Below are 144,179 nucleotides of genomic sequence, written 5' to 3' on the forward strand. Positions count from 1 at the left end.
GCGGATGCTGAGGAACTTAAAGCTGTTCACCCTCTCAAACTCAGATCAATTGATGTCAAGAGGAGTTATCCCGTCTCCATTCCTCCTGTAGTCCACAACAACCAGCTCCATTGTTTTTGCGACAATGCGGTAGAGGTTCCTTATTTGATGTCATTGTGTCAGAGAGATAACTTTTTCCCTGTTGGTCACTACTTTATTTTTTGAGATTAGTCGAATCAATATAGTGTCGTCGGCAAATTTAATAAACAGATTGGAGAGACGCAGGCATGGGCCGAAACGGGCTGTGTGTGTGTGTGTGTGTGTGTGTGTGTGTGTGTGTGCGCGCTTGTGTGTGTGTGTGAGAGAGAGAGAGAGAGAGAGAGAGAGAGAGAGACAGAAAGAGAGAGAGACAGAGAGAGAGACAGAGAGAGAGAGAGAGAGAGAGAGAGAGAGAGAGAGAGACAGAAAGAGAGAGAGACAGAGAGAGAGACAGAGAGAGAGAGAGAGAGAGAGAGAGACGGGCGAAAATGATGAAGGAGGAAGTGGGAGGCGTGTGAGACTAGAGGAAGACGAAGACTTTTCAGGGACAAACAATGGCGATCAGGATAGTTGCGAGAGGGAGAAGAGAGGGACACTGGAGGAAGGAAGGAAAAGACTGGGATAGACGCCAGGGCTGGAGAACGAGTAGCGGGAGAGAGACTGGGAGGAGAGATTAGGAACCAGCCTGGTAGAGGTGGGGGCGAAACTACGGTTTAGAGAGAGAGAGAGAGAGAGAGAGAGAGAGAGAGAGAGAGAGAGAGAGACGGCAGACCAAGTGTCGGAGATAGAGACAGGGTGCCTGGGGGCTGTGAGAGAGAGATTGGGTTGAGGAAGTGTGCGGCTTTGTGAGTCAGTGAAAAGGCTTGTGCTCGTTAAGAATTTAGAAGGCTTCCGTTACGCAGGACATTATGGGATTGCACTCCCACTATTGTACAGTGAAACATCCACTTATTTTCCATCAGGCTGACTCCTCCTTCGCAGTCATCCTGAATCCATAACTTCCAACATGTATTGCGATCTCCCTTCCCAATCGGTCTTCGCCAGCATCACCTTCCCTTCTTCTCCCCACAATAACCACTTCCTTGACGCCTTGCCTCTCCTACCTGACCCTCACTCCCGCTCTCTCCTACACTCCACCGAGATAGCCCTAACTGCCCTGTGCAGCCCCCCTTGTAGTTCTCGGACGGGACGACCTCTGAGTGATCCATGTAGTCCGTGAACACAGCCGGCCTTCTGTCCCGTCAGCTGGTTGGAGCCGCAGCTGGAGCTCAGTGGAGGCTGCAGGCGTGCCCGAGAGGAATCTTCCCCTCCCTGAGCGAGAAGCTGGTGCGGGCCGTAGTCCCCCATACCTCGGAGCATCCGGCTCCTAACTCACTCTCCTCTTCGAAAGGAAGACCCCGGGTGCCTAGCCTCCTGCGACCCAGAATGCCAGCAGCCTCCAGCCTAGCATTTTAGGCCTGAGGCATGCTTCTGTCCCAAGTGCAAACGGATCTAACCTGGAGGGACCTTCCCTGGACTATGTACAGATGAGCCTCTCTTCCATTTCGTGCCCTGAAGGGGCAGGGTCGAGGGTAACCATTCACCTCAACCTCTACAGAAGGTATTCAATAGCCTTAAGGAGAACTCCAAAGCAGTGTAGATGTATGGAAGAAGAGGATGGTTCCAGTGAGAGTAGGTCCGGTCAGGGGTAGCAGATGAATCGTGCGCGTTGAGGCGGGGGAGGAATGGCAGTTCCTTAATGAAAACTTTCCATCAGTAATCACAAGTGAGAGGGACCTTGACGTTTGTGAGGACAACGTTGAACGGGCTGATGTGCGATATGGTGAGGTTATGAGAGAGGATGTACTGCAACTTAAAAAAAAACGCTTGGACAGATAAGTCCTCTTGTATGGTCGCGCTGAACTCCGAGAAGCGGGAGGAAGAGATTGCTGCACCCATTGCGATGATCTTTGCGTCATCACTGGCCGCAGAGTCGGCATCAGTGGATTGGAGCGGGAAAGGGTTCAGGGATAACCCTGTAAATTACAGCCCAGTGAGTCCTACTTCAATGCTGGGCAAACTATTGGAGAGGATTCTTAGAAACTGGAATCTGTTACGAGGATCTGGACAGGCGTAACCAGGTTAGGGAGGATGAGTACGGCTTTGTGCGGGGCAGGTCATGCCTCGCGAGCCTGGCTGAATTCTCTGAGGTGGAGGCAAAGCACGTTGATAAAGATAGAGAAGTTGATATGGTGTAACTGGACTTTAACATGGCAGTTAGTACAGTTAACCAGAGTAGGAACTTTCAGAGCGTTAAAAGACTTGTTATCCAGGAAGGTTGGCTGGTAGATTCATAACTGACGCCCACAGAAGGCAGAGGATTGTTGTGGGTGGAGCGTTTTCTCCCTGGATGCTTCTGATCAGTGGGGTCCTGCAGAGATCTGAATTCTAGACTGAATTGCACGTCACGGGTATGGGGTGGTCAGGTCATTCACAGGCAGAGGTCAGTTTCCTGCCAAACCGGCCATGTGTGCGCTGGAAAACGTTGTTCTTCAAACTGTCCACAGCCGTCGCTAATTTCCCGAGGACACGCTCCCTTTTTGATCACAGGTCTCTGGGATATCGCTGTGGATAATTTACAGTATTTGGAGGAATATGTGGTGTATTTTATTGAAAAACATGTCAGCTGTCACTGTGAATTCCATCACTCGAAGTCCCGGGATGACTGGAACGAACGAAAGAAAAGAATGAACGAATGTTCCCCTTTAATAAAGACGTGTTCTCCATTCCCCCCCCCCAAAAAAAAACTCCCTCCCTCAATTTCAGAAGTGAATGTGCTTCGTCAAATGTTACAAAATAAATCCACATCAAGATGAATGGCTACATTCAAAGCAACACAGATATGAAAAAAATCCTATTTAAATAGCAAGGTATCATAGAAAATTCACATCATATATTGTTTTAAAGTAAATAGATTGCAATATCCCTTGAGGAGTCAAATTAATGACACGGGGACAGTGAGTAAAAATAGTTTAACGTAAGTGTTTGTGCAGTTGGTTGTCACTAATGTCCCTGACGTGATAGCCATGCTAATTGCCTCAGTGGAATTGCTCTCACCTCAATAAAAGTCTGCTTAACCGATCACCAGTCCATCTGAGCAGCTCAAACTTTCCGTACAACTGAACACTGCTTCTGACGGAATATGGGATATCCAGCGATTTACTACATCGCGGCCATTTACTATCCCACACTTGTAGCGGTTGCTGTCCCCGGTAAGATGCCGGAGCTGGTTGCTTTATGTATGGTGCTGTCGTTACTCTGCTGCGGTATCCACACTGTTACTGAGCACAGATGCTACCGTCGGCTGAATTGTTTTATTTTTTATTTTCGTACTTTGATCGAAGTGATTTTTCTGTCAATTATGTTCGTGCCGAGATTGACATTGTTTCAGAGTTTCACCTCGCTTGGCTTTCTGACGTGATGCTGGTCTCTGCTTTTCTATGTCGGAGTCTCTATCAGTGCATACACTCCGACCTTATAACAACGTGGCAGCTTATTTAAATGACGGTCCCGTCTACTTTCAACACGTAGGTCAGTTCTTACATAAGTCACTAAATGATGAATTGTGTTTTGCATCTTTTGATTCCACTTTGTCACCGCTGCAAACTCTTCAGCTCTTTCACCCCTAGTAATGGAAATGGTGTTGTTTACTGTGGTGATCGACTGCTCACCGGTACGTGAGTTGTGGAACTCGGATGCCTCGCTCTACACTGTGTGAAAGTCGCCAATCCACTGACACTCGTCCTCCAGCCGGAGTGCAGCGACGGAGACCGCACACTATGGACTCTTTCCACTTCCAAACAGACCATCTCCATGGAGTCATTCAGAGAGTTGCTGTTGACCATATATCTATCCTTCTTTCCAATTTCTTATGTTAATTTAATGGCGATTGTGAGGTTAATTTACCGTTACCTGGCTCGAATGGCCTCAACGGATCTAATGGTAGTTATTGTTTAGTAGAACAGACATTCAAAATCTACATTTATTCAAATTATTGTTCCATTTTTTTTTCCAATTTATTGCAGTTAACTTAATGGCGATTGTGACTCTATCTCGGGGAAAATGCGGACTCTCCAAATGCATCACCCGTTACCTGGTTGGAATGGCAACAGCGGATCTAGTGGTGGTTATCGTTTTTGCTTTAGTGGAACAGACCAACAATATCTACCTTTATTCCAGATCCCTGCTCCTCACTCCTGTATGCGCTCTGACACTTATACTTGTCGGTGTAGGGACGGACTGCTCTGTTTGGTTCACCGTCACTTTTACCTTCGATCGCTTTATCGCAATATGTTGCCGAAAGCTGCGGGAGCGATACTGCACCGAGAGAACAGCAACGGTGGTTATCGTGACCGTGCTTATAGTGAGTTGCGGGAGATGTGTCCCGTATTACTTTGCCATTGAACCTTACGTCATCATTGACAACACGCCGTGGCGGTGCACCGCCACATATGAATACGCTACTTCACCCGTGTGGAAAGGATACCAATTACTGATCAATATTTTAACACCATTGCTACCAATAGGCTTAATCCTGGTATTTAACGGGTTAACCGTAAGGCATATCGTTGTGGCAAATAGAGTCCGCAGAAAGCTTCGGCACAGCAGCGACAATCAGAAAGATGCCGAGGTGGAAAAACGCAGAAAATCGATGATTTTGCTGTTTTCTATATCAGCTAATTTCATATTATTTTGGATGCCCAATGTAGTCCATTCCCTGAAATGGCAAGTGCAAAACTATTTTTACGAGGACAGATATTTGAATTCCCCGGTATACATCCTACAGCAATTTGCGTACATGTTGCAAATTCTCAGCATGTGCACCAATACTTGTATCTATACACTGACACAGAGGAAATTCAGAGAAGAGCTGAGGAATGGAATGAAGTATGTGTTCACATTAAATGGCCATCTGTGTAGATAACACCCGTGTTTATGGCAAATCAGCGGAGTTTTCAAATAAAGTCTTTTTACAATGAACAGGTTTGGCAAATATGTCATAAATTTAAACATTCATATACCTGGTCATCCGGAAATTGCAGAATTGGCGGACGATTGCTGACTTCATACGTTTCAGGTACGTAGCAATACAAACGCTCAATGCTGCTGGCGTGATTGTTACATTGGCTGAATTATGTTCCGAACTATCACAGACGCTCGACTGTCACAAGGGCAGGGATGGCTGCAGGACTTTCGGGATTTTAGATGTTGCAAAATGGACAGGGTCGGGTTACAGAGTGTAAAGGGAGTGCGATGGGAAACCAGGGATAGTATCGCAGCTGCAGAAAGGGAGGACAACGTGGAGCGTTCGTTTGTTAATAGACTGTGAGACGAACACTGAAACAAGATCAACCCATTTGGAATATTCTATACAGCCGCCACTCTGACACAAAAAAAAACAAAAAAAAAACTGCAGCGGGAACAGTGAGGAACCGATCGGGAAGCAGGACTTGGATAGGGCAGAACTTCCTGACATTTATCTTGCCCATGGATAGGACCAGGGAGCACGGAATGTATTTAATTGGGGGTCTGCGATGTATGGTGCTACCTGTCAGGAACTTGGGAACGTCCAGTGGGAAATGATGCACTCTGGGAAATGCAGAGCAGATATGTGAAGATTGTTTAGTGAGCAGTATGGGTTTGTCTCATTGTCGCAGGGAACGATACCATAAAGTAACCCTGGGTGACAATAAATTTGGAACAACTCGTCAAGGGAAGAAAGAAAGGTACTTAAGATTTGGGGGAAAGAGTCAGGTAGGGTTATGGAAGGTCACAATATACACAGGAGAGAATTTAATAATGGATTTAGAAAAGTTAGAAAGAGGCTTGAGAAGTATTTTACGAGTTGCACTCAGAAGAACAGGAGGAGACTGAGGAGAGTGAGGGCAGATCAGATGTAAAAGAGGAAAACTTATGTCTGGAGTACAAGGAGGCGGTGAAGCTCCTCACTGAATTGATTGATCAATGTGAACACACCGTCAAAAGGCAGATATGCTCGAACATGCCGACGCTGAGAAAGACGATGCGCTGGAAACATGGAAAACATTATGACAGATGATTCCCCGCTGTCTGAAGGGATACAGTCCAGGTAATTTGGGAAGGGAATCGAAGACTTTGCTGAACTTCTAGACAGGATATTTGTGTTTTCTCTGACCACGGATGTAGAACTAGAAGATTAGAAGGTGGCAAATGTTATTCATTTGTTGAAACAATATAATAGGGATAGTCGTTGGAAGTACAGAGCTGTGAGTCTTTCATCAGTAGTGGTTAAACTATTGAAGAGGATTATTGAAGATGGAATTTATGAGTATTTGGAGAAACCTCGTCTGGCTACGGAGAAGCAACATGGCTCTTTGAGAGGTATGTTGTCCTATATGAGCCAGATTGAATTATTTGTAAAAGTCAAAATAAAACAAGCAGACGAATCTAAATAGTCGATATAGGTGTATTAATTCAGAGAGTCGGGGGCATGGGATCTAGGTAATCCTGTGATGATTCAGAATTGGCTTCCTAACAGAAGCAGATGATGTAGTAGATGGAATGAATACTGGTTGGAAGACAGCGGGCAGCCGCGTACCGCTAGGAGGGTAACTAGGAAGGTAACAGCAGACTCCAAAAGTTGTAAAATCTTAAAATATTTTACAACATTTGGACTCTGCAGTTATAGTGCTCCGAGAAATAGGGCTGAGGGAAACAATAGATTTAATCTGACCACACAGCAGTTGCTGGAGAATTTATTGAATTAGAGCTGATGACATAAACAAATCGCTGAGCTATTCATTATACCGCTATATTGTCTAAACTGACCTGTCAATTACATATTACAGGGCAGATGCGACAATGAACACAAAACAATCTTTTACAATGGAGACCTACAACTTAAAACCAGCACTCAACAGTGTTCAGAGCAGCTTGGTGTGCTCATTAAAATAAGCAGCCTTCCAGAATGACAATTCAGGGACTCGCCAATTTATCCCAATACTTCGAAATTGTCGTATCGGTTGTAGATTCGCTCAAACTTCGATCCAATTAACCATGAATCCACATGACCAGAGTGAAATCCGAGTCTCCCTCTGAAATTAATAATAAACGAAATATTGAAAACGACACAAACTAAAAACACAGCGAGCAATGCTCACACTTGTCTTCCTTCAAACCCATCGCAGGCAATTGCAGAACAAACAACTTCTAAAGCAAAAGGCCTCAGCACGTACTCTAAAGAACAGGAGAGTGAGATGTGAGGAGCTGGGGCTCACATACATCAGCACTTCATACAATTTCGGAGAGATACGCAGCCCCCGAATTTCGAATCAGTAACTGGAAACCAGTTCTCGCAAACACAATTTTTGTCACGTGTATAGAGAAAAAGATTACTTCAATCATCCCCCAACACAAACAAAATAAACACGCAACTCACATAAAGCCATTCAAGGCGGTAATCTTTCTGTTTCTCTTCCAATCGAACTCACTTATGTCCAAACCTCGTGCTATATTTCAAAACTGCAATGCATTCATGTTTTCAAAATATCGCGGAAAATCACATACTCTTATTTTCTCAATGGTCAACAAACATCTGTAATTGGAATTATACAGCACATATTAAACCCTTCCGACTCCAGAACAAAGAGACGCAGAAGGTAACGTATCGTTCACGAGTTACTATTCAACACAATTAAAATATGATGTCCACACAACTCCAAACCTCCAATGGCTTCCAGGATTTCTCACCTTCAATTTCTGGCCAGGGATAGAATTCGGATTATGTGACACTTTGTTGTATAGTATGGAGAGTAATCATCCCTATTACCAGCTCTGAAGCAACAGATCTGTTCACTGTACTGGGACCACTGTCAAACCCACCTCCTATCCGGATCTACTGTCCTTACTGCCTTACCTGTAGTGTGACACTCCCTTCATCATCTCACACGTGCGCTTCCATACTCTCATGCTGTAACCATCCACTTTACTCAGTCTCCATGCTTCAGTGTGTGCAAGGACAGAGGGGCCGAACAGCATTAACGACTTTCTAGATATGGTCGGTGCTCTGAGACACTAAAATTCTGACCCAGACATATAGTCAGACAGCCACAGGGAACCACGGCACAGAAGCAGGGTCTTCAGCCCGTCCAGTCAGTGAGGAATTATACAAACTGCCTACTCGCATCGACCCGCACACGGACCCTGGCGATCCATTACCCCTCAACCATGTACTGATCTAATCATCTCTTAAACGTTGACATCGGAAACTCAATTATCATTTCCGTTGGTAGCACTGTCTACGGTCTGTTGACCCTCTGATTGCAGAAGTTTCCCTTCATGTTTCACTCAAACATTTCACATTTCAGCGTTCTCCCATGATCTCCAGTTACATTCTCGCCCAGTATCAGTGGAGAAAGTCCGCTTGCATTTAAACTCTCCATCTGCCTCATAATGTTGTACACCTCTATCAAATCTCCCCTCATTCTTCTACCCCCCTCGTGAATAAAGTGCTAATATATGTAATCTTTCCTTTCAATTCAATGCAACCACTCCCGGGAATAGCAGTGTAATATTTTTTTCCTGTATTCTTTCAAACGTATTTACATCTTTCCTGTTGGTGATTGAGCCCAACCGCACACAATATTCCAAATTAGACCCCAGTAAAGTCCTAACCAACATCAACATAACATCCTCACTCTTGTACTCAGTATTTTGGACTATGAAGTCAAACGTGGGAAAAGCTTCTTTATTTACGACCCTGTCTAACTGTGCCGCAACCGTCATTGAATTATGGACCTGCATTCCCAGATTCGTTTGTCCTATCGTACTCCTCAGTGCCCTATTTCTCATTGTGTCAGACCAACCCTGGCTGGTCCTCTCAAGGTGTGAACATCCAAGATTTGCCTGGGCTAAATCCTATCGGCCATCTTACAGCCCATCTCTCCAGCTGGTCCAGATCCCGCCTGATGCTCCGGTAGTCTTCCTCGCTGTGGACTACACACAGAGCGTTGGTGTCATCGGCAAATTTGGTGATCTACTTAATGACATTTTTATCGAGATCGTTGCAATAGATTACAAATAACAAGGTACACAGCAACGATCCCTGCGGCACTCCTCTCGTCACAGGTCCTCAGTCAGAGTGACAACCATCCATTACCACAATCTAGCTTCCCCAACGTACCCAATGGCGAATCCAATTTACTTCCTCATCGTGAAAGCCAAGCGACTGAACCTTCTCGAGCATCCTCCACGACAAGACCTTGAGAAATTCCTTGCTGAAGTCCCTGTAGACGGCATCCACTGTCTTGCCTTCCACACCATTCCTGTTAACTACCTCGTAAAACTCTGTGAGATTGGTTAGACCTGACCTACTACGCACTGGCCCATACTGACTATTCCTAATGTTCCTGTTTGTCCAGATACTTCCCTTCATACCCCATGACCAGCGTAGTCTGAACACCGAGGACAATTCCACATTACATAATACTTGGAAAGTCCATTCCGAGCAAAGCTATCGAGATCATACAGCGGTCGGGACTGATATTTATGGCCTATTGTTTTTTAAATTCTCCTGCACTTTATTATCCGACGCATTGAGAGCAGTTTGGACATGCAAGGCGTCTTAGCTTTAAATAATTAATCGACTTATTTTACTAAAACAAGATCGATCGAGCACAGAACATAGAAAATTACAGCACAATGCACAAGGTTCTGATAGGCTTTCAACTAATGTAAGTTCAATCAAACACAACCCCGCTGCATCTGAATCAGAATCAAAGGGTTCTAAGGTACATTTAAAGAATTAGAACCAGATTTAATATCACAGACATACGTGGCGAAATTGTTCACTTTACGGTAGCAGTACAATGAAATACAGGATAAATAAATATAGAGAAAACAAAACTGAGATACAAGTGGCAGGGGAAAAAGAAAAAAACTGTTCCTGAATCGCTGAGCCTGAGCTTTCAGGCTTCTGTATCTCCTTCCCGATGGTAACACTGTGTAGAGAGCACATCCTGTTAGTGGGCAATGTTAAAGATGGACGCCACTTTGACAAGGATCATCCCTTGAAACAATGATCAATGAGATACAGAGAATCTGTATTTACCAACAAGTATCTTTTATTATTTCTATTAAAAGCACGCAGATTTACACACTATCTTCCTGTGTGCACCCTGCTGGAAAACCTGACACTCCATGAACAGTCAGTGAAGGGAAAAGGTATGACCCGTGAAAAGAGTCTACGCTGGCAAGACATTCCATAGAAACACAGAAAACATAGAAAATCTACAGAACAATACAGGGCCATCGGCCCACAAAGTTGTGCCGAACATATCCCTACCTTAGAAATGACTAGGCTTACCTATAGCCCTCTATTTTTCTAACCTCCATGTACCTATCCAAAAGTCTCTTAAAAAGACCCAATCGTATCCGTCTCCACCACTGTTGCTGGCAGCTTATTCCACGCACTCACCAATCTATGAGTAAAACAAAACTTACCCCTGACATCTCCTCTGTGCCGACTCCCCAGAATCTTCAACCTGTGTCCTCTTGTGGCAACCATTTTAGCCCTGGGAAAAACCCTCTGAATATCCACACGATCAATCCCTCTCATCATCTTCCGATCCTCATGTTCCCGATCTCCACGTGTCCGTGGGGTCCTATTTTTCGGCAATGGTTGGTCTCTTGCCGCTGGAGAGTTATCACCCCTGCATATCTGAAGCTCCGGAATCTTTTATAGTTCCTCATCAATTGAACCATTGTATCCCCAAACCACTGGCTTAAGGTCACCTGACCTACCTGGGTCACCTGGTTACTGATCATTGTTCAGAGCTACAACCAACATATTGCACGTGGCTCTGCCCAACCCAGCCTTGTGTATACTTACCTTTACACCCTGACTGGTCCAAACCAGTTAAATGAGACAACCCAGACAGAGTCAAACGAGACAGCAGATTGCCTCTTTGATATGTCTGGCATTTTACATAACAAGTAGCTGCTCCTCTGAGCATGGTCTCAGGTTTATTGCTCTGATTAGATTGTCCCTGAGTCAAGAATCAGTTCAGACTCCACGCCCTTCACATAACAAATGGCGACTTGTTTGAGAGTGGTCTCAGGTTTAAGTTTAGCATATCATTACCTGAAGCTTCCTGTGTCCACATTCAGTTTCTCTCATTCAGTTATTCTAGTGAACGAATCAGTTCGTAGTCCACAAAATGGGGGGAAACAGAGAGAACTGGTTTGTCTGCTTCCCCGGTCGTTGATCAGACTGTATTTTCTTCTCGCCAACAGTGTTTAATGAGCCATTCAATTTGACACGACGGTGTCTTTCTCGGGTCTGCTGTCGTCTGAATGCACCAGGGTGGATGATGGAGGTTTTGCGGAGATGCCGAGTGTTGTCGGGTTCGTGGGGGTTTACAGAAATGTGGTGTGATGTAGGAGTTGGAACGGTTTTGTTACGTGCCCCGTAACGGCTTAAAAGAACCAGCAGAAATGGAACACACCTGGGGTCTGGTATTGTTACAAACAAAACACGATTTATTAGTAGCTACGTAATATAGTATTATAAAACCAGATAAGTCAAACTTGTTAACAGGGTTTATGCATATATAAATGAGTAAATATAAAACCCCAAACTCTTTCAAGTAAATGATGCAGTCTTATGATGGTCTCGGATGACGTCAGTTAAGTTCTTGATATTAAATTAAGCAGAATTGAGGGGGGGGGGGAGAGAGAGAGAGAGAGAGAGAGAGAGAGAGAGAGAGAGAGAGGGAGAAAGAAAGAGAGCGGTGATTGGTTTTCCAGGTAAGCCGATGTTATCGATCTTTCCGTTGTGCTCCAAAGACCTGTTAAAGTTATCGACTGTGAGTACACAAAAGTATACCTTTCCACCTGGTAAAGCTATCAACACAGTCAAGGGTTAAACACATCGATAGCATTCCACCGGTCCCCTCTTTTCCACACTCGAGCAAAACCCACTCTTTCGTGGGAACTGAAAGCTCATCCAGTGTCTATTTCTTCTGTATTTCCGTCCGTGTCTTCCGTGTGTCTGTGTGTCTGTCTGAAAAGCCATCTGACCTTGTATATATAACTCAAACATGCTGAACGCCAGCTGTACATTATAGAGCTGCGCCCTTCCGTAACCATGGAGACTCACGAGCTGTTCTCTGCTCTCTCTCTCTCTCTGATTCAGTGCACACCCACTCTCTCTCTTTTTAAAGGCACATTCCATATTGAATAATGCTTAGGATCTCGTCAAATGTCTCTCTTGTTGGGGAAAAAAATTCTTTGATCAAGGAGCAAAATTTTTGCCTGACTGTAGATTACAAAATATAAAGCAATACAAATCTGATTTACATGTAGCAGACTGGAGAACATATAAAAAATACCAGTTTCTATTTCATTCTTAAACATCATCCGGACAATTGTCTTTATCTTTCACATACATTGTTATAAAACCAAATCCTGTTACCATCAAAATGGCGTTTGATCACCCATTTTCTCTTTTCCACTTCACCACAGAACAATTAACCATCACGTGGTCAGATCCAACAGGGGTTTCAAGGACGGCCTGAACTTTATCTTGCACAGGTGCTAACTCCTCACTCATGTTTTCTAAACCAAGCCCATTCGCTTAACTTCCAAACAACTCCTTTATTTCAAACAAGTTATTAATTCTGTCTCCAAGATCTTTAGTTCTGTATGTTTCCATAAGAACATCTGCCGATGGCCTCTCTTGGTCAAATCAGCACTTCGCTCTGTTTTGAAAAGTCTCCGAACCCAGACTCTCTAATTCACAAACTTGAACAAAATTACCAAGTAGTTCATCTTTAAATTCCAAAATACAGTTAAAAAAATCAACGTGCACTGTCTCAGCATCTGAGAGAGCTGTTTCTGTCAGCAAGGTCAAAGGTCTTGGAACCAATCCAGACTTCACAGGTACTTTATTCAAAAGTCCAGAGACAGCACCCTTCTCAATATGTTCAATAACATTCACCTCCCCAGTTTTCATCTCATCGCCAACTTTTAGCACACTGTCTAACTCAAGTGATTGAGAATCCTCCGTTTCCGCTGGTACCAAGGTTGACCCGTTATTCACTGAACCAAGTCCATCTGATACAAAAGGATTGCATTCCTTTTCAACCGAGTCAGACAACTCAGACCGTAACTGAGTTCCAACACAAGGCTCAGTATCCTGTGAATTCACAGGTGCTTCAACAACCTGAACACAGGCAATCGAGCCAGCTGCCTCCTCTACGCTTTCATTACTAGTCCCAATTTCAACTTCCAGTTCACCATGATTATTCCAGCTACTCTTTTGGAAGCTCTTATTGAGGGGAAACTTAACCTCACAGGTTAAAGCAAACTCGTCTACTGACTTAGCAGACCCTGAAAGCGTCTCAGCCACTTTCTCATACTCCCACTTTAATTTTTCTAACCGAAGCTGAACCTCAGTCTCAGTAGGTTTATTTTCAACAACATTTCCCACTCATCCTCTTCAAACGTTCCCTTGGATATATAATACTCCGCTATTAACGCCTGATTTATCGGCTTCCTCATTCTAGTGCTCGCCTTAGGTTTTTATGAGTAATTCGCAACAGCGCATCCCTCAAACATCAACTAATGATTCAGGGGGTGGTTCCAACGTAACAAAATGAAACCCGTATTGTGTCAGTGTGTTTTGCTAATAATGTTCGTGCAACATTACGCTGAGTGAACCTGAGTACCTGACTGCAGACCGTAGTCCCTACACTGTATTCCATCTGCCATTTCATTGTCTGTTCTTCAATCCGGTCTGAGTCCTTCTACAGACACCCACTTTGCTCTAAGCTGCCTATCCGGAACTACCTTCGTAGCAACTACAAAGTCGGTCACCAAGCCACCAACCCTGTCATCCAGATCGTTGGTTTTAACATGAACATAAATAATCTCATTACCGACTCCAGAGAAACGCCATTGGTTACCGGTAGCAAACGGAATAGGCCCGCATCTAACTCTTTGCCTCATGCCGGTAAACCAATCTTCGATCTGTGCCAGTATCTTTCCTGTAGTACCGTGAGTTGTGATCTTGTTTGGCAGCCTCATGTCCAGCAAGTCGTTGAAACCATCTGAAAATCCAAGAGATAATCATCCACCCCATCCCCTTTTGCCTATTCTGCTTGCAATTTTCTCAAAAAGAATTCCAAGAGACTTCTCAGGCAATACAAACCCTGAAGAAAACCGTGCTGAATTTGGCTTACTTTAGCATGCGCCAAGTACCCCGAAAAATCATCCTTAGTGGAATCTAACCATTGAGGTCAGACTAACTGTTCTATAATATCCTTTCTTCTGCCTCCCTTCCTTCTTAAATTGTGGGGTGACTTTGCAACTTCCTAGCTCGTCAGAAACCTTCCAAAATCGAGACAATCTTGAAAGATCATTACTCATTCCGGGTTTCTCCAGTTTCTGTTGAGGCAACTGATTCTTCTTTGGCCTGCTTCATAAGTTGCTTCACGATTCAGCCTCTGGCTGCCGGATTGTTCCTGTCCAAACCCCTTGTCTGTATCCCTTCCCTTCACCTTCCTTCTGGAGCCTAGCCTAGCCTAACATAGCTTTGCCTCGCCTTGCTTCTATTTGCACCCTTTCCTCGCCCTGCCTTGCCTCTGCCTGGTGCCTTTCCTCGCCTCGCCTTGCCTCTGCCTGGTGCCTTTCCTCGCCTCGCCTTGCCTCTGCCTGGAGCCTTGCCTCGCCTTGCCTGTGTCTGGACCTCGCCCTCATTGGAACCTCATCTGTCTGTGTCCACGACTTCGATAGGTAGGTCCGGCCGTTTTGCCGCCGCCTAGTATTGGGAACTGTGTCGTCGTGTGATGAGTCCCGGCCCTATGTCCTGTACCCAAGGAGGGGTCCCGGCTAGCTGTTCCATGTTCCTGTCACTCCCTCGACCCAGGCTCTGTGTTCTTCGCTCCTGTTCTTCCCCGATCAAGTCTCTGCGTTCCTGCCTCTCCCTCGACCAAGTCAAGGCTTCGGGGTCTCGTCCAGTCCCAATCACGTCCAAGATCCTTGTCCTGTCCAAGCCATGGCTTTGTGTTCTCTTCTTGTCCATGTTCATCGCCCAGCCCAGGAGTTCCTTGCCCATCCCGGTGCTGGGGTTCCCTCGTCCTGTGCTGGGGTACGCCTGCCAGTTCATGAGTCTCACGTCCCGTCCTGTAACCTCTTCATGTCCTCGCCTGGTTCTGGGGTCCGAGCCCGAGTCAAGACTCAGGTTCTGGGTCCTTGTCCAGTCTCTCGCTCGGAGTCCAAGACCAGGCTCGTAGTCCTCGGTTCGATGTCCAGGTTCCCTATCCTAGTCAGGACCTAGCCCAGGCCCGGATTCCTTGTCTCGTCTGGGGCCTGTGTCATGTGAAGCGTCCTTTCTTCCTTCCTTCCCCTGCTTCCTCCTCGCGCCTAGTCCTGTTCCTGATAGTTCAGTGTCTGTGTTTTGCTTTTGGGGCCACTCCCAGCCCCTCCCCCCCACACATATGACACAGCAAGAGGATCAGGAGTTAAAAAAGGTACAAAGTGCCGAGGAATCTGAAGAGTTTTAGAAATATCGAGTGATGCAGGCACGGAATCGGATTGTAATTAATAATGGTAAATCTGTGGTGCCTAAATGGGAAAGAAATCAAGTGATGTATTGTCACCATGGCAATTCTGGGCATCAAGGTTCAGATAGATCTATGGAATAGTTGAATAATCTGTGTTGGTGGCCGAAATTGCGAGGAGATGTACAACATTATAGTAAGAATTGTTTGGTTTGTGCCCGCTGAGAACCCCGATAAATCGGCTAGAGAAGCAAAATGACTAAACGGCCCATGGGTCCCGGTCTTACCCTATTTTCTGACAATAACCCTCAGTACAGAAGCATCCTCTCCCGCAATTATACGTTTTATGTTGACGATCGGGAGATAAAATGAAAGGGTTAGATTTATCGAAGACCGAGTATGATACATTGGAATGAACAATGGCAAACAGCAAATAATTGACTCTTTTATGGAGGCTCATTATGATGCCGCCCATAACACGTGACGGAAGAAACGGCAGAGCGATGCTTGTTTAGAGGTGCGAGCAAAACCGCGGGCGGTTAAAATATGACAGAAGGTTATGATGTCACTATATCAGCCGAGCCCCATTACCCCTTCCAGATTAGTCGGGACAGAGTCAGTCCGTCAGTATATCGAATTCAGACCGCTCCACATAAGTTAGGTTGGTATCATAAGAACCAACTCAAACACCTTGGAGACAGTCAATGTCCTCTCGTAACTGAGTTCCAGAAAACATATTGTCAATGGGATGCTCTGCTCCGAGATGAGATTATCCTCTTGCATTTACGTTTCAGGCAATCGACGGTGATGTGGATGATGGAGCGGTTGCCCCCTCAGTAAGTTGGGAGACTACTTCCATTTTGTACCCGGAGGATCGAGACAGTTCACATCTCTGCATTCGCCCGAGCCAAAGCGGAGACACTGGAAAAGAGAAACAGATGGGAACGTGTTTGTTGCGTGGACCTTTGGAAATAAAGTGGGTGATAATTTATCTGATATGAATGGATTTTAACAAGGCGTTAAATTTATCCATCGTAGGACCATTCATAATGTCAGAAGATTTGGTATCCAGGGAAAGTTCGCTGATGGATTCTGACCTGACGCCCACAGAAGACAGAGGATAGTTGTCGATGGATTTCCCCCTGGATTTCGGTGACAGGTGTCCTGCAGAGGTCTGTACTGAGACCGCCGGCTTTTCGTGTTTTTATGAACGATTTAGATGAGGAAGTGGTAGGGTGGTTTATTGTGTTTTCAGTGATGTGGAGGTTGGTGGAATTATGGATGTTATAGGAGGTTGTCACAGATTACACCAGGACAGTGACAGGAAGCAGAGCACCGCTGAGCGGTTACAGATGGAGTTAAACCCGGAAAGGTACGAAGCGGTTCACTTTGGAAAGATGGATTTGAAGGCAGTAGTGATATTTTCTAGTGTCAACCCAGGGCCGCACATTAGTGTGAGTTCCACAATGGAAACAGTGATGAGACTCTCTCCAATAAGCCGAGGCCCGCTCATCGGTACGTACCAGAATCGGCACGAAGCGGTGCACTGCAGGAGCAGAATGAAGTGTGATTAACAGCTGAGCTTGAACATATCCAGTGTTCTGTATATTCATATAGTGACGCTCGAAAAGTAATATATCTGACAGTAAATCAGGAGGAAAAAAAAAAACAACTTAATCACAAATAATAGCACAGCCTGGAAACCTGCAGATTGTTCACAGATTTCAAAGAGAGAATGGATGGAGAAATAGTGGTAGCATTGTGGCAGGTTGGAGAATAACTTTAAAGTTAAACAGACTACATCGTACGTAACGGATATGAAGTGGTCAAGTCATCACTTGTAGAGGTCAGATTCCTGCCAAACGGCCCGTGTCTGCGCTGGAAAACATTGTTCTTCAAACTGTCCACAGCCCTCGCTAATCTCCCGAGGACACGATCCCTTTTTGATCACACGCCTCTGGAATATCGCTGTGGATCTTTTACAGTGTTTAGAGCAATATGTGCAGTGTATTTTATTTTAACACATGTCTGCTGTCACTGTGATTTCCATTACTCAAACCCCCGGAATGACTGGAACGAACGAACGAAAAGATGAATGAATGTTCCCCTTTAATAAAGAGGGTTTCCCCATTTCACCCGCCAGCTGCTTCCGACAACTTCAGAAGCGAATGTGCATGTTCAAAAATTACAAGATAAATTGACTTCAAGATGAATGCCTGTTTAAAGCAACACAGATACAAAAAGTAACATATTTGAATAGCTGAAGCCAGGTATCATGGAAAATAACATGAAAAATCCACATCTGTGTTCTTCTAATGTAAATGGATTGTAATATCCCTTGAGGAATCAAACTTGTGACACGGCAGCAGTGAGTAAAAATAGTTTAACGTAAGTGTTTGTGCATTTGGTTGTCACTAATGTCCCTGACGTGATAGCCACGCTAATTGCCTCAGTGGAATTGCTTTCTCCTCAATAAAAGTCTGCTAAACCGATCACCAGTCCAGCTGAGCAGCTGAAACGCTCGGTACAATTGAACGCTGCTTCTGACGGAATATGGGATATCCGGCGATTTACTACATCGCGGCCATTTTCTATCCCACACTTGTAGCGGTTGGTGTCCCCGGTAAGCTACCAGAGCTGGTTACTTTATGTATGGTGGTGTCGTTACTCTGCTGTGGTATCCGCACTGTTACTGAGCACAGGTGCTACCGTCGGTGGAAACGTGTTTCCGGAATGGAGGATCCAGGCATCCAGTGCTTTTATTTTCATTTTCTATATTTCGTTCCTTTCTTTTGTCAATTAAGTTGATGCCGACATTGAAATTGTTTCATAATTTCACCTCGCTAGGCTTTCTGAAGTGATGTTGGTCTCTGATTTTCCAGGTCCGAGTCTCTATCAGTGCAGACACTTCGACCTTATAACAACGTGGCAGCTTATTTAAATGATGGCCCAGTCTATTTTCGACACGTAGGTCTGTTCTTCTGTAAGTCATTAAATCAGAACGCGTACTTTGCATCTCCTTGATGCCACATTGTCCCCGCTACAAACAATCCCCTCAGCTCTTTCACTTCTAATAACGGAAATGGTGTTGTTTACAGGAGCGATCGATTGCTCACCGGTACGTGAGACGTGGAACTCGGATGCCTCGCTCTAAACTGTGGGAATGTCGCCAATCCACTGACACTCACATCCGTCATTGTCCTCCAGCCGGAGTGCAGCGACCGAGACCGCACACACGAGATTCCCGCTTTCCACTTCCAAACAGACCATACCCTGGATAGCATCGGTAGAATGGGGACATTCAGGGAGCTGACCATATTTCTATTTTGTTTCCAAATTTCTTGCAGTTAACTTAACGGCGATTGTGATCCTATCTCGGGGAAAATGCGGACTCTCCAAATGCATCACCCGTTACCTGGTTGGAATGGCGACAGCGGATCTGATGGTGGTTATCATTGTTGCTTTAGTGGAACAGATCAACAATATCTACATTTATTCCAGATTCCTGCTCATCACTCCTGTATGCGCTCTGACACTTGTATTTAAGGTTGTAACGTCGGACTGTTCTGTTTGGTTCACGGTCAGTTGTACCTTCGATCGCTTCATCGCAATATGTTGCCGAAAGTTGCGGGAGCGATACTGCACCGAGAGAACAGCAACAGTGGTTATCGTGACCGTGGTTATAGTGAGCTGCGGGAGATGTGTCCCGTGTTACTTTGCCCTTGAACCTTACGTTATCATTGACAACACGCCGTGACGGTGCACAGCCACATACGAATACGTTACTTCACCCGTGTGGAAAGGATACGAATTACTGGACAGTATTTTAAAACCATTGCTACCAATCGGCTTAATACTGGTGTTTAACGGGTTAACCGTAAGACATATCGTTGTGGCAAATAGAGTCCGCAGAAAGCTTCGGCACAGCAGCGACAATCAGAAAGATGCCGAGGTGGAAAAACGCAGAAAATCGATGATTTTGTTGTTTTCTATATCAGCTAATTTCATATTATTTTGGACGCCCTATGTAGCCCATTCCCTGAAATGGCAAGCAGTAAACTATTATTACCAGGACAGATATTTGAGTTCCCCGGTATATATCCTCCAACAGCTTGGGTTCATGTTACAATTTCTCAGCATGTGCACCAATACTTGTATCTATACACTGACACAGAGGAAATTCAGAGAAGAGCTGAGGAATGGAATGAAGTATGTGTTTACATTAAATGGCTATCTGTGTAGATAACGCCCGTGTCTAATGGCAATTCAGCAGAGTTTTCAAATAAAGCCATTTTGCAAAGAACCGGTTTGGCAAATATGTCGTAAATTCAAACAATCATATGCCTGGTCATCCGGAAATTGCAGAATTGGCGGAAGATTGCTTGCTTCATACAGTTCAGGCAGGTAGCAATACAAACGCTCAATGCTACTGGCGTGATTGTTAAATTGTTCGAAGTATGTTCCAAACTATCACAGACACTCGACTGTCAAAGGGCAAGGATGGCTTCAGGACGTAACGGATTTTAGATGTTTCAAAATGGACAGGGTCGGGTAACAGAGTGTAAAGTGAGTGCGATGGGGATCCAGGGATAGTATCGCAGCTGCAGAAAGGGAGGACAACGTGGAGAGTTCGCCTGTTAATAGAGTGTGAAACGAACACAGAAGCATGATCACCCCATTTGGAGCATGTTATTCCGATCCGGATGCGGGTCTCCGACATTTGTCATGTTATTGGCATGGGTAACTTAAGCTTCCATAATATTCTTTAACCCCTCCCCAGGGTAAAAGTTTTAGGTTTGGCATAATATCTCAGTTTTGTCCAAGAAGGATTCATGTCACTACATGTCGACAGGCGCACTTGCGAACAGTCCGTACCGGATTTAATGTTAGAAAAGTAAACGTGTCAGGTGACAGATCTATTGGAGGGTCAGCATTTCAGAACGACAGGGCAGAACATCCCTTCTTTTACCTTGCCCAGGGAAAAGACCAGAGAGTATGGAGTGTGTTCAGTTGGATGTCTGAGAACTTTGGTTCTGCCAGGCAGGAGGTTAGGAACGTACATTGGGAAATGATGCACTCGGGGTATTGCGCAACAGGTATGTGAGGATTGTTTAGTGAGCACTTACATGGGGTTCAGTATAGGCTTGTCACAGTCAGGCAGGGAAAGGATGACAATGTAAAGTAACCCTGTGAGACAAGAATGTTGGAACACCACGTCAAGAGGAAGAAAGAACGATACTTACAGAACAGGAAGAAAGGATCAGATAAGGCTATAGCGAGTCACAATGTAGACAGGAAGGAATTTAACAATGTACTTAAAGGAGTAATTGGGGGATTTGAGAAGTCCTTGACGAGTTACAATGTGAAGAACAGGAAGAGACCGGACAGAGTGTGGGCAGATCAGAGGTAAAAGAGGAAAACTAGTGCCTGGAGTCCAAGGAGGCGGTGAAGCTCCTCACTGAATACACTGATCAATGTGAACGCAGCGTCAGAAGGCAGATATGCTCGAATATGCCGACGCTGAAAAAAGGATTGACTGGAAAGTTAGAAAACATTATGATGGATAATTCTCCGATGCCGGATGAGATATAGCCCAGGTAATAGATGATTCCCCAATACCGGAATGGAGACAGTCCAGGTAATTTTGGAAAGCGAGCAAATATTGCTGAGCTATTGGACAGGATCTGTGTGTCTCCGCTGGCAACAGACGCAGAACTAGATGATTGGAGGGTGGGAAATGCTGTTCATTTGTTGACGAAAAATAACAGGGATACTTCTTGTAAATATAGACCAGGGAGTCGTACATCAGTAGTGGGTAAACTACTAGAGAGGATTATTGAAGAGGGAACATGAGTATTTGGAGAAACGTAGTCTGGTTACGGAGAGAAATGTTGTCCTTAATGAGCCAGATTGATTTATTTGAAAAACTGAAAATAAATCTAACAGATGAACCAGGACAGTCGAAGTGGTGCATTAATTTTGGTCAGGCGTTTTAATCAGTTCCCCACGAGGACTCATTCAGAAAGTCAGGAGGCATGGGATCCAGGGAAACCTATCTGCGTTGATTCATAATTGGCTTCCTAAAAGAAGGCAGATGATGTCGTAGACAGAGTGAATTCTGGCTGGAAGACAAAGGGCAGCCGTGTTCCGCATGGAGAGCCGAAACTTCGGTACATTTTACAACTCTATTGCGAGTCTGCAGTTACAGTGCTCCGAGCAATAGGGCTGAGGAAATAATCGATTTAATCTGATCACACCGCAGCACCTGCATAATTAATGGAATTAGGGATGATGACGTAAGCAAATCGCTGAGCGACTGACTGCACCAGCGCGTTTTCTAAACTGACCTGTCAGTTACTTATTACAGGGCAGATGCTACAATGACTTCAAAACAATCTTTTCGAATGGAACCCGACAACTTAAATCCAGCATTTCAAGGTGTTCAGCAGCAGCTCCTGGTGCTTATTAAATTAACCAGTCTTCCAAATGCCAATTCCAATTTCCCAAAATAAGTACACACCAATTTATCCTGATGCCAATTTACCTGTGAATCGTAGTGCTATCGTAACGAGTGCAGATACGTTCACATTTCGATCCATTTAACCCTGAATCCACATGGCCGATGTGGAATCCGTGTCTCCCTCTGAAATCAATAATAAATGAAACATTCAAAACTGCATAAACTGAAAACACAGCGAAGGCAAAGCAAATACTTGTATTCCTTCAAAACCATCGCGGGCAATTGGAGAATATACATTCTCTATACACGTCATAATGTTGTATACCTCTATCAAATCTCCCCTCAGTCTTCTACCCGCTCGGAAATAAAGTGCTGACATATGTAATCTTTTCTTTTAATTCAAAACATTCAGTACCGGCAGTAGCCGTGTAATTTTTTTCTTCTTTTTTTTCAATCCTATTTGCATCTTTCCTGTAGATCGTTGAGCCCAACAGCACACAATATTCCAAATTGGGCCCTAATAAAGCCTTAAACAACAGCAACGTAACGTCCCAACTCCTGTACTCCATACTTTGGTCCAGGAATGCGAAAGTGCGAATAGCTTTACAACCCTGTCTAACTGTGCCGCAACTTTCATTGAATTATGGACCTTCATTCCGAGATTCGTTTGTTCTATCGTACTCCTCAGTGTCTTGTTTCTCATTGTATCAGACCGACCCAGGCTGGTCCGCTCAAAGTGCAAAATCCAACACTTGTTTGCGTTAACTCCGATCCTCTATTTTTGAGCCATTTTTCCAGCTGTTCCAGATCCCGCTTCATGCTCCGGTACTCTTTCCCGCTGCTGACTACATCGGAAATGTTGTTGTCATCGGCAAATTTGCTCATCCGGTGAACAGCATTATTAGCCAGATCGTTGATATAGATTAAGAATAACAACGGCTACAGCGGCGATCCCTGGGACACTCCACTCATCACAGGTCCCCGTCAGAGAGACAATCTTCCATTACCACACTCTAGCTTCTCCAACATAGCCAATGGCTAATCCAATTTACTACCTCATCGTGAAAGCCAAGCGACTGAACCTTCTCGAGCATCCTCCCATACTGAACCTTGAGAAATTCCTGGCTGAAGTCCCTGTTAGACGGCATCCACTGCCTTGCCTTCCACCCCATTCCTGGTGACTACCTCGGAAGGCTCTGTGAGTTTGGTTAGACATGACCGACTACGCACTGGCCCATCCAGACTATCGTTAATGTTCCTGCTTGTCCAGATAATTCCCTTCATTCCCCATGATCAGCGTAGTCTGAACACTGAGGACAATTCATCATTACATAATACTTGGCGAGTCCCTTCCGAGCAAAGATGTCGAGATCATCCAGCGGTCGGTACTGATATTTATGGCCTATTATTTCTTTAAATTCTCCCGCACCTTATTATCCGACGCACTGAGAGTAGTCTGGAAAAGGAAGGCGTCATAGCTTTAAATAGTTAATCGACTTGCTTAACTACAGCAAGACACGGTACGCTCGATCGAGCACAGTACATAGAATATTACAGCACAGTACACGAGGTTCTGATAGACTTTCAACTAATGTAAGTTCGATCTAACACATCCCCGCTGCATCTGAATCAGAATCAAAGGTTTCAATGGTAAATTTAAAGAATCAGAACCAGATTTAATATCACAGACATACGTCGTGAAATTGTTAACTTTATGGTAGCAGTACAATGAAATACAGGATAAACAAATATAGAGAAAACAAAACTAAGATACAGGTGGCAACGGGGAAAAAGCTGTTCCCGAATCTCTGAGCTTGAGCTTTCAGGCTTCTGTATCTCCTTCCCGATGGTAACACTGTGTAGAGGGCACGTCCTGTCAGTGGGCAATGTTAATGATGGACGCCACTGTGAGAAGATCCATCCCTTGTAACAATGATTAACGAGATACAGAGAATCTGTATTTACCAACAAGTATCTTTTATTACTTATACTAAAAGCACATAGATTTACACACTATCTTCCTGTGTGCACCCTACTGGAAACCCTGACACTCCATGAACAGTCAATGAAGAGAAAAGGTATTATCCGGGAACAGAGTCTACGCTGGCAAGACATTCCATAGAAACACAGAAAAGATAGAAAATCTAGAGAACAAAACAGGGCCTTCGGCTCACAAAGTTGTGCCGAACATGTCACTACCTTAGAAATGACTAGGCTTACCTATAGCCCTCTATCTTTCTGAGCTCCATGTACCTATTCAAAAGTCTGTTAAAAAGACCCAGTCGTATCCGCCTCCACCACTGTTGCTGGCAGCCCATTCCACGCACTCACCACTCTCTGAGTAACAAAAAACTTACCCCTGATATCTCCGCTCTGCCGCTACCCCACACCCTCAACCTGTGTCCTCTTGTGGCAACCATTTCAGCCCTGGGAAAAAGCCTCTGAATATCCACACGATCAATGCCTCTCATCATCTTCCGATCCTCATGTTCCCGATCTCGATGTGTCCGTGTGGTCCTACTTTTCGGCAATGGTTGGTCTCTGGCCGCTGGAGAGTTATCACCCCTGCATATTTGAAGCTCCTATCTAATATTGTTCCTCATCAATTGAACCATTGGATTTCCAAAGTATTGGCTCAAGGTCACCTGACCTACCTGGCTCACCTGTTTACTGATCATTTTACAGAGCTACAGAAAACATATTTTACGTGGCTCTGCCCACCCCAGACTTATGTATTCGTATCTTTACACCCTGACTGGTCCAAACCAGTTAAATGAGGCAACCCAGACAGAGTCTGACGAGACGACAGATTGCTTCTTTGATACGTCTGGCATTTTACATAACAAGTAGCTGCTCCTCTGGGCATGGTCTCAGGTTTATTGCTCTGATTAGATTGTCCCTGGGTCAGGAATCAGTTCAGAGTCCACGCCCTTCACGTAACAAATGGCGACTTTTTTTTTAGCATGGTCTCAGGTTTAGCAGATCATTACCCGAAGCTCCCTGTGTTCACATTCACTTCCTCTGATTAAATTATTCCAATGCAAGAATCAGTTCATAGTCCACAAAATGGGTGGGGCCGGGCGCACAGAACTGGCTTGTCTGCTTCCCCAGTCCTTGATCAGTCTGTAGTTTCTGCTGGTCAACAGTGTTTTATCAGCCATTCAATCTGACACGACTGTTTCTTTCTCGGGTCTGCTGTCGTCTGAATGCACCAGGGTGGATGATGGAGGTTTTGCGGAGATGCCGAGTGCTGTAGGGGTCGAAGGGGTTTACAGAAATGCCGTGTGATGTGGGGGTTGGAACGGTTTTATATGTACCCCGTAACGGGTTAAAAGAACCAGCAGAAATGGAACACACCTGGAGTCTGGTATTGTTACAAACAAAACACTATTCATTAGCATCTACGTAATTAAGGGAGATCAAGGGAGCTAGGGCTTCACTCTTTGGAGAGAAGGAGGATGAGAGGAGACATGATAGAGGTGTACAAGATATTAAGAGGAATAGATAGAGTGGAATGCCTGCGCCTCTTCCCCAGGGCACAACTGCTCAGGACAAGAGGACATGGCTTTAAGGTAAGGGGGGGGGGGAGTTCAAGTGTGATATTAGGGGAAGGTTTTTTACTCAGAGAGTGGTTGGTGCGTGGAATGCACTGCCTGAGTCAGTGGAGGAGGCAGATACACTACTGGTTTAAGAGACTACGAGACAGTTATATGGAGGAACTTAATGTGGGTGGGGTGTTACATGGGAGGCAGGATTTGAGGGTCGTCCCAACATTGTGGGCCGAAGGGACTGTAATGTGTTGTACTATTCTATGTTCTATGTAATATAGTAATATAAAACCAGATAAACCAAACAGCTAGCAGAGTTTATGCAAACACAAGTGTGTAAATATAAAACCACAAACTTGCTCAAGCTTAGGTGGTAAATGATACAGTCTTACGATGGTACAGGAATGACGTCAGTTCAGCTCTTGAAGTTAAGTTGAGTTGAATTGAGGAGGGAGAGCGAGAGAGCGAGAGAGAGAGAGAGAGAGAGAGAGAGAGAGAGAGAGAGAGAGAGAGAGAGAGAGAGAGAGAGGTGATTTGTTTTCCAAGTAAGCCGATGCCGTCGAACTTACCCTTGTCCTCCGAAGTCCTGTTAAGGTCACCGACTGTGATCACACAAAAGGGCACCGTTTTCACGCGGTAAAGCTATCAACACAGTCCAGGGTTAAACACACCGAGAGCTATCCACCGGTCACTCCTTTTCCACACTGCGAGCAAAACCCACACTTTAGGTTGCAGTGAAAGCTTAACCAGTGTCTATTTCTTCTGTATTTCTGTCCTTGTCTTCCGTCTGTCTGTGTGAAAAGTCAGCTGATCTAGTACGTATCCCAAACATGCTGAACGCTATCTGTCCATTATATAGCCCCGCCCTTCCGTAACCATGGAGACTCACGAGCTGCTCGGTGCTCTCTCTCTCCCTGAATCAGTGTACACACACACTCTCTCTCTTTTAAAGGCACATTTCATATTGAATAAAGCTTAGGATCTCGTCACACCTCCCTACTGTTGGGGAAAAAAGTTTGAACATGGAGCAAAATTTTTGTCTAACTTTAGATTACAGAGTATAAAGCAATGCTTACCTGATTAACATGTAGCACACTACAGAAGCGTATAAAAATACTAGCTTCTATATCGTTCTTAAACTTAACATCCAGACAATCAATCCACCATGTTATTGTCTTCACCTTTCACATACTTTGTTACAAAACCAAATTCCCGCAAAACCAAATCCTGTTATCTTCAAACTGGCGTTTGATCTCACATTTTCTCTTTTCCAGTTCACCACAGAACAATTAACCATCACGTGATCAGCTCCAACAGCGCTTTCAAGGACGGCCTGAACTTTATCCTGCACAGGAGCTAACTCCTCACTTATGTTTTCGAAACTAAGCCCATTCGCTGAACTTCCAAAGAAGTCCTTTATTCCAAACAAGTCATTAATTCCACCTCCAAGATCTTTAGTTCTATATGTTTCCATAAGAACACCTGCAGATGGCCTCTCTTGGTCAAAACAACACTTCCCTTTGTTTTGAGAAGTCTCCGGACCCTGTGTCTCCAATTCACAAACTTGAACAACATCACCAAGGTATTTATCGTTAAATTCCAAAATATAGCTAATCAAATCAACGTGTACTGTCTCCGCATCTGAGAGAACTGGTTCTGTCAGCAAGGTCAAAGGTCCTGAAACCAATCCAGACTTCACAGTTACTTTGTTCAAAAGTCCAGAGACAGCACCCTTCTCAATATCTTCAATAACATTCACCTCACCAGTGTTCATCTCATCACAAACTTTTAGATCACTGTCTACTCAAGTGACTGAGAATCCTCAATTTCCATTGCTACCAAGGCTAACCCATTATTCACTGAACCAAGTCCATCTGACACAAAAGAACTGCATTCCTTTTCAACCGGGTCAAACACCTCAGACCTTAACTGAGTTTCAACACAAGTTTCAGTACCCTGTGAATTCACAGGTGCTTTAACAACCTGAACACAGGCAATCGAGCCAACCTCCTCTTCTACGCTTTCATTACTAGTCCCAATTTCAAATTCCAGTTCACCCTGATTAACCCAGCTACTCTTTTTGAGGCTCTCATTCAGGGAAAACTTAACCTCATGGGTTAAAGCAAATTCGCCTGCTGACTCTCAGCCACTTTCTCATCATCCCATTAATTTTTCTAACCGAATCTGAACCTCAGCCTCAGTAGGTTTACTTTCAACAACATTTCCCACACATCCTCTTGAAAGGTCCCCTTGCATATATAATGCTGTGCTATTAACGGCTGTATTATCGAAATCCTAATTCCAGTGCTCACCTTAGGTTTTAACTTATGAGTAATTCCCAACAGCAAATCCCTCTTCGCATCATCTCATACTTCAGGGGATGGTTCCACAGAAACCGACCAACCTCAATCTTCATTGGTGCTGATTTTCCACTCAAGTTAATAAAAGAGTTATTCTACTATAAGATCAACCACTAATCACTCAATTAAGCCCACAACAAATTTAAAATGGCTACCACCAATTTTGTTATTTCCCAGACGAGTCCCCAATTTTGTTACGTATCGCGTAACAGGTTAAACGAACTATCAGAAATAGAACAAACTGGAGTCTGGTTTTAGAACATAGAATAGCACATCACAGTACAGGCCCTTCAGCCCACAATGTTGTGCCGAACCTTAAACCCTGCCGAACACCTTAAATTGTAACCCCAGATCGCTCTGGTCCCCCACACTGCCAAATTTCCTGACATTTACTTTGTATTCTGCTTTTTAGGTTGTCTTTCCAAAGTGTGCCACCTTACACTTTTCCGTGTTGAACACCATCTGCCACTTCTCAGCACACTTCTAACTCTTTGGGTGATTCCAGTAAACCAATCTTCGATACGTGCCAGCATCTTTCCTGTAATACCTTGAGATGTGATCTTGTTTGGCAGACTCATGTGCGGCAAGACGTTAAAAACCATCTGAAAATCCAAGAGAAAAACAACAACTGCCTCTCCTTTGTCTATTCTGCTTGTTATTTTGTCAAAGAATTCCAAGAGATTTCTCAGGCAATATATACCTGAGGGCAGAGTATTGTCTGAACGGTGTCGAGTTAGGTAAGGGAGAAATGCAAAGAGACCTAGGAGTCCTAGTTCACCAGTCAATGAAGGTGAATGAGCAAGTGCAACAGGCAGTGAAGAGGGCAAATGGAATGTTGGCCTTTGTTACAAGGGGAATTGAATACAAGAGCAAGGATGTTCTTTTGCATTTTTACAGGGCCCTGGTGAGACCACACCTGGAATACTGTGTACAGTTTTGGTCTCCAGGTTTAAGGAAGGACATTCTGGCAATTGAGGAAGTGCAGCGTAGATTCACTAGGTTGATTCCTGGGATGGCAGGGCTGTCTTCCGCAGAGAGATTGGAGAGATTGGGCTTGTACACGCTGGAATTGAGGAGATTGAGAGGGGATCTGATTGAAAAGTTTAAGATAATTAAAGGATTTGATAGGATTGAGGCAGGATATATGTTCCAGATGTTGGGAAAGTCCAGTACCAGAGGGCATGGATTGAGAATAAGAGGTCAGTTATTTAAAACAGAGTTGAGGAAGAGCTTCTTCTCCCAGAGAGTTGTGGAGGTGTGGAATGCACTGCCTCGGAAGACGGTGGAGGCCAATTCTCTGGATGCTTTCAGGAAGGAGCTGGATAGATATCTGATGGATAGGGGAATCAAGGGATATGGGGACAAGGCAGGGACTGGGTATTGACAGTGAATGATCAGCCATGATCTCAGAATGGCGGTGCAGACTCGAGGGGCCGAATGGTCTACTTCTGCACCTATTGTCTATTGAAAACCGTGCTGAATTTGGCCTATTTTAGCATGCACAATGTACCCCGAAAAATCAGCCTTAACGTAATCCAACCACTGAAGTTAGACTATCTGTTCTACAATTTCCTTTCTTCTGCCTCCCTTCCTTCTTAAAGAGTGGGGTGACATTTGCAACTTCCTAGTTTGGCAGAAACATTCCAAAATCAAGACAACCTTGAAAGATCATTACTCATTGTTTAAGAGAATCATGATGGGGAACGTCTTCACTGAGAGGTGGTGAGAATATGAAATGTGCCGCCGGTGCAAGTGGCAGGGTCGATTTTCAACATTTCAGAGAAGTTCCGAATGGTATATGGATGGGAGGGAATGGATGACTATTGTCCCGTTAGAATTTGCTTGAACGAGGCAGATTAATGGCTTGACACAGACTAGACTGGCCGAATGGCATTTTCCAGCGTTTTAACTTTCCATGACTCTAATACCTTCACAAACTCTTCAGCTACCTCTTGCTTTACCCTGGGGTGTACATAATCTTGTCCAGATGTCTTATCTACCTCCTGTTGTTCCAGCTTCCAAAGCACATTTCCTCATTAGTAGTGGCATCTATACTCACTTCTGTCCACGATACTCTTGAATTATTGTTTTTTTTAAAGGAAGATGATAAGTCAGAGTAAGTACTGTAGGGGGCAGTGGAGGAAGAATAACATGGAGGTACTTCACCGGTGAAACTTGGAGAAGGGGAGTGTTGTAAATTTAAAAAAAAATCTCCTCAAGACACGTTTTTCTTAACGAAACCAGAATAAAGCACTGCATGCCGGCATGTGTAAAACTAAAACAAAATTCACACCATTACACTTAAATGAGAGCACAATCCAGAAAAATGAAGAAATGGTCTCTATGGAAGATCAAGTCAACCACTCATGTCCGTCCATAGAAGACATCCCAGCGATTTGAGCACATAATTTCCCAACAAATTGAGAAATGAGTGTTTCGCGACCGCTGTACCTCCAGCTCGAGCTAAGAAACAAGTAAAATATCATAATAATTTTTAGAGGTTGACAAACCCTGTGTAGGAGTCGATAGCTCCTTCATCATTAAAGGTAGAAGAATTAATTAAATAGTTGAACTATATTCTAAAGATATAAACATGAACTTTAGTCAGGATCAGTGCAGAGCAAAGTTTTGACAGTTGCAATCGAGCTGGTAGTGTATGAACCAGATCAGCCAAATACAATGCAACTTAGAGAGGGATATTAAACATAAGACTAAAGACGTGGGAGCAGAGTTAGGTTATCGAGTCTGCTCCGCCATTTCATCATGGCTGGTCCAATGTTCCCCTCAGACCCAATCTCCGTCTTTCTCCCTGTATCCCGTCATGTCCTGATAACTCAAGAATCTATCAACCTCTGTCTTAAATAAGCACAAAGTCTTGGGCTCTACAGCTGCCTGTGGCGACGAATTTCACAGATTTTCCTCTCTCTGGCTAAACTCATCAATATTGCAAATGGGCGACCCCCTAATTAGAAATAGTCTCAACTGGTCCCAGACTCTCCCACCATAGAACACAGACCCCCCCCCCCACATTCAGCCCATCGAGGACATTCGATAGGTTTAAATTGTATCACCCATCAAATACTCTTCATATGACAAGGTACTCAATTCTGGAATCACTTTCATAAACCTCTGTTAAACTCGCTCAAATGTTAGTCCATTTTTCCTAACATCAGCCGCCCAAAACAGCTTACATTCGCTAGGTGAGTTGTCAGTTCACGGCTGGTATGTACAGACCAAGTGAGGTCCTCGGTGATGTGGATGGCAGGAACTTAAAGCTGTTTACCCTCTCAACCCCAGATTCATTGATGTCAATAGGGTTTAGCCCATCTTCATTCCTCCTGAAATCCACAACCGTCTCCTTCGCTTTTGCGACACCGAGGGAGAGGTTGTTTACTTGACACCATTGTGTCAGAGAAATAACTTCTTCCCTGTAGGCCTCTTCGTTATTTTTTAATATTAGGCCAATAAATGTAATGTCGTCGGCAAACTTAATTAACAGATTGGAGCTGTGGGTGGCGATACAGTAATGGGTATACAGGGAGTAAAGGAGGGGACTCAGTACATGGCCCTGAGGGGCTCCTGTGATGAATCAGAGGGGTGGAGGTGAGGGAGCCCACTCTCATTACCTGCTGGCAATCTGAGAGGCAGGGTCAAGGACGAGAACTCTGAGCTTCCTATTGAGCCTGGAGGGGATTATGGTATTGGATACTGAACCGTAGTCCAGGACCAGCATTCCTACACATGCACACTTCCTCTCCAGATGTGTAAGGACGGTGTGTAGAGCAGTGGCTATTGCGCCGTCTGTGGATCGGTTGTGCCGATAGGCAAATTATAAGGGGTCCAGCACCATCATTTCGTAAAAAGGGTTACATACACTAATTAGACAGGTCCGCGTTCGTCACCAAGTAATCTCAATGCCCCGCTGTGACCCCACAATCTCGAGACATTCCCCATGCCGATCGCATTGCCCCACGCTCTGCACACTGCCCCGTGTCAGGTTTCAAGTTAATCACTCTACCCGCTCCAGTCTCACAGCCCCATGTCAGTTCGAAAAGTGTCATTTCCCGATGTAATTAGCTGTGCAATTGGAATTATGATGATATTAAACTGGAACATCGAAGCATAAATCAAGAATGGATTTGTCCTGGGAAATGTCAGTGTTTTTTAGGCTGCACTTCCATGGGTTTCTGGATAGGTTTGCCTCATTCAGGCAGGGAAAGTACTGTAGAGTGAAAGAACCATGGTTGTCAGGAGATGTGAAACATCTGGTCAAGATCAAGAAAGAAGCCTTAGGAAGCTGAGCTCAGTATTAGAAAGCAAGGATCAGACATGACTGTAGATTTACAAAGTAGCCGGGGACAAACTGAAGAATGGAATTATGTTAATTAGAAACGTCTACAGAAGGTCTGCAGTAACTTTAAGGAAGGCCCCAAGCCATTTTAGATGTATGTGAAGAAAAAGATGACTGGAATGAGTATAGGACCTGTAGGGGATAGAAGATGAAACAAGCCCCTGAAGTCGGGGGCAGAAGGGCAAGTCCTGAATGAAGACTTTAATTAAGTATTCACCAGTGAGAGGGAATTCCTGCGGGGAGAGCTACTTCAGTGATGGGCAGATTATTGGAGAACATTCTGAGAAACAGGATTTACGAAAATTTGGAGAAGCATTAACTGATTTGGGGGAATCAGTATGGCTTTGTGAGGGGCAGATCATGTCTCACGAGCCTCGTTTAATTCTGTGAGCATGTGACGGTCATCCTTCTGTTAACCAGGGTAGGACCTTTCGGAAGGCTTGGCATCTTTGCAAAGTTGGCTGCTGGATTCAGTACTGACGCCCAAGAAGGTAGAGGATAGTTGTGGATCGATCGTTTTCTCCCCGGATGCTGCTGCCAGCGGTATCCTGCGGAGATCTGTTCTGAGACCCCCGGATTTCTGTGCTTTAAAAATGATGTGTCCAAGGAAGTGGAACGGTGAGTTATTGTATTTGCAATGATGTAGAAGTTGGTTGAATAATGGATAGCATAGAGGATAGACAGAATTTACAGTGAAGGGACGCAGAGCAGCGCTCAGCAGTTACAGGTGGTGCTCAACCCGGAACGTTACAGACTGATTCACGTTGGAAGGATGAATTTGAAGGCAGAGATGATACTTTCTCCAGTCAACCGACGGCCGCACATTAGTACGAGTTCCACAATGGAAACAGAGTGATGAGACTTTCTCCAACAAGCCGTGGGCCGCATATCGGAACGAGAATCACAATCGGCACGGAGCGGTGTACTGCAGGAGCAGAAGAAAGTGTGATTGTCAGGTGAGGTTAACCACATCCGCTGTTCTGCACATACTCATAGTGACGCTCGAAAGGCAATATACCTGACAGTGAATCAGGGGGGAAAAATACAACTTCGTTACAAGTAATAGAACAACCTGGGAACCTGCAGATAGTTTGCTGATTTCACTTGCTACTTTTGTTCAAAGACCGAATGGATGGAGAAATAGTGGCAGAATTATGGCTGGTTTGAGATTAACTTTAAAGTGAAATATACTGCATGGCACGTCACGGGTGTGGGGTGTCAAGTCATTCACAGGCAGAGGTCAGCTTCCTGCCAAAATTTGTGCGCTGGAAAACCTGCTCTTCAAACTGTCCACAGCCCTCGCTAATTTCCTGAAGACACGCTCCCTTTTTGCTCAGAAGTCTCTGGAATATCGCTGTGGATCTTTTAAAGTGTTTGGAGGAATATGTGCAGTGTATTTTATTGTAACACATGTCAGCTGTCACTGTGATTTCCATCACTGAAAACGTCCGGAATGACTGAAAAGAACGAACGAAAAGATGAACAAGTGTTCCCCTTTAATAAAGAAGTGTTCTCCATTTACCCTCCCAGAGTAAACTCCTTCCCTCAATTTCAGAAGCGAATGTGCTCCGTCAAATGTTACAATATAAATAGACTTTAAGATAAATGCCTACGTTAAAAGCAACACAGATATAAAAGCATATCCTATTTGAATAGCTGAAGCCAAGTATCATGGAAAATTCGCATCATATGTTGTTTTAGAGTAAATTGATTGCAATATCCCAGGAGGAGTCAAATCCTTAACACGGGAACGGTGAGTAAAAATAGTTTAATGTAAGTGTTTGTACATTTGGTTGTCACTAATGTCCCTGACGTGATCGCCATGCTAATTGCCTCAGTGGAATTGCTCTCACCTCAATAAAAGTCTGCTAAACCGATCACCAGTCCATCTGAGCAGCTGAAACGTTCCTTACAACTGAACGCTGCTTCTGACGGAATATGGGATATGCGGCAATTTACTACATCGCGGCCATTTTCTATCCCACAATTGTAGCGGTTGGTGTCCCCGGTAAGATGCCGGAGCTGGTTACTTTATGTATGGTGCCGTCGTTACTCTGCTGCGGTATCCGCACTGTTACTGAGCGCAGATGCTACCGTCGGCGGAAACGTGTTTCCGGAATGGAGGATTCAGGCATCTGATTGTTTTATTTTGATTTTCATACTTTGATCGAAGTGATTATTCTTTTGTCAAATACGTATGTGCCGATATTGACAGGGTTTCATTATTTCCCCTCGCTAGGCTTTCTGAAGTTATGCTGGTCTCTGCTTTTCTAGGTTGGAGTCTCTATCAGTGCAGACACTTCGACCTTATAACAACGTGGTAGCTTATATAAATGACGTTCCAGTCTATTTTCGACACGTCGATCTGTTCTTATATAAATCAGTAAATGATAAATTGTTTTTCTATCTTTTAATTCCATTTTGTCACCGCAGTAAACAATCCCTTCAACTGTTTCACGCCGAATAATGGAAATGGTGTTCTTCACGATCTTCCATTCACCGGTCCGTGGAATTTAGATTCTTTGCTCTAAACTGTCCAGCCGGAGTGCAGCGACGGCGACCGCACACACTGGACTCCCGCTTTCCACTTCCAAAAAGACCATACACTCCATAGCATCGGTAGAATGGGGGCATTGAGGGAACTGACCATATTTCCATTTTGTTTCCAAATTTCTTGCAGTTAATTTAACGGCGATTGTGATCCTATCTCGGGGAAAATGCGGACTCTCCAAATGCATCACCCGTTACCTGGTTGGAATGGCAACAGCGGATCTGATGGTGGTTATCGTTTCTGCTTTAGTGGATCAGACCAACAATATCTACATTTATTCCAGATTCCTGCTTATCACTCCTGTATGCGCTCTCACACTTGTATTTGCGGCTGTGACGCGGGACTGTTCTGTTTGGTTCACGGTCAGTTTTACCTTCGATCGCTTCATCGCCATATGTTGCCGAAAGCTGCGGGAGCGATACTGCACCGAGAGAACAGCAACGGTGGTTATCGTGACCGTGGTTATAGTGAGCTGCGGGAGATGTGTCCCGTATTACTTTGCCCTTGAACCTTACGTCATCATTGACAACACGCCGTGGCGGTGCACCACCACATATGAATACGCTACTTCACCCGTGTGGAGAGGATATTCATTACTGATCAGCATTTTAACACCATTGCTACCCATCGGATTAATCCTGGTGTTTAACGGGTTAACCGTAAGACATATCGTTGTGGCAAATAGAGTCCGCAGAAGGCTTCGGCACAGCAGCGACAATCAGAAAGATGCCGAGGTGCAAAAACGCAGAAAATCGATGATTTTGTTGTTTTCTATATCAGCTAATTTCATATTATTTTGGATTCCCCATGTCGCCCGTTCTCTAAAATGGCAAGCGCAAAACTATTTTTACGAGGATAGATATTTGAGTTCCCCAGTATATATCCTACAGCAATTTGGGTTCATGATGCAAGTACTCAGCATGTGCACCAATACTTGTATCTATACACTGACACAGAGGAAATTCAGAGAAGAGCTGAGGAATGGAATGAAGTATGTGTTTACATTAAATGGCCATCTGTGTAGATAACGCACGCGTCTAATGACAATACCGCGGTGTTTTCAAATAAAGCCGTTTTACAATGAACAGGTTTGGCAAAAAAATTGTCGTGAATTCAAACATTCATAGCCCTGGTCATCCCGGAATTGCAGAATTGGCAGAAAATTGCTGACTTCATACAGTTCAGGTACGTAGCAATACAAACGCTCAATGTTGCTGGCGTGATTGTTACACTGGTTGAAGTCTGTTCCAAACTATCACAGACACTCGACTGTCACAAGGGCAGGGATGGCTTCAGGAATTACCGTGTTTTAGATGTTTCAAAATGGACAGGGTCGGGTAACAGAGTGTAAAGTGAGCGCGATGGGAATCCAGGGACAGTATCGCAGCTGCAGAAAGGGAGGACAACATGGAGCTTTCGTTTGTTAATAGACTGTGAGACGAACACAGAAACATGATAACCCCATTTGGAATATTCTATACAGCCGTCCCTGCAACGGGCACAGTGAGGAACCGATCGGGAAGCGGGACTTGGACATTTGCCATTTTATTGGCATGGGTAACTGAAACTTCCACAATATTGTTTGGCATCTCCCCAGGGTAAAAGGTTTAATTATGGCATAATTTCTCAGTTGTGTCCAGGAAGGATTCATGTCACTATGTCGACAGGCGCACTATCGAACACTGCGTACTGGATCTAATATTAGATAAAGAAACGGGTCAGGTGACAGATCTCTCGGTGGGTCAGCATTTCAGAACAATAGGACAGAACTCCCCTCTTTTTACCTTGTCCAGAGAGTATGAAATGTGTTCAAATGAGGGTCTGGGAATTATGGTGCTACCTGGCAGGAGTTTTGGAAGGTACATTGGGAAATGATGCACTCGGGGGATTGCGCAACAGATATGTGGGGATTGTTTAGGGAGCACGTACATGGGGTTCAGTATAGGCTTGTCTCAGTGACGTAGGGAAAGGATGACAATGTAAAGTAACCCTGGGAGAGAAGAAAGTTGGAACAACACGTCAAGATGAAGAAAGAACGATACTTACAGAACAGGAAGAAAGGATCAGGTAAACCTATAGCAAATCACAATGCAGACAAGAAGGAATTTAAGAATGGACTTAAAAAGATTGATAGGGGGATCTGAGAAATCGTTGACAAGTTGCACTGTGAAGAACAGGAGGGGACTGGGGAGAGTGTGTGCAGATCAGAGGTAAAAGAGGAAAACTTGTGTCTGGAGTCCAAGGAGACGGTGAAGCTCCTCACTGAATAGATTGATCAATGTGAACACAGCGTCAAAAGGCAGATATGCTCGAACATGCCGACGCTGAAAAAAGGATGCGCTGGAAACTTGGAAAGCATTATGACCGATGATCCCACGGTGCCAGAAGGGACTTTGTAATAGATGATTCCCCAATGCCGGGAGGGATATAGTCTTTGGAATAGATGATTCCCCGATACCGGAAGAGACATAGTCCAGGTAATTTTGGAAGGCGAGTTCAGATATTGCTGAACTTTTGGACAGGATATTTGTGTCTTCGCTGGCCACAGAAGTAGAACTAGATGATTGGAGGGTGGAAAATGTTATTCATTTGTTGACAAAAGATAATGGGGATAGTTTTTCGAATTATAGAGCAGGGAGTCTTACATCAGTAGTGGGTAAACTACTGGAGAGGATTATTGCAGAAGGAACTTATGAGTATTTGGAGAAACGTAGTCTGGCTACGGAGAGAAAACATGCCATGTTGTCCTTTATGGGTCAGATTGGATTATTTGAAAAAGTGAAACTGAGACAAACAGAAGAATCAGGGAAGTCGATAAGGGTGCATTAATCTTGGTCGGGCATTTGATCAGTTCCCCACAGTAGATTCATTCAGAAAGTCAGGAGGCATGGGATCCAGGGAAACCTGGCTGCGTTGATTCAGAGTTGGCTTCCTAACAGAAGGCGGATGATGTGGTAGACAGAGTGAATCCTGGCTGGAAGACAAAGGACAGCCGTGTTCCGCATGGAAAGTCGAAACTTCGGTACAATTTACAACTCTATTGCGAGTCTGCAGTTGCAGTGCTGCAAGAAATAGGGCTGAGGGAAATAATCGATTTAATCTGATCACACAGCAGCACCTGGATAATTTATGGAATTAATTCTGACGACATAAACAAACCGCTGAGGGACTGACTGCACCAGAGCGTTTTCTGAACTGACATGTCATTTACTTATTACAGGGCAAATGCTACAATGACTTCAAAACAATCTTTTCGAATGGAACACTACAAATTAAAACCTGCATTTCACAGTGTTTTCAGCAGCAGCTTCTGCTGCTTATTAAAAGAACCTGCCTTCCAAAATGCCAATTCCAATTTCCCAAATTAAGTGCACAAAAATTTATCCTAATGCCAACTTACCTGTGAATCGTAGTTCTATCGTTTCGGGTGTAGATACGCTCACATTTCGATCCATTTAACCCTGAATCCACATGGCCGGTGTGGAATCCGTGTCTCCCTCCGAAATCAATAATAAATGAAACATTCAAAACTGCACAAACTAAAAACACAGCGAAGGCAAAGCAAATACTTGTATTCCTTCAAAACCATCGCAGGCTATTGGAGAATATACATTCTCTATACACGTCATAATGTTGTATACCTCTATCAAATCTACCCTCACTCTTCTACCTGCTCGGGAATAAAGTGCTAACTTATGTAAACTTTCCTTTTAATTCAAAACTTTCAGTCCCGGCAATAGCCGTGCAATAATTCTTTCTGCATTCTTTCAAACTTATTTGCATGTTCCCTGCAGTTAGTTGAGTCCAACCGCACACAATATTCCAAATTGGGCCCCAATAAAGCCTGAAACCACAGCAACGTAACGTCCCAACTCCTGTACTCAGTACTTTGGTCCAGGGAGACCAATGTGCGAAAAGCGGTTTTTACGACCCTGTCTAACTGTGCCGGAACTTTCATTGAATTATGGACCTGCATTCCCAGATTCGTTTGTTCTATCGTACTCTTCAGTGCCCTATTTCTCATTGTGTCAGACCAACCCTGGCTGGTCCTTCCAAAGTGCAAAATCCAACGCTTGTTTGCGTTAACTCCGATCCGCTATTTTTCAGCCATTTTTCCAGCTGGGCCAGATCCCGCTTCATGCTCCTGTACTCTTCCTCGCTGTGGACTACACCCACTATGTTGTTGTCATCGGCAAATCTACTGATCCAGTTACCGACATTATTATCCAGATCATTGATATAGATGACAAACAACAACAGGCACAGCGACGATCCCTGGGACACTCCACTCATCACAGGTCCCCAGTCAGAGAGACAACCATCCATTACCACACTCTAGCTTCCGCAACGTACCCGATGGCGAATCCAATTTACTACCTCATTGTGAAAGCCTAGCGACTGAACCTCCTCGAACATCATCCCTTACGGAACCCTGAGAAATTCTTGGCTGAAGTCACTGTTAGACGGCATCCACTGCCTTGCCTTCCACACCATTCCCGGTAACTACCTTGCAAAGCTCTGTGAGATTGGTTAGACATGACCTCCTACGTACTGGCCCATAATGACTATCGTTAATGTTCCCGTTTATCCAGATACTTCTTGTCATACCCCATGACCAGGGTAGTCTCGACACCTCATTTCGTAATTCTTGACGAGCCCTTTCCAAGCAAAACTGTCGATATCATCCTGCGGTCGGCACTCACATTTATGGCCTCTTGTTTTTAAGTTCTCCTGCACTACTATCAGACGCATTTAGAGTAATCTGGAAAAGGAAGGCGCAGTAGCTTTAAATAATTAATCGATTGGACTTAAATAGTGAGACACTGTACCGAGATAGAGCACAGAACATAGAATATTACAGCTCAGTACAGCCCATCGTCTCAAGAGGTTCTGACAGCTTTTCAACTAATTTACGTTCAAACTAACGCAAGCCCCTTCATCTGAATCAGAATCAGAACCAGATTTAATATCATCGGGGTGTGTGGTGAAATTTGTTAACTTTACTGTAGCAGTGCAATGAAACAGAGCATAAATAAATGTAGAGGTTAAAAAAAAAAACATGAGTTGCAGGTAGCGGAGGGGAATTGTCTGTTACTGAATCGTTGAGCTTTCCGGCTTCTGTATCTCCATCCCGATGGTAACACTGTGTAGAGGGCTTGTCCTGTTGGTGGGCAACTTTAATGATGGACGCCACTGTTACAAGAGTCACCCCCAGTAATAATGATCAGTGAGGAACAGAGAATCTGTATTTGCGAACAAGTAACTTTTATTATTTCAACTAAACAAGCACCTAGACTCACACGCCATCTTCACTCCATGATACTCAATGAACAGTCAATGAAGAACAATGAAGAATCTGTATTTGCGAACAAGTAACTTTTATTATTTCAACTAAACAAGCACGTAGGTTCACAAGCCATCTTCACTCATGACACTCAATGAACAGTCAACGAAGAGGAAAGTTATTACCGGGGAAAGGAATCGACTCTGGCCAGAGAGACGAGAGATAGAGACTGGGGAGAAAGAGAGCGGTGACAGAGGCAGGTGAGGTAGCGAGAGATAGAGGAGGGTAGAGAAAGACAATGGGGAGGGAGGCCGGGGAAGTCGAGGAGTCGGGTGTAGAGAGATCGGGGGTTGGTGAAAGATTATCGATGGGGAGACAGATCGGAGTCGGGTGTTTGGTGTCGGTAGAAAGCGGGAGGGGGATAGACAGTAGACAGATAAAGTGCGAGGTGATGCATTTTGTAGGCTCTATTAAGAGCGGGATGTCTACATTATTGATACGGTTTTAGGGATTTTGAGATCTGTTTATAAATCCAAAGATCCACGATGGCACTGGCGATGCACGCGACGTATTGCCAACAGCTCGCAAAATGTCTAGATGTATTTCAGCTGAACCACTGTGGCTGCAATCTGAAACCCCTAGTTTCCCTTTAAGAAACGTACTGTTGAGCTGTTTAAATTACTCAGCCGTTTAACGAGCTGCTGAAGGACCAGGTGGACTTGACTCTCGGGAATGCAGGTGCGGCACCTTTCAGCGATCAGCGAAGGTCAGCCATTACCATTGCCGGAAAAGAGGTCGGTTCGGAAGACCTCAAGCCAGACTAAATCGACGGGTTATGAAACATCCTTTACCCGGCATCTTCTTCGCGAAAGGCCAATTATTTGAAAACAAGATGCATTACGTCAGCGCAACATTGCAGTTTCGGAGGGAAATGAGGGGCTGCTGTCCTCTCTGCTTCATGGAGACATGGCTCAGTTCGGTGGAACAGCCGGAAGGCTTCTCAATCCACCGTTCGGAGAAGATAAGAAGGTATTGTGGTCCGGGGGGAGGGGGTGGAACGGCTGTGTTGTTTCATGACAAATTCCTCATGCTCTCCGTACGTAGCGGTCTTGCCGCACCCTTGTTCTCCCAATCACAACATCCAATGATTGAGTTCTGTCGGTGCTGCTTACCGAGAGGTTCTCCTCATTGATCCGGACGGCACTTCACATCCCGCCAGAGCAGACGTTAAGCAAGCATACCATGTACTGAGTGCCGCGATCGGCAAACAATGAACTGTCTACCCTGAGGACTTTCAAATCATTGCGGGTTTCTATCAGGCTTGTTTCAAGAATTCTAGGCTTATTTGTCATCAGCACGTCATACTCAGTACCAGGGGCTCCCGCACACTCGACCACTGTTAGAGCACGATCAGGAAAAGCTTACTATTCCACCCCCAGACCATATTTCGTGCATTCTGAACGTCTGGTTTTCTTTCTCCTACCTCCACCAAGGCGGAGAGTAAGGAACAAGACACCAGATGTATCGGCAACAATGTCGCGGGAATCGGAGGGCAGAGTACTGATTTGCTTCGAGGCGATAGACAGAAACAAAAATGACTCAGGGCTCATAAGAGAATCTGAATGTTACCATTTTTATGAAGACTCTGGAGAACGAGTGTTTCCCACTGATTCATTCAGAGTCCAGAGTGTTTCTTAACCTGAAACATTGGGTGAGCACGCCGTACGCAAAGTGCTGAGCAGTAGATTCGTGACAATATTTATCACATTTATTCATTATTATTCATCTATAGGTTTTGTTTCATATTTTGCTGGTTTGGTAGTTGTCTACTACTGTAGTCAGAACTTTATCAGCTTCCCTGGTGGTCTAGAGGTTAGGATTCGGCGATCTCACCGCCGCGGCCCGGGTTCGATTCCCGGTCAGGGAATTAAGATATTGCCTGCTGTAATTTAATGTGTTTATTTTAAATTATTTTGTGTATTAACTTGCTTCCACAACAAGCCGATTCCTGTCTATGCTTAACATTCATCCGCCTGATTCAGCACCATAAAACCACAAAATATATGAGCAGAACATGACATTGTGAAAAATATCGCAGGTGCTGTCTCAATAAAGCTGGAAATAACTGTGCGAGGTCTTACAGACAATAACTTGCAATCGATACAATGTAGGTTTGATCTTCTTCACTCCTCACTGCACCTCAATCCACTCAGAGACGCTGTCTCTCTGTAGAAGAGGGTGACCATACATTTCCCATATTGGACTCTGGTCCTAATCACTCAGTTTGCCGACATCACCTTGACTCATCTGCCCGGGGTCATCACTGCTCAAATCTCAGTGAGTATTGTCAGGTCCAGTCGGGTTTATTGCCGTGTGCACAGGGACGGTGAGGGACAGGTACAATGAAACACTTGCAGCATCATTGCAGGCTAGAAAAGACAGACAGTACGCAAAACATATATTGTACAATTCTGCATCATTAACAAAAGATGGATATCAATCTTGTGCCTGTTTCAGCCTTGGAAATGATTCCTCAAGCAAACTGATGCCATAGATTGCGAACTATTATATCCACGGGAGAGCATCCAGGCCCAAGAAAGGCCTGTGTATTCCTTTTCTTTAAACAGACAGACAACAGAAAGAAGGGAAGTGTCTAGTCCTTTTTATCCAGCCTTGGCATTCAATAAGATCAGGCTGGCCCAGACATTTTCTCAATTCTCCCTCCCCCCCATACAGCAGTTGCCGGTCAAAAGTCGGCCGGTCACCTCCACCAAATCTTCTACCGTCTCCCCAGGTGAGAGGAGGTAAACTTCTGTCGCCCGCCTTTATTTCGACGCGCTGACAGCGCCCCCAGCTTCGTTCAGAAGCCTATTGATATTAATGTTATATAATGGGACATTGTACTGAGTTTTGCTCGGTATTGACGGGATTTTGTGGAGGCAGAAGCAGTCAGAGTCTGTGGGAGGGAACAACTCTTGATGAAACCCTTTCCACAACTGGATAACACGTTGGATTGACATCTGCATACACGAATGGGAGCTAGGTAGGTTGTACGTCACTTGACGAGATTTGTTGATGTCGGACAATTACACCGCTCTGTGGCAATTGGCGATGGTGATTTTGACGGAAGGTCAGCGAACCGATTTGTCTATGGCAATAGGCGGGGTCGCTCGCTGGACAAAAGAGCAATGGGGAGTCTGTACAGTGAGGGATATGAAACCGGCGAAAGATTTTCACGTTCAGAGACCGTGCTGCCCACTTCAGTGAAAGGATGAAGTCCACTTCTTTACACTGACGCTGAAATATCCGTTCTCTGCATTTGATTCTTTTAGTTTTACAAGTCGGTGAAGCTGCAAACTACAAAGCGTTTATGCTGCCCAGAGGGGGATTGGTCAGAGTCGTAATAGAAATGAAAGTTGCACAATGAGTGTAAAAATCTATAAATCTGCCGGCTGGTACGTAGTTGTCAACTGAACACAGACAGCAGCAAGGGTGTTAAATTTTTGTTGGCAGTGAGGTTTCTATTCCCCTGGCGCTGCAGTGTGAGCGCTGCGAACAGGATTCGAACAATGCGCGGAAAATCCCCATTGGATTTCAAGTCCAACGCCTTAACCACTCGGCCATCGCAGCTCCATTAATGTTCTTTGCACCCACCGTAGCACTACAACTGAAGTGATGGTTGTACTTATTTTCGGTACTGGAAAAGGTGATTCATCATTCCAATACAAATAGTATAATTCGACAGCTTTGGAATTTGTTCCAACACAGTTACGTCAGAACGTGAATATGGAGCGATAACACTGCCGTCAGTATCGTAAATGAAGGAGATTTCCATTGTTGGGGATAAAGGTCGGGATCAGAATCAGGTTTATAATGACGGACATATGTCAACATTACATTGTTGCTTATATATTCTACCCCTCCTGAACCGAATGTTAAAATTGCATTTGCCTTCCTTTACCGCTGACTAAGCCTGGAAGTAAACATTTAGGGAATATTGCACAAGGTCTCTTTGCACCTCTGATTTCAGAAAACCTTCCCCATTTAGAGACTTTTTATCCTTTCTTCCAAGGTGCATCACCGTACCGCACGATGATTTATTTGACAAATCTCCTCCCTTTCTCCTCAACTATCTTTGATCTTCAATCTGCTTGGAATCTTTTGAGTTATCTAACACGTTCAAGTCGGGCTACCTTTCTTTTATTGTCCATTCTTCAGCCTAACTTTCTTTCAGAGTGGAGTGACAGACATAATTCTCCAGTCATCAGGATCTATTCTCGAATATCAAGTCAAGTCACTTTTACTGTCATTTCGACCATAACTGCTGGTACAGTACATAGTAAAAATGAGACTACTTTTTCAGGGCCATGGTGTTACATAACACAGTACAAAAAAGTAGAGTAAACTACGTAAAAAGCAACACATAATAAAACTACATTAGAGTACAGACCGACACAGGACTGCATGAAGTACACAAAACAGTGCAGGTATTACAATAAATAATAAACAAGGCAATAGGGCAGTAAGGTGTCAGTCCAGGCTCTGGGTGTTGAGGAGTCTGATAGCTTGGGGGGAAGAAACTGTTACATCGTCTGGGCGTGAGAGCCCGAATGCTCCGGTACCTTTTTCCCCGACGGCTGGAGGGAGAAAAGTTTGTAGGAGCGGTGCTTGTGGTCCTTCATAATGCTGTTTCCTTTGTGGATGCAGCGTGTACTGTAAATGTCCGTGATGGCGGGAAGTCATTATCCCGATAATCTTCTCAGCTGACCTCACTATCCGCTGCAGGGCCTTGGAATCATTATTGGTTCAGTTTCCGAACCAGCCAGTGATGCAGCTGCTCAGGATGCTCTCAATACAACCCCTGTAGAATGTGATGAGGATGGGGGTGTGGGAAATGGACTTTCCTCAGCCTTCGCAGACCGTAGAGACGCTGCTGGGCTTTCTTTGCTATGGAGCTGTTGTATATAAATAATGATACGTGAAGGAGTGCCTACAGAATCTCGTCACTTACCACTTCCAGAACCCTTGTGTGTAGTCCAACTGGTCCCGATGACATCTAACTTCAGACCTTTCAGCTTCACGGGCACCTTCTCCAGGTGATAACATCCACTCTCACTGATGCCCTCTGACACGTGTTTCTCGCTGCCTGCCATTATGCTGGAGTCTTCCACAGAGCAGCCTGGCGCAAAATATTCATTCAGTCCGTCCCTTTTCTTTTCCCCCCATTACTGCTTCTTCCGCGTCATTTTCCAGCTTTCTGATAGCCACACTCGCATCCCTTTTAATATTCATATGTCTGAACAAAGGTATTTTCTCCAGTATTGGCCAGTTTTAAAAGCGTCCCAATCATCCGGCTTCCCTCTAATGCTTGCTACATTATAAACCCTCACTTTTGGCTTTATGCTGTCTTTACTTTCTAGTATCAGCCATGGTTGCCTCATCCGCCCTTTCCAATATTTATTCTTATTTAGGATGCACCATTCCAATTAACCCGTAAAGCACCAGCCATTGTGGATTTTCTCTCAGCCATGCTAGTGCCCCTTTCCAATCCACTGGACCGCTCCAGACTTGGGTCGTCGTTCTTTTCTGTCAGTAACAGGGTCGAGGACTATTATCGTCCCTGTTTCTATTTCTTCGAGTGACGGGATGGAGGACACTTATGGTCCCTGCTTTCTTTATACTGCGAGAGTGTCTGATCATAAGACCCTGGGGCATATTCTGACCGTCAACCGATTGAACTCCCGCCAGTCCCGTTGGCCATTGTTCTTTGGGCGGTTCAAGTTTACCCTCACGTACTGTCCAGGATCCAAGATCGGGAAGCCGGGCGCGCTATCCCGCCAGCATGACTCCAAGGATGACACCTCCATTCCCGAGACGATCCTCCCACCATCATGCGTGAGGCCACCCTCACTTGGGAGATCCAGGCTAAAGTAAATGAAGCCCAGCGGGACGAACCCGACCCAGGGAATGCAACCGACGATCGCCTGTACGTGCCCGTCTCCGTCAGGCCTCAGGTTCTCCAATGGGGGCACACATCCGGTTCACCTGCCACCCCGGGAATGATCGGATCCTGGTAACGGACCCGGCGATCGCCTGTACGTGCCGGTCTCCGTCAGGTCTCAGGTTCTCCAATGGGGTCACACATCCCGGTTCACCTGCCACACTGGGAGTGATCGGACCCTGGTAACGGACCCGGCGATCGCCTGTACGTGCTTCTCTCCGTCAGGCCTCAGGTTCTCCAATGGGGGCACACACCCGGTTCGCCTGACACCACGGGAGTGATCGGACCCTGATAACTGACCCGGCGATCGCCCGTACGTGCCGGTCTCCGTCAGGCCTCAGGTTCTCCAATGGGGTCACACACCCGGTTCACCTGCCACCCCGGGAGTGATCGGATCCTGGTAACGGACCCGGCGATCGCCTGTACGTGCCCGTCTCCGTCAGGTCTCAGGTTCTCCAATGGGGGCACACATCCGGGTTTGCCTGCCACCCCGGGAGTGATCGGACCCTGGTAACGGACCCGGCGATCGCCTGTACGTGCCGGTCTCCGTCAGGCCTCAGGTTCTCCAATGTGGTCACACATCCCGGTTCACCTGCCACCCCGGGAGTGATCGGACCCTGGCTCTCCTGAGGAAGCACTTTTGGTGGCCGTCCACGGAGGGGGCACCCGTTCCTATGTCTCGGCTTGTTCCGTCTGTGCCCGAGGGAAGGACTCTCATCGACGACCTTCTTCTTCTTCGTCCTCTACCTGTTCCTGGTCGTCCCTGGTCACACATCGCCCTAGACCTCTTCACCGGTCGACCCCCCTCCCACGGAAACACAGCTGTCTTCATTGTGGTAGACCGATTCTCCAAGGCGGTGCGCTTTGTGGCCCTCCCTGAACTCCCTTCCTCTAAAGAAACCGTAGATCTTCTCGTCCGCCAAGTCTTCCGCCTCCACGAATCCCCGCGGACATCGTCTCCGATCGAGGTCCCCAGTTCATCTCGCAGCTATGGAAGGCCTTCTGTCAGGCCTTAGGTGCATTGGCCAGCCTGTCATCCGGCTTCCACCCCCAGACGATCGCGCAGACGGAAAGGATCAACCAAGATCTGGAGCCATCACCTCCAATGGGTTGAGTAAGCCCACAACTCTATGGTGAGCTCTGCCATTGGGAGGTTTCCGTTCCAGTGATCCCTTGGGTACCAACACCCGCTGTTCTCCGCGCAAGAAGAACAGATTGCGGTACCGTCGATTCGGGACCATATTGATCGGTGCCGTAAGATTAGGGAGAAAACACGCGCGGCCCTACTCAGGTCAACAAATCAAAATAAGAAAACAGCCAACCGACACCGGACTCCGGCAACGGAAGTACCAACCTGGGCAGAGGGTGTGGCTTTCCTGCAAGGGCATCCCGCTCAAAAGAGAACAGAGGAAATTCGCCCCCCGCTTCCTGGGACCATTCAAGGCTGAAAAGGTTATCAATCCCACAGCGGTCCGCCTGAAATTGCCAAGGTCCATGCGCATTCACCCAACTTTTCATGTGTCTCAGTGAAAACCAGTCTCCGTCAGCCCCATGTGTCCCCCGGCTGAGACTCCTCCACCTGTCCGTCTCATCGACAACAATCCGGCATACACTGAACGACGACTACTGATGTGCGCCGTCGGGGCAGGTGTCTCCAATACCTGGTGGACTTGGAAAGGTACGGTCCTGAAGAGAGTTCCTGGTTCCCCCGCTCCTTTCCCCGAGACACTTCCCTCATCCAGGACTCTAATCGGAACCATCCAGACAGGCCTGGAGGGTCGCCGGGAGGCTCCTGTTGGCGGGGGGTGGGGGGGTTCTGTCTAGATGTCTTCTGGCAATCGCCTACCTGGCTATGTTCCTCAGGAATTGTGGCTCAATCACCTCGTTTAGTTCCCAATCATTCCCAGGTTCCAATAACTACGAACACCTGCTTTCCATCAGCAAATGCAGGGTAAAAATCCTGTGACCACAACAAGGAGCTGCCAGATCGATGGTTGACTCGTGTTTGAGTAATCTCACCCCATGGTTCTTAGGACGATCAGTTCTAAGTCGAGCATCGTTTCTGAATTCTGTACTGAAACCAAGACCCCGGGTAAACACTGCCTTGTCACCCATTCCACGCCCGTGTTCAGCACTTAGGTTTGTTCCACAGCCACGTCTTTGTAACACTCTACCTATACCCATATTCTAGGGAATAAAGTCCTAAACTATTTAATACGTGTTACTGAAAACGGAAAGTAACAGTGGGCAATGTTTTGTTCTTATTGCTGTACTTCAGAGCAGGGCGGGGAGGGGATGCCTCGGGTCATTGCTCAAGAGCGCAAAGCATTGAGCGCTTTGCACGGTTTCTGTGGTGTAGTGGTTATCACATTCGCTTCACACGCGAAAGGTCCCCAGTTCAATCCTGGGCAGAAACATTGTTTGGGTTTCAGTGCTTCAAATGAACTTGAGATCAACTTTTCAGTTTGTGTTCAAGTTTACTGTCATGGGCATCCAGGTGTAAATATAATGAACATTTGCTTTTCTAGCAGTAGCGCATTGTATTTCAAACCTGGCAAAGGTAACTTAAAGAAAGAAGAATTAATAGAAATTATATATAATTTCCAGTCGAATATAAACGGATTTAAACCTAAGGAGGTTCGTGGATAACGTACACTGCGTAACGGGAGAATTAGCCTTCAAAGCTATTGTCATGTATTGTCGCATGAGGATGCATTGTGGTTTCAACGGAGCTCACATCTCAAATGTTGTCATTGAGACTAACATCAGGAAGAATAACCGTGTGCTGCAAAATTTTAAACCTACTTTAACATGTTAAATTGCTTTCTTTTTCCAACCCCCTGTATTCCACCCCTTCCTAGTCCCACCATACAGACTCTCTGTTCAAATTCTTCGCCACGGTCTTCTAGGTCCCACCTTTTCCGTCTGCCTCTCCTCTCTCTCTATCTCTCACTCACCCCCCCCCCCACACACACACACGCATTCAATCTCTCTGTTTTTCTTTGTTTTCTCTGTCGCGAGCAGCACCACAACCACCCCACGTCAGCCGCGCAAATATTTGTGCTTCTTACAGTTTAAGCCGCGGTGAAAACAGTTGGTAACATCAACACCCAAATTATTCAGGACTCGAATCTGCGAGCGCCCGGTATTTACGGCATTATATTAATCTTCGGTTACCTTCTCGCCTTTATCAATACCGCAGAGATTTGGATTCTAATATAAACTTCGCGATGATTTTCCTGTTACTCCTCTAATTTTACCCCACTTTCTTGTGCCGATAACATCATTCATGGAGAAGTAACAATGTAAAAACAAGGCCGTGCCGGAAGTATTCAGACTGCCTACTCTGATTAACATGCACCGGGAACATCTCTACTATCCATGTACCTATCCGAAATTTTCAAACGTTGAGATCGAGCATGTATACACCACTTGTGCCGGCAGCTCATTCCACACCCTCGCGATCCTCTGAGTGAAGAACATCCCCCACTTCTTCCCACTTGAACTTCTTATCTTTCAAATTTACCCCATCACATCTGTTTGTAGTTCCCACGAACCACAGTGGAGAAAACTTTTTTTTGTATTTGCCGCATCTGTGCCCTCATGATTTTCAATACCTCTGCCAAATCTCCTCTCCAACTTCTACTTTGCAAAGAATGCAGTCCTAACCGATTAAAACTTTCCCTATAATCAATAATTCCATGCGAGTCAATATCTTTGTGAAACGTTGTTGTACTCATTGAACCTCGTGTATACCTTTCCTGTAGAAAAATAACCGAATCTGCGCACGATACTCAAATTAGGCCTCACCAAATCTTATATAACGTCAGCCCTGAGACCGTTTTGCCCAGCAACCAACCTATTAACCCTGGCCAACCTATTAACCAACCTATTAACCCGAGCCAACGTATTAACTAACCTATTAACCCTGGCCTAACCACTGGGACATTTAGAATTATCAATGAACCTAATAAGAGGAAAGTCTTTTTATTGTGAGAGAAAATCAGAGACTCCCGAGGATCCCGTGCCGAATAGGAAGGAACATATAATCTTTCTCACGGAGGAAGCCGGAATTAAACTCCGACGTCCCGAATTTTACTATCGTTATGCGAAGCGAACTGCCTCTGTACCCTTGCCTCGATATATCATGAGTCCACGTCGCCCATCTCTAGTCACTAGTCATAAGATTGTCTCTCATTCGCCGGTTTGGTCTCTTTTTTCCGATTAGGACTGTACCAGCCCTGATGAATCACACTGTTCTCCAGCCTTGTTTTGCATTGGCTTCCCTTTTCCATTCCCTTCAGCATGTCTGGTGCGGTGTTTTGTATCAATAGTTTCATGCGCGCTGATCTCGGAACTGGGTCAAGGGAAACGAGAATCCCAAACGGGGAAGAATAAATAAGTAAATGCAGAACACAATCCAGAATATTTAACAAAATGGTTCAAGGGGTTCCGGTTAAATATCAGAGAATGTCTACAGTATACAATCGGAAAATCTTACTGTCCGTTGACATCCACGAAAAACAGACGAGGGCACCGAGGAATGAGAGACATAAATTACCTCTGAAATTTCCTCCTACAAACCTCAATGCATGCACACTGGTGATAGTCATTTCAAACCTGTCGGACTGATACTGACTCTCTGGTCTAACTATGACTCTGAATCTCATAAATCTATAAATCCACTCGGTTATACAAAAAAACGAAACCTAATTTTGTCCAAAATCGCCGAAAGCGCATGTTTTTAATGCAGGCATCATCTGGAAAACATCACCTGCGCCGTTATCAGACTCCCCATATCCTGACTGAAATACAGAGGCCAGACCTCAATGCAAAATTCCACATGTAGCCTAATGATAATTTTATAATGAATCGTCAGAAATTTGTCGATTCCCTAATAGTCGATTCATCGACTGATAAATGCAATCATCCCACAGCGCCTTCTCTACCACCCTACCAACATGTGCAGCCGTTTTCAATGCGGTGTGAACTTGGATCCCGAGAACCGTCTCCTCATGAATATTGTTGTAAATCTCAATACTACGAGCAAACTGTTTATTTAGATGTAATGGCCTAAGGTACAAAAAAACACAACAGGACGCCCAATCATTAGCAGGATGTAGAGATAGATGTATATAGGGAGGTAAGGGGAGGATACATTAAAAATAATAGGGTGTAATACTTGATGAATTTAATCTCCGAAATACTGCGCGGGACTGCCCAAGCGTCAACAACTTCGATTGGCTGAAGTGCGTTCATTGCTCCCAGGAATGCTTTGTGAGTTTAAATAAAAATGATACTAAAAGTCAAATGGATGAATTCGATCACCGTTGAAGGAATGAGTTTGTTCGATTGGCTGATGTGTTAGCGTGGAAGTTGCTTGGGACCGATGGCCATCACTCTGCTGGTTTACAGTTGTTTAGACAGAACAGATAGAACTGACTGCAGACATTGAAGTCTAAGACCTTAAATGCGCGGACCATAGTTTAGGTGGCATGGGGTAGGAAATCGCAAATGACGCCGGAAAAGTGTGCAGCCTTTAGGAAAACAGTGGAAGTATGTTCGTGTTCGAGTCAAGGGCAGTGACGACAAAATTAGGGCAGTTCATTTGGCAATGGTCATGGAAGAAATAAAGATATGTCCAGAAGTCCAGATGGATCAAAATAGGTCCTTGTGACGTAAAAGGGTCATGGCAGCACTTTAGCAGATCCATGAATATTCCTTTTTTTAAAATTATAAAAGAGAACCGTGAAATACTGCCTTTAAAATACTGTACAAAATTCTTGAGCATATGCACATAGGGTGCCACCGACTTTTGCACCGTACTGTAGTAATTTTATATTCGCACTGTACTGCTGCCGAAAATAAATCATGGCATATGTGTGTGATGATAAACCTGTTTCATACGTTGATTTCAATTGTAGTCTGAGAGTGGGGAGGGGGGCAGGGTGAGAGGGGATTCCAGGGAAAAGCGGATGGGCGTGGGGAAGGAGCGGAAGCACCGGACTGATATTCTGTAATAAACAATAAAGAAATTGTTTGGAATCAATTCTCCTTGCCGGGTATTTCAGGGATTTGTGTGCCCTGGTATAACATTCCTGCCATCTATCCCACAAACCTCCCGTGGAGGTCCATCCTTGTCCAATCCTTATCAGAACCTAATGTATTGAAAGTGCGGGAGACAGCTAATGTTGTGTCCTTATATAAGGGAAGCAAGATACAAGCCAGGGAACGACTGGTTGGACAGCTTTACAGCAGTAGAGAGTCGGCGAATGGATGGGGTTCGGACTGGCAGGATTTACCTGCAGAGAGAAGTAGTATCGCTGACATGCAGTGAGCTTGACAGAGTGAGCAAAGTGCAGGTGGAATTCAGTGTATGGAGGTGTGAGGGATACACTTCGGAACGAAAGGTTAATGTGTCGAAACGTTTCTAACTGAAGAAAATTCAGAAGTGATAAATACATAAGGAATTTTGGATGTTTGTTCTAGATTCCCTGAAGGCTAATTTACAGGGTATTTCGGAGTTATGAAGGCAAATGCAATGCGGGAACTCATTTCCAGAGGACTCGAATTTGCTGCCTCGGAAGGTGTGGAGAACAAGTCACTGAGTCTAGTGAAGAAAAGGGTTTAAATATTTTGATTGGAGAGGGTGCTAATGGCTTATGGGAGGAAGGAGATCGAGGTTGAGGAACAGATCACCCACTAAAGGATAGGTGAAATAATTCGATGGAACGAATGGCCTACTTCTATTCCGATATCCTGTGGATTAATTGTTTTATCCCATGTCAATAGATTGTCTGAATCAACCATCGGGCCTTCACACACAGCATTACCAAATTGCCTATCGGTGGCTTCTGCTACATTGCGGTCATTACACCTCTTTGTTATTGATTAAAATACATCCAGGGAAACAAAGAAGACAGGTTCCTTCCTCATAAATTCAGGCAATAACCTTTAGAAATTGACTCGCTTCAGATGATAATTCGACTTTGAGCAGAATATTGTGAGTAGAACACATCTAAAATTTCATACCATCGCACTGAACACAGGTAAACTCGACAGTTGAAGTTAGGATATCGGTAGACGTGGATATTGCCAGCGGACTGAGAACTGAGAGACGTGCGGATGTTGGATACCATCAGCTAACTCTCTCTGCGGTGCTGCCTGAGCAATCTGAGCAATCCGAGCCGGTCTCGATCTGATCTCCGGTCGCTCAGTGATTTCCGCCCCATCTCCGGATGACGGCAGTATTTCCGCTCAGAGAATCGTTTCCTTTCCGTCGCAGAGATGCAACGGCTTTGTAGGTCAGATGAGCGTTGCGTATTTACGCTGTGATGAGGGATACATTATTAAAAGAAGGATGGCTGTAAGGAAAGCGGGAACATGGGGAAAATGAGGAAAATAAATTTAATGAGTTTAATAACTGGTAGGGGGTTGGCGTCGCTGGCTGTGGGTCTTTTCCCGTGCTGTGTCTCTCGGGCACGAAACCGGTTTTATGCTCCCTACAACCCCACTCTCCTGTGACGTCCCGTTCTACAGTGTGCAGATGGAAAACACTGTGATTGCCTCTGAGAGGAACTTAAATAGCTTGTTTATTAATTAGTTGAATAATTGACATGAGCGGATGAACTGCTCTCTAAACTTGTTCTGAGTTATTCCATAAATAAAAGTGTTTGTGCAGCAACTGAACACCAGCAGTATGTGTCCAGAGTGTTCAAATATGTATTCCGAATCATTGTAATTATTCTGATCCAATCCGGCGATGGTGTAATAAAGGAATTCGGCAACGTTCACCGACCACAGGATGATGAAGCTCCCGGAGATGGTGAGAAGTAAGATCACAGACCTCCTCCTGCTCTCCATCTCCGGGTCACTGCGGTTCTCTGTCTTGTTCTGACCCCTCAGCTGCTTACGGACGCGACTCGTTACTAAAATGTGTCTGACTGTCAGCGCGTTGAACAGTAGTATTAACACGAATGGGAGTAACGGCGTCAGAACGATAGAAAAGCATCTAAATCCCACCCACCCGGGGTCCGTATAGTAGCCCGGCTTTGTAATACAGTCCCAGGGTATATTGTCGATCACTTTCACAGGACGATATCGAAAGAAGTAGGGCACATCCTTAAAAAAGAGCAGGACGCCGGTTGTTGTCAGAACCACAGCGGCAGTTTTCCCGGTGCAATATTTTGCTTTCTGATTCTGACAACAGATGGCGACAAACCGATCAAACGTAAAGCTGACGGTGAACCAGACAGAACAGTCGGTGGCTGCCTTTCCCAAGGCGGAGATCACACTGCACACGGGGGTGATGTCCAGGAAAGTCCCGGGGAAGTAATAATAACTGACTCGCCAAAATATGACATCAAAGATTATTGTTAGTAGATCCGCCGTCGCCATGGCTACCAGGTAGCGAGTGGTGCAGGCAGAGATGCCGCACTTTCCCCGGGACAGGATCGCAATCGCCACTAAATTCACTGAGGGAACAACAAAAAGAAAGAGTGAATTACTGTGTGTCCGTTCCGTGGGTCTCAGGGCAGAGACAAGCTGGAACTTTGGACTCTATTCATTTCTGGAGGTTTAAAGGTTGCAAAGCGGGAGACGCAGATGCCACACACGTGTGCCTGCTGGGTGAAAGGTAACAGTTTTCTGTACTGGATAAAGAGCTGCGTTTGGGAAGGATGCATTGTCAACTGATCGCTGAGTGTGCGTTGGAGAAATAAATATAAATCTCCTGCCATCAGTTTTTCGACTGATGTGTAAAGGCTGGATACCTCGGCAACTTTCTCAGGGGTTGTGTTCAGATCCCCCTTTCCTGACACCTTCTCCATACGGCGAAGTCCCTCTCCCTCCGCCTCGGACGATTTACAAAATTCAAAGCGTTGATTTCACCTGTTCGCATGTCTTCGTCTCCTCCTCGACTCTCCTTTCTCCCCCACCCACAGGCTCGCTTCTTTTAAATTCTACAACTGCTCTTATCCGCGGTTCCTTCTCATTGTATCAGAAAATTCCCAGTTTCGTTTTTTAAATATTCTGGACTTTTTAGACATCTTTCATTTGGTGGGTAAAGCATCTAATTTCTGAAGCAACGCCAATGTAGATGCTTCGCAGCAGTTTCTCCTTTGGAGTTTGCCTCAAAACACTGCAGATTATTCTAAATTACTTTCTTTTCTGAGCCGAGTATCACATGTAACACAGACCGTCTGACCTTTAACAAACACCGCTGGTTTGGCTCTTAACTCCCACCCCACTACACGAAAAATAGAATATGCAAACTAACCCTGTTACAGTAAAACACCCACAGACCCTGATTTGAATTTTCTATGCTCCCGGTGTTTCAGAGTTTGAATCACAAACGATGTTTACCGGTCTCCCCTGAATCCCGCCGGTGATTTGCTTTACCCGTTCCATTCAAACTTGCAGCAATTCCTTAAAAACAGCGCAATACATTTAAAATTGAATTTGAAGCACATTGCTTGATCAATACGAAATAACACCAACGAGGCCGTAAAGGTACCGGTCACGATGGACTATTGGAGTTTACTTTGCCAGCGAATTTCCATTGATAACTCAAAACTGTCTTGCATGAATCCACTTCCCAAATCTACCGCTCTACAGCTCTTTAAGCTACCGGTTTATTTTCAGCCGAGGGCACTGCAAGGGGACTGCTGAACGAACACGCAGTTTGGCCGCAGTGTCTGCACCGCACTCACTGATACACCGGCATCACAACGCTGTCGGTAATTGACCGAGTCCAAGTACTGTGCACACAAATCTGCAAATGTTAGTTCGCCTCTGTCCTTACCAGGAACACCGATAACGGAAACGATCAGGTAATATATCTTTCTCACACGGTAAAATGTTTCAAGCATTCTGTGTGAGATTCAGCCTGTCTTCCAGCCGCCCGCGATCTCGCTGAAGAAACTCTGAGCTGATGAATCTCCACGGTCATTCATTTATACTCGATCCAGCACACTGAATATTCAATACTGCACAAGGCTGACGTTTTATTGCCCAACAGATAGGGTAAAAATAAACATGATTTCATTCAAGTGAAATCCCAATTGTGATGAGGTGTGGGTAGCTTGACACAAAATTGCAAAATCTCATAAGACGATTCGAGAAGTCAGTGAACGTTGTTGGGAAACGCTCTCCGGCTCATCTCTCGGTTTCATGATTGTTGCTCATCTGGTCCATTCCCAGGCTTTGCCGTCCATCGATTTCGTCATCAAAGGTGTAACATCATGGTTTGCTCTGTTTCACTCCGGAAATTGCTTCTGTTACAGGCGACAACAATAGAAATATGGCGTTTGTATGTTGCTGTTAATGCAATAACCAACATAACCTCTCGTTCCTCTGAATGAGGAAACAAAGAAATAGCGGACGAATTCAATAACTCCTGTCTTTTCCCACCGTGAGAGACGCCAGCAGTATGCCAGTCGAACGAGACTATCAAGCCATAGAAGTTGCTATTACTGAGGAGAAGGAGCCTGGGAGGCTGACAGATGTGGAGTTAAATTTGTCATCTGGACCAGACGGAAGAGACTTTAGTATTCCGAAACAGGGATCTGCCAGACTGTGGAAGCATTAGCGGCGAACTTTCAATACCAATTGGATTTTGGAATAGTCCACATCACTAGAATATAGGAAACGTCAATCCACATAACTTGTTACGAAGAGAGATGGTCAATAGACAGAACATTATACGGCAGGTAGCCTGACCTCAGAAGTTGAAAAGACGAACCTTTATGAAGGATGAGGTCTCGGTGACATGGAGACACATAATAAAATCGGCCGAATTACGGAAAGTCCGGCCTGAAAGCTGTTGGAATTCTTTGTCAACAACAAAAGGCAGATGAGATAAACGGAGATCAATGGATGTTGTTTCATTGGATTTTCAGAAAGCCTTTTACAAGATGCCACACACGAGAGTGCTAAAGAAGGTAGAACGCCATAGGTATTACTGAAAGATGCTATGGTGCATAGAAGATTGGCTGAATGACAGGAAGCAAGGAGAATAAATAAACAGGACTAATTCCTGTCGGCGTCGTTTGAGAAACGGTCAGCCCTGAAATGCCGAGAACGGGTCCCATTCCTCGAAGAACCGAAGTCAGCGTGTAACTCCAGGGCAGGGTCTTCAAAATATTCTGAAAGGAAAAGAATAAAGACATTAAAGATGGAAATAGAACTGTTTCCGAAGATGCAAGCAAATGATTCGCCGTTTAGAGCCTCCTTAACTTCGCCACGTATTCTCGATTTACTCTGGAGCATGCGTCGCCGGCTCTCGTAACCTTCCATCATCGCAGATGTACGTCAGTTCATCGATCTCTGCCTTCAGTGTGTCCAACCAGCGGCTCTGTTACCTCCTGCGGTGCCCAGCAGTACCTCGACGCTCAAACTCACTCATCGCCATGGATTTCATAATGGGATTAGCACCTTCTGATGGGGCCACGTGGTCATGAGAGTGGTAGATCAGTCGTTCAAACCGGCTATTTAATTGTCCTACCCAGGCTTCCGTCAGCCGATGAGCCGGTGATCTTAGCTCTACATTTAGCACACCTCCATTGCTTCCGTCAGGACAGTATGCAGGCCCGACGATCCGAATTCGTCTCCGATCTAGAGAAACTTTTATTTCCTCCTCCGACATCAGTAGAGTTCTCCTCTGGTGATTATCCGCAGACCAACGGTCAGTCAGAATGAACAAATCAGCAATTGCATGCGTTTTTCAATGATATACCGTCTCTGACCTTTCACATGGAAGAAGTATGTTCCCTTCACCGAGCAGTCCCACAGGCTATACGCCTACTCTGAAACTTGTATATCACCCTTTGATGTCTTCCTGGCTACCAGCCTCCGCTGTTCCCTGCGGAGGAGCCCGCGTTGGAGGTTCCGTTAGCCAGAGTCCTGGTACGCTGCTGCTCAGTACTTCGATGAAGACATGGAGGGCCATTCCAGTCGCCATCTATGCCTACTGCCGCCATGACAATTGCTCTGCCGCCCATCTAGACCTAACAGGCTTGGGGAATTGTCTGGCTGTCCACTTGATATCCACCCCTGCACAACTACTTTCTCTCTCCGGTTTGAAGATAATCCAACGCATCATCCCAGTCACTTACCGTCTCCAGCCGGCACCGCCCCTCAAGATCACACCTAACAACCACAAGGTCTACCCCAAGCCAGCTGTCTACCCCAAGACGGCCCAACCTACCCGATTCTGCACCTCCGGAACCTCGGACGGTTAAATGTGCTCCAGTGTACACGACTCACAGGTTGTTGGATGATCGAATATAAGGGATGGTGTTTATTGGGTGCCGTTGTTGCATCTTGGATCCTTCGCTCAACGATGATTTCCATCGAATGGATCCGGAATATCCTGGAACGTTAAGGATCGGCCGTCGTTCGTTGCGGGGATCCTGCCAATTCTGCTCCCGATGACATCTCCAAGCCTGCACATGCAGGTCTAAACGCAGATAGTGGGATTACCCTGCCACCCAGTGAATACTCGTCATCCACAGCCTATTCAACCCCAGCTCTCAACCACCGTCATTGTGCTATCATAGAAACAGCCGTCCGCAACCGGTCATTCCTCGCTCTCACTCTGCCTACATGAAGTATACATTGTTGACCGCTGTGTTTAGTTGCATTTCGCTCTTGTTTCGTGGCCCCTCGTAGCTTTTTTTTTAAATTTTGCCGACTGTAATTAACGTGGCTTATCCATCTCGAAATGGGATCAGTTGCATTCTGACAATTTGGAATCTACTTGCATTGGGGTAGCGACTTAATTAGACATGGAATGGAAAGCCATGTAGGGGAAAGATTATGACCCTGCACTGGTGGTTGGCGGTGCAGCTGCAGAACAGGAACATCTGGTCTAACTCTTACTTGAGCTGTTATTTGCACTATCGCTTGCGGCAGTAATGCCAATGCGAATGCCGAGAAGTAAAGCCATCGAAGACAATAACGAGAAACAGAAATGCCTAAAATACAGGTATGAACTTAGTTGATCTCTTTGATCTAGCTCATGGACGATCAGCTGACTGCAACGATCGTTCACGGATTTGTATAAATCACTAGCTGAATATTCTACAAAGAGGATAAATTTAAAATATGGATTCTTAGGACTGCATTTCGGTGAATGACCAGCGTACGCTGTGACATCATCACTTTGGTCAGCAACTGTGCAGGAGAAAACATTATCATAATGGTCAACATTCGGCGTGGATTAGTAATGACGCCGTCATCTTTGCCAGAAATGATATCATCATCTCAGCTCATCATCATCATCATCTTCAGCAGCAGCAGCAGTGATAACATCAGATTGGCAAGTGACGTGTTAATCAAAGCGCGGTGCAGACCATTCAACTTATATAACGGAAGTATCTATATGAGCAATAAACCAGACACGTAATCATTCAAACAGTTCAATAGTACAGTCAGGGTGTCGGCTTTATGTCAGCTGTCGTGCTATCCCAGTCCAGGTAGTGATACTCCAGAGAATCAGACAGATGTGGGTGAGTGCGCTTGCTGGACAGTTTAAGCACCTTCATCAAATTGTGTTTCACTTCAATCCCCATCTGCAGAGACCACTTTATTCTATTCATTTTCTCTAATTACAGCAATATTTACAAATTATTTCAAGATCTTTCACAAAATGCATGGAGGTCGGTGATCAGTGAGGTGCCTCAGGGATCTGTTCTGGGACTCTTACTCTTTGTGATTTTTATAAATGACCTGGATGACGAAGTGGAGGGATAGGTTAGTAAATTTGCTTATGACGCATAGGTTGGGGGTGTTGTGGATACTGTGGAGGCCTGTCAGAGGTTACAGCAGGACGTTGATAGGATGCTAAACTGGGCTGAGAAGTGGCAGATGGAGTCCAACCCAGATAAGTGTGAAGTGGTTCATTTTGGTAGGTCAAATATGTTGGCAGAATATAGTATTAATAGTAAGACTCTTTGTAGCATGAAGGATCAGAGGGATCTTGGGGTCCGAGTCCAGCTGTGCAGGTAGACTCTCGGGCTAAGTATGCATACGGTGTATTGACCTTCATCAACCGTCGAACTGAATTTAGGACCCGAGAGGTAATGTTGAAGCTCAATTGGACACCGGTAAAAACCCACTTTGAGTTTTGTGCTCAGTTCTGGTCGCCTCACTACAGGAAAGATGTGGAAAGGCTGAAGAGGAAATTTGCAAGGATGTTGCCTGGATCGGGAGCATCCCTTATGAGAATAGGTTGAGTGAACTCAGCCTGTTTACCTTGAAACGACGGAGGATGAGAGGTGACCTGATAGAGGTGTGAACGATGATGAAATGCATTGATCGTGTGGATAGTCAGAGGCTTTTTCCCGGGGCCGAAATGGCTGCACAAGAGGGCACAGCTTTAAGGTGCTGGGGTGTGGGTACAGAGGAGATGTCAGGGATAAGATTTGTTTCGCAGAGAGTGGTGAGTGCTTGGAATAGGCTGCCGGCAACGGTGGTGGAGATAGGGTCTTTGAAGAGACATTATTTGTTTGTAATATACATACATGATCTGGATGATGGGGTGGTAAATTGGATTAGTAAGTATGCCGATGATACTAAGGTAGGAGGTGTTGTGGATAATGAGGTGGATTTTCAAAGCTTGCAAGGAGATTTATGCCGGTTAGAAGAATGGGCTGAACGTTGGCAGATGGAGTTTAATGCTGAGAGTGTGAGGTTCTACATTTTGGCAGGAATAATCCAAATAGAACATACAGAGTAAATGGTAGGGCATTGAGGAATGCAGAGGAACAGAGAGATCGAGGAATAACAGTGCATAGTTCCCTGAAGGTGGAGTCTCATGTAGATAGGGTGGTGAAGAAGGCTTTTGGAACGCTGGCCTTTATAAATCAAAGCATTGAGTACAGAAGTTGGGATGTAATGTTAAAATTCTACAAGGCATTGGTAAGACCAAATTTAGAATATTGTGTGCAGTTCTGGTCACCGAATTATAGGAAAGATATCAATAAATTAGAGAGAGTGCAGAGACGATTTACTAGGATATTAACTGGGTTTCAGCACTTAAGTTACAGAGAAAGGTTGAACAAGTTAGGTATCTATTCATTGGAGGGTAGAAGGTTGAGGGGGGATTTGATCGAGGTATTTAAAATTTTGAGAGGGATAGATAGAGTTGACGTGAATAGGCTGTTTCCATTGAGAGTAGGGGAGATTCAAACGAGAGGACATGATTTGAGAGTTAGGGGGCAGAAGTTTAAGGGAAACACGAGGGGCTATTTCTTTACTCAGAGAGTAATAGCTATGTGGAATGAGCTTCCTGTAGAAGTAGTAGAGGCCAGATCAGTTGTGTCATTTAAGGTAAAATTGGATAGGTCTATGGACAGGAAAGGAGTGGAGGGTTATGGGCTGAGTGCGGGTCGGTGGGACTAGGTGAGATTAAGAGTTCGGCACGGACTAGGAGGGCCGAGATGGCCCGTTTCCGTGCTGTGATTGTTATATGGTTATTTGGTTATTTAGATAGGTACGTGGAACTTAGAGAAACGGAGGGCTATGGGTAAGACGAGTAATTTCTAACGGGATATGTTCGGCACAACTTTGTGATGCTGTAGTTTTTTCGTTTCTATGTTCCTAAAATAAATCTGTTCGCTTGTTCTACGTATCCATACTATAAGGAATTAACTACGTCGCTTCTTGACTGTAATTAATCTGATTAGGATTGTGCAACAATTCTCCCTTGATGTTGTTGCTACACATCCTGTTTGGAATCACAAAAACTTGTATATTTATCGCAGCATACAATATACATTTGTTCAAATGTTAACTGTATTAATCGTCTAGTAAACAAGGGTGAAAGTTGTAAATGATGTCGTCTCGATATTCTAATGCTCTCCGATGGTTCCATTATCAGCAACACGGCGCACCTATTTTCTTAAATTATGTTCTTTATCCACTGAATAATGCCGCGGTTTGCATCGAGCCCGGAGCCCGCAAATATTTGAGCGTAAGACGTCTTGAAAATAAATGAATAACACCGAATTTCATTTAGATATACAAAAATAAAAATATGCCGGAAAATCACTCTCTTTCCCTGGTGGCCTCGAAATGTAAGCACGGCCCAAAATGATGACACAAAGAAAAAGAGTATTTTCGCTAACCACCTGGTCATTCTTTAAAATAGTAACAAAATGCAAGTTCAACGTCTTTATTTTCTGCTGTCATTTTGGTCGATCGTTGGTACATTGTCCTCACACCTCTGCCTCTAAACTATATTACCGGTAAACTCCAATCGAAATCGACACGTTACACGGGATGGAAATTCTGCCTGTCATCTCTTTCTTTGCAGCCGATCACGAGTTCCATGTATGGCTGTAGTTTTGAAGTATTGATTCTGCCGGTTGTGAGTTTTGGCATTGCCAGCATTTTTATTCGCTGTCAACGGAGCGGGAATGACCAATAAATTCATGACCAATGTGTGCCAATATCGAGTGTCAGTGTGATCAGATGACTGGGCATCATCGCTGACAGTGTGATTGCGTTGAGGAACATGTTTATAAAGAGGGATATTTTCGCTATGTCCATCAACAGACTGGACGAGCTACGAAAGTACAAATTTTGCCAGAGGGGATACTGAATATGCAGTGACATTCTCTCTGTGTCCAGCAGTGAGACCCAATAACATTGTGTTACAGAGGGAACCGGACAAGCAGGGACATTATCTGTGTGGTTGCTGACAGGTCCGAGTAAGCAGTGATGATACCAGTGTGGCCAGTGATGTACCACTGGAGCGGCAACAGTTCTGTTCATTCCCGTAATGGAGACACCTGAAGGAGGGAAATAACCAATCTGTTATCCTTTGCAATCGATGGTGAAATGCCATGATTTTTTTGGGGGAAAATATTCTCATTTGAGCGGTCTATCCATAAGTATTATTGTCATGTTAAACGAAGACTGGGGAATGACACCTGTTCGGTTTTAATTAGCAGACCCACAAGCCTCTGTAGCAGGTCAGGAACAATCACACTATTGGAAGTATTCCATGGATACCACACTCCTTCCCCGCCCTCCCACCCCGGAGTGACCATGTGGGGTTTGGTATCACACAATGAACCGGATCAGGGGAGAAGTCTCTCCGTAGCTGAGCATATCGGACACAGTAACCACAACTCCCTAACATTCCCCGTTTGGGGACACACTTTGGGGGTGATAAATAAAGCTCCACACTGTATCTGACCAGTGTCCCAGGGGTAGTCGCCCTCAACACCTTACAACATTCGGCGCAGGGGATTTCACCGTTTAAGTGCTAATTTGTTTACCGACTGCCTCTCCTTTTGGAATAAGAATCCCAGGTTAGGTTCCCTGCGGCCGAAGATCTCCTCCAACGCTGCAAGCACAAAATGATTCGGGGAAGAGCGATTTTGCTGTCTGCCCGTGGAACGGAGACTAATGAAAACCGATTGAGAAGTCGGGGACTGATTTATAAGTCTGTGACTAGTAGCGGGCAGTAGGGATAGTTGTTGGGTCCTGAGGTTTGAGCGGTACAAATTGCTGATGAACCTGAGTATCATTTACACTCCACCGCGTATCAAACATAATTTTATTAGATGACGTGCCGAATCTTTGCAAACGTCTAATAAAACAGAAAGGCTGCACTGGCTTCTTTATAACTGACCAATAAGACCATAAGATGACGATGGCATTCGTCTGTATCGAAGGACAATTGCTATTTGTGCTGAACAAACCAAATGGAAATGTGGTCCAGAGCTGACCCCCCCCCCCCCCCCGGGAACTATGCTGCTAATGAGAGAGAGAGAGATGAAGAACAGGGGTAGAGGCAATTGCTACAGTTAGGAGAGAGACGAATGATTTAAGTATTATGGCTTCTTCACTGATGGAAATGTAAACAATCATTTGCTACAAGGACACTTCTTTGCTCGTTAACATTCTTGCTGAGACAGCAGGGAGTGGCCGAGTTTGATGGACATGGTCATTTGAGTTGATGGACGGCTGATACACCATCAAGGGGAGTTAAACGACGGGTCTGCGGAGACACAGATAGACAGACCAGTGGACACTGAAAGACTGTTGGGCACCCACAGGAAGGTGGGGGACTGAAGGATCGGTTCAGGAGAATCGGTCCGGAGCACGGTGGATGAAGGCAGACCGGTGGGGACTTGTGTGCGTCCGCCCTTGCCTGGGTGACGAGTCCGTCACTGAAAAACGGTCTAGCCCGGAACGGAAGGGTCATAACCGATGACCCCCAACCGTACAACGGAACACGACTACCGAAGGTTTGCCTGCTGCAGCTGCTCAACTCTCTCTCTCTCTCTCTCTCTCTCTCTCTCTCTCTCTCTCTCTCTCTCTCTCTCTCTCCAACATTGCAACACAACAACAATTACCTCAGCACGAACTGAACTGAACTGAACTTTATATTCTTCTATGACAATTCATTTACCCCGAGACATTGATAGAGCTTGTTTCTTATTATTGATTATTATTCCTACACTTCTATGTTTATTATTGCCAACCTGTTTTATAAGTATATTTGCATTATTGACACTGTTTTGCTTATTTTACTAACAAACACCTCTAGTGACGGTACCACCAGACTCCAACGTATCATTCATTTTCTGCTGGTCTGTTAACCCAGTCACGGGGTACGTAACAAATTGGTGCATCGTCTCGGGATTTGAATTCGCAAATTGGGGTGCCGGTGAATCTGGATAGATTTCCCTTATCTGATCTGGTTGTGTGAAAAACCAGAAAGGCAGGCAGCAGAAATGGATGTTGACGAGTGTCTGTCAAGTCCGAACCCTGTGGGTTTAAAGACGGCTAAAAAGTCTGAGTTGTGGGAGATGCTGGAGTCCTTGGAACTCACGGAGGTGAAGAAAGGGATGACGAAGGCTGAGATACAACGTACGATAGCTGAACATTATGTCACGATGCAGATATTCAAGGCGGAGGTGTTAGAACACTTTCCTGCAGGGAAAGGGGAGGTCCAGTTACGTCTAGAATAGATGCGACTGGAGAGAATTAAGTTGGAGGGGGACGAAGCAGAGAAACAGCGACAGTTCGAGAGGGAGAAATGGAAACGTGTGGATAGCGGGGCAGACCGTGGGGAAAGTTTAATGTTAGTCAGGAGATTAGGTTGGTACCTCCGTTCGAGGAAACGGACATTGATCGGTACTTCCTGCATATTTAAAAAGTGGCCGCCAACCAGAATTGGCCTAGAGATAAGTGGGTGGTGTTGTTACAAAGTGTAATTAAGGAGAAGGCTCAAGGAACATGTGCGGCGTTGTCTGAGGAGGTTGCAGAGGATTATGAGGAAGCAAAACTGGCTATCCTTTGGGCCTATGAGCTTGCACCCGAAGCGTATAGATAAAAGTTCAGGGACTTAAGGAAGCAGTGGAATCAGACGTTCACAGAGTTTACCCTCGAGAAGTGTGTCTACTTCGACCCTTGGTGCGCTGCAGAAGGGGTGGAGGAGGACTTTTATAGCTTAAGAGAGTTGATCCTGATCGAAGAATTTAAAGATTGTGTTCCGGATAATGTCCGGACATACCTGAACGAGAAGAAGAATAAGCCCATATCAGAATCTGCCAAGCTAGCAGATGAATACGCCTTAACCCACAAGATAAATTTTTCCCCAAATAAGAGCTACCAGAGGGGTGGTAGGGACGGTAGAGAAAGCCCACCGGCTAAGTCAGAGAATAAGCAGGGAACTGGTGGAAAGGGTAAGGAGGAGGAAAAGCAGGCTGGAAGGAAGTTTGCCAGCTTTACGTGTTATAATTGTGGGAAAGCTGGTCACATCGCATCTAAATACCTTGCTCCGAAGAGAGAGACAGGAAACGGAAAGACGACAACCCCGACTGGTTGCATTGAGCCGTTCAACAGCCCGATGAAGAAGGCGAGGTTAGATAGAGCCCAAGAGGGGCGTGAGAGGTTTATTTCGGAAGTGTTGGTATCTGTGAAGGAGGGAGAAACTCCAGTTTCAGTGCTGATCTGGAGAGATACTGGGGCTGGTCAGTCATCGATCCTAAGGAAGATGTTAGAATTCGGTGCTGAGACCGAGACCGGGGAGGTAAATGTGATAAAAGGTATCGGAAAGGGGACTGAGTCCGTACCTTTGCACAAGATATATCTGAAATGTGACCTGGTATCTGGACCAGTCGAAACCAGGGTGCCATTAGATGAGGACTGGGCGGTGGTACACTAACTAGGTGGTGGTTCCGAAGGTTTATCGGGAAGAAATTTTGAACCTGGCTCATAAGATACCCCTAGGTGGACACTTGGGAGTGAGGAAGACAGTAGATAGAGTTATGAAAGATTTTTACTAGCCGAATGTGAGGAAAGATATTATCGACTATTGTAGAAGGTGTCACACCTGTCAGGTGGCAGGAAAGCCAAATCATGTTATCCCTAAGGCACCTCTTAGACCGATACCCGCCTTTGAGGAATCTTTTTCCCGAGTCATGGTGGATTTTGTGGGTCCCCTGCCTAGAACTGCGAGTGGGGGGTCAGTACGTGATGACCATGATGTGTACTGTCACTAGATGCCCGGAGGCTGTGCCCCTGGGGAACTTTAAAACTCCCTCGGTGATAAAGGCACTCATTAAATTCTTCACCACGGTAGGATTGCCTACGGAGATACAGTCAGATCAGGGGAGTACCTTCACGTCCCTGACTTTTCAGCAGATGTAGACTCAAATTGGAGTTAAACAAATTCTGGCCTCTGCATACCACGCAGAATCTTAGGCGGCGCTGGAAAGATTCCACGCGACTTTAACGACCATGATTAAAACATACTGTCAGGAAAACACTCGAGACTGGGATGAGGGACACGGTTCAGGAATCTCTGGGGTTCAGTCCATTCGAGCTTATTTTTGGTCACAGGCCCACTAACCTTATTTAAAGAGAAATGGTCTAGCCCGACCATGCATGTCAATATGATTGACTATGTTTTGAAGTTTCGAGAGAGGCTCCACAAGGTTTGCGACCTTGCAAAGAAAAAACTCAAAGACTCCCAAACTAAAATGAAGCAATGGTATGATTAACGAGCCCGAGGACAAGAATTTCAAGTGGGCGATAAGGTCTTGGCTCTGTTCCCTGTAGTTACCAACCCCCTACAGGCGAGATTCCAAGGGCCGTCCAAAGTGATCAAGAAAACAGACTCACTGAATTATGTGATCGAGACTCCTGATAAAAGAAAGCCGAGCCAGTTAGTACACGTTAATATGTTGAAAGGTTATCACAATGCAGAGCCCGCGCCGGTCGGTGCTGTCACGAAAACTGATGAGGCAGTAAGGATTGATAAGGAGGGGCCCGAACGTTTTGAAAAGATAAACTTAGTGCCCACCAGACTAGTGAACTCTGTTATTTTGGCCAACTTTGCTGATAAGGTCAGTCATTTGAAGCCTGGACAATAGGAGCAGCTGACAAAGCTAATTAACTGCAATGCAGATTTATGTCCAGACGTTCCGAGAAGATGCGAGGGAACAACATATGATGTTATTGTAACTTCAGCCCAGCCTATTCAGCAGTCCCCTCATCGGATGAATTTGGAAAAGATCAAGCTAGTGGAAAAAGAAATTGAACATATGTTAGCTGCTGGTAATATCCGGGAATCTTCCTCAGCATGGGCATCTCCATGTCTGGTTGTCCCGAAACCCGATGGTAGTGTAAGGTTCTGTACAGATTACAGGAAGGTGAATGCCGTCACAAATACTGATGCTTACCCTATCCCCAGGGTGTATGATTGCATTGATAAATTGGGTAAGGCGAGATACATCACCAAGATTAACTTGCTAAAAGGTTACAGGTGTGTTCCTTTAAATGACAGGGCTCGAGAAATTTCAGCATTTGTCTCTCCATCAGGGATATATGAGTACAATGTCTTGCCTTTTGGAAAGAAAAACGCTCCAGGGACATTTCAAGGAATGATTGACTCAGTGATTAAAGGATTAAAGAACACAGGGGCATAAATTGACGATTTAGTGGTTTGGAGTGATACGGGGGACGATTACATTGAGGCTGTGGGAGGAACTATTTAAACGGATGTCTGCAGCCAATCTCACAGTGAACCGAGCCAAAAGTGAGCTTGGCTATGCCACGGTCACATACCTGGGGTATATGGTGGGACAGGGGCAGCTGGCTCCTGTGCAGGCGAAAGTACAGGCTTTTTCTGAAGCTCCCGTGCCGACTGATAAGAGGGCACTGAGAAGGTTTCTCGGGAATGGTGGGATACTGTCGGAAGTTTTGTAAGAACTTCGCGGATATTGCCCTCCCTCTTACAAAGCTCTTTCAAGAGAATGAAAAGTTTGTGTGGAGCAATCCTTGACAAGAAGCCTTTGAGAGGCTGAAAACTATATTATGGAACCACCCTGTGTTAAAAGCACCTGATTTTTCGAAACCCTTCTCCCTGGCAACCGACGCAAGTGACGACGCCGCAGGCGTCCTGCTGCAGAGAGCTGAAGACGAAATTGAACACCCAGTGGCTTATTTCTCTAGGAAGTTCAATGTGCACCAGAGAAATTATCCCACTGTAGAAAAAGAATTACTGTCACTTGTTCTGGCGTTACAGTATTTTGAAATTTACATTTGTCCGGCACAGAAGCCATTGATAGATTATACTGATCACAACCCATTGGTGTTCTTGACTAAGATGAAGAATAAAAATACACGGTTGTTAGGTTGGAGTCTGGTGTTGCAAGAATTTGATATCAAAATGTAACATGTAAAGGGAATTGACAATGTAATTGCTGATTGTTTATCTAGATGTTAGATTTGAAATTATATCTGTGTTACTCTGTTAGTTAATGACTGCATCTGTATTATATTAGATTCTGTAATGTGCCCTACTATTGAATTTTCCCCCCGGTAAAAATTCTTTTAAGGGTGGAGGTGTTATGGGTGATGAGAAAAACAGTTGGAGATGCGGTCCAGAGTCGACCCCCCTTTGAACTATGCTGCTAACAGTAGACAATAGACAATAGACAGTAGGTGCAGGAGTAGGCCATTCGGCCCTTCTAGCCAGTACAGCCATTCACTGTAATCATGGCTGATCATACACAATCAGTAACCCATTCCTGCCCTCTCCCTATATCCCTTCACCCCTATATCTATCAGAGCTCTATCTAACTCTCTCTTGAATGCATCCAGAGACTTGGCCTCCACTTCCCTTTGGGGCAGAGCATGCCAGATATCCACCACTCCCTGGGTGAAAAAGTTTTTCCACATCTCTGTTCTAAATGGCCGACCCCTTTACGAGAGAGAGAGAGATGAAGGGGGGGAGATATCATCTTGCAGATGGCAGTGAGAGAGACAAGGATTAAAATGGATGATTTAGTATTATGACTTCTTCGCTAATTGTTGACTTTAATGCCAAGGACATTTGGCCTGTTTGTGTGGATCCCTGCTGACACAGCAGAGTGATGCCAGGTGCCTGCTGGGACAGGAGGGAGTGACAGTTTGATGGACATGTTCAGTTGATGGATGGCTGATACCCCGTCAGAGGAGATAAAAGACGGGTCTGCTGAGACAGTAGACAATAGACAATAGGTGCAGAAGTAGACCATTCGGCCCCTCGAGTCTGTACCGCCATTCTGAGATCATGGCTGATCATTCACTATCAATACCCAGTCCCTGCCTTGTCCCCATATCCCTTGATTCCCCTATCCATCAGATATCTATCTATCTATCTCGACAGGAGGGAGTGACAGTTTGATGGACATGGTCAGTTGATGGATGGCTGATACCCCATCAGGGGAGATAAAAGAAGGGTCTGCTGAGACACCGGCAGACACGCCACGGAACACTGCAAGAGTGTTGTGCACCCACAGGAAGGTGGGGGCTTGGAGGACCGAATCAGGATATGTCACACTCAGTGTGACGGCAGGACCGGTGGGGGCTTGTGTTTGTGTGTGTCCACTCACACCAGAGTGACGAGTCCTCCACGGAAGAACGGTCCAGCCGAGAACGGAGGGGTCATAATCGAATGACCACATGATACAACGGAACAAGAAGACAACGGAAGGTCTGCCTGCTGCAGCTGCTGACATCTCACTCACACGCACTCTCTCCAACGTCACAACAACAACTACCTCGACTTAAAATGAACTGAACTGAACTCTGCATTATCTTAAGACTATTCATTTACTCCCAGAGTACAATAGAGCTTGGTTTTGATTCTTATTTCTACGCTTCTGTATTTATCATTGCTAACCTGTTTTATTTTTATATTGGCAATTTTGATACTGTACTGCTTAGTTTACTAATAAACACCTTTAGTTACAGTACTACCAGACTCCAACGTGTCATTCCATTTCTGGTGGTTTGGTAACCCGGTCACGGGGTACGTGAGAATATACTCACTTTGCCCTGGTTTCTGTCCTTGCTCGTATGAAGGTGGTTTACCTATTTATGCAAGTATTTCTCTGACAATAGAGATGTGACAGCCTAATGTAACATTGTATGGAAAAATAAGATAACACTGATGCAGACATGTTTTATACATTTAACAAACGGCTTTTTTAATGCAGCAGAGTTAGTCAGTTTTTCAATGTTCGTCGTCAGCCGTGTCAATGTATCCTTGAACTCCCTGTCGGTTGCTGCCGTACGCTCCAGTATTTGTTGTTGTTGTTTTAAGTTTTAAGTTCTCCTGCGCGTGAGCCAACAGCTGTCAGTCGTTTTAAGTTTTTCTAGTCTGTAACTACCCAAACCCGCACTTCAACGGCGAGATTCGACACCAAACATGTCGCTTGTTTTCGGTAGCTGTGTCCTGCGCATGCGCAGCAGGAGGAGATTCGCCGAAATCTCCGTTTCTGTGTGGACAGAGATATTTTCAAGAACGCATAATGTGGACGCCTGTTGTTTTCAAAATTATCCAGTGTAGTGTGGATGTAGCCCAAGAGTTAGCAATGTTATGCATATATAGAGGTATAAATAAAGTTCTCAATCTCAGGTGGCAGGTATTACAGGCTTACGATGGTACGTAAGGAAGTTCCGTTCAGTCCGCAGAACTGAGGCGAGAGAGAGAGGTATTTGTAATCCGAATAAACAGATGTCTCTGATCTTCCCGTTGCTCTCCGGATCCTTCAGGTGAGCCAAATGTTGACTTCACCAAGGGTACCGTCTTCAGGTGGTAAAGAGACCGACCAAGGTAGGGGTCAGGGGTGGGCAAACTTTTTGAATTGTGGGACAAAGTGTTCTAAAATTTGACAGGGGAGCCGGACCAGGAGCAGATGGACGGAGTGTTTTGGTAATACACCTCATAAGAGAAAATAAAATACCATGGGATATGTAGAAAACATGTGCTTTAATTTCAATTGAAAATGAACAAATGCATTACAAGAAAATATCTGTCTTTGAAGTCCCATGGTATTTAGCTGTTTATTGAAATGGCTTTTAAAACACTGAAAATTAAATGAATAAAGTACAGCTTTTTTAATAGTAACAGATATTATTTTAAAGCACTGAAAATTCTGTTATCCTTCAAGATATTATCATCATCACTCTCCTCCTGACTGTCTTTATTTCAAAAACGGTAGGAGATGCAGGTCTACTTGTCATGCTCCTTCTTATTCAACTGTCCCCTGTGCCAAAACTCAACAACGACCAGCACAAAGACAGAACAATGACAGTGCGCCAGTGTGCGGAGCGCGTTATTTGATCTGGAGCGCATTTTTTATTCTGAGAACATACGTGCACCTGCGCACTACTCATGTCCATCACTTAACAGAAATGACATGTAACATGTAAGGCTTATTGAAAAAAAAATTTCAAATGCATTTTTTACATAACACAACGAAGAAACTTATTTTTAATTTCAGTGGGAACAGTGTTGTTGGTCTCCCTTTTTAGCCAGCGCATCAAAGTCTGGATTTAGTTTTGTTTTGGCGATTCTCAGGATGGATCTGAGGTGTGGGTCAGTTAACTTGGATCTGTGGCTGGCTTTGTTGATATTCATGACGCTGAACGCCTGTTCACACAAATAGCTCGAGCCGAACAAAGAGTAAAGCGCAAATGTGGAGTAAGACGCTGCACCTCAACAAAGGTCAATGTATATAGAGTGCGTCATCTATTGGGAAAACGCCAGAATAGCGGGGAAAAAACGTTAACAAGGCTTATTAATATAATTTCATCAAGTTCTGCGGGCCGGATTAAAAAATATGGCCCGCGGGCCGTAGTTTGCACATGCCTGGGTTAAACACACCGGTAGTTCCCACACTGTAACAGCCATTGGTCCAGTTCCGCGACGTACGAAAGAACTCCAACAGTGATTTGCCTTCTTCAGTGAACAATCTCGCCCAGACAAGGGTAAACACGCAAGTGATATTCACAATGGCTTCCCTCTCACTAGAGAACCCACTCCTGTGGATTAACGGTGTGACAATCACACTTCTGTATTCGAACGGAATCGAAATCACCCCTCACAGGCTACTTGGAGAGTCAAACAGTGATCTCTTTGTCACTAGGTTTTCTCTGTTTCAAACCTTCCACTCCTCTCTGCAAACTTCTTCCGGCTGCAGCACTTGTGAAAGTCATTTATCAACACTCTGGATCGATCTCCACTCACCCCTTTTAAACTCCTGAAAGTTTAAACCAGCCACCCCACGCACTGGTGTCTTTCATTAACCGAAGCCATGTCTACTCTGACTGTGTCCTTGTATATTGCAACTCTACAAATCTCTGGTGAGACTGCACTTAGAGTATCGTGTTCAATTCCGGTCACCTCATTATAGGAAGGATGTGGAAGCTATGGAGAGGGTGCGGAGGAGATTTACCAGGATGTTGCCTGGTTTTGGAGAACAAGTCACATGAAGTAAGGTTAGCAGAGCTGGGACTTTTCTCTTTGGAGTGTAGAAGAATGAGAGGGGACTTGATAGATGTCTACAAGATTATGAGAGGCAGAGATAGGGTGGATAATCAATCCCTGTTTCCCAGGGCACCAACTGCAAACACCAGAGGGCATCAGCACAAAAGTAAGAGGGGAAGTTTAGGGCAGACATCAGGGGTAGGTTTTTTACACAGAGGGTTGCGAGTGCCTGGAATGACTTGCCAGGGATGATGGTGGAGGCTAAAACATTAGGGGTATTTAAGAGCTTCTTGGACAGGCACATGGATGAAAGAAAAATGGATTTCATGATATAATTTATTTTTATTTATTTATTTTTCTTTATTCTCTATCGGGAAAATCCTTATCCGTGAATGTTCGGAGATAACTGGAAAGATTTTTTTCTCTCACGTTTTCAAATTTTTATCCTCAATTGGACTGCCCAATCTTTCTTTTTCTTTATTTTTTTCGTTCATTTTTTTTGCTTCAGTTTAGTTAGTTCGGTTTTTGTTCCCTTTATCAAATAAAAGTTCCAATTTTTTTATGATTGCTATGAGGAGTTGTAATTTTTTTACCGTTGTAAATAAAACAGCGAAACATTTTACCTGTCTGATTTTGACATTATATACGTTCTGATTTGTGTTACTGTTTATGTCTTTTATATTATCTGTTTGCTAAACTCCTCCTCTGATTTGCATATTCTTTCTTGGAAGACCAATAAAAAGATTGAAAAATGAAATGAAATGAAAAACTGGAGGGTTACGTGGTAGTGAGGATTTAGTACTATTTTTTAAGGATTATTTGGGTCGGCACAAAATGGAGGGCTGAAGGGCCTGTACTGTGCTGTAGTGTTCTATTCAAAACAAGCTGCAGTGAAAAACATTCATGTCCATCAGATAACTCCACCTCCCTCACCATAGTAAACAGGTCTTTCTCCCCACCCCCCTCCTCCCTTCCGATTTCTCTCTCCCCCCCCCCCTGTTCCTATCACTTCTTCCTTTCGACTTTCAGGCTCTCTACCCCTCCCTCTCTCTCTCCATCGCCCCCCGTCTCTCTAACCCGTCCCCCACTCTTTCTTCATCCCTGTCTCTCACCCACTCTCTATCTTCCCTCTCTGTCTCTCCTCCCTTTTCAATTCCTCTCCCACTCTCTCTCTCTCTGTCCCTCCTCCCGCGCCCTTTCCACACACACTCTTTCGCTTCCCCCTCTCGCTGCTTTCCCTGTTCAGTTCGTCTCCCTTCTCTCGCACATCCACTGTCCCTTTTAAACTTATCTCTCTCACTCTGTCTCTCCCCATCTCTCTTTCTCTCTCTCACCTCCTCCCCCACCCCGTCTCTCCTCAATTTATCTCTCTCTCTATTTCTCTACGGCAGACCATCGTCTGCCTGGTTGCAAATGTGATCTGCGCCCTCGCCTGCACTCCCGCCATCTTCCTGTACTCGCTGAACGTCCGCATCTTCCCCTGCATCGGCGACAGCTACACCGGATGCCGGATGGTGAGTGTTCCGCCAGCACCCCCCCCCCCCCCGAAAACACACACACACACACACCCACACACACTAGCGAGCCAGCCGTCATCCACACACCCCCACCTCGTACCCACGGCCTTCCCCCTCTTCACCGGCGCCTCCTTGCTCCCCTCGCGGTAGCGCTCCCCCTCTCCAAGCAAAGACTCCTCCGAACCCCCTATCCCCTCTGTTGTATCGGCTCTTCTCTCCTCTCCTCCCCCTCTACCTCGACCACTTCCTCTGGCATCTCGTTCCGTATCCCTCTGAACCTTTCCTATCCGTGTCTCTGTCCGAGTGCTGTTAATGTCCCTGCCTCGACCACTTCCTCTGGCAGCTCCTTCCACAGACGGACCACCCGTATCCCTCTAAACCTTTCCTATCCGTGTCCCTGTCCGAGTGCTGTTAATGTCCCTGCCTCGACCACTTCCTCCGGCAGTTCCTTCCATTGACGGACCACCCTCTGGGCGAAAAGGTTTCCCCTCGGGTCCCCTAATAAATCTCTAAAACCTGTGGCCTCTGTTTCAAGATTCCCCGACCCTGGGGAAAAGTCTGTTCATATTCACCCTATCTGTGCCCCTCGTGGTTTTACACCCTGTCAGGTCCCCCCCTACGCTCCAGGGAAGGAAGTCCCTACCTGCCCGACCTCTCTCCATAACTCAGCCCCTCGAGTCCCGGCGACACTCTCGTAACTCCTCGTGAGCTCCCGCCTCCGGTACACGGTGCCCTGTCCGGCGATGGCGGGCATGCCAAACGCCGCCTTCACCGCCCCGTCTGCCTGTGATCCCGCTTCCAGGGAACCATAAATCTAGGAATCTGGGAATAATGGTGCATAGTTCCCTGAAGGTGGAATCTCATGTGAATAGGGCGGGGAAGAAAGCTTTTGGTATGCTGGCCTTTTTAAATCAGAGCACTGAGTACAGAAGTTGAGATGTAATGTTAAAATTGGACAAGGCATTGGTAAGGTCAAATTTGGTATATTGTGTACATTTCTGGTCACCGAATTATAGGAAAGATGTCAACAATATAGAGAGAGAGTACAGAGAAGATTTACTCGAATGTTACCTGGGTTTCAGCACCTAAGTTACAGGGAAAGGTTGAACAAGTTAGGTTATTCTTTGGAGCGTAGAAGGTTGAGGGGGGACTTAATAGAGGTATTTAAAATTATGAGTGGGGTAAATAGGGTTGATGTGGATAGGCTACTTCCATTGAGAGTAGGGGAGATTCAGACAAGAGGACATGAGTTGAGAGTTAAGGGGCAAAAGTTTACGGGTAACACGAGGGGCAAGTTCTTTACTCAGAGAGTGGTAGCTGTGTGGAAGCAGCTCCCAGTAAAAGTGCTAGAGGCAGGTTCGATTTTGTCATTAAGAAAATGTACAGGAAAGGGTTTTGGATTGAGAGTAGGTCGGTGGGACTAGGTGAGAGTAAGCGTTCGGCACGGGCTAGAAGGGCCGAGATGGCTTGTTTCCCTGCTGTAGTTGTTATATGGTTATAAACCAAAACTTGGCGTGTTCCGTTAATCGAAGGCTAAAGTTCTCCGTCTCTCACCCCTCTCCCTCTTTCACCCCTCTCCGCCTCTCACTCTGTCCATCTCACTCTCTTTGTCTCTGCCCCCTGATTTCCACCTTTCTCTCCCCTCCCTGTCCGACCTCTCTCATCTCCTGCCTCTCACCCCTCTCTCTCCCCCATCTGACTCTCATGTCTCTCCCTCTATCAACTGTCCTCTGCCACCTCTCTTCTTTCTTCCCCTTCCCTAACCTCATCTCTCTCCCACCCACTCCCTCTCTTCCTCCCCGTCTGGATCTCCCCACCTCCGCCTACCCCAATACACACTCTCCGTCACCCCTCTCTCTCTTCCCCGGCCATCTCCACTCATGCCCCTCCCTCCCTCTTTCTCTCTCCTCTCTGTCTCTCACACTATTTTTCTCTCTCTCTCTCCCCATCCACTCCTCTTTTTCCGTCTGGCTCTCTCCCCCCTCCCATGCTCCCTCTGCCAAACACCGAATCTCGCAGAGGTTTGTCAGCGGGATCACGGTGATCTTGCTAGTCAACTGCCTGGTCTCGCTGGTGATGTCCGTCCTCACGGCCATCGCCAACTGCAGGGACCTCGAGTGCTGCGCCACACAGCCTCCGCTGGTGAGTGGGATCTTCCTGTGCACGGGTTTGTGTGTGTGTGTGTGTGTGTGTGTGTGTGTGTGTGTGTGTGTGTGTGTGTGTGTGTGTGTGTGTGGCTGGCGAGGGACGGGGCATGGGTACAAGAGATGAGGGAGGTGAACAGCGTGGGAAGGGAGCAAGAGAGCGGGAGGGGTAGAGAGAGATGGAGGCAGAAAAGGAATAAAAGTGTGTGGAGAGGGGTGGAGAGAGGATGATAGGGTGGGGAGAGGAGGATAGGGTGGAGGGGTGCAGAGAGGAGGATAGGGGGCGGAGAGGGGAGGAGGATAGGGTGGAGAGGATAGGGTGGGTAGAGGGGTGGAGAGAGGAGGATAGGTGGGGAGAGAGAGGTGGGGGAAGAGACGGAGAGAGAAGAGGGGACCGAGGGGACTGAGAGAGGCTGAGGGTGTGGGTCTCATCTCTCCTCACCTTCTTTCTCCCCTCCTCAATCTGACCACTCCCTCTCCCCCACCCTGCAGAAAATGGTGGTGATCCACGCCAACCAGCCCGCACCGCCAGACCTCGCCTCAATCTCCTCTGGCAAGCCGGCGCCCACTCCCGCCTTTGACGGGCCCCAGTGACGACACGCCCCTATACTCCACGGGAAAGCCTGAACGATTCGGGCCGAGCGATCTGAGGCTCAGCCCGAAAGAAAAGTCAAAGCAGGACTTTCGAGGCTGAGGAGGGGAGGGAAGGGTAACGGTGTTAGCCTCTTCCCGTAGTCACATTCCTCCCCCGTGGGAACCTCCCAGTTCCATCTCCCTTGTTACGAGCCGCCCTGTCCCACCCTCGGCTCCCGTCACTCCTGAAACACTCCGCTCTCTGTCCCCTCGCTATCATCGCCCATCCCACCCTGGCTGGCGGCCATTTTGTGATGGTTACCATTGACAACCGCTCTCCGTGCATCATAGAATGGGGCACACCCTTTTCCTCACCTTCCACTCACTTCCCTTCCTGTTTATTCAATCTCAACTCCTCATCCCTCCTCTCCTTCCCCTCGGTGTCCGATCTCCTGACTCTCCATTTAACCTTCTGCCGACAGCCATTTTGTGACAGTGTCAGACCCTCCTTCCCATCCCATCACTCGCAATCCCCTTCCCTCCCTCCCCTCGCTCTCCTCTCCCCGCCATCTCGATGCTCTGCATCGCATGCTGGATGGGGTTGCCATATTTCGATGCCTGTCTTCACCTCTCCTCATCGCCCCCTTTCGCTGTCTTTTACCCAGTGATTCACTCCCCTACCCACCCCATGACTCCTGACATCCTTTCCCCTTTCTCCCGCCATCCACCACATCCTGAGTGGTGAAAATGTTCTGTTGGGATCATTCTGCTCCCTCACCCACTCCCTTCCCTCCGTCGTTGAGTGAGTCGCTCCTCTCTCCCTCTGTTGGGACACTCAACTCTCCGTCTCGTCAGCCCTGGCCGCGTCCCCGACCACCCCCCCCCCCCGCTCCCCCTTGTCTCCGAACACGCCCCCTTTCTTGCAGTTCGTCTTATTTGTGAAGGAAATGGTCACCACCCATTGATCCTCCACTATTGAAAACGTCACTCCCCCCACACTGTCCAATCAGACCATTCCCTCCCGTCCCATTACATCCCCTCCCTCCCCGTTCCATCACTCCCGCTCCCTTCCTGTTGTTTCTCTCCTCCTCACCCCGTCTTTATCATCTCCATGTCGGCCACCAGTTTGTGTCAGGGACTTTCGCCCCTCCCTTTTCCGTCCCCTATTGAGTCAGTGACTTCGCCACTCTCACCGTCTCATCAGTCCACTCCTCGTCCCATCACTCCTCTTCCTCCCAAACCCCTCACCCCTCCTCAACAAAACCCACATGTATATATGTATGTGTGAATATCTGAGATATATTCATTAGTTTATTCAATGACAAAATTATTGGACTTAAAACATATGTACAACGCCCAAGACAATATAAAACACAAATTAAAATACTGTTATTACAATCAATAACACACTCGATTCCGGGATTGTATCCATGGGCACCGCACGTTCCTTCACCATAGATTCTGTGTGTCACAGTGGCCATTGTAAGTCAGTGTCTCACTCCATCCCTGGCGGCCACATTAACCAAGGATTCGCCCATTTTAAATCAGCGCGTCCCTCCCTCTCTTGTGCTCACTTCTACCAAAGCCGTCACTCCCTCCCCAGCGGCCATTTCAAGTGAAGCGTCGGACATCCCACCTCTCCCGGAAGTTCCGGGAGTCTCCCGCATATTGTTCGCGGCTCCCTGACGCCCGCGAATTATATACAATCTCCCGCAAATCGATTTTTTTGAGAGGGGCAGGGAGAGGGAGAGAGCGCTCCATGGCAGAGTATTTAAAAAAAAAAGAAAATACTAAACGTACTTCACCACAGACTACACTAAAGTGTACCTCTGCCTAATAGGGGTCAGGAATAATGACAGTGTTGCTCGCTGCACTGTTTGCAACAGTGACTTTTCTATTGCCCGTGGGGGGTTAAATCACTGTTGAGGTGAGTTTAACGGGTGTCATTCGTTCATTCGCATAGCTAACGCTATTTAAACTCGCTGGCTGGCCGCTAAGGAGCTACTCTCTTGCAGACATCCCACTTCTCCCGGGAGTTCCGGGAGTCTCCCGCAAATTGATGGTGTCTGCTTCCTTGAAATGAGATTTTGCAGGGTGGAATTCATTGAGTGATGGAATGGTGCAGACGGAACTTCACTGTGTGTTTGGCATTGCAAGTGTGTGATGGGACAGTGTGGAGGACAATTCTCTCTGTGGCTGGTCCCGGGTGTGAGTAAATTTACAAAAGTAACTTAAACAATGTATGAGCTGCTGACGTGCGGGAATAAATAATCTGCTCACAGTCACACACAATTAACTGACCGGCGACAAGGAGTGACCGGTTGAACAATCAGTCCCGTTTCTCACCGTCACTCTGCACCGGGGAACCGATGATTATAAAATCACACTTCAGGGCTGTGTCCGGGATCGCTGCAGATCCAGGGTCACTGCCGAGGGATTTGTCCATTTAACATCATTATATCGGCCAGGCTGCCGAATGCACCTTCCTCAGAAAGGGGGCAAAAGGATTCTCTCCCGGGATCATCGCCCCCACCCCGGGACACCGGTGTCCCAGACTGAGCCCCGGCCCCGGGGTTCTTCCTGTCTTGGTAATTCTCCGGCGTGTCACGTGGGAGTCTCGAACTCGCACTTCCGGCGGACAACAGGCGGAAACACGTCACTGCGGGACGCAGCGCGGGGCCCGAGCCGGGTCCGTTAAAACCGTTGGGAATCAGCCCCGGCGCGCGGCCGTTAAAGGTAAGGGCGGGAGTTAAAGGGGTGGGCGGGGAGTTGGCCAAATGTCCCCATCCAGCGGGCGGGGATGTTCACACATTCAGATGTTCAGATCCACACTCTCAGTCCGGGTCTGACTCCCCGCAGAGATCTCAGTTCATTCTCCCCGGTCTCACTGAACAGATTCCCCTCCAGCCTGAAACAGATGGGAGAATAAAGATGAAATAAACAGATTACACAACAGTGTCAGTAACAGGGGACCGGGGTTAATGTTTCAACAACACTCACAGACAAATATCACCAGAAAACCCGCGGATCCGCTGATATTTTATCACATTGAACATTAACACAAACACTCACCAGATCCACTCCAGACTCCGGAGGGTCAGTATGAGGCGGCGGAGAGCGGGGACAGATTGGTCTGTCAGAGAGTTTGATCCCAGGCTCAGATCCGTCAGTGATGGGTTTGTACTGAGAGCGGAGGCGAGATCCTCGGCACCAGAATCTGTGAGACCGACACGGATCAGCCTGGAGATGAGAGAGAGAGTGAGGGTGAAGGACATAGAAAGACAGGGGACAGTACAAATCCCCAGTGTTTATCAGTAACACAATTACTGATCACATTAATATTCAGTGTCAGACACCCAGTGACTGTAAACACGATCTCCCACAGTCTGGTACTTACCACAGTTTCTGTATTTTACACTCCCGGTTCCTCAGAGCCGCAGACACCAGTTTCACTCCTGAATCTCCCAGTTTATTATCACTCAGGTTCAGCTCCGTCAGTGATGGGTTTGTACTGAGAGCGGAGACGAGATCCTCGGCACCAGAATCTGTGAGACCGACATTGTTCAGCCTGGAGATGAGAGAGAGTGAGGGTGAAGGACAGAGAGAGACAAGAAACGGTACAAATCCCCAGTGTTTATCAGTAACACAATTACTGATCACATTAATGTTCAGTGTCAGACACCCAGTGACTGTAAACACAATCTCCCACAGTCTGGTACTTACCACAGTGTCTGTATTTTACACTCCGGGTTCCTCAGAGCCGCAGACACCAGTTTCACTCCTGAATCTCCCAGTTTATTATAACTCAGGTTCAGCTCCGTCAGTGATGGGTTTGTACTGAGAGCGGAGGCGAGATCCTCTGCACCAGAATCTGTGAGACCGACACCCCACAGCCTGGAGATGAGAGAGAGAGAGGGTGAAGGACACAGAGAGACAGGAGACGGTACAAATCCCCACTGTTTATCAGTAACACCATTACTGATTTTTTTTCTTCAGTATGACTTTGCAGGTCAGCCAGTGAGAACAGCGAGAAGAGTTTAAAAGGAAGACAGATTTACAGAGTGAGCGTCAGAGGAGCGGGAGACAGAGTAGGAAGGCTTTGGCTCAACGGGGCTTCGGCGATAAAGGGTCGAGGTGAGGTAGGTTATCTGTTTACAATACAGAGAGCATGTGTGTGAGGCTGGGTTTCTGTGCTCGGTGTCAGATGTGGGAGATCCTGGAGACTCCAAGCCTCCCGGACGGCAACATCTGCACCCGGTGTGTCAAGCTGCAGCTCCTTAGGGACCGAGTTAGGGAACTGGATATGCAGCTCGATGATCTTCGTCTGGTCAGGGAGAGCGAGGAGGTGATAGAGAGGAGTTACAGGCAGGTGGTCACACCGGGGCCACGGGGGACTGAAGAAGTGGGTGCCAGTCAGGAGAAGGAAGGGCAACAAGCAGGCACTGGAGAGCAAGAAGGAGATACTACAGAGTACCCCAGTGGCTGTACCGCTTGACAATAAGTACTCCTGATCATGTGCTGCTGGAGGGAGGGACGGCCTCGGGAGGGGGGGAGGGTGGTGGGGAAGCAACAGTGGACGTGTCTCTGGCACAGAGTCCGGCCCTGTGGTTCAGAACAGCAGGGAAAGGAAGAGGATGGCAGTAGAGATAGGGGATTCTGTAGTTAGCAGGTCAGACAGGCGAATCTTTGGATGCAGGAATGAAACACATGAATGATGGTAGTTTGCCTCCCTGGTGCCAGGGTCCAGGATTTTCAGATCGCATTCAAGATAGCCTGCAGTGGGAGTGAGAACAGCCAGAGGTCGTGGTACATATTGGTACCAGTGACATAGGTAGGAAAAGGGAAGAGGTCCTGAAAACAGACTACAGGGCGTTAGCATGTAAGTTCAGAAAAAGGATTACTGACTGTGCAACTAGACAGTGAGAATAGGAATAGGATGAGGTTAAGGATAAATGCATGGCTGAGGGATTGGAGCAGGAAGGAGGGATTCAGATTAATGGATCATTGGGACCTCTTTTGGAGCAGGTGTGACCTGCACAGAAAGGACGGGTTGCACTTGAATCCTGGGGGGAGCAATATCCTGGCAGCAAGGTTTGCTAAGGCTGTTGCGGAGATTTTAAATAGAATTGCTCGGGGTTGGAAATGAACTGATGTGACGGAGTAGAGGAAGGATGGCTCACAAATAGAGAAAATTTGGAGAGAATGCGAAAGGGAGGATAGGCAGGAGATAGAGAAGGGACACATTCAGTCCAGTCATTTGAGATGTGTCTATTTTAATGCAAGGAGTATGATGAATAAAGCGGATGAGCTTCGAGTGTGGATCAGCTCTTGGAGCTATGATGTTGTGGCCATTACAGAGAGTAGGATGGCTCAGGGGCAGGAATGGCTACTTCAAGTGCCAGGCTTTAGATGTTTCAGAAAGGACAGGGAGGGAGGCAAAAGAGGTGGGGACGTGGCACTGTTAATCTGAGATAGAGTTACGGCTGCAGAAAAGGAGGACGTCATGGAGGGGTTGTCTACGGAGTCTTTGTGGGTGACAGTTAGGAACAGGAAGGGGGTGAATAACTTTACTGGGTGTTTTGTATAGACTACCCAACAGTAACAGGGACATCGAGGAGCAGATAGGGAGTCAAATTCTGGAAAGCAGTAACAATAACAGGGTTGTTGAGGTGTGAGATTTTAATCTCCCAAATATTGATTGGCATCTCCCTAGATTGAGGTGTTTTGATAGGGTGGAGTTTGTTAGGTGTGTTCAGTAAGGTTTTGTGACGCAATATGTAGATAAGCCTACAAAAGGGGAGGCTGTACTTGATCTGGTATTGGGAAATGAAACAGGCCAGGTATCATGTCTCTCAGTGGGACAGCATTTTGGAGATAGTGATCACAATTCTGTCTCTTTTACCATACCTTTAGACAGGTATAGGATTAGGTAAGTTAGGGAAACCTTTAATTGGAGTAAGGGGAACTATGAGGCTATCAGGCTGGAACTTGTAAGCATAAATTGGAAACAGATGTTCTCAGGGAAACATACCAAAGATATGTAGAAAATGTTCAGGGGATATTTGCGTGGGGTTCTGAGTAGGTACGTTCCAATCAGACATGGAAAGGATGGTAGGGTACAAGATCCGTGGTGCACAAAGGCCTTTGTAAATCTAGTCAAGAAGAGCTTACAAAAGGTTCAAAAAATGCGGTAATGATATGAATCTGGAAGATTATAAGGCTGGCAGGAAGGAGCTTAAGAATGAAACCAGGAGAGCTAGAAGGGGCCATGAGAAGGCCTTGGCAGACAGGATTAAGGAAAACCCCAAAGCATTCTGCAAATATGCGAAGAGCAAGAGGATAAGACGTGAGAGAATGGGACCAAACAAGTGTGACAATGGAAAAGTGTGTATGGAACCGGAGGAAATAGCGGAGGTATTTAATGAATCATTTGCTTCAGCATTCTTGATGGAAAAGGATCTTGGCGATTGTAGGGATGACTTGCAGTGGACTGAAAAGCTTGAGAATGTAGATATTAAGAAAGAAACTGTGCTGGGGCATTTGGAAAGCATCAAGTTGGATAAGTCACAGGGCCATGAAGGGATGTACCCCAGGCTACTGTGGGAAGGGAGAGGGGAGATTGCTGAACCTCTGACGATGATCTTTGCATCATCACTGAGGATCTGAGAGGTTTCGGAGGATTGGAGGTTTGCGGATGTTTTTCACATATTCAAGAAAGGGAGTAGGGATAGCTCAGGAAATTATAGGCTAGGGAGTCTTACTTCAGTGGTTGGTAAGTTGATGAGAAGATCCTGAGAGATAGGATTTATGAACATCTGGAGAGGCAAAATATGATTAGGAATAGTCAGCAAGGCTTTGTCAAAGGCAGGTTGTGCCTTCCGAGTCTGAATGATTTTGTTGAGGATGTGACTAAACACATTGATGAAGGAAGAAGATGCAGTATATATTGATTTCAGTAAGGCATTTGAGAAAGTACACCATGCAAGACATATTTAGAAAGTAAGGAAGCTAGGGATCCAAGGGGACATTGCTTTGTGGATCCCGAACTGGCTTGCCCACAGAAGACAAAGAGTGGTTGTAGATGGGTCACATTCTGCATGGAGGCCGGTGACCAGTGGAGTGCCTCAGGGATCTGTTCTGGGACCCCAAGTCTTTGTGATTTTTATAAATCACAATAAATGAGGAAGTGGAGGGATGGGTTAGTAAATTTGATGATGACACAAAGGTTTGGGGTGTTGTGGATAGTGTGGAGGGCTGGCAGAGGTTACAACGGGACATTGATAGGATGCAAAACTGTGCTGAGAAGTGGCAGATGGAGTTCTAACCAAATAAGTGTGAAGTGGTTCAATTTGCTAGGTCAAATATGATGGCAGAATATAGTATTAATGGTAAGACTTGGCAGTGTGGAGGATCAGAGGGATCTTGGGGTCCGAGTACGTAGGAGACTCAAAGCTACTATGCAGGTTGACTCTGTGGTTAAGAAGGCGTAGGATTGTTTAAGAGTCGAGAGGTAACGTTTTAGAGTTGAGAGGTTATAAGAGGGATAGATCGAGTTGACGTGGATAGGCTTTTTCCATTGAGAGTAGGAGAGATTCAAACAGAAGGACATGATTTGAGAGTTAGGAGGCAAAAGTTAAATGGGTAACACGAGGGGGAATTTCTTTACTCAGAGAGCGGGAGCTGTATGGAATGAGCTTCCAGTAGAAGTGGTAGAGGCTGGTTCGGTATTGTCATTTAAAGTAAAATTGGATAGGTAAATGGACAGGAAAGGAGGATTATGGGCTGAGTGGAGGTCGGTGGGACTAGGTGAGAGTAAGCATTCGACACAGACTAGAAGGGCTGAGATGGCCTGTTTCCATGCTGTATTTGTTTTATGCTTACATTTTGCAGCTATGCAGGACCTTGGTCAGACCCCAGTTGGAGTACTGTGCTCAGTTCTGGTCGCCTCACTGCAGAAAGGATGTGGGAGCCATAGAAAGGGTGCAGAGGAGATTTACAAGGATTTTGCCTGGATTGGGGAGCATTCCTTATGAGAAGAGGGTTGAGTGAACTCGGCCTTTTCTCCTGGAGTGACGGAAGATGAGAGGTGATTTGATAGAGGTGTACAAGATAATGAGAGGCATTGATCGTGCGGATAGTCAGAGGCTTTACTCCAGGGCTGAAATGGCTAGCACGAGAGGGCATAGTTTTAAGGTGCTTGGAAGTAGGTACAGAGCAGAGGTCAGGGGTAAGTTTTTTACACAGAGAGTGGTGAGTGTGTGGAATGGGCTGCTGGCAGCGGTGGTGGAGGCGGAAACGATCGGATCTTTAAACTCCAGGATGGTTACATGGAGCTCAGAAATATAGAGCACTATGGGTAAAACGTAGGTAATTCTAAGGTAGAAACATGTTCAGCACAGCTTTGTGGGCCAAAGGGCCTGTATTGTCCTGTATGATTTCTATGTTTGTTTGTTTCTACTGATCACAGTAATGTTCAGTGTCAGACACCCAGTGACTGTTAACACAATCTCCCACAGTCTGGTACTTACTCCAGTTTCTGTATTTTACACTCCGGGTTCCTCAGAGCCGCAGACACCAGTTTCACTCCTGAATCTCCCACGTCGTTCTCCCCAAGTCTAAACACAAACAGACAGATTGATGAACAAAGTGATTCAAACCGTGGATCTGAGGGAATTTCACTCACTCGGATATTTCAGGAAACATTAAACTCTTCAGTAAATCACTGATCAGAATTCCCATCACTGTCAATGTCCCTCACTGCCCAGCTCCAGGGTATTCGACGAATGTCAATAATTTAGTCTGTCGGTGTGACCCTGTAAAGTCCACATATTCTCTCTCATTTCCACATGGCTCAACAAAATGTTCCACACAGAAATGCAGAAATGTCAATGGGACACAGTAAAATAGACCCCCCCCCCCGAGCTAAAGGGATGGTGAAGAGAGACCCCACAGAGGGAAGGGGGATGAGGAAGAGAAATCCCACAGGAGGGAGGGAGATGGGGAAGAGAGATCCCACAGGAGGAAGGGGGATGGGGAAGAGAGATCCCACAGGAGGAAGGGGGATGGGGAAGAGAGATCCCACAGGAGGAAGTGGGATGGGGAAGAGAGATCCCACAAGAGGAAGGGGGATGGGGAAGAGAGATCCCGCAGGAGGAAGGGGGATGGGGAAGAGAGATCCCACAGGAGAAAGGGGGATGCGGAAGAGAGACGCCACAGGAGGAAGGGGGATGGAGAAGAGAGACCCCACAGGAGGTAGGTGAATGGGGAAGACAGATCGTACAGGAGGAAGGGGGATGGGGAAGAGAGATCCCAAAGGAGGAAGAGGAATGGGGAAGAGAGATCCCACAGGAGGAAGGGGGATGCAGAAGAGAGACCCCACAGGAGGAAGGGTGATGCGGGAGAGAGACTCTACAGGAGGAAGGGGGATGTGGGAGAGAGATCCCACAGGAGGAAGGGGAATGGTGAAGAGAGACCCCACAGGAGGAAGGGGGATGGGGAAGAGAGATCCCACAGGAAGAAGGGGGATGGGGAAGAGAGGTCCCAAAGGAGAAACGGGGACTGTGTACAGATCCCAAAGGCGGAAGTGGGATAGCGAAGAGCGTTCCCCAGGAGGGAGATGGGAGAGAGTTATACCACCGGAGGAAGTGGGATGGGGGAAGAGAGATCCTACAGGAGAATGGAGGATGGGGAAGAGAGATCCCACAGGTGCAAGGGGGTTGGGAATAGAGATCCCATAGGAGGATGTGGGATGCGGAAGAGTGATCCCAGAGAAGGAAGGGGATGGGGAAGAGAGGTCCTGCAGGAGGAAGGGGATGGGGAAGAGTGATCCCAGAGAAGGAAGGGAGATGGGGAAGAGAGATGCCTCAGGAGGAAGAGGATTTGGAAGAGAGCTCCCATTAGAGGAAGGGTTATGAGGAGAGAGATGTCGCAGGTGGAAGGGGATGAGGAAGAGGGATCCCTAAGGAGGAAAGGGGATGGATAAGAGAGATCCCACAGGAGTAATATGATGGGGAAGAGAGATTCCACAGGAGGAAGGGGGATGGGCAAGAGAGATCCCACAGGAGGGAGGGGTTGTGGGAGAGATCCCACATGAGGATGGCGGATAGGGAAGGGATATCCCACAGGACGAAGGGGGATGGGGAAGTGAGATCCTACAGGTGGATTGCTACCCGTGCCACGTGCTACTGAGGCTAGAAGTAGGAAGATAATGCAGCTAAATACGTGGCTGAGGGGATGGTGCATGAGGGAGAGGTTCATGTTTCTGGACAATTGGGCTTTCTTCCAGGGGAGGTGGGACCAGTTTGAATTGGATAGTTTGCACCTGAACTGGAGGGGACTAACATCCTTGCCGGTAGGTGAGCAAGTTCTGCTCCGGGTGTTTTATACTAGATCGCAGTGGGACGGGAACCAGATTGTTAGATTAGATCATGATGTGGAGGAGGTGAAGGGTCATGCCAGGACTGCTTGTATAGACAGATATCAATTATTCGTATGTGATAGAAATGTTCTCAGTTGCATCTATTTCAATGCAAGGAGTATTGTGTGTAAGGCAGATGAGTTTAGGTTGTGGATTGGCACTTGATGATTTTGACATTATTGCTATTAGTAAGACTTGGTTGCAGGAGGGACAGGACTAATAACTACATAACCATATAGCAATTACAGCACGGTAACAGCCCATTTTGGCCCTTCTAGTCCGTGCCGAACGCATTTTCTTACCTAGTCCCACTGGCCCGCAGTCAGCCCATAACACTCCATTCCTTTCCTGTCCATATACCTATCCAATTTTACTTTAAATGACAATACTGAACCTGCCTCTACCACTTCTACTGGAAGCTCATTCCACACAGCTACCACTCTCTGAGTAAAGAAATTCCCCCCTTGTGTTACCCTGAAACGTTTGCCCCCTAACTCTCAACTTATGTTCTCTTGTTTGAATCTCCCCTATTCTCAATGGAAAAAGCCTATCCACGTCAACTCTATCTACCCCCCTCATAATTTTAAATACCTCTTTCAATTTCCCTCTCAACCTTCTACGTTCCAAAGTGTAAAGACCTAACTTGTTCAATCTTTCCCTGTAACTTAGTTGCTGAAACCCAGGTAACATTCAATTAAATTGTCTCTATACGCTCTCTATTTTGTTGATATCTTTCCTATAATTCAGTGACCAGAACTGTACACAGTATTCCAAATTCGGCCTTACCAATGCCTTGTACAATTTTAACATTACATCTCAACTCCTATACTCAATGCCCTGATTTACAAAGGCCAGCATACCAAAAGCTTTCTTCAGCACCCTATCCACATGAGATTCAACCTTCTGGGAACTATGCACCATTATTCCTGGATCACACAGTTCTACTGCAATCTTCAATGCCCTATAATTTACCATGTATGTCCTATTCGGATTATTCCTACTAAAATGTAGCACCTCACACTTATCAGCATTAATCTCCATCTGTCATCTTTAAGCCCACTCTTCTAAGTGACCTAAATCTCTCTGCAGACTTATTAAACCTTCTTCTATATCCACAACACCACTTACCTTAGTATCATCTGCATACATACTAACCCAATTTACCACCCCATCATCCAGATCATTAATGTATATGACAAACAACATTGGATCCAATACAGATCCCTCAGGCACATCACTAGTCACCGGCCTCCAAACTGACAAACTGTTATCCACCACTACTCTCTGGCATCTCCCATGTAGCCACTGTTGAATCAATTTTACTAATTCAATATTAATACCTAACGATTGAATCGTTCTGTGCAGAACCTTGTCAAAGGCCTTACTGAAGTCCATATAGACAATATCCACTGCATGACCCTCGTCAAATTTCCTCGTAACCCCTTAAAAAAATTCAATCAGATTTGTCAAACATGACGTTCCACGTACAAATCCATGTTGACTGTTCTTAATCAGACCCTGTCTATCCAGATAATTATATATACCATCTCTAAGAATACTTTCCATTAATTTACCAACCACTGACGTCAAACTGACAGGCCTTTAATTGCTAGGTTTACTCTTAGAACCCGTTTTGAACAATGGAACCACATGAGCAATACGCCAATCCTCCGGCACCATCCCTGTTTCTAATGAAATTTGAAATACTTCTGTCAGAGCCCCTGCTATTTCTACACTAACCTCCGTCATGGTCCTAGGGAATATCCTGTCAGGATCCGGAGAATTATCCACTTTTATATTTTTTTAAAAGGCCAGCTTCATGTTCAATTGTTTCAGAGGTGATGGGGGTAGGGATGAAAGGGGAAGGAGTGGCATGACGATTCACGGAGAATATGACAGCTGTGCGTAGATGGAGGGATTGTGTACAGAGGCCATATGGGTGGAGCTGAGGAACGGGAAATGTGTGAGCACACTAATAGGGTTGTATTATAGACCGCCCTATAGTCAGAATTGGAGGAGCAAATCTGTAGATAGGTAGTACATCAATATAAGAAACAGGAAGTTGTAATCGTTAGGGGATTTTAACTTTCCACATATTGACGGGGTCTCCCACTCTGAGAAAGGGTTAGATGGTGTGGAGTTTGTCAAATGTGTTCAGGAAAGTTTTCTAAATCAATATGTTGAGGTACCAACAAGAGAGGGTGCAGTACCTGATCTCCTATTACGGACCCAGACAGGTCAGGTGACAGAAGTATGTGTAGGTGAACATTTTGTGTCCAGTGACCATAATGTCATTAGTTTCAAGATAATTATGGATAAGAATCAGACTGGTCCACCAGTTAAGGTTCTGAATTGGAGAAGGGCCAATTTTGTGGAAATGAGAGAGGATCTGGGAAGAGTGGATTGGAATAAGTTGTTTTCTGGCAAGGATGTGTTCAGTAAGTGGAACGCCTTCAAGGGTGAAATTTTGAGAGTGCAGAGTTTGCATGTTCCTGCCAGGATTAAAGGCAAAGTTAACAGGCAGAGGTTAACCTTGGTTTTCAAGGGATATTGGCAATCTGGTTAAGTAGGTGTTTAGCAGGTATAGGTAACAAGGAACAAATGAGGTACTTGAAGAGTATAGAAAATGTAAGGGAATACTAAAGAAGGAAATCAGGAAGGCAAAAAGAAGACATGAGGTTGCTTTGGCAGATAATGTGAAGGTAAACCCGAAGGGTTTCTACAAGTATATTGAGAGTAAAAGGATTGTAAAGGATAAAATTGGTCCCCGAGAAGATCAGAGAGGTCGTCTATGTTGGAGCCTCACGAGATGGGGGAGATCTTAAACAGTTTTTTGTGTCAGTGTTTACTCAGGAAACTGGCATAGTGGATATGGAATTAAGGCAAACAAACAGTAGTGTCATGGAACATATAGAGATTAAAGAGGAGCTGCATGCTGCCTCACAGTAAATAATGATAGATAAATCCCCCGGAACTGACATGATATTCCCTCGTATCTTGAGGGAGACTAGTGTAGAAATTGCAGGAGCCCTGGCAGAAATATTTAAAATGTCCTCAGCCAGGGGTGCAGTGCCAGAGGATTGGAGGGTAGCTCATGTAGTTCCGTTGTTTGAAAAAGGCTCCAAAAGTACACCAAGTAATTACAGGCCAGTGAGCCTGACATCAGTAGTAGGTAAATTATCAGAAGTTGTTCTGAGAGATCGGATATAGAAGGATTTGGACAGCCAAGGGCTGATTAACGATAGTCAACATGGCTTTGTATGTGGTAGATTGTGTTTAATGAATCCTGTAGTGTTTTTCCAGGAGGTTACCAAGAATGCATATGAAGGAAAGGCTGTGGATGTTGTCTACTTGGACTTTTGTAAGGCCTCTGACAAGGTCCCACGTAATAAGTTAGTTCAAAATGTTCAGACACTAGGTATCCATGGAGAGGTTGTAAACTGGATTTGAAATTGGCTGTGTCAGAGAAGACAGAGAGTAGTAGTGGATGATTGTTTCACAGACTGGTGTTGTGTCTCAGGGATCTGTGCTGGGACCATTGTTGTTTGTTGTCTATATCAATGATCTAGATGATAATGTGATTAATTGGATCAGCAGGTTTGCTGATGACACTAAGATTGGAGGTGTTGTGGACAGCGAGGAAGGCTTTCAAAGCTTGCAGAGGGATCTGGACCAACTGGAAAAATGGGCCAAAAAATGGCAGATGGAATTTATGACGTATGACATTTAACAATATAACAATCACAGCATGGAAACAGACCATCTCAGCCTTTCTGGTCTGTGCCGAATGCTCACTCTCACCTAGCCCCAGCTACCTGCACTCAGCCAATAACCACCCATTCCATTCCTTTCCTGTCCATATACCTATCCAATTTTTTTTAAATGACAAAATCGAACCTGCCTCTACCACTTCGACTGGAAGCTCGTTCCACATAGCTACCACTCTCTGAGTAAAGAAGTTCTCCCTTGTGTTACCCCTAAACTTTTGCCCTTTCACTCTCAACTCATTCCCTCTTGTTCGATTCTCCCCTACTCTGAATGGAAAGAGACTATCCACGTCAACTCTATCTATCCCGCTCATAATTTTAAATACCTCTTTCAAGTCCCCCCTCTTCCTTCTACGCTCCGAAGAATAAAGACCTAACTTGTTCAATCTTTCCCTGTAACGTAGGTGCTGAAACCTAGGTAACATTCTGGTAAATTTATTCTGTACTCTCTCTGTTTTGTTGACATCTTTCCTATAATTAGGTGACCAGAACTGTACACAATACTCCAAATTTGGCCTTAACAATGCCTTGTACAATTTTAACATTACATCCCAACTCTTATACTCAATGCTCTGATTTATAAAGGCCAGCATACCAAAAGTTTTCACCACCAACCTATCCACATGAGATTCCACCTTCTGGGAACTATGCACCATTTTTTCCTGGATCACTGTTCTACTGCATTCCTCAGTGCCCTACCATTTACCATATATGTCCTTTTTGGATTATTCCTACCAAAATGTATCACCTCACACATATCAACATTAAACTCCATCTACCACCTTTCAGCCCACTCTTCTCAGTGGCCTAAATCTTTGAACAACAAGCTTTGAAAACCTTCATTATCCACAACGTCACCTATCTTAGTATTATCTTCATACTTACTAATCCAATTTACCATTCCTTCATCCAGAACATTAATGTATATGACAAACAACATTGGACCCAGTACAGATCCCTGAGGCACACCACTATTCACCACTTTAATGCAGAAATGTGTGAGGTGTTGCATTTCGGAAGGACAAATCAAGGCAGGACATACATAGTAACTGGTAGGGCACTGAGGAGTGCGGAGGGTCAAAGGGATCTGGGAGTTCAGATACATAATTCCCTGAAAGTGGCGTCACAGGTGGACAGGGTTGTAAAGAAGGCTTTTGGCATCCTGGCATTCATAAATCAAAGTATTGAGTATAGGAGTTGGAATGTTATGGTGAGGTTGTATAGGACATCGGTAAGGCCAAATCTGGAGTATTCTGTGCAGTTCTGAAAACTGAACTATCGGAAGGATATCAGTAAGGTTGAACAAGTGCAGAGAAGATTTACTAGGATGTTGCCGGGTCTTCAGGAGTTGAGTTACAGGGAAAGATTGAACAGGTTAGGACTTTATTCCTTGGAGCATAAAAGAATGTGGGAATATTTCAAAGTGGTTTACAAAACTCTGAGGGGTATAGTCAGGGTAAATGCGAATAGGCTCTTTCCACATAAGATTAGGAGAGATAAATTACAAGAGGACTTGGCTTCGGGGTGAAAGGGGAAAGGTATCGGGGGAAATTCTTCACTGAGAATGTGGTGAGAGTGTGGAACGAGCTGCCATCTGATGTAGAAAATGTGGACTCACTCTTAAGCTTTAAGAATAAATTGGATAGATACATGGATGGGAGAGGTCTGGAAGGTTATGGACTGGGTACAGGTCAATGGGACAAGTGGAATAAAGTTTCAGCACAGAGCAGGGGCCGAATGGCTTGTTTTCTGTGCGCTGGTGTTTTATGATTTTATGATTCTATGAAGGGGTGTGGGGAGTAGAGTTCACTAAGGCGGGAAGATGGGGAAGAGAGATCCCACAGGAGGAAAGGGGAGGGGGAAAAGCAATCCCACCGGAGTAAGGGGGATGTGGAAGAGAGATCCCACAGGAGGAAGTGGGATGGGGAAGAGAGATCTCACAGAAGGAAGAGGAATGGGGAATAGAGATCCCATAGGATGATGGGGATGGGGACGAGAGACGAAACAGAAGGAAGTGGGTGGGGAAGCGAGATCATACAGGAGGCTGGGGGATGAGTAGGAGAGATCCCATAGGAGGAAGAGGGATGGGAAAAATAAATGCTATGGGAGGAAGTGGGATGGGGAAGAGAGATCCCACAGTAGGAAATGGGATAGGGAACAGAGATCCCACAGGAAGAAAGGGGTGGGGAGGTTAAATGCCACAGGAGGAAGGGGGATGCGGAAGAGAGATCCAACAGCAGGAAGTTGATGGGGAAGTGAGATCCCACAGATGGAAGTGGGATGGGAGCCGAGGCCCCAGAGGGTGAAAGGGGATGCGGAAGAGAGATCCTACAGGAGCATGGGGTGTGGAGAAGAGGGATTCCCCTGTCGGAATGGGGATGGGGAAGAGAAATTCATCAGGGGGAAGGGAGCTGGTGATGAGAGATCCCACAGAAGGAAGACGGATGGGAAAGAGATATTCCACGCCAGGAAGGGGGATTGGAGTGAGAGATCCCACAGAAGGAAGGGGGATGGGAATGAGAGATCCCACGGAAGAAAGGGGGATGGTGATGAGAAATCCCACAGGAGGAAGGTGGATGCTGAGGAGAGATCCAACAGTTGGAAGGAAGGGGGAGTGGGAACAGAGAGCCCAGAGGATGAAAGGGGGTTGGGAAAGTGAGATCACACAGGTGGATTGCTAACTGTGCCGTGTGCTAGTGAGACTAGAAATAGGAAGATAATGCAGCTGAATACGTGGCTGAGGGGATGGTTCATGAGGGAGGGGTTCATGTTTCTGGACAATTGGGATTTCTTCCAGGGGAGGTGCGACCAGTTCGAATTGGACAGTTTGCACCTGAACTGGAGGGGACTAATATCCTTGCCCGTAGCTTAGCAAGTTCTGCTCCGGGGGTTTTAAACTAGATTGTAGGCGGAGGGGGTAGAGTGTGAGAGCAGATAGTGAAGTGGAGGAGGACAAGGGTCATGCGATGACTGCTTGTATAGACAGATATCAAAGGTCTGTACGTGATAGAAATGTTCTCAGGTGCATCTATTTCCATGCAAGGGGTATTGCAGGTAAGGCAGATGAGTTTAGATCGTGGATTGGCACATGATAATTTTGACATTATTGCTATTAGTAAGACTTGGTTTTGCAGGAGGGGCAGGACTGGCAGCTTCATATTCTGGGTTTCCATTGTTTCAGATGTGATAGGGGGGAGGGATGAAAGGGGGTGGAGTGGCATTGCCAGTCAGGGAGAATATCACAGCTGTGCATAGACGGGAGAGCCCAGAGGGTTCATCTACAGAGGCCATATGGGTATAGCTGAGGAACGGGAAAGGTGTGACCACACTAATAGGGTTGTATTATAGACCACCCAATAGGCAGAGAAAATTGGAGGAGCAAATCTGTAGAGAGGTAGCACACCAATGTAAGAAACAGAAAGTTGTAATCGTAGGGGATTTTAACTTTCCACATATTGATGGGGACACCCACTCTGAGAAAGAGTCAGATGACGTGGAGTTTGTCAAATATGTTCAGGAAAGTTTTCTAAATCAATATGTTGAGGTACCAACGAGAGAGGGTGCAGTACCTGATCTCCTATTCGGGAACCAGACTGGTCTGGTGATAGAAGTATCTGTAAGCAAACATTTTTGGTCCAGTCACCATAATGTCATTAGTTTCAAGATAATTTTGGATCAGGATAGGACAGGTCCACCAGTTAAGGTTCTAAAATGGAGAAGGGCCAATTTTGTGGAAATGAGAGAGGATCTGAGAAGAGTGGATTGGGATAAGTTGTTTTCTGGCAAGGATGTGTTCAGTAAGTGGAACACCTTCAAGGGTGAAATTTTGAGAGTGCAGAGTTTGCATGTTCCTGCCAGGATTAAAGGCAAAGTTAACAGGCAGAGGGAACCTTGGTTTTCAAGGGATATTGGTGATGTGGTTAAGCAGGCGTTTAGCAGGTAAAGGCAACAAGGGACAAATGAGGTACTTGAAGTGTATAGAAAATGTAAGGGAATATTAAAGAAGGAAATCAGGAAAGCAAAAAGAAGACATGAGGTTGTTTAGGCAGATAATATGAAGGTAAACCCAAAGGGTTTCTTCAGTAAATTACGAGTAAAGGGATAGTAAAGGACAAAATTGGTCCCCTGGAAGATCAGAGTGGTCGTCTATGTTGGAGCCTCACGAGATGGGGGAGATCTTAAACAGTTTTTTGTGTCAGTGTTTACTCAGGAAACTGGCATAGCGGATATGGAATTAAAGCAAACAAACAGTAGTGTCATGGAACATATAGAGATTAAAGAGGAGGAGCTGCTTGCTGCCTTACTGCAGATAAAGGTAGATAAATCCCCCGGAACTGACATGATATTTCCTCGGACCTTGAGAAAGTCTAGTGTAGAAATTGCAGGGGCCCTGGCAGAAATATTTAAAATATCCTCAGCCACGGGTGCAGTGCCGGAGGATTGGAGGGTAGCTCATGTTGTTCCGTTGTTTGAAAAAGGCTCCAAAAGTACACCAGGTAATTACAGGCCAGTGAGCCTGACATAAGTACTACGTAAATTATTGGAAGGTTTTCTGAGAGATCGGATATACAAGGATTTGGACAGCCAAGGGCTGATTAAAGATAGTCAACATGACTTTGTGTGTGGTAGATCATGTTTAATGAATCCTGTAGTGTTTTTCGAGGATGTTACCAAGAATGCATATGAAGGAAAGGCTGTGGTTGTTGTCTACATTGACTTTTGTAAGGCCTTTGACAAGGTCCCACGTAATAAGTTAGTTCTAAAGGTCCTGACACTAGGTATCCATGGAGAGGTTGTAAACTGGATTCAAATTATCTGTGTGGGAGAAGACAGAGAGTGGTATTGGATGATTGCTTCTCAGACTGGAGGCCCGTGACTAGTGGTGTGTCTCAGGGATCTGTACTGGGACCATTGTTGTTTGTTGTCTATATCAATGATGTAGATGATAATGTGATGAATTGCATCAACAGGTTTGTGGATGACACTAAGTAGATGCGTTGTGGACAGCGAGGAAAGCTTTCAAAGCTTGCAGAGGGATCTAGACCAACTGGAAGAATAGGCCAGAAAATGGCAGATGGAATTTAATGCAGACAAGTGTGAGGTGTTCCATTTTGGAAGGACAAATCAAGGTACGACATACACGATAAACGGTAGGGCACTGAAGAGTGCGGAGGAACAAAGGGAGCTGGGGGTTCAGATACATAATTCCCTGAAAGTGGCGTCACAGGTAGACAGGGTTGTAAAGAAGGCTTTTGCCACCCTGGCATTCATAACTCAAAGTACTGAGTATAGGAGTTGGAATATTATGGTGAGGTTGTATGAGACATTGGTGAGGCAAAATTTGGAGTATCGTGTGCAGTTCTGATCACCTAACTATAGGAAGGATATCAGTAAGTTTGATAAAGTGCAGAGAAGATTTACTAGGATGTTGCCGGGTCTTCAGGAGTTGAGTTACAAGGAAAGATTGAACAGGTTAGGACTTTATTCCTTGGAGCATAGAAGAATGAGGGGAGATTTGATAGAGGTTTACAAAATTATGAGGGTATAGACAGGGTAAATGCGAATAGGCTCTTTCCACATAGATTAGGAGAGATAAATATGAGCAGACATGGCTTCAGCGTGAAAGGGCAAATGTTTAGGGGGAGCATTAGGAGAGACTTCTTCACTCAGAGGGTGGTGAGAGTGTGGAATGAGCTGCCATCTGATGTGGAAAATGGGGACTCACTCTTAAGCTTTAAGAATAAATTGGATAGATACATGGATGGGAGAGGACTGGAGGATTATGGACTGGGTGCAGGTCAATGGGACTAGCGGAATAAGGTTTCGGTACAGACTAGAAGGACCGAATGTCTTGTTTTCTGTGCTGTAGTGTTCTATGATTTTATGATTCTATGGGGAGGAGAGTTCCCACAGGCGAGATGGGGATGGGGAGGAGAGATCCCAAAGGAGGAAGGGGGATGGGGTAGAGAGAACCCACAGGAGGAAGGGGGATGGGGAAGAGAGATCCCACAGCAGGATGAGGCATGGGAAGAGAGATCCCATGGGAGGAAGGGGGATATAGAGAGAGATTAAACAGGATTAAGGGGGAAGGGGTTGAGAGATTGGCCAGGAGTAGGAGGGATGTGGAAGAGAGTTCCCACAGAAGGATGTGGGATTAGGAAGAGAAATCTCACAAGGGGAAGAGGGATGGGTAGAGAAATTCCACAGGACAATGGGGCATGCCAAAGAGAGATCCAACAGGAAGAAGTCAATGGGGGAGAGAGAACCCACAGGAGGAAGGGGGGTGGGGAAGAGAAATCCATAGAAGGAAGGGGGATGGAGAAGAGTGATCTCAGAGGTGAAAGGGAGTTGGGGAAGAGAGATCCCACAGGTGGATGGGGGATGGGGAAGAGAGATCCCACAGGAGGAGGAGGGATGGGGAAGAGAGATCCCACACGGGGAAGGGAGATGGGGAAGAGAGATCCCACAGGAGGAAGGAGGATGGGGAGGAGAGATTTCACGGTGGGGGGGGGTTGTGTGGAAAAGACTTCCCACAGAAGGATGAGAAAAGAGTAATCGAGAACCCACAGGAGGAATGGGGATAGGGGCGAGATTCCAAAGAATGGAAGGGGGTTTGGGATGAGAGGTCCCACAGGAGGATTCCAAGGGTAAACGATAATCCTGCAAGATGAGAGGATGCAGAATTTTTTTGTACGTGTGTGTTGGGTCTGAACAGAGGCCCAGAGGAGATGCACCCTTGCTCTTTGCGTGTCTGGAAGTGAGCAAAGTCACACACGGGGAATGGCAGTGTGAGGACAATCTCACAATGGTATTTCTTTCCTTCTCACTGGGACAGTCTGCTGACGGTCTCTTGTCCCTCACCGGGAAGGGGGTGTGAATCTCTGACCCACCTGCTGCAGTCAGTGTCGGTCTGGGTGTCAGTAACAGTGAGAAGGAATATTGTCAATGGACGTGTCACAGGCAGCGAGAAACACGGCCATTCCTGTGATTTACTACCATTAAACCAATGGCCATTGTTCACTGATCTGATGAAGTCTCCAACATCCCTTCACTAGGAACCTCATAACCCTCCCGTCCTTGGGGAATTACTGACCGATCCCCTGGGCATTTGTCAAAATTTTTCACAATCTGATTTACTACAAATTTACCGAAATCCCTTTACATTGAAACAACACAATGAGACACTCTCACAGTTCAGAATGAGAGATAAATCAAGTTACCTCAAATCCTGGCACTTGTGCAGCCCGGGACCCAGCCGCTGGATTCCTTCACACTGAATGTGGCAGTTCCCCAGGTCCAGGTGTTTTATTGTATCACAGAGTCCGATGACATGAGACAGGACCGCGCAGTCAATCGGGGTCAGTGTCATTCCACGGAATGAAAGTGTTTCCACAGATTCCAGTGCGGCCTGAGCCAGTCCACTATTCTGAGACTCAAACAGGTAGTGCAATGTGTTCAGGAGGCTCCTTTTACCAGCTTCACTCACTGTGTTTCCACTCTGGCGTTGAACCTCCTCCTTCACCCAGTCAATCACCCGGCAGGTTGTTTGATGAGGAAATGGACACAGAAACTCCTCCAGGCCCCGAGCTGTCATTGGGGAGGAGAGACCAGCAACAAAACGAAGAAATACCTCAAATCGTCCATCTGTCGTGTTGTGGGCTTCAGTGAGGTATTTCAGGATATCCCCGGGATGTGGATTCAGGAATTGTGCGACTGCAGCTACAAACTCTTGGATAGTGAGGTGTGGGAATGTGTACACCACGCTCCGAGCGGAATCCTCTCTCTCCAAAAGCTCCATCAGGAACCCGGACAGGAACTGGGAAGGCTGCAGATTGTAGTTGATCAAATCTCCATCTGTAAACACAATCTTCCTCTCGTACACTCCTCTGAAGGCCATCTGACCAACCCTGAGTAACACATCACGGGGGTTGTCAATCTCACGGCCGTGGTTTTTCAGGATGTTGTAAATATAGTAGGAGTACAGTTGGGTGACGGTCTTGGGAACTCGCTGTGGGTCTCTGACTCTTTGTGTGAAAAAGGGGCCCAGTGCCAGAGCAAGGATCCAGCAGTAGGAGGGGTTGTAGCTCATGGTATACAGGACCTCGTTCTCCTTCACATGTTTGAAAACAGCTTCCGCCACCATCTGATCTTCAAAATGTCTGATGAAATATTCCTTCCGTTCCTCACCAACAAATCCCAGGATTTCAGCCCAGATACTGATGTCTGCCTTTTCCAATAAATGTAATGCAGTGGGGCGGGTGGTCACCAGCACTGAACACCCTGGGAGCAGCTTGCCCTGGATTAAACGGTACACAATGTCAGACACCTTGCACTTGAATTCAGGATCTGTGTCCTGTGATTCTGTGTCTCTTCGACCATCAACAAAGTTGATTTTGTCCTTAAATTCATCCAAACCATCGAATATGAACAGCATTCCCTCTGTCTGTTTCCAGATCTCTCCCAGCATATTCCCAAAGTAGGGGTAATGATGCAGAATCAGTTCTTTCAGGTTTATTCTGCAGTTAATGGTGTTTAAATCCCGGAATTTGAAACTGAAGACAAACTGGAATTGTTGGTATATCTTCCCCGTGGCCCAGTCATAAACAATCTTTTGTACCATTGTTGTTTTCCCGATCCCTGGGACTCCGGCCACTGCTGCGGACATCCCTGATTTGTTTCCAAAGAAATATCTTTGCAATTTTTGAACAAAGCTCTTCTTGAATAACTGATCAGTCCGAATTTTTTCTAGCTTACCACGGAGATCTTTTTCTCTCCACTCCTCGTGATCTCTGCCTCTTGCGAGCAGCTCATGTTCCACCAGTGTCCGATCTCGAACAGTAGAAATGACCGTGAGCTCAGCGTATCGATCAACCAGCTGGAAAACCTTCACCTTCTCCCTCATCAGGATCGTGTTCACTCTCAGTGTTTCAGTTTGTGCCCGCAGAGTCTCCATGTGTTTCCTTCGAACATCTTAGGACGGACAGAAATAGGTTGGCAATGCCTGATCTGATGTACATGGAGCATACAACATATTTTCTTTAAATAAAAAAAATTCTTGTGAAAGACATTGTTTGGGTGAAATTCGGAGATCAGAGATTAGAGTGTCAGAAGATGAAAGACGGCCCAGAAACATTTCTGATCTGATTCAGATCCGCTGTTAAATGCTCCACTCTCCCCTCTGTTGGTAGTTTGCAGATTCCCCGGTGTTCCAGCGAGCACCAAGTGCACACATGATTCTGGAGAGGAGAGTGTTGTGTGGACCGGGTGGTTTCACTGCTTTCACTGCTCAGCTTCTGCTGAACTGTGCAACCCTACAGAGGGTAACAGTGGAGGAGGAGGGCATTTACTTGCTCTACTGACTTTTACTTCTCTCACAATGGACCCCATGTTCTTGACAGTCCTTTAGGATTAAGCTGTCACAAAAAAGGAACATAATTTCAGTTTCCTTTTCCAGGCTGAGCCAGTCACGATGTAACACACCCCGCACTGGTCTACAGTCTCTAATTCTCCGAGGAGCTGGTACATGAACCCAGGCAATTCCCCGATGATGTGCGGAAGAGCAGGAAGCTGAAGAGGATGGCAGCGGTAACAGGGAACTCTGAAGTCAGGAGGACAGGCAGGCGATTCTGTGGACACCGATGGTACTTTGTCTCTCAGGTGCCATTGTCCGAAATGTTTCTGGACGCGTCCACAATACCCTGAGAAGGGAGGTTGAGCAGTCAGAAGTCATAACAAACATTGGTAACAACGACATAGGAAGAGAAAAGGGAGGAGGTCTGGAAAACAGAACACAGGGGGTTAGGAAAAAAGCTGAGGAGCAGGAACTCAAAAGTAGTGATCTCAGGATTGCTGCCTGTGCCACCCGACAGTGGCAATAGGAATAGAGTGAGGTGGCAGAAAAATGTGTGGCAGAGCATTTGGAGCAGGGGGCAGGAATTCAGATTTCTGGATAATTGAGACCACTTCAGGGGTAGGTAGGGGCTGTACAAAAGGCACGGGTTGCACGTGAATCCGATAAGGATCATTATTCTTACGGGCAGATTTACTGGGGCTGTTAGGTGTTTTAACATGAAATGGCTGGGACTGGAACTAAGATGATAAAGCTGTGGATGAACCAGCAGTTTTACAAGTAGATGATGGTTTTAACATGAATGTTAGGGTGGACAAGCCAATGATTGGGTTCAAATACAGATGGAGCAAACTGTTAAATTGTACCACATCGACAACATTCAAAAGGGTGGAGATGCAGGACTAAACACATTATATTTAAATGCACGCAACATTCAGAATAGGTGGACGAACTTTTGGTGCAATTAGAGATTGTTTGGTATGATGTCGTGGGCATCACTGAGTCGTGGCTGAAAGAAGACCATAGCTGGGAGCTTAACGTTAGAAGATTTACATCTTATCGAAAGGACAGGCAGGAAGGCATACGTGTTGGTGATGTGGCTGTGCTAGTTCGAGGTGGAATCACATCTGCAGAAAGAGGTGACATAGGGTTAGATAATGTTGAAGCTTTGTGGGTGGAGGTAGGAAACTGTAAAAGTTAAAAAAAAGCTTTATGGAGATCCTATATTGGCCTGAAAATATCGAATGTGTGGGGTTGAGATTGCAAAGGGAGTTGGAAAAGGCATGTGTTAAAGCCAATGACGCAGTTGTAATGAAGGACTTCAATGTGCACGGGGAATAAGAAAATCAAACAAACGTCAGGAATCAGATTGCAAGAGAGGGAATTTATCGAGTTCCCACGAGATAGAGTTTCAGAGCAGCTTGTGCTTGAGACGACTCAGTGAAAGGCTGTCTTTGATTGGGTGTTGTGTAATAGCCCTGAACTTATGAGTGAGCTTAATGTAAAAGAACCATTAAGAGGTAGTGATCATAATCTGAGTGAATTCATAATACCGTTTTGGAAGGAGAAGCATAATTTACAGTATCAGTATCGCAATGGAATAAAGCGAATTACAGAGGCACAAGAGAGAAGCTTTCCCAGGTAGATTGGAGAAAGATACGAGCGGAGATGGCTGAAGCTTCCGGGTAAAGGTCTCAAGTTGCAGGATGGATACGGCCCACGGAGGAAGAAGTTCTCAAGTGACATGTGTAGGCAACCATGGGTGACAATGGAAGTTAAGGATTGCATAAAAGCCGAGGAAAGGGCATACAAGATAACAATAGTCAACTAAAAAAACTATAAGTAGGGAAAAGATGAAATATGAGAGCAGAAAAGCCAATAATATAAAGCAGGATAATAAACACTTTTTTTCAGTTATATAAAGATTAAAAGGGAGGTGAGAGTCCATGCTGGAACATTGGATAATGCGCACTCTGCGAGTGACAGGCAGTAGGAGTGAGTGCCATTGCTATCACAAAGGAAAAACATCTCAGCATACTGAAAGCTCTTCAGGTGCAAAGTCACCAGGGCCAGATGGACTACATCCCAGATATCTGAGAGAGGTTGCTGAAGTGATGACAAATGGATTGGTCATGCTCTTTGAAGAATCACTTTACTCTGGCATGGTCCCGGAGGACTGGAAGTTTGCTATTGTCACTCTACTCTTTAAGAAGGGAGGAAGGCAAAAGAAAGGAAATTATAGGCCAGTTAGCCAAACCACAGCGACCGGGAAAAAGTTGGAGTCTCTTATTAAGGTTGGGGTTTCGAGGTACTTGGAGACTAATGACAATATAAGTTAGCATGATTTCTGGTAGAATTCATTATGGAAGTAAGAAGCAGGGTGGACAAAGGAGTCCGTGGATCCCATTTACTTAGATTTTCAGAAGGCATTTGATAAGCTGCCACACATGAGTCTCCTTAACCAGATAAAAATCTATGGCGTCACAGGAAAGATACTGGCACGTGGAGCGGAATTGCTGACAGGCAGCAGGCAGCGAGTAGGAATAAAAGGGGCCTTTTCTGGTTGGCTGCCAGTGACCGGTGGTGATCCGCAGGGATCAGTATTGGGACCGCTGACTTTCAGATTGTTTGTCAATGATTTATATAATTGAATGTATGCATTTGTGGCAACGTTTGCGGATGATACAAAGATAGGTGGAGGGGTCTGTAGTGCGATTGCAACAGGGCTGAGACATGTTGGAAAAATGGGCTAAAAGGTGGCAGATGGAATACATCGTTGGAAATGTATGATAATGCATTTTGGTGAAAGGAGCGGACTATTATCTAAATAGGAAGAAGGTCCAAGAATCAGAGGTGCAGAGCGACTTCAGAGGGACATCGGAGCCTCGAGCAAAACTCACAGAAGATTAGTTTAAAGGTCAAGTCTGTGGTAAAGGTGGCAAAAAAGAAAATCGAATATAAATGCTGAGCCTTTACAGGACTGTATAGTCAGGCTGCACTGCAGGTGTGTTGTCAACAGCTTTGCTGAAAAGCTGAAGTACCTCTGAAAAGATGTGTGGTCATTAGAGAGAGTCCCGAGGAGATTCAGGAGGATGATTCCGGGAATGAAGGGGTTAACATATGGGGTGTGTTTTGGCAACTTTGGGCCAGTACTCATTGGAATTTTAAGGAATGCAAGGGAATCTCTTTTAAACTTGCAAAATGTTGAAAGGACCAGATAGGGTGAATGTGGAAAGGATGTTTCCTGTGGTAGGTGCATCCAGAACTAGGGGCCAGGGCATCCAAATTGAGGGGCGATCCTTTACAACAGGTAAGGAGGACTCTTTGAGCCAGAGAATAATGACAGTCTGTAAGGCTCTGGCTCAGACTGCAGTGGAGGCCGAGTCCATGGGTGTAATGAAGGCAGAAGTTCCTGATCGGTCAGGGCATCAAAGGATATGGCGAGAAGGCAGGTGTATGATGTTGAGTGGAATCGGGGATCAGCCATGATGGAATCGCGGAGCAGACTGATGGACTGAATGGCCTAGTTCTGCTCCCATGTCATGTTCTTATGCAGAAATAACAACAAATCTCTGCTCCACTTTGGATCAGAGGTGTGAGATTTCCCTTGCTGGAGTTGGATGTTCCAATTGGAATGGTCTGGCTTCAGTTTTGTCAAATCTCCAGATATTCAGCCCTACAGAAAAGGTGTTGTGACAAATGCAAATTCCTTCTTGTCACAGCAACAAGACCCTGCCTCCCAGACTCTGTTGGCCTCTAAACAGGCCTCTAAAGACACGTATTCAGACTCGCAGAGTGAAATAACAACAAAAACCTGTCCCCCAGACTCTGACAGTCTCTAAACAGGCCTCTAAAGAGACATATTCAGACTCTCAGTGTGAAATACAGACTTTGAGATTTCCATTCCATCACTTACCTTTCAGATGTTTGGGCACTTCAGATAAACCCCGCTCAGTGTCCATGTAGGCGAACTGGCCGTCACCTGTTCAAACAGATTAACCTGCATGAAATCTGTTCTGCGTAATACTGTAAATTCATCAACATTTACATCTGTAACACTCAGTGTATTGTTTACCCTACCACGTTCCTGTATTTCATTCAATATTCTGCTCAGCTTCGGTAAATGATGATGCAGTTTCACAAAGGATTCCCACATCACCCTCCGGGCCCCGGAGCCCTTCTCCATCACCAGATCCAGGAGGAGTTTGGAAGCTCCCGATCGGTTTCCCTTCTCCGCGAGCTCAGTCACGCTCTGTAATGAACAATGGGGAATATATTGAGGAGCGAAGGGATCGGTATAAATCTACCCTGAACGTGGACTGACCCAGCTCAGCACAGATCACTAACAGCCATTGAAGTGTTCATAGCGGGGGAAAGATTTTAAAAGAAGCGAACGGGGTCAGACGGTACTTTCAGCGCCGCGGATGGCAAGGTAATTATCCATTTGGCAAGATTTAGGCGGAGCGGACATAGTGTGAGTAAGCCAGAGATAGAGTGGGGAGCTTAGTCTTGTGTCAGAGAGGGTATGGTGAGCAGAGGCAGAGGCTTTAGGTAGATTTTATGTAATATTTTACCTCTTTTTCACGGTTAGAACAGTGGGAAAGCCAAGCAGGAGAGTGGAATACTCTTCCTACAGGGTGCAGCAAGGGGAGACATTCAATGTCCCCAATATCTACACCTTCAGGAATGCTTCTTACAGACTGTGCTAAGGAATTGGAGCTGGAGCTGGATGAACCCGGGATCATTCAAAAGGCTGAGAGGTTGACTAACAGGCTGTACGGGGAGGGTGCTATACCCAAGGGACAGGACACAGATAACTGAGTGACTGTAAGAAGGGGGAAGGGAGCAGGCAGCCACTGCAGGAAACTCTTCTGTAACAGGTATACGGATTTCAGTTTTGGGATATGGCCTAGCAGAGGACAGCCACGGCGATTACGCCTCTGGCTCTGAGTGGCGCTTTTTGAGTCAGAAGGGATGAGAAGAGGTGAGTTGCACTCACAGGGGGAATTCAATGGTCCGGAGAACAGACTGGAGATTCTATTTATGAGAACAAGTTTTCTGCATGGTGTCTTGCCAAGGTCAGAGATACCTTGCATCGAGTCTGAAACTTTCTTCAGGAAAGGGTGAGCTGCTGAGGTCGTGGTTCACGTTGGTACCAAAGACGAGAGTAGGAATTGTAATGAGGTCCTGCAAAGTGATTTCATGGAGTTCGGGGTAAGCTGAAAGGGCAGGTACTCTAGTGCTATGTTCTCAGGATTGCTACCCATAAAAGATGCGAATGAGGCCTGAAATAGCACGACAATATAGACTAACGTGTGGCTGATGAGATGGTGCATTATGGAGGGCTTCAGATATTTGGATGATTGGGCACTCTTCCAAGGAAGATGGGACCTGTAGAGACATGATCGTTTCATAGCCAAACTAGTGGGGGACTGATAACCTTGCGGGAAGGGTCGTAAGTGGCATCGGGATGGGGTGGTGTTAAACTCGAGTTTCAGGGCAATGAAGAACTAGTCCGGACAACGTAGTGACTGTCTGGGAAATATGTTGTGAAGTCAACTTACAGAGTCAGGACACTAAACATAGTGAAACTAATGTTCTGAGTTGCATATTATTTCAATGCAAGGAGGAAAGGTAGATGAGCCTAAAGCATTGGTTAGCACATTGAATTACAGCATTGTAACCATTGATGTGATTTGGTAGGAAGAGGTGTAGTCTGGCTTTTCAGCACTCCAGCGTTCCGTTGCGTTAGAACTGATTCAATGGAGCGGGAGGAATTAAAGAAGGAGAGGTGGCATCACTAGTCAGGAAAACTGTCCCTGCATTGCTCAGACAGGACAAACTGGAGGGCTCGTCTACTGAGACTGCATGGGTGAAACTGAACATTAAAACAAAGTGATGGGATTATATTATAGAGCACCCAACAGACAATGGATTTAGAGGATCAAATTTGTTGAGAGATCACAGATAGTTGCAAGAAACAGAAGGTTATGACGGTAGATAATTTTAACTTCCCATTTATCGACTGGGACACCCTTATTGTGAAGGGCTGGATGTGACAGTGCTGATCAAATGAGTTCAAGGTAGTTTCTGTAATCAATATATTGAGGTCATAACTATAGTCAGTGCGTACAGGAATTCTATTAGGGAACACGACAGTGCAAGTGACAGACGTGTGCAGGTAAACACTATGGATCTGGTGCCATTAGATTAAACATCATTATGGAACAGGGTAGGTCTGGTCTTCGGGTTAAGAATCTAAATTGGAGAAAGGCCCATTTTAATGGTATTTGAAAGGATCTGACGAAAGTGGATTGGACAGGTTGTGCTTGCTAAGTGTGAGGCCTCCAAAACTAAGATTTTGAGAGTGCAGAGTTTGAATGCATAAGTGACCACAAGTACAGAGTTTGAATGTTTGTGACGGAATAAAAGGCAGGGGTAACATGTTTAGGGACTCGAAGGGTCAAATGAGGTACTTGGTAAGTACAAGAAGTGCAAGCGTTACTAAAGGAGGAAATCAGGAGTGCTAAATTACAGCATGAGTTTGCTCTAGTAGACAAGGGAAAAGAGAATCACAAACTCTTCATCAAATATATTTGGAACAAAAGTATACCAATGGACAAAATTGGTCTTGAAGTTCAGAGCGGGCCTTTATGCATGAAGCTTAAAATGATGGGGGAGATTTAAATTGGGTTTTTTTTTTTTGCATTAATATTTACTCAGGAGATGAACAGATTCTTTAAAACGAAGAATGAAATCATGGATTCCACACAGAGTACGGATGAGGAGATATTTACTGTCTTGATGCAGATGAGGGAGGATAAATCCCTCGGGCTTTCCTTCGTACCACATTTGAGGCTAGTTCAGAGATTGCAGGTGCTCCAGTAAAGGTATTTAAAACGTCGGGTCGGATCCGGAAGTGTTGAAGGGTAGCTAATGTTGTTCTGCTGTTTGAAAAGACTGTAAGAATAAACCAGGGAATCACAGGATGGTGAGGCTAACACCAGTGATGGTAAAGTTATTGGCATGATTTCTAAGGGACTGAATATGAGTATGTTCCTAGACAAGCATTGATCAGGGATGGCCAACACTGATTTGTGCCTGGTGGATCCCGTTTAACCAATCTTATAGCTTCTCGAGGAAGTTACCAAGCAAATAATGAAAACAAGTCAGTGAATGATGTTTACATGAACTTCAGCAAGGCCTTTGACAAGGTCCCTCATGGGAGCCTGGTCAATAAGATTAAGTCGCTTGGCATTCATGACATGGCCGCAAGTTAGTTTAGATATTGGATACGCGAGAGAAGCTAAGAGAGGTGGTAGAGATTTGCTTCTCTGACTGGAGTTCTATGACTAGTAGTGTGCGGCAGCGATCTGTACTGTGTATGGTGTCTGTCATATATATCAACGCTCTGGATGATAATGTGGTAAACCGGGTCATCAAATCTGTGGAAGACACCAAGGTACTGACAGCGAGGCAGGTTATCAGAGCTTGCAGCGTGAAATGGAACAGCTGGAAAAAGGTGGAATGGAGATTGGGAGATAGAACTTAATGAAGACACGTGTGAGGTGTTGCAGTTTTTGAGAACAAACCACGAAAACACTAAGGCATTGAGTGGTAGGACATTGAGTAGTGCGGTAAAACTAAGGTATCAGGGAATACAGCTCCAAAATTTCTTGAAATTGTTGTCGAAGGTAGATGGCGTTGTAATGCCTTTAGGACATGGGTCTTCATAAATCAAAATATTGTTGGGATATTATGTCGAAATTGATGTTGCAGAGGCTAATTTGAAGCTACTTCTCAGAAGGATATAATAAGATTGAACGAGTGCAGAAAAAATACAGATTGTTCCCAGGACTTGACCTGAGATATAGGGAAAGTGTGAATAGGTTAGGACATTACTCCATAGAGTGTAGGTGGACCAGGAGAGGTGTGATAGAGGAATACACGTTTATAAAAGGTATAGATAGAGTAAATGTGAAAAGGCATTTACTACTGAGGTTGGTTGGGACGGGAATTAGAGATCATGTGGTAACGATGACAGGTGAAAGGCAATATGAGGGGAACCTGTTCACTCAGACGTTGCTGATTGTATGTAACGTGCTGCCATCGGAATAAGTCGATGTATATTCGATTTGAGCATTTAAGATCAATTTGGATAAGTTCATTCAATGGGTGAGCGATGGACGTCTCCAGTCCGAGATTTAGGCCAGGTAGAAGAGTGGGCTGAAAGATGGCAGATGGAGTTTAATGCTGATAAATGTGAGGTGCTACATTTTGGTAGGAATAATCCAAATAAGACACACAAGGTATATGGTAGGGCATTGAAGAATGCAGTAGACAAGAGTGATTTCTAATAATGGTGCATAGTTCCCTGAAGGTGGAATCTCATGTGGATAGGGTGGTGAAGAAACCTTTTGGTATGTTGTCCTTTATAAATCAGATCATTCAGTATAGGAGATGGGATGCAAAGTTAAAATTGTACAAGGAATTGGTGAGGCTGATTTTGGAGTATTATGTACAGTTCTGGTCACAGAATTATAGGAAAGATGTCAACAAAATAAAGAGAATACAGAGAAAATTTATTAGAATGTTACCTGGGTTTCAGCACCTAAGTTACAGGGAAAGATTGAACAATGGCCTACTCCTGCACCTATTTTCTATGTTTCTATGTTTAAGTTAGGTCTTTATTCTTTGGAGCATAGAAGGTTGAGGGGCGACTTGATAGAGGTATTTAAATTATGAGGGGGATAGATAGAGTTGACGCAGATAGGCTTTTTCCATTGAGAGTAGGAGAGATTCAAACAAGGGGACATGAATTGCGAGTTACGGGGCAAAAGTTTATGGGTAACATGAGGGGGAACTTCTTTACTCAGAGAGTGGTGGCTGTGTGGAACGAGCTTCCAGTAGAAGTGGTAGAGACAGGTTCGGTATTGTCATTTAAAGTATCACTGGATAGGTATATGGACAGGAAAGGAATGGAGGGTTATGGGCTGAGTGCGGGTTGGTGACACTAGGTGGGTGTAAGCATCGGCACAGACTGGAAGGGCCGAGATGGCCTGTTTCTGTTGTTGTATGGTTATATGAAAGCAAGTCAGTGCATGTTGAGCACATGGACTTCAGCAAGGCACTTGACAAGGTCCCTCATGAGAGCTTGGTCAATAAGATTTGGTAGTAAGTTGGTTTTGATATTGAATTCGCGACAGAAGTTGAGAGATGTAGTAGAGATTTGCTTCTCTGACTGGAGGTCTATGACTAGTGGTGTGCGACAGGGATCTGTACTGTGTCTGGTGTTGTCTGTCATATATATCAACGCTCTGGATGATAATGTGGTAAACCGGGTCATCAAATCTGTGGAAGACACCAAGTAGTGACAGCCAGGAAGATTGTTAGACTTGCAGCGGGACTTCGAACAGATGGAAAAGCGTGGAATGGAAACTGGCAAATAGAATTTAATGAAAGCAGGTTACGGTGTTGCACTTTTTGAGGACAATCCATGATAACACTGAGACATTGAACGGAAGGACCATCAGCAGTGCAGTAAAACCAAGATATCAGGGAATACAGATCGAACATTTGTTGCAGGTGTTGTCGAAGGTAGATGGCGTTGCTTTTAGGACATAGGCCAATAAATTAAAATATTGAATACATAAGTTGCAATGTTATGTGGAAATTGATGCTGCAAAGGCTTAATATGGAGCAATATGACCTCTCGGAAGGATAGCGGTAAGGTTTAAAGAGTGCAGAATAATTTACATGATGTTGCCCGGTCCTGAGGTCCGGTGATACAGGGAAAGCTTCAATAGGTTAGGGCATTATTCCACAGAATGTAGCAATATCAGGCGAGAGGTGATAGAGGTATTGTCATGACCGCAGAGCAGGGATCCTATCGCAGACCAAGTACTGTGCACACAGCAATATTAATTGAGGAGCAAATCCCGAGGTGCAAACAAATTCGGCGTCAAGGCTAAGGCAGAGATCAAAGCCTCCAGAGAAATCCAAAAATCAGAATCGGGAATCAGGCAGAGTCGACATTCAGACCGACGGAGTACAGATACGAATTCTGGAAAAGCTCAGGAAAATTCACTGGCTGAATCTGGCAACAAACAGGTGAAAACACAGGACTGAAATACACTGAGCAATAAACTGAGAGGCAGATGATAGGTGGAGCACAATGAGACACAGGTGGCAGCGATACGGGCAATAATGAGAAACAGATGAGAGACGGAGTACTCAGTAATACAGAGGCCGGAGTAGAGTAGGAGCGGGGACAGTAGCACTTGGCAACACAAAACCACAGACTGACAGCTGTGGGGAAAACACACAAAAACTGGAGGTACTGACAGGCATACAAGTGTAGCTGCAGATGCTTGGAATATTTTCAGTGATACTAAATTTTGTACTTCTCAGTACTAACAGCATGTGCTGTGGTAATTACAAACTTAAATCGGAACAGTTACAAGGAACAGAAGGTAACTGAACCGTGAGGCATGTTGGGATAGGGATCAAAAAATGGTCAGCAGTTCAAATGAGAGACGATGGTCAGTGTTGCCTGGTCAGTTGAAAATGGGTTTGAAGTCAGACTTGTGAACTGAGCTGAGACATAAGTCATAAGATAAATTTGATCTGTGGTTAAAAAAAACGTGGGTCATCAGGAGAACACAGATTGGTGAATGGCCATTAAGGCTGAACGTTTGGAACATGATGTGATGTCTGAGTGGTGTAAAGTGGTTTCCTGTCCACTTGCAATGTCCGCTAAGTGTGATATTACTGAAGTCACCTGTTAATCATTGTCTGTACCCTAACTTGTCCAAAAATGAATGTGTTCAGTAAACTGGACAGAGGTGAATAAAGGTTCAGTGTTTCTGCAAACAAAAACTCTTTTTTTTTATCTTGACCACAAGCATTGCGGGATTTTCATAGTTACACTGGTTTTGTCGGTCTGTGATTGACTTAGTAGAATCTACACTCAGTCTATGTTCTTTCCACTTACGTGATACTCCTGCCCGGTGAAGTGATCCTCGCCCATTAACATGGAGCCGACTTCCTCCACACCCTCCTCAATCGCCTGCTCCAGTCGCTCCATGTAGAATCTCGTCAACTGGAACAGGTGGTGATCCTCACAAGTTGACAGGAAGGCGGAGATGCTGGAGTTCAGATCTGTAAAATAGTAGATGTATCATGCATATGCGGACACGATGCCAATTGAAACCAAACCCATATTCAGGAACAGGGTCAATATCCCTCCGTTCCCGGCCGACTCATGAGTTCAAACGCATCTTTTTCCAGTCCCTCCCTCGGCAGCTTATTCCAGACACCGATCACTCTCTGTGGAAAACATGCGTCCTAAATCCCCTTTAAACGTTACCCTCTAACATTTGCAGAGTCACAGACTACCGCATTTATGGCTATCATGAATTCAATAACTTCTCTAAGATTGAGGCCTCAGTCTCCGTCACTCCAGAGAAAACAATCCAAGCTTGATCGACCTCTCCCGGAAGCCAATATTCTGTAATCATGGTCAAACTCGTCTGCACCCTCGCCAGATCATTCTCGTGATGTGGTTACCAGATTTGTGCTCAATACTGAGCTTGTCTCTTAACCAGCGTTCATGCAGCTTCAGCACAACTTTCAAAAATACATAGACACACATCATCTCGTCGTTAGCACACTACCAATTGTGTTACCACTTTCAGGGATCTATGCACACCCATCACAAGACCCGTCCGTACATCAGCCTTCCTAAAGGCCCCAGCATTCACTGTGCACATCGCTCACGAACTTGACCTCCCAAAGTGAAACTGCTCACATTTGCCCGGATTAACTGTACCTGGTGTCTCTATGTTCATATTTCTAATTGGATGCTGAACACTTTGACAACAGTCCCGAATTTACTCAACTCCGCCAACTAGTCATTTTGACTAATACATAGTGTACCATTAACTTATTTACATAAGTTATTAACTTCTTTACTCAGAGAGTGGTAGCTGTGTGGAATGAGCTTCCAGTAGGAGTGGTAGAGGCAGGTTCGGTATTGTCATTTAAAGTAACATTGGATAGGTATATGGACAGGAAAGGAATGGAGGGTTATGGGCTGAGTGCGGACCAGTGGGACTAGGTGAGAGTAAGCGTTCGGCACGGACTAGAAGGGCCGAGATGGCCTGTTTCTGTGCTGTAATCTTTATATGGTTATACGTCACACACGACGTATCGCGAGTCTGTAAATCGACGAACCAGTTCACATAAGTGATTCTATATATAATCATTTTGAACAACACATAGTTTATTATTAAGTTATTTATCCCACACGCGACACATAATGAGCCAGTGATCCTTGCGGAGACTACTGATCACAGACCATCACCCAGAAGAACGCTCCTCCAGTCCTGACTCTATTGTATGTGACCAAGACGACACTGAAATCAATGTACAAAGTCTCCACTGAAGATTGCTCAACCCACCACGTCGATTGTCCATTTCCCTCTATAGGTGCTGCCTGATCTACTGAGCTCCTCGCAGCATTTTGTGCATCGCCCTCTCTACTTACCATCTTGTTTTATTTTTATCCTATTCGCCAAGGACATTTCATTGCTTCAGTGGTCCCCTCAGATTCCCTGTTTAACTTTTCTTCTACTCGCTGTCTCCTACACGCGGCCTATTCTCCCAGAATAGCACGGTCTTTAACACCGCCACAGAAAACAGACACGGGAGAACTCCCCGTATCTCCATGCTGCATCAATTCGAAAACCCGAAAATAACATCTGTATCTCTCATTGGCTGTTGGAGGCATTTCCCATATCAGGATGTACCAGATACTGACAGAAATTCTGTCTGTTTCTTCGACTGTTACATTGCCCAGTTTCGCCCGCATCCACCGTATCCTTCTCCTTTCACTCAGGTGAAGATTTGCATGGTGAGCGGAGTGATTCGACCATTCCCGTTGTTAGGTCCCTGCGCTGGACCTGGTGAATTCTTCCAGTGCTCAAGGTCGCTTTAACAGTAGGAGCAATGACCCCATTTGATGCCACTTTTTCAGTGCCCCTTTAGCACCCAAGTTTATTCCTATGATGGTTTGACTACACATGTACCATCAGGACAGAGTTTTAATGAGAGATACCAGTGAACATACCTGTGTGCATTCTGAATTTGACTAACTTTGCTGGATTGTCGTCTTCTTGTCCGCGTTTCGGGTTGAAAAAAGAACCACCTACTGGCCATGATCTGAATTACACAAAAAAGCAGAATGAGTCAGTTATTCATAGTTTAAAATGAAATAATTTAATGAATAATTCAAAGCACTTCTGTAAGGTCGCTGCTCAGTCTCCTACATTCCGTGGAGTAAAGACGGAGTGCCCATCCTCTCCCCGGAACTGAGGCCTTCTGGCCCTGACACACTCTCTCAAATCTTCTCTGCACTCTTACCTCTTTAACCAAACCTTTTCAAACATAATGGCTAGAACTATACTTTACATTGCAAATACAGTCTCACCAATAAATTATACAATGGCACCATGGTGGTCAACGCAAGACTTTACAGTTCGAACAACCCGGTTGCAATTCCCGCCGCTGCCTCTAAGAGTTTCCAGGTGTTATCTGTGATCGTATGGGTTTTTCCAGATGATCCGGTTGCCCTCCACAGTCTTAAGAGGTAATTGGTTAATCGGTCATTGTAAATTGTCCTGTGTCTAAACTATGATTAGATCGTGGGACTTAAAGCGTGGCGAGACTTACTGTATCTCAAAAAAATATATAATCATGTCGCAACTCCTGCACTCAGGCCCTGACTGTTGTAGGACGGCATGGTAAACACCTCTTCACCATCCCGCTTCGCCACGTTGAGCGAACTTTGCATTTATACTCCTCGGTCTCTCTGGTCTCCGAAAATCTCGCACCGTGAGATGCTTGTGGTGATGTTCAAGATGAAACTGAAAAGCACCAGGAAAACCAACGTACCAGTAAAGTTTAATGTTGAGATCATCCCTCAAGAATATGCCATGGAGTTGAAGAACAGATTTATGGACTAAAGCTGGTAGAGAGAAAGGCAAAAGAGCCATAGATAGAAAAGTGCTTTGATCTCACACAAACACACACACACACACACACACACACACACACACACACACACACACACACACACACACACACACACACACACATACACATATATATATACACACATACAATGTAGATTGGAACAAATATCTCCAAATGAGCACAACGTTCAAGAAGTTAGGAAGGAAAGACACGGCAACTTACTTGAAGGGGAGCTGTAAAGAAGCTGATGAAACCAACAGAATTGGTAAAACGAGAGTTTTTATGATGTTGTAGCTATTAGTGAAACATGGTTGCAAGAAGGATGTGATTGGCAACTAAATATTCCTGGATTTAGTTGCTTCAGGTGTGATAGAGTAGGAGGGGCCAGAGGAGGAGGTGTTGCATTGCTTGTCCGAGAAAATCTTATTACGGTGCTTTGGAAGGGTAGATGAGAGAGTTCCTCTAGGGAGGCTATTTGGGTGGAATTGAGGAATGGGAAAGGTGTAGTAACATTGATGGGAGTGTATTATAGGCCACCTAATGGGGAGCGTGAGTTGGAAGAGCAAATGTGTAAGGAGATAGCAGATATTTGTAGTAAACACAAGATGGTGATTGTGGGAGATTTTAATTTTCCACACATAGGTTGGGAAGAGCATTCTGTAAAAGTGCTGGATGGTTTAGAGTTTGTGAAATGTGTGCAAGGTAGTTTTTTGCAACAATACATATAAGTAAGGACTTGAGATGGGGCAGTGTTGGATCTCCTGTTAGGGAATGTGATAGGTCAGCTGACAGATGTATGTGTTGGGTAGCACTTCGGGTCCAGTGATCACAATAGCATTAGCTTCAATATAATTATGGAGAAGGTCAGGACTGGACCTAGAGTTGAGATTGTTGATTGGAGAAAGGCGAACTTTGAGGAGGTGCGAAGGGATTTAGAGAGAGTGGATTGGGTCAAGTTGTTTTATGGGAAGGATGTCATCGAGAAATGCAGGTCATTTAAGGGTGAAATTATGAGGGTACAGAATCATTATGTTCCTGTTAGGTTGAAAGGAAAGGTTAAAGGTTTGAAAGCACCATGGTTTTCAAGAGATATTAGAAACTTGGTTCGGAAAAAGAAGGATGTCTACAATAGATATAGGCAGCATGTAGTGATGGAGTTGCTCGAGGAATATAAAAAATGTAAAAGGAATCTTAAGAAAGAAATTAGAAACGCTAAAAGAAGATACGAGGTTGGTTTGGCAAATAAGGTGAAAGTAATACTGAAAGGTTTCTACAGTTATATTAAAAGCAAGAGGATAGTGAGGGATAAAATTGTTCCCTTAGAGAATCAGGGTGGTCAGCTATGTGTGGAGCCGAGGGAGATGGGAGAGACTTTGAACGATTTCTTCTCTTCGGTATTCACTAAGGAGAAGGATATTGAATTGTGTACGGTGTAGGAAACAAGTAAGGAAGTTCTGGAACCTATGACAATTAAAGAGGTGGAAGTACTGGCACTTTTAAGAAATTTAAAAGTGGATAAATCTCCGGATCCTGACAGGATATTCCCCAGGGCCTTGAGGGAAGTTTGTGTAGAGATAGCAGGAGCTCTGACGGAGATCTTTCAGATGTCATTAGAAATGGGGATTGTGCCGGAGGATTGGCGAATTGCTCATGTGGTTCCATTGTTTAAAAAGGGTTCTAGAAGTAAGCCTAGCAATTATAGACCTGTCAGTTTGACATCAGTGGTGGGTAAATTAATGGAAATTATTCTTAGAGATAGTATTTATAATTATCTGGATAGACAGGATCTGATTAGGAGTAGCCAGGATGGATTTGTGCGTGGAAGGTCATGTTTGACAAACCTTATTGAATTTTTTGAAGAAGTTACAAAGAATGTTGACGAGGGTAAGGCCGTGGATGTAGTCTATATGGACTTCAGCCAGGCCTTTGACAAAGTTCCACATGGAAGGTTAGTTAAGAAGGTTCAGTCGTTAGGTATTAATGCTGGAGTAATAAAATGGATTCAACAGTGGCTAGATGGGAGATGCCAGAGAGTAGTGGTGGATAATTGTTTATCGGAATGGAGGCCGGTGACCAGCGGGGTGCCTCAGGGATCTGTTTTGGGCCCAATGTTGTTTGTAATATACATAAATGATCTGGATGATGGTGTGGTAAATTGGATTAGTAAATATGCCGATGATACTAAGGTAGGAAGTGTTGTGGATAATGAGTTGGTTTTTACAGCTTGCAGGGAGATTTATGCCGGTTAGAAGAATGGGCTGAACGTTGGCAGATGGATTTTAATGCTGAGAAGTCTGAGGTTCTACATTTTGGCAGGGATAATCCAAATAGAACATACAGGGTAAATGGTAGGGCATTGAGGAATGCAGTGGAACAGAGAGATCTAGGAATAACAGTGCATAGTTCCCTGAAGGTGGAGTCTCATGTAGATAGGGTGGTGAAGAAGGCTTTTGGAATGCTGGCCTTTATAAATCAGAGCATTGAGTACAGAAGTTGGGATGTAATGTTAAAATTGTACAAGGCATTGGTAAGGCCAAATTTGGAATATTGTGTACAGTTCTGGTCACCGAATTATAGGAAAGATATCAATAAATTAGAAAGAGTGCAGAGACGATTTACTAGGATGTTACCTGAGTTTCAGCACTTAAGTTACAGAGAAAGGTTGAACAAGTTAGGTCTCTATTCATTGGAGCGTAGAAGGTTGAGGGGGGATTTGATCTAGGTACTTAAAATTTTGAGAGGGATAGAGAGAGTTGAATTGAATAGGCTGTTTCCATTGAGAGTAGGGGAGATTCAAACGAGAGGACATGATTTGAGAGTTAGGGGGCAAAAGTTTAAGGGAAACACGAGTGGGTATTTCTTTACTCAGACAGTGATAACTGTGTGGAAACAGCTTCCTGTAGAAGTAGTAGAGGCCAGTTCAGTTGTGTCATTTAAGGTAAAATTGGAGAGGTATATGGACAGGAAAGGAGTGGAGGGTTATGGGCTGAGTGCGGGAAGGTGGGACTAGGTGAGATTAAGAGTTCGGCACGGACTAGGAGGGACGAGATGGCCTGTTTCCGTGCTGTTATTGTTATATGGTTATATGGAGAGATCTATTCAAGAAGATTAGAGAAATCAAAGGAATAATTCATACAAAAATGAGTATGAGAAAAGTCAAAGAAGGCACAGACTTTACAGACACAGAAGGCATCAACAAGCGATGGCAGGAATACATAGAAAAATTGTACATGAAATATTCCGTAGCAAAGACGCTTGCAATGACTCCCTAAATGATCCAGAACTGGACATACTGGAAAGTTAATTCGAATGGGCGATAGATAATATTGCTATTAAGAAGGCTGCAGAATGTGACAGAGTCCAGTTCAATTATTTAAAACTTTAAAAATTGATGGTGTAAAAGTTGTTGCATGCATTTTGCCAGCAGATCTAGAAACCCCAAGAATGGCCTTTAGGCTTGAAAACATCAGTTAAAACACCAATTCCAAGAAAATAAATGCAAAGGAATGTTTAAATCAGTTTCAATAAAGTTAAATGCTAACACAGTCATGCTAAAGATCATGCAAGGCAGTCACCAGTAACGTATAGAACGAGAACTGCCAGGTGTACAATTTGGTTTTAGAAAAGGCAGAGGTACCAGAAACCAAATTGCTAACCTATGCTGGATAATGGAGAAATCGAGGGAATTCCAGAAAGGTATTAATCCATGTTTTATTGACTACTCTAAAGCCATCGACAGTGTGGGAAATCCTTAACGAAATGGGGATTTTGTGTGGAAAGTCATGGTTGACAAATCTTATTGAATTTTTTTGAAGATCATTCCTGTTGTTAGGTCCCTACGCTGGACCTGATGAATTCTTCTAGTTGTCAAGGTCGCTTTAACAGTAGAGGCAATGACCCCATTTCGGAGGTTGACGGAAAGTTGACGAGGGTAAAGCAGTAGATGTTGTCTATCTGGACTTCTGTAAGGCCTTTGACAAGGTTCCGCACGGAAGGTTAGTTAGGAAGGTTCAATCGTTAGATATTAATATTGAAGTAGTAAAATGGACGCAACAGTGGCTGGATGGGAGGTGCCAGTGTTTAGAGGTGAATAACTGTTTGTCAGGTTGGAGTCCGGTGACTACTGCTGTGCCTCAAGGATCTGTACTGGATCCAATGTTGTTTGTCATTTACATTAATGATTTGGATGATGGGGTGGTAAATTGGATTAGTAAGTATGCAGGCGATACTAAGATAGGTGGTGTTGTGGATAATGAAGTAGGTTTTCAAAGCTTTCAGAGAGACTTAGGCCAGTTAGAAGAGTGAGCTGATAGATAGCAGATGGAGTTTAATGCTGATAAGTGTGAGGTGCTACATTTTGGTAGGACTAATCAAAATAGGACATACATGGTAAATGGTAGGGCATTGAGGAATGCAGTAGGACAGAGTGATCTGGGAATAATGATGCATAGTTCCCTGAAGGTGGAATTTCATATGGATAGAGTGGTGAAGAAAGTTTCAGATATGCTGGCTTTTATAAATCAGAGCATTGAGTGTAGGTGTTGGAATGTAATGTTACAATTGTACAAGGCATTGGTGAGGCCAAAATTGGAGTATTGCGTACAGTTCTGGTCACCGAATTTTAGGAAAGGTGTCAACAAAATAGAGAGAGTACAGAGGAGATTTACTAAAATGTTACCTGGGTTTCAGCACCTAAGTTACAGAGAAAGGTTGAGCAAGTTAGGTCTTTATTCCTTGGACCGTAGAAGATGGGGGGGGGGGGCGCTTGATAGAAGCGTTTAAAATTATGAGCGGGATAGATAGATTTGACGTGGATCGTATTTTACCATTGAGAGTAGGGGAGATTCAAACAAGAGGACATGAGTTGAGAGTTAAGGGGCAAATGTTTAGGGGTAACACGAGGGGGATCTTCTTTACTCAGAGAGTGGTAGCTGTGTGGAACAAGCTACCAGTAGAAGTTGTAGAAGCAGGTTCGATATTTTCATTTACGAAAAAATTGCAGAGATATATGGACAGGAAAGGAATGGACAGTTATGGGCTGTGTGCAGTTCGATGGGACTTGGCCAGAGTAAGCGTACGGCACGGACTAGAAGGGCCGAGATTGCCTGTTTCCGTGTTTTAATTGCTATATGGTTATATGGGCTACCAGAACCTCCGATCTGCTTTATGAGAAACTTGCACGAAGATCAAGAAACAACAGTTAGAACTGAACACGGAACAACAAACTGCTTCAAGATCGGAAAAGGAGTACGACAAGGCTTCATACTGTCACTCTGCTTGTTCAATCTATATGCTGAACATATAGATTGCTGAGGAATGTTGGTCTAGCGGACTCGGATGCTGGAATCAAAATTGCCGGCGAAATATTTATAACCTCATTTATGCAGTTGATACTACTCCAATGGCTGAAAGTAAGGAGGATCTGAGGAATCTTCTAATGGAAGTGAAAGAGGAAAGGTCAAATGCTGGCTCGTTGCCCGTTATTAACTCCGTGGTAATAAATGGAAGGAAGTGGAAGTGGTGACGGATTTTGTCTTTCTTGGTTCAAAGATTTCTATAGTTGGCAACTACAGCTACAAAATAAAATGGCTCTTACTGGTGGTGAAGGCAGCAATGAGAAATTTATAATACTGAAGAGCAGAGACATTGTCTGTGAAGATCCTTATAGTAAAGTATATGGTATTTCTGGTTGTGAGGTATGGGCCTGAGAGCTGGACTATTAGTAAGGCTGAATACAAAAGCATCGTCGCCTTTAAACTTGGATGCTGGAGAAAAGTGATAAGAGTTAATTGGATTGCAAGAAGATCCAACGTCAATACTTGGAGATATACAGCCAGACTGATCACTGGGGAGCTTGAAAAAGCTCCAATATTTTGGCCACATCATGAGAAGACAGGATTCCTTGGAGAAGACTCTCATGTTAGACGAAACCGAAGGTAAAAGGAAAGGATGACAGAGGTGATGATCGATAGATCCTGTTAACCAGACAAAGTGTGTGACCTTGTGGGATCTTAGATTTTGCGATTGCAACAAGGAGGCTTGGTGTGAAGTAACCCTGTTTTGTTCGGCTATATTCATAGGTTTTCATGTGTGTTTAAATAACTATTCAACTTGAACATAAATTGGACAAAATACTGAATAAATATAAATATTTTCAGTCAATAACAGACTTGTAAATGTTGCATTTTGATCCTTAGATTAATTGTTATTGCAAGCAGGGAACAACCATACTCCAACCATCTGTCCCCACAACACCCACTCGGACCATCGTGGGTCTGTTGACTCCGTTCTTTAAACTCAGACACTTCAAACAAAAGCCAGCCACCGTGTCATATAGAAAGATCGTGACTTGCTCTCAAAACCACCCCCCACCCCGCACTTGCAGGAAAACACTTATCCAGTGTCTGCTACAAATATACTGAAGCCTTCTTCGTCTTCGCTAGTTCAGAGGAGATAAACCCCCTCTACTCCCACTTCAATCCGTTGCCCTTGCAGCCCCGCTAACTCCTTGGCGAGGGAGAATGACATAAAAAACAAGCTCATTGGATCTTTCCCGGGAGTCAGGGTAGGAAACATGTGGTGGGGTCTATGGGAGGAAGCACCATAATGACGAAGCCCGATCGATCGGTATGCTAAATTGGTATCTGCTGTCACCAATCGGAGGGGGATTGAAACTGAAAGAAAACAACAACAGCAACGAAGGTCTCGAACCCTCAAAGTTACCAGTTACAGCTGCTACCCTGTTTACTGCGAGTTTCCGGCATTTTAATTTTACCTCAGAACCCCATGATCTGCAGATGTGTTAAATATAATTGTCACGTTTCTTGAAAATCGGAACCATTCTCAAAACGGACATGTCGTAATACAACCAAGCGTTGGTCTTGTGAGAGAGAGAGAGAGAGAGAGAGAGAGAGAGAGAGAGAGAGAGAGAGAGAGAGAGATGATGACTCACTACCCCATGGGATATTTCATATATCAGTACAGGATGCACTCTGCACACAGTCAATGCAGCCACCCTGGAGAATATTTATGGCTGAAGTCAACGATGACGTTTCTCCTAATCCATTTTAACAACAGTTGACTTATGCACATTGACGAGTCAAGTATTGTTCAAGTGGATAAGAGAATGAACGAGTTAACATGAACATGTCAGGACTCCCTTCTCCCACTAAATTCACTCCCGATCCCGACCAAACCAGAGCCTCGCTGCAAACGCTGAATAATTGCACAGAATCGTAAAAAAAAACACTTACCTCTGATGTTTTGAAAACAGACGGCGTTCAGTGTGGTCCCGGGAATTCATAGTCTGACTATCCAGGTCCTCGACAAGAGTCCTGCACCGGTGTTCTCACACTGTACGAACAGTTGTGTCTCAGCTGCTGCTCCCGAGGACACTCAGGTCTAATGTGCTTGAGAAATGTCGGATGAACTGGGTTAGAACTGGACTGCCGCAGTCCGGGTCACACTGACTCTCACCGGCTCAGGACGGGTCTGACAGTGGGAGGAGGCAGGAGTGGGGTCAATGTAGCAACCCTAAAGAGGAAAACAAACAGGCTGCGTTAACCTTTCTGTCCGGATTTCCGTGTGGATCTCTCCTTTTTCTCTCATCCCAACCAGTGAGGCGGAGTTTCTCTGTTTAACTCAGCGAGTCCCAGGCTGCGGATTTAATCCAGCCCGGGTTCTGGGAGGGTCTGAGCTCCGCCCCGTGTGTAACAGGACTGCCCGGCGTAGGTACAGTTTCAGCTCAAACGTCCCTCACCTTTCCAGGTACAGGGAGCCGCCTTTTTGCTGAAATTAATCCAAACACCTTCGACTATATATATTCACTCTGAACTGTAATAAAGCTGGTCAAAGATCTGTATTTCCAGTTTCCATGGTTCTAATGTGAGCTCTAACTTTCACTTTGTAAGTCTTATCCTGATTTGTCCTCCCAAATTCAACATCTCACTCCCATCAGCAGAAAACTCTATCTGCCCTTTCTGAGATTATTTGCTCAGGTGGGCCAAATCGCGATGCAGGCATTGATAGCCTTACTTGTAGTTAGCGGTAATGTTATTGATCTGGTTTACCGCATTAAAATGTTATAGGGATAGATGACAAACAACGGATACAGCACTGATCCCTGTGAAACCACGAGTCACAGGCCTCCAGCTAGAAAGACAACCAACTCACTACTATTCTCTGGCCTCTCCCTCTCAATCAATACCGAACCCAAGCACATTAACCTTCTGACCTGCCTCCCATGTGGAAATTTGTCTAAAACCCTGCTAACGTCCATTTAAACAGCACCCACCACTTTTCCTTCATTCAACCTCTTGATTAGCTACTCAGAAAACCCAATGAGTTTCCTTGGCTTTAGCTTGTCCTTCACAAAGCAATGGTGAATATCTTTATTCAGCTTTCTTTATGCCAATACTTATATATCCCGTCCTTTGAAATACCATCTAATAATATAGCCACCACTGATTTTGGGCTCTCCGTGCTATAATTTTCTGGCTTTTTCATCGTCTTTATTGAAGAACGGAACAGCGCTAGCCATCCTCCAGTCCTCTGGCACCAGACGCTGGAATAAACCTTTTTGAAATAACTCTAACAGGATCCTTGCAATTTCTACACTAGCGTCGCACAAACATATATCTGTAGAAACCATTGGAATTCCGTTTTACCTCTTCTGACAGGGAAACCTCATGTCCCCTTTTAGCTCCCCTGATTTCCCTGTTCAGTATTTCCTGAATATCTTATACTCCGCACGCACCGCATCTGATGTTCAATAACTTGATAGTAATTTAAATTAAGAGTAACAGCAATGGCACACAATGTCCATCATGAAGAAAGCAAGGCTGCACTTCTACTGTCTTGGAAATCAGCAAAGGTTCGGCAGGTCATCTAAATTTTTGATAAACCTGGATGTGTGGTGGAGCGTTTATTGATTGGTAGCATCGCGGCCCAGTACAGAAACACCAATGCCTACAAAAACGTAGTGGATACAGCCCAGTCCTCTTCACTATTGAGCCTACCTATATGCAAACTCTGTCATAGGAAAGCAACAGCTATGATCAGAAACAGAATATTCAGTCCCACAAGCTTCCCTCTCCCTTTCGCCTTTCCCTCCCCCATCCTCACTGTTCCGCCTATCACCACCCTATTCCAGGAACTCCTCTCACTTCAGTCTGTGTATGAATTTGCATCCGTGGCTTTCAACACGTCATACCTGTTTGAGTGACGTGAATAGTTCTTTGTTCTCAATCTGTGTGCTTTCAGTTGCTATAACTTCCTGTCATTTGAGTCCCTCTCTTCATAAAGAGTGGAGTGACATTTCCATTCTTCTGAAACCATTCCAGAATCTCGTCTTTGATGAAAGATCACTACTAATGCCGCTACAATCATTTCAGATACTTTCAGACCTTTCAGCTACCCAAGCATCTTCTAGTTAGTAGTTTCAATAACAGGCACTTCTGCCGTGGCACTCAAAATTCTTGTATTCTGGTGTTGTTTTCACTGTGAAGACCAACACAAAATACTTTTTAAATGTATTATCCACCCTTTTTTTATTCTCGATTACTTCCTCTCAAGCGGCATTTTCCACCCTTGCCTCTATTTTACTCTTCGTATATCTGAAAAGGTTTTTGTTATTTTATTTTATATTACTGGCTAATTAACCTTCATATTTTATCCTTCCTCCTCTTTGTTTTTATTGCCCTCTGTTCATTTTTAAAACTTAAAAAACAAAATTCTGAGGCTGGATAATTATTCCCTTTGTGATTACCATACTAACATTCTTCAAGTGCAATCATTACCTCACATACTCACCTAATTTGTTGATGTTGAAAATTGGAGGATATCCTGTTTTCAAGGTATTCATCAGAATAAATATCTACTCGCTCTGTAATGTCTCTAAATCTGGTACATTTTCAACAGACAGCCCAAAATTAAAAAAAAAAACTATCTTTCAAGGCGTCTGGGTAATGTTAATAGAGAAACACAAATCAACGGAAAGGTACAAGACCATATCGAAGGCAACGAACGAGGCTTGGAACACAGTGCAGTCCATTGTGGAACTACACAGGCTAGGCCAGGCTGCCCACTGAATTTAGTCACTGAAGAAGAACTGGAATTGCAAGAAAGGTTACTGTCAGGCCACCATTCAATCAGAGCCTACTGCAGAAATCACTGGCTGCAAATGGAAATGAAGTTCATGGCTCCACAATCTCTGAGTTCCTCAAAAGAGGTACTTGTAGAATAATGATAAGGAAGAAACCTTGACCAAAGAAAAAATGTATCCTTGCACGTAAATACTTTGCGAAGTGTCACTTAAAAGAGACATGGAACAACATCTTGCACTCAACACCAAGTATCGTAAATCTAATACTGCGTATTTCTATATCATTCTGTGGAGATGCTTTTCAGTAGGGACCGAAAATCAGGTGAGGATCCATGGGAATATTAAGGCTGCTAAACACAGAGTGATCCTGGATAAAAACCTACTAGCCTCTGCCAGAAAACTTAAATTGGGGATGAATTTCTTATTTAAGCAGGACAACCACCCAAAAGCGGTGTGGCTCAAAATAAAGTAAATTGATGTCCTTGATTTGTCCAGTCAGAGTTCAGACCTTAAACGATTCACACATCTCTGGCAAGATCTCGAGATTGCTGTCTGCTGCTGCGCTCCTACTGGCCTGCCAGAACTTGAGCAATTCTGCGTGAACGAATGCGCAAATCTTGTTCCATTACATTGTACAAAGCCAACAAAGACTCATCTAAAACGTCTTCTGGCTGTAATATCTGAGCCAGGTTGTTCAACTAAGTACTGGCCATGGGCAATGAATTTTTGAGCTGTTTGTATTTACGTTTTTGAATGCTAAGGTTTCATGATTCACAATTTTAGAAATATAAAAACATAGGAAACATACAGTATAATACAGGCTTTTCAGCCCACAAAGCTGTGCCGAACATATCCTTACCTTAGAACTACCTATCCTTACGCATTGCCCTCTATTTTTCTAAACTCTATGTAGCTCTCCAGGACTCTCTTAAATGACCCTATCGTATCCGCCGCCTCCACCACCGCCGCCAGCAGCCCATTCCACGCACTCACCACTCTCTGCATAAAAACGTACCCCTTATATCTCGTCTGTACCTGCATCGATGTACCTTAAAACTGTGCCCCCGCATTCTAGCCATTTCAGCCCTGAGGAAAAGCCTCTGACTGTCCACATGATCAATGCCTGTCATCATCTTGTACACCTCTTACGCCTCGTCGCTCCAAGGGGAAAAGGGCGATTTCACTCAATCTATTCTAAGAAAGCATGCTTCCCAATCCAGGCAACATCCTCGTAAATCTCCTCTGCACCTTTTGCATGTTTTCCACGTCCTTCCTGTATTGAAACGACCAGAATTGAGCGCAGTAGTCTAAGTGGGATCTGGCCAGGGTCCTATGAAGCGGCAACATTACATTTCGGCACTTAAACTTAATCCCACGATCGATGAAGGCTAATGCACTGTATGCCTTCTTAACCACAGTTTCAACATGGGTAGCAGCTTCGAGTGTCGTATGGACTCGGACCCAAAGATCCCTCTGATCCTCCCCACTGCCAAGAGTCTTACAATTAGTGCTATGTTTTGCCATCATATTTGACCTACCAAAATGGAAAACCTCACAGTTTTCTGGGTTGAACTCCATCTGCCACCTCTCAGTCCAGCTCTGCATCCTATCAAAGTCCCGTTGTAATCGCGGACAGCCCTCCACGACACCCCCAGACTTCGAGTGATCAGCAAATTTACTAACCCATCCCTCCTATTCCTCATCCAGGTAATTTATAAAAATCACGAAGAGAAAGGATCGCAGAACAGATCCCTGAGGCAATCCACTGGTGACCAACCTCCATGCAGAATATAACCGGTCTACAACCACTCTTTGCCCTCTGTGCGCAAGCTAGTACTGAATCCACAAAGCAATGTCCCCTGGATCCCATGCCTTCTTACTGTCTCAATAAGCCTTGCTGGGTGTACCTTATCAAATGCCTTGCTGAAATCCATATACTCTAACATCTACTGCTCTTCCTTCATCAATGTGTTCATCAAAAAATTCAATCAGGCTTGTAAGGCACGACCTACCTTTCGGAATGTCATGTTGTCTCTTCCGAATCATATCATCCCTCTCTATATTTTCCCTGTGTTTCTTTTTTTTTTTTTTTTTGTGGAGTGGGGGAGGGCGGTGGTTGTGGCTTTAGTGTGAAAAGAAGAGCATGTAATTTTCAGTTAAATTGATTAATATCACTGTTGCAGTGCTCCTTTATCTGGTTCGGAGTTGAATACATTTACAAGGCACTATAAATAGATAGATAAATACTTTATATAATGCTCAGAACACGAGATGTAGAGTCCTTGAATGTGAGTACATAGGTTGTGGAGCCCTTAGTCGTGAGATGAGTGAAGTTACCCACGCTTGTTCAGCAGCCTGATGGTTGAATGGTAATAGCTGTTCTTCACCTGCTGAAGAACATGCCTCCGGCACATCTGCCCAATTGCAGTAGTGAGAAGTCAGTAAGGTCTGGATGGTGGGTTCCTTGATAATGGATGCTGCTTTCTTCAGCCAGTGCTCCTTGCAGATGGGCTCAATGGCAGGGAGGCCCGGCACATTTTATAGGCCTTTTCATTCTTGGGAACTAGTGTCGGACTGGTACAGACCAACCGGTGAGTTGGGCATTGGGGAATGCAGTAGAACAGAGTGATCTAGGAATAACGGTGCATAGTTCCCTGAAGGCGGAATCTCATGTGGATAGGGTGGTGAAGAAAACTTTTGGTATGCTGGCCTTTGTAAATCAGAGCATTGAGTATAGGAGTTGGGATGTTATGTTAAAATTGTACAATATACCTGGGTTTCAGCACCTACGTTACAGGGAAAGGCTGAACAAGTTAGGTCTTTATTCTTTGCAGCGTAGAAGGTTGAGGGGGAACATGATAGAGGTATTTAAAATAATGAGGGGGATAGATAGAGTTGACGTGGATAGGCTTTTTTTCCATTGAGAGTAGGGGAGATTCAAACAAGAGGACATGAGTTGAGAGTTAGGGGCAAAATTTTAAGAGGAACACGAGGGAGAATTTCTTTACTCAGAGAGTAGGAGCTGTATGGAATGAGCTTCCAGTCGAAGTGGCTCTGGTGTGGAAAGAACATGTAATTTTAGAGGCAGGTACTGTATTGTCATTTAAAGTGAAATTGGATAGGTATATGGACAGGAAAGGAATGGAGGCTTATGGGCTGAGTGCGGGCCAGTGGGACTAGGTGAAAGTAAGAGTTCGGCACGGACTAGAAGAGCCGAGATGGCCTGTTTCCGGGTTGTAATTGTTATATGGTTATATGGGGCCCAAGCTCGATGGGCCGAGGATTGTCCACCTTCTCCTCGTGTGCTGTATTCTTGTATAATGAGATAGAAATAGCACTAGGGCAGGATATCCTGCTTTCATTCCATGCACTTATCGGAAGATTAAGTGAGCACACAAAGCTGCCTCCGGAGGAACGTGGAGACAATGACGTGGGATTATCATAGTGTCCGTGTCAATGGTGTTAGATGGTCGGCACGTACTCTGTGGGCGAATACAACTGCTTCTGTATTGTATGACTCTGTGGAGCCTCTCTTCCTTCCTCTCTCACTTCATTCTTTAATTTTCTCGCTCTCCCCATCCCCTCATCACCTAACTGTAGAAATACCTTGTATTTAGACCTGTGACTTTTTTTGCTACTACACATGTCTATGATGTGAAAACTCTCTGTTCTCCATCTGTTTGGATCTGGTGGCAAACAGGAGAAGAGAACAGGACAGATTTAATTTGGAGGGGAGTTACAATTAGATATGTAATGCCCACAGAAGCGGATGAATAATGTGGAATGTTTTGCAGAGAAACAGAATATTCAGCCCAAGAAGCTTCCCTCTCCCTCTCTCCCTCCCGCACTCACTCTCCCCTCCCCCCTCTCACCTTCCCTCTCCTCTCCCATCTATTTCTGTATCACCTCTCGGCACCCTATTCCAGGAACTGCTGTCACCTCTCACGGGGTGAATTTGCATCTATGGCTGTCAACACTAGACACCTGCGTGAATGAAATCAGCAGTCCATTGTCCTCAAACTGTGTGTTTCCTGTTGCAAACGCGGTGTCAGAATGAGACAGGATTAAACCCTGTAGTGGCTGCATAACTCCAGTCACTGCAGAATTCGGAGTAAATTATTTTGTCGGAATCTGCAAAACTTATCACTTGGAACAACAGCTCATCTATAAATATACACAACGACTTGAACTACACACACAATCTTCAATAAATTCCAATGACCGCTCTCTTGCTAAATAAAATCCTCTTCATCTCTATTCTGAGGTCGTCACACTCAGTCCTCAGTCTCCACGACAGGAAACCTTCCTCTCAACGTTCTCTCTTTGCAGGGCTTTCAATATTCGATAGGTTTCATGCTGATCCTCCTCCAGAACCATCAAATACTCCTCATGCGTTAGTCCATTCAATCACAGGATCATTCCAGTGAACCTCCTCTGGACTCTCTGCACTGCCAGTACATCCTTTCTTCGAACAAAACAACATAGAATAGTACAGCACAGTACAGGCCCTTCGGCCAACAATGTTGTGCCGACTCTTAAACTGTGCCTCCCATATAACCCCACCTTAAATTCCTCCATATACCTAGTAGGCTCTTAAATTTCATTAGTGTATCTGCCTCCATCACTGACTCAGGCAGTGCATTCCACGCACCAACCACTCTCTGAATGAAAAACCTTCCTCTAACAACCCCCTGGAACTTCCCACTCCTTTCCTTAAAGCCATGTCCTCTTGCATTGAGCAGTGGTGCCCTGGGAAGAGACGCTGGCTGTCCACTCTATCTATTCATCTTAATATCTTGTATACCTCTATCATGTCTCCTCTCATCCTCCTTCTCGCCAAAAAGTAAAGCCCTAGCTCCCTTAATCTCCGATTATAATCCATACTCTCTAAACCAGGCAGCATCCTGGTAAATCTCCTCTGTACCATTTCCAATGCTTCCACATCCTTCCTATAGTGAGACGACCAGAAATGGACACAGTACTCCAAATGTGGCCTAAACTGAGTATTATAGAGCTGCATCATTACCCCGCGACTCTTAAACACTGTCCCTCGAGTTATGAAAGCTAACACTCCATAAACTTTCTTAACTGCCCAGGCTACCTGTGAGGAAGCTTTCAGAGATCTGCGGACATGTACCCCCTGATCCGTCTGCTCCTCCACACTACCAAGTATCCTGCTATTTACTTTGTACTCTGCCTTGAGATTTCTCCTTCCAAAGTGTACCACCTCACACTTCTCCGGGTTGAACTCCATCTGCCACTTCTCAGCCCAATTCTGCATCCTATCAATGTCTCTCTGCAATCTTCAACAATATTGTACACCGTCCACAACACCACCAACCTTTGTGTCGTCTGCAAACTTGCCAACCCACCCTGCTATCCCCACATCCAGGTCATTATTAAAAATCACGAAAGGCAGAGGTCCCAGAACCGATCCCTGTGGGACACCTCTATCCACAACCCTCCAATCCGAATGTACTCTCTCCACCACGACACTTTGCTTTCAGCAAGCAAGCCAATTCTGTATCCACCTGGCCAAACTTCCACGGATCCCATGCCTTCTGAATTTCTGAATAAGCCTACCGTGTGGATCCTTGTCAAATGTCTTGCTAAAATCCATGTAGATCACATCCACTACACTACCCTCATCTATATCTATTAAAGAACTCTATCTGGCTCGTTAGACATGATCTGCCCACAAAGCAATGCTGACTATCCCTGATCAGACCATGATTCTCTAAAGGCCTATAGATCCTATCTCTAAGAATATTTTCCAACAGCTTTTTTCACCACAGACGTGAGGCTCTCTGCTCTATAATTACACGGACTATCTCTACTACCTTTGGAACAATGGGACAAAATTCGCCTCCCTACAATCCTCCTGTATTATTCTCGTGAACAACGAGGACAATAAAAATCCTAGCTAGAGGCTCAGCAATCTCTTCCTTTGCCTCATGGAACAGCCTGGGGAATATTCCGTCAGGCCCAGGGGACTTATCCGTCCTAATGTACTTTAACAACTCCAACACCTCCTCTCCCAACATGCTCCAGAACATCAGCCTCACTCATATTGTCCTCACCGTCATCAAGTTCCCTCTCATTGGTGAATACCAAAGAGAAGTATTCATTGAGGAATTCACTCACTTCCACAGACTCCAGGCACATCTTCCCACCTTTATCTCTAATAGGTCCTATCTTCACTCCTGTCCTCATTTGGTTCTTCACATAGTTTAAGAATGCCTTGGGGTTTTCCTTTTCCCTACTCGCCAATGCCTTCTCATGTCCCCTTCTTGCTTTCTTCATCCCCTTAAGCTCCTTTCTTGCTACCCTATGTTCCTCAATAGCCCCATCTGATCCTTCCTCCCTAAACCTCATGTATGCTGCCTTCTTCCAGCTGACTAGATTTTCCACTTCACTTGTCACCCATGGTTCCTTCGCCCTACCATTCTTCATCTTCCACACCGGGACAAATTTATCCCTAGTATCCTGTTAAAGATACTTAAACATCGACCACATATCCATAGTGCATCTCCCTGCAAAAACATAATCCCAATTCACACCTGCAAGTTCTAGCCTTATAGCCTCATAATTTGCCCTTCCCCAATTAAACATTTTCCTGTCCTCTCTGATTCTATCCTTTTCCATGATAATGGTAAAGGCCAGTGGCGATACAGGCGAGGACGCAGACTAGGTTGCAGGCAAGGCTTCAGAAGAAAGGGAAGGGAAAGGAACAGTCCAGCGGTGATCACTTTCCCCCAGGTGCTCACCCAATGAGAGATCTGTGACCTGACACGATTCGTTACCTACTACCAGATCTAGTATGGCATTCCCCCTAGTCAGCCTGTCAACATACTGTGACAGGAATCCGTCCTGGACACACTTAACAAACTGTGCCCCGTCTAAAGCATTGGAACTAAACAGGTGCCAACCAATATTCGCCAATAATATTCGCCCGGCGAGTCTTATAATCAATACAACGTACTTTTGACCTCCCTCCCTGCCCACTGCACCTCAGTCCCTCACCATTAAACACACTGTTTCTGTTTCTCCTACAGAAGTGGGTGATCTCACGTTTCCCACATTGGACCAGCTGACCTGTTGTTCCTACTCACTCCTTTTGCTTCCGTTATGCTAAAAATTCTCGACAACAGAAACAGAACATAGAACAGTACTGCACAGGAATAGGCCCTTCAGCCCACAAAGCTGTGCCAACAAAGTGAATTTGTTATTCAAAATGTTCACCAATCAAATCCCTTCTGCCTACAAAATGTCCATATTATTCTATTTTCCTCACATTCCTGTGCCTATCGAAACGTCCCTGAAAAGTCCCCAATGTGTTTGCCTCTACCACCACCCCAGGCAGCACATTCCAGCGACCCACTGCTCTCTGTTCAAGAAACACATGACCCTCACATCTCTTTTAAAATTTCCCCTCCCACCGTAAATGCATGGCCTCTGGTGTTAAACATTTCTACCATTGTAAAAAGATATTCTCTGTCGACTCTTATCTATATCTCTCATAATCCTTATAATCTCACACCAGCCTGCACCGCTCGAGAAAAAACAACTCAAGTTTGTCCAGCCTCTCGTTATAGCTCATGCCCTCTAATCCAGGCTGTATCCGGCAAATCTCTTCTGCGCCCTGTCCAAAGCCCAGACATCCTTCCGAGAATCGGGCGAACAGAACTGTATGAAACACTCCAGATGTGGTCTAACTCGAGTTTTATAGAGCTGCACCACAACTTCCCGACTTTTGAACTCAATACCTCGAATGATAAAGTTAAACATGCAATTCTTAACCACTCGAACAGTTTGTGTGGTCACTTTCAGAGAGCGAAGCACTTGGACTCTAAGATCCCAGTGCTCATTGACACTTGACACTCTTGCATTTACATTCGACCTACCGAGCTGCCAAGATGATCATCATTAATCAAATCTCACTGAGAATTCTTAGGTCCTGTTGAATTTATTGCCAAGTGCACAAGTACGGGAAGGTACAGGGACAGAGAAACACTGACTTGCAGCAGTATCTGATAATACATGGAGCATAATTTATGCAATTATACAATTCTGTCTCACTAGCAATGTAGGAATCTGGTATGATGTCATTAAATATATATAAATATACATTTTGTGTCGATAACAGACTTGGAAATGTTGAATTTCCTCTCTCAGCCAAATTGTTGACACAGTTTTGGAAACAGCTGGGCTTCAACCAGTCCCTAATACACCCACCGGGACATCCTGAAGGCCCACGAAAATCTGGTTATTCCTTCTCTTTAAACATATGGACAGCAGGAACAGGAGCAGGCCACTCGACCCTTCTATCTCGTCCTGTCTTTCAATAAGACACTGGGCCTGTTCATCCTTGTCCCCTCCACAACACTCCAATCACCACTTTTCCCGGACCATTGTTCCCGCTTGAAGGTCAGCAGTCTGCCAGTGTTTACCCCAAAGTGGTGAATCTCTCTGCTCGCCACCACTGTGGGCTCAGATGTTTCCACAGATGAGTCCCATCTGTCCCCACCGGGACAAACATCCTGTCCGCTACTTCTCACACCATCGTCATCCTTTCATTAAAATACCCCTTCTCTCCATCCTTCTTCTGCTGGGTTTCCAAACTCCCCGGGGAGCCAGCATCTGGCCCACGGGCCGAGCGGTCTCCTCCTACCTCTCAGCGATACATCAAACTCCGGCTGCAGGAGACGCTTCACAAACGTCCCCAACTTCCTTTGGAGGAAAATGAAAAGAAGTCAAAAATCGGGACATTCACTATGAGATTTGTTCCGCTTTGATGGGCAGTCGGTGGCGGGAGGGGACGTTGATTAGCGGGGATAACGACCTCTTGACTGGTCCGCCTCCGCTATTGTGTGTAACCAGTGACTGACATCTCTTCGCATCAATCGGAATAACACGGCTTGTAAATACCCTGTTGAGAGTGCCAGTTATGTGATTAGTACTTCAGCCATTAACCCGCCTCCGCACGAGCAGGTCCCGGTGTGGGGGGGGGGGGGGGGTGGGGGCCCCGTGCTTTAAAATACCTGAATGGACATTTAACTTGATTTCCGAGGGAAAACAAAATCAATCATGGGAACCACCCGGCTGCGCCGTGTTACTGTTGAGTGGGCAGCGTAATGTTTGTCTCGAGTTGGGTCAAAGAATCCCAAAATTTTGGGGAGGATTTTCTAAATAAACATATAACAATTTCAGCACGGAAACAGGCCATCTCGCCCCTTCTAGTCCATGCCGAATCATTACTCTCACCTAGGCCCATCAACCTGCACTCAGCCCATAATCCTCCATTCCTCTCCTGTCCGTATACCTATCCAAATTTTCTTTAAATGACAATATCGAACCTGACTCCACCAGTTCTACCGGAATCTCGGTCCAGACAGCCTCCACTCTGAGTAAAGAAGTTCACCCTCTTGTTACCCCTAAACTTTTGCCCCCTAATTCTCAACTCGTGTCCTCTTGTTCGAATAGGCTGATCCTGTTTCCCATAGTTTTAATTGGTGCAGTGTCTCGTTGTTCAGTATTTTGAAAAACAGTTGCTTTACTAATGCAAACCAGAAATGCCAGCCTGTTCTATACATAGTGCATTAGAACTCTTGGTCCTGCAGTGTTTAAGTCCTTGTAAACTCAACACCCTGACAATGTGGGCCATAGGAACTCCTTCCCCTAAAAGCCGGGGTATCATTCAGTCAGCTGATCGCTGAGAGGTATTATGCTTTTGATTGTTATTTTTTTCCCAGATTTGCATGGATGGAGTTGATGTAAGTGTTGGGAGTGTCCTCTCCGTTGTCCCTCCAGCTTCCGACCAATGGTGGCGATGTGGGGACACTGACGACTGGGGGGGGGGTGGATGGGCTCCGCAGGGATCTGTTGTTATTTCCCCCAGGAATATTCTGACAGTGTGGGTATGATTTCAATATCCATCGTTCCTTTTAACTAATTTCAATTAATTTCAGCTGATTCCGCACTCTGTCCCCCACGCAGTCCCTCACCCTTTCGCAGCCAGGGTAACGCAGAAATTGCGAGAAGAACTCTGCAGTCCTGGCAACATCCGGGGATGGAAATAAACCGTCGACGTATCGGGCTGAAAAACTTCATCAGTACTGGAAAGGAAGGGGGAAGGGCCAGATGATTGATTGATTAGGGATCCGTGGGTTGGTCTGAGGGACCCGCGTCTCTGTGTCAGCAGCTGCATGTCCGCGCTCATACCTCACACAGTAGTGGCCTTTCTGATGAAATTGAATCCAATTTGTCCGACAATTCACTCTCATTAGGTAATGACCAAAGTCGCTTTAACCCTTTATCCTGCTGGGAATCCGATAAAGCCTAGAACTTCATATAGGAGACGCCATTTACATCTCATGCTCTAACCGTTCCCGGGTAACCACAGTCTGCCTTCCCGTGAGAGCGGAAATGGACGTTGACTTGGACCTGTGTGCTTAAACTGCGCGGACAGTTCAGCCTGAGATGAAGCCTAAATTGACATTTTCCGGCACCAATGAAGCTCAGTAACTCGCTCGTCATTTGACGGTAGTTGTCTGGCAGATGACGGTTTCCCACATGGTCTCAGCGTGAGCCGGGGAGCGCGAGAGTAACAAGCACCGCGAGAGAGCGCATCGGGCAGTGGGCGAGGCGGGGCGGTGAGCTGGATCACGAGATCCCCAGGCAGTTTGCAGCGAGATTGACAGGAAGCGTGACTCTCGGTCCGACACCGTGCTGTCCACCACTCCCAGTTAGTTAAAATTTCAACCCCCTAACGCAGCTGGGGCGCATAATTAACGCACAAAGCTGTACGTTAATGATTAATGTTGTTTTCAGTTCAAATACATAAATAAAATCCTATCTCCCTTCACATGCAGTCATTATACCAGCTTACATTAATTAAATTGTCAGAGCTTTTCTAGTCAACATCCCGACATTCATAACTTGACCTCACGGCCCGTCGAAACTGCTGCAGATCATGAAATCATGGCTCATCAGATCTAAAATTTAATTATGTGTTCCTCCATGCCCATCCCTGTAACACTTGTAACCCGCTGTTTATCAAGAATCCCGTGCTTAAACAGAATCACAATCTTTGCTTCCACTGGTCATTGAGAAGAAGAGTTCAAATTACTCACAATCAACACAGGACCAATGGATGTATTTGTCTGAAATAAGTAATTCTGAAAAGGGAACAGACGTTTACTTTACAGATCCCGCACCCTTGCTTTGAAACAGGTGGCCATTGTTCTAGAGCTGTTATTAGTCTTTCCTATACCTGTGGAAAATTTAAATCATGCCAGCAGGATGCAGTTGGAGCACAAAAAGCACCAGAGCCAGAAGTGGCTTAAAAAAACAAATACCTCCTTGATCGTTGATCCAAAGCACAGACAACTGGTTGTCTGGAAATAAAGATCCGAAATATAAGAAGCTGAAATGTTCTCACCTTAATTCCCCAAGAATACGGATACTGTATATCGTTGCTTACAAGTAGCCCGACCCACTGCCACACACGGATCTCTCGTAACCATGGCAACACACACAGTGCTGGAGGAACTCAGCAGGTCAGGCAGCTCTATGGATCAATGTAAACAGTCGAGGTTGCGTATCGAGGCCCTTCATCAGGACTGGAATGGAAAGGGGAGGAGGGCAGATGATTGACTGATTTGGAAGGTGCAGGTTGTTGTTCTGTGAGACTCGGTGCTCAGGGTCTGCGAGCAAGCGGCTGCCTGTTCGGGCACATTCCACAGAACAGGGAGCGGCCGTTCTGCTGAAATCAAATCCAAACCGGTTTGACAAGACACTGTTGTTCAAATGTGAAGGAAGTTTAATATTGTATTTAACCCTTTCTGCTACATGGCGCAATGTAAAGAACGTCACTTGTAGCCTCCAACTGATTGTATTTTTTCCGTAGACGCTGCCTGGCCTGCAGAGTTCCTCCAGCATTTTGTGTCTGTTGCTCGGATTTCCAGCACCTGCTGATTTTCTCTTGTTTCAGAGAGATCTGTGACGGGTCACTGCCCCGTGGGATATTCCAGATGTTACTACCGGGGTGAAAGATGCCATCTGCTCGAACTCAGTAGTAACTACTCTCGTTTCTCTTAATCTATTTGGACAGTAATGGACTCTTTTACATGAACATGTCAGGATGCACTGCTCCCATGAAATTCGCTCCCGATCCCGAACAACGCCAACCCTCGCTGAATAGTTGTGCAGAATCATAGACAACACTTACCTCTGATGTTGTAACCGGACGGCGTTCAGTGTAGTCCCGGGAAATCACAGACTGACTATTCGGGTGACCGACAATGTTCCTGCACCGGTGTGCTCACCCTGTGCGGAGAGTTGAGTCTGAGCTGCTGCTCCCGAGGCCACTCGGCTGTGATATGTCCGCCGCTCATTACAGATGGACAGGGCCGGGTGAGCCGGGGTGGAGCGGGACTGCCGCAGTCCGGGTCACACTAACTCTCACCGGCTCAGGACGGGTCTGACAGCGGGAGGAGGCGGGAGTGGTCACTCATTACAGATGGACAGGGCCGGGTGAGCCGGGGTGGAGCGGGACTGCCGTAGTCCGGGTCACACAAACTCTCACCGGCTCAGGACGGGTCTGACAGCGGGAGGAGGCGGGAGTGGGGTCAATGTAGCAACCCTGAAGAGGAAAACAAACAGGCTGCGTTAACCTTTCTGTCCGGATTTCCGTGGAGGTCTCTCCTATTTCCTTCATCGCAACCAATGGGGCGGAGTTACTCTGATTAACTCAGCGAGTCCCAGGCTGCGGATTTGATCCAGTCTGGGTTCTGGGCGGGTCTGAGCTCCGCCCCGTGTCTAACAGGCCTGTCCGGCGTAGGTACAGTTTCAGCTCAAACGTCCCTTACCTGTTCAGGTACAGGGAGCCGCCTTTCTTCTGAAATTAATCCAAACACCTTCGACTATATATATTCACTCTGAACTGTAATAAAGCTGATCAAAGATTTTCTCAGTGCCCCTCTATTCAGGAGAATTTATCAACATTCAGTTATTAACTCTAACACTGGCAGTTTATTGCATTTCGATCCGGAACCCCCCCCCCCCCCCCCGGCCCACGGTTAGCAGCGGGTTTCGTTTCAGAAGCAGTGGTTATTGACTCAGACCCCGCCGGAAATACTTGTGGAATTGATCGGTGGCCATTCCAAATAGCCAGATGTTTTGCCGGTGAAGGTCTCATGGCCTGATTTATTTAAAATATCCTTGAAGAATATTTTCAAGCCAACTGCATATGATTCGAGTCTGAGATAAACATAAGATGCTGGAAACTTGCGGCAAACAGGGCAGCAACTGTCATAAGGGGACAGGAGGTTGGACCCAAGTGCGGATCGCAGGCACTGATGTACTAGGGGCAGGACGGGAACAACGAAACGAGAGACAAGACGTGGAGAACCTAGTGTGGGTGAGGGACGTGACGTTCAAGGTGATGCTGGGGTTCCGAGAGAGTTCAGGCAGGCAGGAGGATCCCAGAGTTCAGGCAAGGCAAGATCTTGGATGGGCATCAGGTGCGCCTCCTTGAGCCCAACAAGCCACGGTGATCCACAGGTGTGACTACTTGGGCTCAAGGGTGAAAGGAGGGACGGCTACAAGACCCGCAGTCCGGGTCCGTTGACCGGATCAAGACCCGGAAGGCGGGCTCCGGACCAGACCATAACCACAACTGCAGCTGATGGTGTTGCGCGTTCAAGACCCTAGGTAATTTTATTTAAATCATGTCTTTCCCTGCAGTAGAAAGGGTTAAGTACAATATTGAAGTGACTTTCTTTGCGCCTACATGAGAATGTGTTTTTTTCGGAACCGGTTGGATTTGATTTCTGCAGAAGGGCCGCTCCCTGTTCTGAGTAATGTGCGCGAACAGGCAGCTGCTCACACACAGACCCTGAGCCGTGAGTTTCTCAGAATAACAATACGCATCTTCCAAATCAATCCATAATCTGTCTTCTTCCTCTTTCCCTGCTGGGTCTCTGCTTAAACCATCGAAATTATTCAGTTCCATAGATGCTGATCCCTACACTCCCAGTCTTGGCTCTATTTACAAACTTGCTGATCCAGCTGACCACACTATCATCCAGATTGTTGGTTTTGATGACAAAGAACAACCGAGCCGGCACTGATCCCTGCAGCACTCCACTGTTCACAGGCCTCCAGTCAGGGAGGTGACCATCTGCTACCACATCGCAGCTTCTCCCATCAATCGAAGGTCTAGTTCAAATTACTTCCTTATTTGGAATGTCGAGCAACTGAAACTTTTTGACTAAACTCCCAAGTGGAACCTTGGCAAATGCCTTGCTAAAGTCCAAGTAGGCAACATCCACTGTGTTGTCTTTTATAAGAACGCTGAGACATGACTTACCAGGCACAAAGCCGTGCTGACCATCCTGAATCAGTCAATGTCTATCCAAATAGTCAAATAGTCATATATCAAATAGTCATATATCTGTTCCCTCAGAATAGCTTCCAATATCTTTCCCGCTACTTATATCAGGATTCCCGGCCTCTGATGTCCTGGTTGATTTTTGGAGGTTTTCTGATACAGTGGAACAACATTATCTATCTTCCAATCCTCCGCTACCTCGCATTTTGCTATGGATGATTTAACTATCTCTACTTGGGCCCTGCAATTTCTTCACTTGCCTCCACACCATCCAAGGGAGGACCTTGTCAGGTCCTGGAGAGTCATTGTCCCTAATGTGCTTTAAGACAGCAAATAACTCCTCCTCTCTAATCTGTATAGGGTCCGTTATTACATCGAGTCATTTTACAGTATGGACGTCCCAGTCCATGTGAGAGAAGTTAAAATCAACTATCATCACAAATTATGTTTCTTTCAACAGTCTGCAACCTCTCTGCAGATGTTCCGCTAAATCCCACAGACTGTTGGGTCGATTGTAATATAGCCTCATTAATGTGGTCCTATCTTTCTGGTACCTCAGTTCTGCCCATAAAGCCTCACTAGACAAGTTCTCCAGTCTTTCCTGACTGAGCACTGTCGGGACAGTTTCGAGCAGTACTAACCCTCCTGAGACAGCCTTAGCTATTTAATTCCACATGGACTGTCTTATTTAAAACAATGGAAACCCAGAGCAGTCAGTTCTGCCCCTCCTGCAACCAGGTTTCACGAACGGCTGTGAACGTCATAATTCCACGTGTTGATCCATGTGCTGAGCACATCTGCCTTTCCTTCAATACTTCGTACATTGAAACATGCGCAGCTCAGAACATTAGTCGCATCATGGTCAGGCTGCAATTCCTGACTTTGCCTGTGGTCCTAACAACATCTGTTTGAGAAAATTGGATAAGTACATGGATGGTTGGGGATGGCGAGCAGGTGAATGGGGTTGGCAGATTAACAATTCGACACGGAGACCGGGAACGGTGCAGAGTTAAACGTCCGGTGTTGGATATGTTCATTAGGGATCATGCACGGTAAAACTCCCGGTATGGGATATGGTGATTGATAATGGTGCTTAATGAGATACAGAGACTCGGAATCGTGTCTGGTAATACTCCTCATGTTGGTTACGGAGATTGTGAACCGTGCATGTTAAAACACCCGCTCTGGGTTGGAGACGGGCAACAGTGTTCGGCAGAACTCCCCATTTGGAACCGTGAGACAGGGAACCGTAACCTCACTGTGGAATTGTTCAGTGACTGGTGATAAACCATGACTAACATCCTTGCCTCTGTGAATGAATAAATTGTTAGTCTAATAATTCTGACCAGTCTCAGTGCCTCCCTCACTCATCTATGTCTCTTTCACTCTGGTCTCTTCTCTATTACTCTCCCTCTTCCCTCTCAAATCACCACCATTCACACCCACCCCTACTTTCTCAACACCCTCTCGTACTCACCTTGCTCTCTGCAACACACACCTTCATTCTTGCCTCAAACCCCTCCCACCCCCCTCCCTCATTGACGGCATTCTCACTCACCCATTTTTCCTCGCCGCCCATCCCAGTCACCCTTCATCTTCACTGCATAGTCCACACCGTAGGCCCTTGTCACCCATTTTACTCATCCCTCTCTCCTCGCCTCCCCTATCACTCAGCCCTTCATGCTCACTGCCCTGTCCGTCACCAATACCACAACATCCTCACGTACTCAACACTCCTCCAACTCCCTCTCTCACCCCACAATCCTCAGCCCCTCTCCCTCACTCAAACAACGTCGCTCCGTCTCCACTCCTGTCCCTCACACTTTCCCTTGAGCTCACACATCCCTCCCCTAAATCTCCTCCTCTCTCTGCCTTTTTCAGTCTCCAAACCTCTCTACCCCTCTCACTCAACCACTCACAAACCGTCCCACTCCATTTCCCTCCCTCTATCTCTCCCCCTCCAGTTTTCTCTCCCATCTATCTCCCTCTCCCTCAACTTTTCTCACTAACCCTCCCCTCCCACGTGTTTCTCTCTCCCTGCTGCATCCCCGACACTCATCTTCATCTTCAGCTTCCTGTTGATCCTGTTCACCCCTCATTCTGCTCCTGCCCCTCACCCTCACCTCACCAGCATTTAAAAGATTCGAGGCATCTGTAACTGGGAACGCGGCAGGTTCCAGTTCTGGGGTGATGTTCTTCATATCAAGTGAAGTTGCAATTGGGAATTCCATGGACTGATTTGCTTAAAAAGGTCTTTGAAGATTATTTTAACCCAACTGCAGACGATACGAGTCTGAGGTAAACACAGGATGCTGGAAACTCGCAGCAAACAGGGCAGCAACTATAATTGGTAAAGTTATGAGTTCGAGACTCAAGGAAATTTTCTTTTAGTCATGTTAAAGATTCTATCACTCTACCCTGCAGCTGAAATGGTTAAGTACAATATTAAAGTGACTTTGTTCACAGCCGAAGGAGAGCGAATTGTCAAACCGATTAGATTTGATTTCAGCAGAAAGGCCGCTCCCTGCTCTAAGGTATGTGCTCGGACCAGCAGCTGCTGGCACGCAGAACCTGAGCTTACAGTCAAACAGAACAACAACCCGCATCGTCCAAATCAATGATGTGGCCTCTACCGCATTCCTTTCCAATTCCACTGTGGGCTCTCGGCCCGAAACTTCGATTTATTATTCAGTTACATAGATGCTGCCGGGCCTGCAGAGTTCCTCCAGCATCTTGTGTGTTTCCATGGGTACGAGAGGGAGCGTGTCGGGCAGTGGACAAGGCAGTGTGAAACGACTTCAAAGCACATCCACACTATTGGAATACTCTTGGGGAATCAGGTGTGAACAATTCAACTTTTGATATTTATTTTGAGCCATCATTTAAACAGCTTATTGTCTGTATTACGGATCAAAGACTCATAGAAAAGTTCAGCACAGAAACAACCCTTCGGTCGAGGAATTTAAACTGCCTAATGTCATCGGCCTGCGCTCTGGTCACAGTCCACCATATCCCTACCATGCAAATGATCGCTTAAAAAGTGACATCGTGTTCGCATGCACTACTCTTGCTGGCCGCTCATTCCACGACCCCCTGAGCGAAGCAGATTCCGCTCATGTTCCGCTTAAACTTTTCATCTTTCACCCATAACTCATGACCTCTGGTTGCAGTCCCAGTGGAAAATATCTTGCTTGCACTTACCCTACCTATGTACCTCTTAATTGAGTGTACCTCGATCAAATCTCCTCTCAATCTTCCAACCTGTTCAATCTGTCATATAACTCAGTTCATCCAGACCCGGAAACATCCTTGTAATTTTTTTCAGTATCCTACAACCATATTCACATCTTTACTGCAGGTCGGTGACCAATCCTTCACACTATTCTCCGAAGTCAACATAATATCCCACCTCCTGTACTCAATACATAGATTTATGAAGGCGAATGTTTGAAAATGTTTTCTTTACGGCCCTATCTATCCGTCACGCTACATTCAATGAATTATGGAACTGTAACCCCAGATCCCTTCCTACCTCCACACTCCTCAGTACCCTATCGTTCACAGCTTAAGTCCTACCCTGGCTGTTCCTACCGAAGTGTAACACCTCGCACTTGTCCGCGTTAAATTACCTTTGACGTTTTTAGCCCATTTTTGCAGCTGGTCCAATTCCCGCTGCAAGTCATGGTAACCTTCCTCACTATCCACTACACCCCTAATCTTGGCGTTCTCTGCAAATTTGCTGATCCAGTTAACCACATTATCATGTAGATTGTTACTTTCGATGACAAAGAATAACCGAGCCAGCACTGATCTCTGCAGCTTTTCACTAGTCACAGGCCTCCAGTCAGAGAGGTAACCATCTACAGCTAGTTTCTGGTTTCTCCCACCAGAACAATGTCTTATCCAGTTTATTGAGTGCCGAGTGTCTGCCCTTCTTGACTGCCCTCCCATACGACACGTTGGCAATTCCCTTCCAAAGTCCATGAAGACTATATCCACTGGTTGTCTTCATCAACTTCCGTAGTAACACACTCAAAAATATCTATAAGATTGCTGAGACAAGACCAACTACGTACGATGCCATGTTGACTATCTACAATAAGTCAATGTCTAGCAAATAATTCACAGAACCTATCCCTTATAATAGCTCCCGATATCTTTCCCACTACTTTTATCTGACTCACCTGCCTATAATAGTCTCACAGAGTTTTCGACTTTTTCTGAAACAGAGGATCCTATCCAATCCACAGAGGATCCAGGACCTCAGTACTTATACAGATTCTGTATCCATCTCCCGAGTAAATTCAGCTGCAGAATATCCATCTCGTCTTCTCCCCATCTCCTTTGGCTCCATGTATGATTTATTGTTCGGATCTTTCAGAGGGCCAGTGTTATCCCTTGCAGTCCTTTTGTCTGATCTGTATAGTCCGTTAGTACTGGCCTTCACCCAAAGCGTTCATTTAGCACACTTGATTTCTTTCTAAGTGTTACCTTGCATTCCGTATACTCAATAATTACCGACCTGCCTATACCTGCTGTGGGACTCCTTTTATCTCGTAACCAGAGCCTCAACTTCTCTCCAAAAAACAAGGTTCCTTAAACCAGTTATCCGTTCCTTTCATTCTGACAGGCACATACATACTTAATACGCTCAAAATTTCACACTTAAAGGATCCCCTGCATATGAGAACGGCTTTGCCTGAAAATAGCCTGCCCCACTCCATAGTGGCCAGGTCATTGCTTATACCAACAAAATTGTGTTTTCCAGATTTTAATCTCAACCCATGCAGATGCATTGTTCTATATTTCCTTTGAATCTGGTGGCCTTTGAAGGTCTCCCGCTTATTAGAATTTCTTCGCAGAAAAAAAAACAGCCAGGTGTTTTCTGATACTATCAAAATTGTCCTTTCCATATTTTAATTTCAACCCGGATACACTTTATCTTATTTCC

General features: G+C 45.4%; 1 protein-coding gene, 1 long non-coding RNA gene and 2 other non-coding genes across 6 annotated transcripts; 3 read left to right on the forward strand and 1 right to left on the reverse strand.

The window, feature by feature from the left end:
• Positions 1 to 42,005: 42,005 nt before the first annotated feature.
• On the forward strand, positions 42,006 to 42,077 carry trnae-cuc (transfer RNA glutamic acid (anticodon CUC)). The gene has a single exon. It is a non-coding gene; the product is annotated as a tRNA-Glu (tRNA).
• A 6,418-nt stretch (positions 42,078 to 48,495) lies between these two features.
• Positions 48,496 to 48,568, forward strand: trnav-cac (transfer RNA valine (anticodon CAC)). Its single transcript has one exon. It is a non-coding gene; the product is annotated as a tRNA-Val (tRNA).
• Positions 48,569 to 78,526: 29,958 nt separating this feature from the next.
• On the reverse strand, positions 78,527 to 98,957 carry LOC132390126 (ribonuclease inhibitor-like). 3 transcript variants are annotated; one of them, XM_059962721.1, is made up of 6 exons: positions 98,572 to 98,957; positions 85,696 to 85,782; positions 80,891 to 81,061; positions 80,565 to 80,735; positions 80,240 to 80,407; positions 78,527 to 80,075 (listed from the first exon to the last, which is right to left on the reverse strand). In XM_059962721.1, exons 1-6 carry the CDS (start codon positions 98,943 to 98,945, stop codon positions 79,988 to 79,990), a joined length of 1,059 nt encoding a protein of 352 aa, XP_059818704.1. In that variant the 5' UTR covers positions 98,946 to 98,957; the 3' UTR covers positions 78,527 to 79,987. The 3 variants fall into 3 exon arrangements, with proteins under 3 accessions (XP_059818704.1, XP_059818705.1, XP_059818706.1); XM_059962722.1 differs by lacking the exon at positions 80,891 to 81,061; XM_059962723.1 differs by lacking the exon at positions 80,565 to 80,735.
• LOC132390125 (uncharacterized) lies at positions 79,837 to 85,113 on the forward strand. Its single transcript, XR_009510793.1, has 3 exons — positions 79,837 to 79,903; positions 81,177 to 81,306; positions 85,058 to 85,113. It is a non-coding gene; the product is annotated as an uncharacterized LOC132390125 (long non-coding RNA).
• Positions 98,958 to 144,179: the final 45,222 nt, after the last annotated feature.

The sequence above is a fragment of the Hypanus sabinus genome, unplaced genomic scaffold, assembly GCF_030144855.1.
Source record: "Hypanus sabinus isolate sHypSab1 unplaced genomic scaffold, sHypSab1.hap1 scaffold_779, whole genome shotgun sequence".
Classification (NCBI taxonomy): domain Eukaryota; kingdom Metazoa; phylum Chordata; class Chondrichthyes; order Myliobatiformes; family Dasyatidae; genus Hypanus; species Hypanus sabinus.

Excerpts from the sequence above, each read along its gene's own strand:
- LOC132390126 (XM_059962721.1), bottom strand. The coding sequence starts at position 98,945 with ATGACAGCTCGGGGCCTGGAGGAGTTTCTGTGTCCATTTCCTCATCAA. Across the intron at positions 85,783-98,571 it reads CACAAGTGCCAGGATTTGAG|ACTTGGGGAGAACGACGTGG; the intron begins GTAACTTGATTT and ends GTTTGTGTTTAG. Across the intron at positions 81,062-85,695 it reads TGTAAAATACAGAAACTGGA|GCTGTGGGGTGTCGGTCTCA; the intron begins GTAAGTACCAGA and ends TCTCATCTCCAG.